This window comes from Theropithecus gelada, chromosome 11, assembly GCF_003255815.1.
Source record: "Theropithecus gelada isolate Dixy chromosome 11, Tgel_1.0, whole genome shotgun sequence".
NCBI lineage: Eukaryota > Metazoa > Chordata > Mammalia > Primates > Cercopithecidae > Theropithecus > Theropithecus gelada.
This window is the reverse complement of record NC_037679.1, coordinates 124,923,112-125,066,205: the sequence shown is the minus strand read 5'-3', so window position 1 is coordinate 125,066,205 and position 143,094 is coordinate 124,923,112. Positions and strand designations below refer to the sequence as shown.

Here is a 143,094-nt window from a genome sequence, read left to right as displayed (position 1 = left end):
AAAATTGAAAGGAAGGAGAAAGATCTCTAGGTAATAAAGAAATCAATTTAGAAAACATCATCAGGCAAATAGTACCTAAACTGCTCGACCACTTGCTGCTTGACTATTTCCTGAAGGTTCTTCTACTTCCCCTGGTGAAAGAGGTGCAAAGGGACAGCGTGTTGGTAATAAAATTGTTATGGCCACACCTGGGAATGCTACTGTAATTGGAGGTCTCTGAGCACTTTCCTACAATTCCAGTTCTCACATGTTTAAAACTATGTTGTAAACTCTGCATCAACATTGAAACTTAGCACCTTTGACTGCAGTCTAGAGATTAAACTGTTAAAAATAACACTTTTGATTAGAAGAGAAAAATAAGGCTAAACATTTCTGGAACTTGGGATATATTCTCCCATATCATTTTGCTTTTTAAAATGAGAAATTTTACATGATAAATTTTCTTTTTTTCATGGTATACTTAGCACACTTAAAAACAATGTAATACACTTAATATTTTTAAAAAGCATTTTTAAATGACGTATTGATGAAAGCTGAACTTTTTTTTTTTTTTGGATGGAGTCTCACTCTGTAGCCCAGGCTGGAGTGCAGTGGTGCAATCTCGGCTCACTGCACGCTCTGCCTCCCGAGTTCATGCCATTCTCCTGCCTCAGCCTCCCAAGTAGCTGGGACTACAGGCCACGCCCGACTAATTTTTTGTATTTTCAGTAGAGACGGGGTTTCACTGTGTTAGCCAGGATGGTCTGGATCTCCTGACCTCGTGATCTGCCCTCCTCGGCCTCCGAAAGTGCTGGAATTACAGGCGTGAGCCACCGCGCCTGGCCTGAAAGCTGAACATTTTTAAAAACTCCTAATCAATTAGAAAGTTACCTTTAGGGCTGGGGACGTTGGCTCACGCTTGTGATCTCAGCACTTTGGGAGGTCGAGGTGGGCGGATCACCTGAGGTCAGGAGTTTGAGACAAGCTTGGCCAACAGGGTGAAACCCCGTCTCTACTAAATATACAAAAATTAGCTTGGCGTGGTGGCCTGTAATCCCAGCTGCATGGGAGGTTGAGGCAGGAGAATCACTTGAACCCAGGAGGCGGAGGTTGCAGTGAGCCGAGATCGTGCCACTGCTCTCCAGCCTGGGAAACAAGAGTGAAACTTCATCTTAAAAAAAAAAAAAGAAAAAAAAAAGTGACTTTTACTATCAGCTGCAAGGCAAATAGGAGACATTTATCAGCTCTTTACTAGCTGTGTAACTTTGGGAAATTTACGTAACTTTTGTGCCTCTTTTGTTTTCTGAAAAATGGGAATCATAATAAAACCTCCCTTACTGAGGTAGCCATGGAGGAGCAGCACTCAGATTTCCCTTCAAGAAAGGGCTTGCTGTTCAGCTGCTGAGGAGTGCAGTGAGCAGATGCCTTCAGTCATTAGCACCTTTGAATCTTACTCACCTTTGGAGGTGAGACCTTGATCTCCTAAGGTAGCCCCCAGCTAGTGACTGAGCTCAGTGGCTTCCGGGCATGGGCACTGCAGCCTAAGAAGAGACTCCTCTCCTGGCCAGCTCTTGTCCAGAGTTGCTGATCACATTGGCCCAGGCTTTGTCAGGTCTGCAGTGCCGTCTGAGGCTCTCCCTGCCCAAACCCACTTCCCCTCCTTTCCTTTAACAGGTGTCAGATCTGCAGCAGGGTCTGAAGAATCTCCCTGCCTAGACTTGCTTTTTCCGACTTCTATGTTTCACCAGTGCTGTCCCACAGTTAACCTCTTGTACTCCTAGCTCCATCTGCTTTCAGAGGACCCAACTGACACACTCAGGTGTGTCATAAGCCACAAGTGTGACAGGACATGAAAATGCTGGATGGTGCCTGGCACACAGTCAGGCTTCAGTGACGACTATCACTGGCATTACATGACTGATTGGCTTTTTATTATAAAATGAGGTTTTGTTTTTGGTCACTGCTATTTTCTCACTTATTCCTGATTTGGTTTCCACTATCCTTTTCTACTGGCATATAAATGTAAGACTGTGTATATACTGATTACAAATTTTAAATAAAAGTTTTATTGTTGATGTATATCTGTGAAGGAAAAATTTAAACACATATTGGCTAGCATTTGGCAAAGAAGTTAGAGAAAAGAAAACGAAGAGAATAGAAAGTGTACCGTGAAGATAGTACATTCTGTGAGGACAATTTTATTTAGTATTTAAACAGTGTTATATGTCGTATCCTCTTAACCACTCATTCACACACACATCCCCCTCCATAAGAATTCTTCTTTGTCAGTATTTTTTTTTTTTTTTTTTTTTTGAGACAAGGTCTGGCTCCGTCACCCTGGCTGGAGTGCAGTGGCACAATCAGGGCTCACTGCAGCCTCGATCTCTCAGGCTCAAGCAATCCTCTCGCCTCAGCCCTCCAAGTAGCTGGGACTACAGGCACGCACCACCACGCCTGACTAATTTTTTTTTTTTTTTAATTTTACTAGAGATGAGGTCTTGCCATGTTGCCCAGGCTGGTCTCAAACTCCTGAGCTCAAGTGATCCTTCCACTTCGGCCTCCCAAAGTGCTAGGATTACAGGTGTGAGCCACCGCAGCCTGCCTTGTCGGTATCTAAAAGTTCCGTTTTTAAAATTCTTGGGTTGGTAGCTTAAATCCATCTCCTTCTGCTAGAGTAGGCATGCTTTTTATTCCTTAGAAGGTTTCAAACTTGGGCTTTCTCAGCCTGTTTACTTTTCTAAGATATTAAGTAGATTGACTAGATTTTTCTAAGTCATTGCCAAGTTTATTGACTAGTTATACAAGTCATTTAAAAAATACCTCCCGTGACATGATTCCCATCATTTTCCAAATTGGGAGCACCTAATGGATACTGATGGATGACGCCAGCCATCAGAGGCTTTAGAAATCTCTTGTGCTTTTTGGCAAATCTGACACAATATAAACAATGCAAACTGCTTGTTGGATATCAATGTATGCATTTGAATCTGTCTCTTTTTGATGGTGGAACACACTTTGTTTGCATAAGATCTACCAGAGAAGCTGGCCAGCAGGTTTTTACCCGAACATCCCTGGTAATGGTAACTAGTTGGAATTTAAGAAATTCAACTTTGTCAGAAATTATTCTTTTCAAAAATACGACCCTAGAGACCATCGGATAATATTTTGGCTTTTTGAGTCTTTGTGACCAATATTAAGCATGGCAGGCATTTTCACATCAGGTCAGTCTAAACAGAGGGTCAACCCTTTTATTCTTGCCTCTCATTTTTTTTTTTTTTTTTTCTTGTATCAGATTCTTGCTCTGTTGCCCAGGCTGGAGTGCACTGGGGTGATCCCGGCTCACTGCAAGCTCCACCTCCTGGGTTCAGGTGATTCTTCTGCCTCAGCCTCCTGAGTAGCTGGGAATACAGGTGCCCACCACTACGCCTAGATAATTTTTGTATTTTTAGTAGACATGGGGTCCGCTGCCTCGGCCTCCCAGAATGCTGGGATTACAGGAGTGAGCCACCGCTCGCGGCTCCTCTTTTTCTATAACATGCTGGTTCTTCCTTGCCACCAGGCATCCTGGCTAGAAAAGCAAAGAGGATGAGGCATATTCTTACTCAGTTTCCTTCTTAGTCACAGAGCAAAAGTTCCTTGTGTATGGGAAAGGCACAACACTATCTAAGTTTCTCAAGAGCAGTTGTTGTAAATCTAATTGCATTTTTCACCATTCTTAGCATTGGTGAGGTACACATTACACTTTCTGAAAAATTTAGGGAGTGTGTTAAAATTATATATATATGTATATGTATATGTGTATGTGTGTAAATTGTGGAGTGAGCTATAGTAGTTTATTAATTTTTGTGTGTTCATTGTGTGGTTAAATAAAATGTATACAACCATAAAATGTGGATTTGATTATCTTAAACATGGAGAGCTCCTGACTCTTTTTTTTTTGGAGATGGAGTTTTGCTCTTGTTGCCCAGGCTGGAGTGCAATGGTGTGATCTCGACTCACCACAACCTCCACCTCCCGGGTTCAAGCGATTCTCCTGCCTCAGCCTCCCAAGTAGCTGAGATTATAGGCATTCACTGCCATGCCCAGCTGATTTTGTATTTTTAGTAGAGACGGCGTTTCTCCATGTTGGTCAGGCTCATCTCCTGATCTCAGGTGATCTGCCTGCCTCGGCCTCCCAAAGTGCTGGGATTACAGGCCTGAGCAACCGCACCCGGCTAGAACTCCTGACTCTTTAGTACTATCTGATTTATAATTTTTATGAAATCTCCTGTTTTGTTAGCCAAATATTTTCTAAGATATTAGAATGTTGAAAAGTTGCCTTTAACAACTAGCATGTTCAAAGGTGACACCGTTTTCCTTGCAAGGAAGTAAGCATCTGTTCTCTGGGGGTACCGAGAGGCTGGTCAGGGTACGAAGAGGACAGTAGGGACAGGTGACCCCACGTTAAACTCTACTATAAAAATACCTTCCCTGTTCCTTGTACCGTTCAGGCTAAAATGAATTGACCATTTATTAGAATTCTGAAGAGGCAATTTGTGTATGAAGACAGGGCAGTAGGAGAAGACTGCTGAAATTCTTTATGCACTAAAAATAACTGTACTTGAGATTGATAAAATTAATGTTTAATGCTTCATCAAGGACTTTTTTTTTTTTTTTTTTTTTGAGACAGAGAGTCTTGCTCTGTCACCCAGGCTGGAATGCAGTGATTCTATCTCAGGTCACTGCAACCTCTGCCTCCCGGGTTCAAACAATTCTCCTGCCTCAGCCTCCCTAGTAGCTGGGATCACAGGCGTGCGCCATTACACCTGGCTAATTTTCGTATTTTTAGTAGAGATGGGGTTTCACCATGCTGGCTAGGCTGGTCTCGTACTCCTGGCCTCAAGTCATCTGTCCACTTCAGCCTCCTAAAGTGCTGAGATTACAGGCGTGAGGTACTGCGCCCAGCCCATCAAAGACCGTTTTAAGTGAAATTGACTTTTTTTGTGTGTATGAGTCTCTGGTGTTGACAAGTAAAATGGTTATTAATACGTTTGGTGCTACCGCCTTGACTTGGGCTAAGGTGCCAGCAGTTTATCCCACCATTACCTTCCCCCCCATCAGTGCACTTGTCAAAAGTGAAGAAGGCAAATAATGTCTTATTATCGGTATCAAAATAGAATCATTTAAAAATCCAGTCTAACAACTATTCTCATTTGATTAGTCTGTTTACATTTAGTGTAAACAGATATATTTGGATTTGTCTGCTATCTTACTATTTGTTTCTATTTTATCCCATCTGTTTTGTATGCTCACTTTTCCTCACTTTTCTTGCCTTTATTTGGAGTAGTTTTTAAAATTTTGCTTTCCCTCCACGTCCCTGCCAGTAGCTTGTTATTCATTGTTTTACTACTCTTTTAATGGTTACCCAAGAGATTATAATACAAATCCTTGCTTAAGTAAGATTGTAATGTAAGTATTTCACCAGTTTCTGGACAATGTGAGGGCTTTAAACACTTTCACTCCATTTACCCTCCTTCTTTTTAAAAACTTTTTTAGGGACAAGGTCTTGCTGTGTCACCCAGGCTGGTGTGCAATGGTGCGATTCTGGCTTGTTTCACCCTTAAACTCCAAGGCTCAAACGATCCTCCTGCTTCAGCCTCTCCAGTAGCTGGGACTACAGGCACATGCCACCACACCTGGCTGATATTTTAATTTTTTGTAGAGACAGGGTCTCATTATGTTGCCCAGGCTGGTCTTGAACACCAGGACACAAGCAAGTCTCCCGCCTTGGCCTCCCAAAGTGCTAGGATTACAGGTGTGAGCCACTGTGCCCAGCCATTTACCTTCCTTTAAAAATTTTTTTACTTTGAGAAAAAATTTAAACCTGGTTGCATGAAGCCCACCTAGGTTATAAAAGATTATCTCCTTTATTTAAAGTCAATTAAGTGTAGCTGTTAACCATATCTACAGAATACCTTCACCTAGATTTGTGTTTAATTGAATAAATTGGGTACTATGACTTCGCCAATCTGACATACAAAATTAACCATCACAAAGCATATTCAGTTTCTTCTCGTTGTCAAGGAACAACAGCGATTTGCACTTTCCATTTGTTCATTCATTTATTCAAGAACTATTTTTTGAATACCAGCTATGTGCCAGATACTGTGATAGATGTGTGGATACATGTTCTAAGATCCAGACAGCTGACTTATAGGTAACTGTTACAATAGAACCTATTTATAAGTTAGGACCCTATTATATATAAGGTTATACTTTCTTTTTGAGTTACTTTATTTTCCTGCAAGACATAGACAGAAATGTATTCATTTTCATGACTTTCATCAGTCTCCTTGCCTAGTTCTTTGTCAAGTACATATAAATATCTGCCAAATAGCTATCAAAAACATTTGGCCAGGTGCAGTGGCTCACACCTGTAATCCCAACATGGGATAGGTGGGGGCGGGAGGATTGCTTGAGACCAGGAGTTCTGGCTGCAGTGAGCCAGGATTGCACCACTGAACTGGGTGACAGAGCAAGACTCTGTTTCTTTAAAAAAAAAAAAGTGTAAATTAAACCAATAGTTTTACCAGGACGATTGAACTCAAGGGTAATTGAAGTGGAAGAAAAATCTCTGCCCCATGTGGCAGCTGATTTCCAAAAGGGGCAAGAAAGGACAAGCCCCATTGCATAAATGTTTTTCAGGCCTCTGCTTGCATCTCATTTGCTAATGTCCCATTGTCCAAAGCAAGTCACAAGGCCAGTCTAGGTTCAAGGGGTGGGGAAATAGAGTTCATATCCTCGTGGAAATTGCTACAAATAATTTGTGACCATTTATTCTTTGTCATCTACTGCAATGGTTTGAAAGAAATATGAAGCACATGACAGCAGGTTGGCAGATGGTCAGAGGGCCACATCAATGGAGCCCCGCCAGGCATATTCTGACATATATGGATGGTGCTTTCTAGGCCATACTGTGGTACCTGGCCACTTTTTAACATAAAGGGGGAAAGCTGCTGATTATATAATTAAATCAGACAAACCACATCATTTAAGCATTAAAAAATCTCCTTTGAAGCTTGAATTATTGGTTTTCCCATTGTATCAGCCAGATACCTTGCCAAACGGTGCCTTTTGTTTTATAGGCATTATATCTGCAATTTAGATTACTGCATTTTTCCTTTATTCCTGTGCTTATAAGCATACCCTGAATCCCTTAAAAAAAAAAAAAAACCTCGATTTTCTTCTTTTTCTTGATTATACACGTTCTAAAAGATTGCTTTGGGCTGGGCGCAGTGGCTCATGCCTGTAAACCCAGCACTTTGGGAGGCCGAGGTGGGCGGATCACCTGACATCAGGAGTTCAAGACCAGCCCGGCCAACATGGTGAAACCCCATGTCTACTAAAAATACAAAAATTAGCGGGGTGTAGTGGCGGGTGCCTGTAATCCCAGCTACCTGGGAGGCTGAGGCCGGTGAATCACTTGAATCCAGGAGGCTGAGGCTGCAGTGAGCCGAGATCGCGCCATTGCACTCCAGCCTGGGCAACAAGAATGAAACTCTAAATAAAAAAAAAAAAATTTAGATTCAGAACAATGCATTCTATTCTCCCAGTAATAGCTTTTTATGTTTTCTTAAATAAGTAAAGTGGAAGGTATGTAATAGCCACTACTGCTTCCTCCCCCTGGGAGAATTACTTAGTTTTAGTAACATAACATGTCATGCTTTAAAAATCTGGCAAGAAATGATGAAAATATACCCTTCAACAAAGTTCTGCTGACGTGAACTGAGTTGCTAAGATACTTAGCCAGGCAAATTCAATTATAAACTTAGTGACTCAGCTGCACACTGATTTTCAGGATCTTGCAATGTCACCCTACTGACCTGGAAGAATGAATGCACTTTTAACGAAGGGGGAGATTACTTGCTTCCCATTAGCAGGCTCAAGCTCAGTATTTTCATAGCATGTGTAATAAAGCTTTGGAAAGAACACAGTTAAAGTGATGACCATTAGCTGGAGTAGGAAAAGATTCAACTCAAACATATTTCAGTTATCTTAAACAAATTATTCCCTGAAGTGTACACACATGCAATTAGTTGCCTTTCCCAGTGAATGTTGTACAGCCATATGCCCCAGAAGAATTTGCCTCCATTCAGTTACAATTTACAAAAGGCATTTTTCAAACATCTCGAGCGATATACATAGCTGGGAAGAGTGTTAATTGCAGAAGTACTCTGATTTATCAAGCAAATAACTATGTGAATGTGCTTTGTAAACTACAAGATACTCTGAAAATATCTGTTGTCATTCTGTTTGGGTTTTTTTTTTTTTTTTTTTTTTTGAGACAGAGTCTTGTTCTGTCGCCTAGGCTGTAGTGCAGTGGGGAGATCTCGGCTCACTGCCGAGATCGAGGCTCTGCCTCTTGGGTTCAAGTGATTCTCACACTCGGCTTCCTGTGTAGCTGGGACCATAGGCATGTGCCAACATGCCTGCCTAATTTTTGTGGTTTTTGGTAGAAACGGAGTTTTGCCACGTTGCCCAGGTTGGTCTCGAACTCCTGACTTTGAGTGATCTGCCTGCCTTGGCCTCCCAAAGTGCTGGGATTACAGGCATGAGCCACTGTGCCCAGCTGTCATTCTGTTTTTTAACTCATGTACGTAATACATACAGATTAATATGTTATACCTTCTTCAAAATGACTTTGCAATTGGTTGGACTGAAAAATGAAATAATTTTGGTAACACTCTTCCAAGATCAGTGAGTTTTTCTGTTGTTTTCTTTCTTCTTACCGTTAGACTATAGGCACAATGTCTCAACCGTATTTACAATTCCTTGAAAGAATTATTTCTAATTATCTATGTAATATACACCTATTTTAGAAAAGTTTAAAAATGGAGAAAAGTATGAAAAGTAAAGTAAATAATAATGAATTATTCCATCACCCAGAGGTAGTAGTCATTAATATTTAGTCCATTTTCTTCTCATCCTTTTTCTGCACACATAAGTATATACGGAAATATGAAAATAACATGTATTTTTGATGTGATTGTATAAGAGGCAATATAGAATACAATTGAATATTGGAGAGATGTGCCATAATTTACTTAACCAGCTCCATTGCTGAGTATTGTTTACAAATTGTTACTATTACAAATATTATAATGAATATCTTAATGCATAAAGTTTTATCTGCATTTCAGATTATTTGGTTAAATTAGATTCCTACAAAGAGATTCTGTTAACCATTCTCCAACAGTATGGTCCCCTTTTCTGTTATTACTGCTGTTGTGTAAGTACCACCCCCTGAGCCCCCATTCCCACTTCCCACTGAACGGAACTTTTTTGTGTTACCTGTATGATATTGCAAAAATGATGAAGTGTGATTTCTGCGGCCGGCCATTGTGGCTTTCGCCTTGATCTCTCTGTGCTGGTTCCCTTGTTCTGGCAGAGGACTTCAGCTTTCCTTTGGAGAGGTCCATGTGGTAAGGACGTGAGGCATCCGCCAACTACTATGTGAAAGAGCTGCCTTGGGAGTAGATCTTCCAGCCCTGGCTAAGCCTTCAGACATCCGAAGCCTTGGCCACCAGCTGGAATGAAACCTCATGAAAAACCCTGAGCCAGAACCATCTAGGCCAATATGCTCCCAGATTCCTGTCTGGTAGAAACTATGTGAGATAATAAATGTTATGGACTTTTAACATATTTAAATTGCTAAATATTAGGGTTCTTTATTATGTAGCAATATATTAGTAATATGTAGATAAACTGGGTCAAAAGGTAGAGTATTTAAATATGCTTAATTGTGTTAAATGGCTTTCCAGAAATGTTATACTGATTAACTCTTAATAGAAGTATGTCTATTACAGTCATGCTTGTAATCCCAGCACTTTGGGAAGCCAAGGCAAGAGGATTGCTAGAGCCCAGGAGTTCAAGACCAGCCTGGGCAACATAGTGAGGCCACATCTATACAAAAAACAAAAAAATTAGCCAGGCGAGGTGGCACACACCTACAGTCCTAGCTACTTGAGAGGTTGAGGTGGGAGGATCACTTGTAACTGAAAGGTCAAGGCTGCAGTTAGCCATGATTGTGCCTGGGTGACAGAGCAAGACCCTGTCTCAAAGAAAGAAAGAAAGGAAGGGAGGAAGGGAGGAAGGAAGAGAAAGAGAAAGAGAGAGAGAGAGAAAGAAAGAAAGAAAGAAAGAAAGAAAGAAAGAAAGAAAGAAAGAAAGAAAGAAAGAAAGAAAGAAAGAAAGAGAGAGAGAGAAAGGAAAGTGGAATGTTTACAGTCAATGTTTATAGTTTTACACCTTCATTACCATTGAGTATTTATATTTGCAATCTTTATAATTTCATAGAAAAAGTAGGGCATTTTGCCATTTAAAAGTTTTGCTTGTATTTGTTTTGTAGTGAGGTTAATTTTTTTTCATGTTTCTTTTTATTTATATTTCCTCTTCTGGGAAACCTCTTTATATATAATTTGCTCAACTTTCTATTGGGGTCTTAGTGTTTTTCTTAGTGATTTGCGTAAGCTGTTTATATATAAAAGGCATTAATCATTTGTCATGTTTGTTATAAATATTGTTTTCCAATTGGTTATTGTTTTTTGGTGTCATGTTTATATACAGGTGTGTGTCGTGTTTACGTACAGGTGTTTTAAATTTTTATGCAGTTCAGTGGATTATGATATATATATATATTTTTTGAGACGGAGTCTGGCTCTGTCGCCCAGGGGAGTGCAGTGGGGCGATCTCGACTCACTGCAAGCTCCGTCCCCTGGGTTCACGCCATTCTCCTGCCTCAGTCTCCCGAGTAGCTCGGACTACAGGCGCCTGGCACCTCGCCCGGCTAATTTTTTGTGTTTTTAGTAGAGACGGGGTTTCACTGTGTTAGTCAGGACGGTCTCCATCTCCTGACCTTGTGATCCGCCCGCCTCGGCCTCCCGAAGTGCTGGGATTCCAGGCGTGAGCCACCGCGCCCGGCCGTATCTTCTTTTGTGTTTAAGCTTGAACGTGCTTTCTTTTGAAGAGAAGATCAATGCTCATAGTTTTTGGTTTTATTTTATATTCGGATCTTTAATTCATGTGGGATTTATTTATTTATCTTTAGAGACAGAGTCTTACTGTATTTTCTAGGCGGGAATGCAGCAACTATTCACAGGTGTGATCATGGCACACTACAGCCTTGAATTCCTGGGCTCAAGCGATCCTCCTGCCTCAGCTACCAAGTAGCTGGAACTACAAGCATGCACCACCGTACTCGACTTATTATTTATTTTATCACCAAATAGCAAGCCAATTTCTGCAATGCTATTTATGAAATAAATGGAATAATTTCCTTCTTTCCTGTTGATTGGTAATTATTATATATTAAGTTGTTTTAAAATCTTGTGACTTTCTGTGCTCTCTATTCTATTTCACTGAAAGCTATTCTTGTGTCAATATGACTCCATTTTAATTACTGCAGATTTATAATTTGTAATAACTGGAAGGACTAGTTAGTAGAATGACTTTAAGAAATATAATCTTTCAGCCTGGGCAACATTGCAAAACCCCGTCTCTACAAAAAATACCAAAAAATTAGCGGGGTGTGGTGCGTGCCTGTAGTCCCAGCTTCTCAGGAGGCTGAAGTGGGAGGATTGCTTCAGCCCAGGAGGTTGAGACTGCAGTGAGCTGTGATTGGGCCACTGCACTCCAGCCTGGGCAATAGGGTGAGACTCTGTCAAAAAAGAAAGAAAGAAAGAAGGAAGGAAGGAAGGAAAGAAGGAAGGAAGGAAGGAAAATAAATAAATAGAGAAAGAAAGAAAGAAGAGAAGGGAAGAGAAGAGAAAGAAAGGAGGGAGGGAGGGAAGAAGGACGGGAGGGAGGGAGGGAAGAAGGAAAAAGGGAGGAAGCAAGGAAAGAATGAAGGAAGGAAAGAAAGAAAGGGAGGGAAGAAAGAAGGAAGAGAGGGAGGGAGGGAGGAAGCAAGGAAAGAAGGAAGGAAGGAAGGAAGGAAGGAAAGAAAGGAAAGAAGGAAGGAAGGAAGAAAAGAAAGAAAGAAAGAAAGGAGGGAGGGAAGAAGGAAGGGGGGAGGGAAGAAGGAAGGGAGGGAGGGAGGGAGGAAGCAAGGAAGGAAGGAAAGAAGGAAGGAAGGAAGGAAGGAAGGAAGGAAGATCTCATGGTCTCTCAGAGCCACAGAGCTTTCCAGAATGCAATCAGATGTTTAAGAGTTGGGTGGCCCGTCACTAAAAAATATGAGAGAAGGCAAAATTTCATCAAAATCAGTTTTGTGGAGCCGGCCAGAGAAAAACATTTTAATATTCTAAGAGGCAAAGAAATGAAAAATCCAATCAAGTGTTCTATCAGAGGCAGGTTAGAGGCCGACTTCTAACAATAAATGGAAGAAAGAGGGAATTATATGATGTAAATGAGTTCTGCTGCATAAACAATGTTTGGTCCACAAATTAGTCTTCATATTTTTGTGTATTTTTGTCCAGATATGGAAAGTTTAAAATAACTGAACAGTAAAACTGTCTGAGCCTGGGAAATGTCTAATAAACATTTCTTTGATAACTTAAACATTTTTTTCTTTGGCCATAAGTTTTAGATTTTCCAGTTGTTGAGTCAATTTTGGCCATTATATCTTTCTGTTAATCATCTAGTTTACTGAGATTTCTGTTTTATCTGCATATATGAATAATTGTTATTTTATCATTAAAAATTTCCAGACTATTGCTGATTTCTTATTTTACCTATTTTTTTTCGTGTGTGTGTGTGTGTGAAAGTGTGACAGTGTAGAGTGAATTTGACAGAAAGATGCTTATTTCATTTGTATTTCCCCCCTCCCAAAACATCTGCTATTGGGTTTATCATTTTTACTGCTTTTATTTTCTTTAAATTTATTTTCATTTTCTCTCTTCTTAGATTTGTTTTAGCTATTCTAATTTTTTGAGTTGAAGAGTTAGATTTTTTTTTAAAGAAGAAAAACATTTAAGGTTATGAGTTACACTGTAGCTTGACTATAACCCCTAAGTTTTCTATGCATTGTTCTCATTTTCATTATTATTGTGATTTTCTTGAGACAGGGCTGGACTGCAGTGGCATGCTCATGGCTCACTGCAGCCTCAACTTCCCAGGCTCAAGAGATCTTTCCACCTCAGCCTCTTTACTAGCTGGGACTACAGGTGTGTACCACCATGTCCCACAAATTTTTTGTAGAGATGAGATCCCTCTATGTTGCCTAGGCCGGTCCTGAACTCTTGGGCTCAGGTGATTCACCTGCCACAGCCTCCCAAAGTGAGCCACTGTGCCCAACCAATTTTCATTATTTTGCAAATAGTTTGATGTTATATTTATTTTCCTCTTCGACTTAATATTATTTTATTTTTTAAAAAAGAAGCTCTGACCAAGCAAATGACTAGTCTCTCTCTTTATTTGTTTTAGTATAACTTTTTTTTGGTTCTTTTTTGTCCTAAAATAGTTTCTGAAAATTAGGCCATAGAATAATTTTAGGAAAAACAACAGAAGTCATTGCATTTGAATCATTTACTTCACTTATTTGATCCTAGTCTTATGTGTCCCGGATTAAATCAACCGGCTTTGAAAATCTGAGTTTTATGCCATTTAACTCTGAATGAAGAGTACAAAGTGAAAGACTTGGGAAAAGGGACGAACTTACCCCAAGAAGCCCGGGGCTCCTTGCCTGGCAGATGGCCAGAGAGAACCGCACCACCTTCCATTTCCAAGTCCCTAAAGGAGAGGCTCAGGGGCAGAATGAGAATTCTTCCATGAAGTTCAACCCAAGTGGAACAATTACATGTAGAAGAGAGCGAGCAAATAGAGAGCTTACTGAGTGAAAACTGATTCCGAATTCTACAAAAATGTAAGGTCTTCAATCTGGACCCTACTCTATGAATTGTGCTGGCTGCACTAAAACACTCTGATGATCTGATGTTTAGGAAGAAAATTAAAGAGTTGATCAGATGGATGGTTCATGGTGGGTGATTCCATTCCAAGAGCCCATTGACCAGCTTTGGTTTTGGTTGTATCATAATCTCCAATCATTAATCTTATTGACAGAGTGGAATATTTCAGTTAATAAGACAATATAATTAATAGAGCTATCATTGAGCCTCAAAATGGATTACCAATTTTAGCATAATTATTACAAAATATATGCTAACCCCCAAATAATACTATGCATGATGTGCCCTCTCTTTGATTTGGAAGAACCTGTAAAACCTCAGAAGGTGTCAAGACATCACTTAGAGTATCAGTCATGATTATTTGGAAGTATAGATGTATCAGATGATAGAAATGACAAGCAGTACTGCTCAGAAGAGAGTTCCCAAGAGGATGACCCCCAAACGGAGCCTCCTGCAGCTGCATTTAAAGAATTCTGTGTTCATGTGTGGTACATGCATTTTAAATTCCCAACATTATTGACATCTGGTCACCTTATCCTTGCATATTGTCTATTTTATTCCAAAAGCCCTTGGCATTTTATCTGGGATAGCATGGGTAAACTGAAACATTTGACCTCGACTTTCTCCTCTTGTCTTTCATCTGTTTCTGGTTCATTGACTGGGACTTGCACCTACGGGAGGATGTCATATGCAGACTTGCACATATGTGGGGAGTGTTGCATTGAAGGTCTTTGCTGGACCTTCTGTTCAGAAGGTGATTTTCAAAAGGGAGCAATGCTGCCAATACAGCTTGCTTCTCTTGACAGATTGAGAAGCCCAGATTCAAAAGTTATCTGTCATTTAAGCAAGGAGTTTGTCAAGCGATCATGGTTCATTTTATTGAAAAGACCTTAAGGAGCTGTAGGATTTATTCATAGATTGCTGAGAACAATGGCAATATTTTTATTTTTACAGATTTTGCACTTCTGATTTTAGGTTAAAGGCTAACTTGTTTTTAGTCTGCTTAGGGGATTGTGACTTGAAAATTTTTATATTCTAATGAGCTTTTTGGTAGCGTCCACAATGTTTAAAATATTTCCTAGATGAGATCCATGTTCTCCATTTATTGATGCATTGCAGACCAATTAGAGTGATGTGTTTAAGGAAAATTCTTCCTAGTTTAATAAGTAAGCTAAAAGCTTTATTTTATTTTATTTAAAATTAGTCTGCAGATACTTTCCCTCACTTCTGTAGGCTCTTGGAAGATAAACATTCAAGCAGCGAAACAAACAATAAATTAAATAAAAAATAAGCATGTTGTATTGTCTTAATTTCTGCCTCAGAATTTGTGTTTTGTCTTTCTGTCTTTTTTTTTTTGATGTCAAAATAGATGAGATCGTATACTCTATGGAGTATAAATTGTTACTGAAGTCTTTATTTTTGGTAATGAACGAGTAAGGATAAGAATATCTCTGTGATTATTAAAAAACATGGAATTATCCAGGAAATTTTCCTTACAAGGAATTAAAAGACTCCTGTATTTAAAAAAAGAAAAAAAGAAAAGAAAAAAGAAAAATATTTAAAAAATATTTATTTGTAACTAGCTCCATCTGGTGAGAATTGTTCAAAATTACATGATTCATTTATGAATCTCCTTTGAACTAGTAACATTTTTGTTGAGAGCAGTTTTCCATTTTAAAGAACTATAAATCCTGTAATTTTATGTTTTATAGAGTACCTGATTATAGACTAGAAGATTTCTAGTTATTACAGAGCCTGCTTTAGAAATTAATTTATGGTGAAAAACAACTCAAAGATATACCTCATGAATTAGTCACTTCTCAACAGCATCACTGCAACTTTTTGGAGACGCAGTAAAGTGGACAGTAAAGCTAAATCCTGGTAAAATACTGACTCTTCTTGAGACGAGAAGTGGGCGTGGGGCGTAATAGAAAGATGGTGATGAGATTGCTCCAGACTTTAGGATGAAAAGAATAACCTTGTTAACAGTTCACAAATTGCTTTCATTTGCTTTCTAATTTGCTTTTCTGGACATCTTTGAGGTAGCTATTTCAGTCGACTCTTGAACAACATGAGTTTGAACTGTGAGTCCACTTTTACAGGAATTTTTTTCTCTTTTTTTTTTTTTGAGACAGGATCTCCCTTTGTCCCCCGGGCTGGAGTGCAGTGGCGTAATCACGGTTTACTGCAGCCTTGACCTTCTGGGCTCAAGCGATCCTCCTGTCTCAACCTCTCCAGTAGCTGGGACTATAGGTGCACACCACCACACCCAGCTAATTTTTGTATCTTTTGTGGAGAGGTTTTGCATTGTTGCCTAGGCTGTGTGGATTTTTTTCAACAAATGTTACCCCAAGTGTGCCCACCTCTCCTGCCTCCCCTTCCACCTCCTCCACCTCTTCCACCTCTACCACCCCGAGACAGCAAGACTAACTCCTCCTCTTCCTCCTCTTCCACCTCTTCCACCCCTACCACCCCGAGACAGCAAGACCAACTCCTCCTCTTCCTCCTCCTCGGCCTACTCAGTGTGAAGATGATTACGATGAAGACTTTTTGATTATCTACTTCCACGTAATGAATAACAAATATATATTTTCTGTTTCTTTTCTTTTTTTTTTTTTTTTTAAACAGAGTCTCTGTTGCCCAGGCTGGAGTGCGGTGCCATGATCTGAACTCATTGCAATCTCTGCCTCCCGGGTTCAAGTGATTCTCCTGCCTCAGCCTCCCGAGTAGCTGGGATTACAGGGGCCCACCACCACACCTGGCTACTTTTTGCATGTTTAATAGAGATGGCGTGTCACCATGTTGGCCAGGCTGGTCTCAAACTCCAGACCTCAGGCGATCCACCCTCCTTGGCCTCCCAAAGTGCTGGGATTACAGACGTGAGCCACTGTGCCCAGTGTAAACATATATTTTCTTCCTTATAATTTCCTTTTCTCTAGCTTACTTTATTATAAGGATACAGGATACACATCACATACAAAATATGTGTTAATCAACTGTTTCTGTGGGAAGGCTTCTGGTCAACAATAGGTTCTTAGGTTTTTTGGGAGTGCCCTCTAGCCACCACACTGCTCAAGAACCAACTGTTTTCCCTTATTTTGCAGGTCAGGAAACAGTCTCAGAAAGGTGAGGGCTGCTCTCAGTGCTGCAGGACATTGTGGATGCTGTGGGTGCTGCCTGGATTCCCCTCCAGGACTGAGACACTGCTCATTCTCCAGCCGCTGGGGGAGCTGCTGCCTGGCACCTCTCACCTGTGCTATTTTCCCAGTGTTGCTTTTAGCCAAAGAAAGACACTGCCCAAGATTAAGCTCCCTCCCTAGGGACCTTGCACGTCCAATGACTGGCTCCTGTGAGGTACCAAGACTTGTCCACCACGCCTCAGTTTGCAATATCTCAGAAGGGCCATCCCAGATCCAGAGCTCCTCATGGACCTACTGAGGCTCAGCTCAACTTTTCTAACTGCCAAATTCTTTGTCTTTCACCGCTTACAGGTGCTATTTCTGTGTTACTCTCCAATAACTTCCGTATAGAAATCTCAGTGTCTCAGAGTGTGTTTCAGTGAACTCCACCTGTGACAGCTGGTACTGGATGTGGTCCTAGGAACCGACTGTAAAATAGGATGTTGTTGCTGCACCTGGCTGGTTGTAATAAGGACCCCATCACTGGTAGTAGGTGGAGCACTAGTTGCCCCAGCCATCCATGCTAGTGCCAGTGTTCACATGTTTACAGTTGGCAAACTGGGACGTGATACTGGTGGAAGGGGATACGCTGGCAAGTGTCACATCTAGGAGGTTGAGAGTTTCCGGGGAAATTAAGTAAATACAAGACTTTTGGAATTAGATGGCTGTTGTTGGAGGCTATCCATGCATTGGAGAAAGACAATGACTGCCTGGGTTGGTTATTTAATCATGTGAGGGGAAGTATGAAGCCAGAACTTGGCTGCATATAAATAGAATCTCATCTCCGGTAGCCTAGGGGCAGTAAAGCTAAGAAATTATATGAATAGCAAAGTTCCAGAAATTGTTGAATTCTTAATTCTCAACTCCAGCCAGTTCTGCTATATGGAGGTCAGGGTACTGATTTGGAAGCAGTAAGATTCTGAGACTTTGGATGGGGATACTTGGGTCCAAGCACTAAAAAATCTTGAATTATCAGGTCCCACTGGAACTGTGGGCCTGCAGAAGTGACCCACTCCTTTCTGTTAAGGGCTAGAGCCTCTGACTTATTTGAAGATCACATGGAGGATCCTATCTTGCAAGAAAATCCTAGTTTGTTTAGGATGGACTGTAGAATTGCGTAGGCGAGTAAAAAGTAGCACTCCGGTTTGATATGGGGCAGAGTGCTGAGGGGGTTTGCTGGGGGGTAGTTGTGTGGGTCTCCTAGGAGGTCAGCAGAATTGATAAGAGCAAGAGAAGTAGAATTAAGCCTAGAATCTCTTTAATTGTGTAATAAGGGTGAAAAGGGATTTTGTCAGAATCTGATGAAATTCCTGAGGGGTTAATAGACCCCGTTTCATGTAGGAATAAGAGGTGAATGGCTACTAGGGCTGTAATAATGAAAGGTAAGATGAAATGAAAAGTGAAGAATTATGTAAAAGTCGCTTTATCCAATGAGAATCCACCTCAGATTCACTGTACAAGGTCGGTTCCAATATATGGGATGGCCAATAGATTTGTAATTACCGTTGCACCTCAGAATGATGTTTGGCCTCATGAAAGTATGTAACCTATTAATGTTGTTGCTATAACTGCTAATAGAAGAATACTGGCAATATTCCAAGTTTCTAGGAAAGTAAGTGACCCCTAGTATAAGCCTCGACCTACATGTAAAATTAGGCAGATGAAGACTATCGAAGCCCCATTAGCATGTAGCATAATTATAATTCAGCAATAATTTACATCTCAGCAGAAGTGAGTGACCGAGAAGGCGGTTAGCGTATCTGACGTGTAGTGTATAGCTAAGAAAACCCTGTGACGATTTGAAGGGCCAGTCAAATACCTAGAAGCAAGCCGAGACTTTACCATGCTGAGATGTTTGATCGTGCAGGTGGCTCAATAACCGAGTGATTAATAATAGAGAATGTGTTTTTCAGATGTTAGTCATTAGAGTTCTTAGAGTTGAAGCACGACGAAGATTTCTGATGTCATTAGTTATGGTTATATCCCATGTAAGAATTATGACATACACTGTATTCTTATTAAGTATTATTCTTATTACAGGCTTTATGGGGTTTTCTTCAAAGCCTTCTCCTACATATGGAGGCTTGGGATTAATTATTAACAGAGGTGTGGGTTGCAGTACTGTGTTAAGTTTTGGTGGAACTTTTGTAGGTTTAATAGTTTTTTTGTTTTTGTTTTGTTTTTTTTTTTGAGACGTAGTCTCGCTCTGTTGCCCAGGCTGGAGTGCGGTGGCACGATCTCAGCTCACTGCAACCTCCGCCTTCCGGGTTCAAGCAATTCTCCTGCCTCAGCCTCCTGAGTAGCTGGGATTACAGGCATGCGCCATCATACCTGGCTAATTTTTGTATTTTTAGTAGAGATGGGGTTTCACCATGTTGGTCAGGCTAGTCTCAAACTCCTGACCTCATGATCCGCCCGTCTCGGCCTCCCAAAGTGCTGGGATTACAGGCGTGAGCCACCATGCCCAGCCTGGTTTAATAGTTTTAAATTTTTTTTTTAGGGGGAATAATGGTTGTTTTTGGTTATACAATAGCAATGGCTACTGAGGAGTATCCTGAGACCTGAAGGTCAAGTGTGGTTATTTGGGGTGCCTTATTATTATGGCTGCTGTAAGAGTTGGTGATAATTATGTGATTAATTGATTATGATGAGGTGGAAATTGTAACCGATTTTAAGAATATGGAAAACTGGGTAACTTTTGAGGTTGAGGAAATAGGATTACTTCGTGAGGTTTCTATGGATGTAGCTGCCTTGTGCAGTTATGGGTGTTGGTGGGTGGTGGTTGCTGGTTGATTTCTGTTAGTGTCTTTACTGCGATTGCGATTATGTGAGGGAATAGGGTTAAATAATTAAGAATAGAGTTAGAGATGGAATAAGGAAGGAGAAAAAGTAGAGCATAATTAGATCTTTCTGGGTAGATACAATGGTGGAGGCTATCATTTGAACCTGGGCAGTATTTTTTGGTATCGATTTTTCTAAACAAATCAGGTCTAGTAGAAGAGAGGTTAGGTTCTGACTTGCATGTAAATTTGAGTGTGGTGTTGTGCAGTGTATTGTGATTGGGTAAAATTCTACTATGTTGGAGAAATTAAACATTTGTGATGGGTGCTTGAGTTTGAGGTTGTTAGTTATAAGGTTAAGTTCTATTGCTAGTGAGAAGCCTAAAATAGTTACGCTGAGGGTTGTGAGTTTGAGGTGAAGGGTCATAGTCATTTGGGGAATTGATATTGGAATAATATTGTTGGAGATGGAAAAACCCGGCAAAAATAGTACCAATTGTTAGGCGTTTGATTGAATTGGTTAGGAGGGGGTTGTTTTTGTTGATGAAAATTACAGCCATGAAGTGAGGTTGTCCTAACAGTGCAAAGAAAATAATTTGGGTACTGTAGACAGCTGTTAGGGAGGCGGCAATGACGGTAATTAAAAGGGCTCAGACGTTGGTATACGACATATTTGCGGTTTCGATAATAAGATCTTTGGAGTGGAAGCCTGTTAAGAAAGGCATTCCTGTGAGTGCAAGGCTGCCAGTAACAAGTGAGGAAGAGGGCCTGCAGAAGTGACCCACTTCTCTCTGTTAAAGGCTAGAGCCTCCGGCTTAGTTGAAGATCATGTGGAGGATCCTGTCTTGCAAGAAAACCCGCGCTCTGCTCAGCATTCAGCTCTACCTCCCGCCTTGGCCATCAGACCCGAAACTAAGGTCAAGTTACAACATAACCCAGCCACAAAAGTGCTAGGCCTGCTAAGAAAAAAAGGAAACTTTGTCCTAAAGTAGTTGTAGGCCTGGTCAATGTGAACCATCAGGAACTGGGGGATTATGTACGGGACGGGATCCTGAGGGTGCTGAACCAAAGGAAACAAAATACTAATTGGAAAAGGGAGAACTTTCTTTTACGGTATGGAATTTACACCCTGACACGGACCCCGGGAGTGGGCGCCAATGCACTACTACGCTACAACCTCTAAGAGGTTGCCTCTGAGAGGCTTGAAAAAGTATTGACCCACGTTAAGTGAGGTAGAATTGGAAGAACTGCCACAGCAAATGGTGAAGGAAGGAATCAGAATGTCCAGAGCAGTGGGCATGCCAAACTGGTTAGATTATAGAGGCCAGAAAACCCACCCTCCACAGTGTTCCCTGGGAGGGCCCAGAGCATACTCCGTTTACCGGCGTGCTAAGGTGTGGCCTGGTGAGGAGGGCACCAGCATCACTGAGACGCCCTGGAGTTGCCGTCCAGCATTCCGAAGGGCAGGCTGATGGCAGGAGATGCTGTTACAGCACCGGGCTCGCTGCCAGCAATGGGAAGGATAGGGTCCCGAAATAACAGAGGCTGGGGGCAAAGCCCAATGCTGCAAGCCAGGTGGGTACAGCTGAGAGTGCATTGGCTGTGAACACTCATGACAGGATATCTGGATCAGGAAGGGCCTTCACCCCACCCCAGAATCACACCACATTGCCTCAGTGAAGCTTGAGAGTCCCTGGGTGAGATCTCTATTTTTCTTTTAAATTTTCGTTGTTGATTCTGGTTTTCTGGTATTATGATTTTTTATCAGACAGACGTCTTTACAGCAGGCCTTTTAACATCTGGATTCGAAGCCCCAGTGCCCTGTGTCATCTATTGCATAGAACGGATCAACTTCACGCTCCATGCATCTAGATCAATGCCATCCTTCTGGATTCTAGATTTGCCATTATTTTATTTATTTATTTATTTATTTATTTATTTATTTATTTTGAGACAGGTCTTGCTCTGTCACCCAGGCTGGAGTGCAATGGCAAGATCTCATCTCACTGCAGCCTCCGCCTCCTGGGTTCAAGGGATTCTTTTGCTTCAGCCTCCCGGGTAGCTGGAATTACAGGCACCCACCACCACACCTGGCTAATTTTTGTAGTTTTAGTAGAGACAGGGTTTTGCCATGTTGGCCAGGCTAGTCTTGAACTCCTGGCCTCTAGTGATCTGCCCACCTCAGCCTCCCAAAGTGCTGGGATTACAAGTGTGAGCCACTGCGCCCAGCCGATTTGCCATTCTTATGGGAATTAAGAAATAGTCACTCAAATTAAGTCGTGTGTTCTGGGTCAGATGAGGAATAAGGAACCCTGTTCAGATGAGGAAGCCCAGTTGAGAAGAGTTGCAAGCTACCTATATCCTTAACCTTTCAAACAACAATTACTTTGCCTTCTTTCCTCTGAAGACTCAGTTTCCCTTCAAATCTCAGGTTTAGTTTTTGTTGTTGTTGCCATTCTCATTTACCTTCAGTTTCTCAAGCTTTAAATTGCGCTGTTGTCCCTTCCATAGCTTTCATCTGTCTATTCTCTCAACCTTTGGCAAAAATCCTTCCTCCCTTTAGGATCACAAGAACTCTCTTGAACTCTCTTCTGTTTACGAAACCTTCTTTTTTATTTTTTTCAAGTCTCAGATATGTATTGATTAGTATAATCTCCAAAATAATACATCAAGATGATTTCATGTATTTAGAGGAGAAATGTTTCCTGGTTAAGTGGGAAATTGTGCGGATGGCTCCTGGAAGACCTTCATTCTAAGCAGCTTTAGAGTGAAACATCTCATTTAGAAATCTGGGCCTTCTTGCTTCAGTTTGCTGTAATCTACATTCACTGAGTTGAACTTGTGCTGATCATGGGCACCCAGTTTGTCTCAGGGTTTTGGGTTATTCTTTCTGCCCCTACTAACATGTGATTGAACAGTGCCAGATGCAAGACATACAGTGCTGCTCCAGGACCTCCAGCTCCAACAAATATTAAGAGGAGGATCACGCTTGGAAGCTTCTTGGCCTGGCCGAGGATCTGGTGGAGCATGTTTGCAGCAGGGGTCTGACTGGAAAGGAGAAATGCTATGAAGGCTTCTTAAGAGACACTTTCCTTGAAGGCTGTATCTCGACTGAGCCCCTTCCCATTCTCTTTCCTAGTTCTTTCTTTGCCTTCAGGGCACTGATTATTTTGTAACACTCATATAATGACATATACATAACCTGGTTAATTATGCATATATAAAATTTTATGTAATTATTTTTATGAGTAGTGGATATAAATCTCATTCCTCAGACTCAGGTAAGCAAGAAGTGCAACTTAAAGTTTTTTTTAAAGCCAGGCATGGTGGCTCACACCTGTAATCCCAGCACTTTGGGAGGCTGAGGCAGGTGGATCACCTGAGGTCAGGAGTTCGAGACCAGCCTGGCCAACATGGTGAAACCTCATCTCTACTAAAAATACAAAAATTAGCTGGGCATGGTGGCGGGCGCTTGTGGTCCCAGCTACTCGGGAGGCTGAGTCAGGAGAATGGCGTGAACCCGGGAGGTGGAGCTTGCAGTGAGCCGAGATCGCACCACTGCACTCCAGCCTGGGTGACAGAGTGAGACTCTGTCTCAAAACAAATATTTTTTTAAAAAATTTATTCTTTTTTCGAAACAGGGCCTTGATCTGTTGCCCAGGCTGGAGTGCAGTGGCATGATCACATCTTAATGAAGCCTTGACCTTCCAGGCACAAGCGATCCTCCGACCTCAGCCTCCTGAGCAGCTGGGACCACAGGTGTACACCACCACAGCCAGCTAATTTTTAAATTTTTTGTAGAGTCAGGGTCTCCCTATGTTGCCTAGGCTGTTCTTGAACTTCTGGGCTCAGGCATTTCTCCTACTTTGGCCTCTCAAAGTGTGGAATCCTAGGCCTGAGCCGCCACACCTAGCCAAGAAGTACAAATTTAACATTTTTCTGTAACAGGGAACATTTCTGACTCTAAGCCTTCATTCAGCCCAGGCATGAAGCTTAATCCCAGTCATATCTATGGTTCTCTACTGCTGCCTCTGGGGTTTCATCAAGTTAAGACAGTTCTGTAGAGCTGCCGCGGTGGCAACTGCTCCTCCGCTGGGCTCAGGCCTGGGTCCTCTTTCCCACCTGCACTCCCTCCCTGGCTAATCTTCTGCAATTCTTGGACGCTAAGTGTCATCTTTGCGTAGATTTGCCCCCAGCCTCTAGGGCAGACTTCTCCCCAGAACTCAGGATGGGTGTATCCATCTGCCCACTTGGCATTTCCACCTCAACATCTAATTTCTCTTTTCTTTTCTTTTCTTTCTTCTTTTCGGTGTGTTGTCCAGACATCTAATTTCATCTTGGATTTACCTGAACAAAAGAGAACTCTTGATTTCTACCCTTTGCCTTGCCCCTCTCCCATTTTCTTCCGTAGCTCCAGCTGGACACTCATGAGCTCTCCCTGGTGCCTGTTTTCCCCATCCAGGCATTCGGCAAATTCTTTTGGCCCTGCTCCCAAAATATATCCCCAGTCCATCCACTATTCTTTATTACCAGTGCTTTCAACCTAGTGTAGAGTATCACCCCTCACCTAGAATACAGGAGGATTTTCCTTGTCTTTTTAAAAAAAATTTTTTGAGACAAGGTTTTGCTCCGTGGCCCAGGCTGGAGTGCAGTAGCGTGAATATGGCTCAATGCAACTTCAACCTTCTGGGCTCAAGCAATTCTCCCACCTCAGCCTCCTGAGTACAGGCACGCACCACCACATGTAGCTAACTTTTAAGTTTTTTGTAGAGACGTGGTCCGCCATGTTGTCTAGGCTGGTCTTGAACTCCTGGGCTCAAGCAATCCTCCCACCATGGCTTCTCAAAGTGCTGGGATTATAGGCATGAACCACCGCGCCCAGCCCCTTACTTCTCTTTCAGCTTCATGCTTGTTTTCTTATAATCATTATTCCACACAGCAGCCAAAGGGTTTTGCTAGGACTAAGAGTGGGACTGAAATGGTGAGACTATGTCGTAACTCAGCTTAATAGCCTCTACTTCCCGCTAAATTCAGAATACAAACCTAAGCTCTTCCTCACGGCCTTCTGTTACAGTGAACTGGGGTCTGCTTGCCTGGTGCAGTAAAACCAGATATCTACACTGAGGTTTTGCAGCGACAGAAGAGTGTTCATTTGCAGGGCACCAAGCAAAGAGGACCAAGCAGTTAAATGCCCAAATCCTGACCTCCCTAGTGGCTTGCAGGCAAGGGTTTTTAAAGGCAGGAGTAAATTTCAGGAAAGCAGAAGCTACAGGCAAAATCATAAATCAATGCATGGAGATTACACATTGGCTTAGGCCTAAAAGGGTACGATATTTTGAGGGGGGCTTACAGGTCACAGGTAGATTTGAAGATTTTCTGATTTGCAACTGGTTAAAGAAGAGAAGCTTTGTTTAAAAATCTGGGGTCTGTAGAAAAATGTTAACTGGCTGAGATGGGGTGTGACTTTCTCTAAGCCCCATCAGGAAGAAGTTTAATGTTCAGTTTCCCTCTTATCTGAGGTCTAAATGCCGCTGGATCTGTTCAGTGTGGGTCCTCAGTGGGGGTTTCTGAAAGACAACTCAAGGACGTATGTTAAGATGTTGTCTTTAGTTCCTACAGGGAAAGCAAACATCTCTGAAACTCGAACGTCCTTGGCTCTTGTTTTAGGCTATGTTAGCTTCTTATTTACTTCTAGGGCTAGTGAGGTGCCTGGAATTTCTCTTGAAGGAACTCAGGGTTTTTCTTTATTTTCATGCTTGGGGTCGTCAGGCTTCTAAAAAAGGGGTCCCTGTTGCAGCTCAATTCTTTCCTTGTCACTCCACAATCCTGAAGGGTATAGGGGAACAGACCACTCTGGCTACTTCCTGCTGCATCAGAGCAAAGATTGGGGACTAGGATATGGAGAGAGAAAGTTTCTATAATAGCATGGAATTCAGAATATTCACGAGTCCCAGGCATGGCACCGTGGTGCTGAACTGTCATTGTATTAGTTGCTTTAGTCACTAATTAGTTGTCATAATGACTTCACTACAACATTTTAATTCACATTTGGTCATAATAGAAGGCATAAGCACAATTAACAAGACTGACATGCCTAATTTTAGCAACCCAGAAAACATAGACTGTTTTCCACGAGGAATCCAAGAAAACAAAAAAGAAAACCAGTCTTCAGAGACAGTCCGGGAGAGCTGTTGTACCCACGTGGCTTGCTCTCTAACTTTTTCTAGATGAGTTTCTACCTCCACAGATTCGTTTATGTAAATATAGCACGTGGTATTTGCAACCATACATACTCCTCCCTGCTCCGCTAAGATGTAATCTAGGGCTATCCTATTATCTAAGACAACCTGACCGAATACATTAATTCCTTTCTGCTGGGCTGTGATTGCAATTTCCTTGGCAAGAATTCATGAAGCAAGAGATTTTGAATTCTGTGCTCATAGGGCACCGTTCTCCGCCAAGGTAACAGTTTATCTGAAGAAATACCCAGCTCCGTCTTCTTGGTACTGGGCAAGTATGAATCTATGTATCTCCAAAGTGAGTTGTGGACCATGTAGTTTTACCAAGTAATTTTAGGGAGGTTTTCCAGTGCTTGGTTTCAGCAGTTTCGTTCGTAGAAAACTGGGATAAATGAGTATCCTTACAGGCGAGTTCCTCCTATATGCTAGCTGTCAAGACATTCATACGTCCAGAGGGTTTCTTGTTATCCCCTACAAACAGATAGATATTCTGAGGATGCACAGAGGGACCCAGAAAGATTGTATAGATCAAGTTTAGAATCTTGTAGCAGGGCTTTGTGGATTGGATTAAACCAAGGATCTGGTAGGTCTATTTCTGAGTGTTGCTTTGTAGTAAGGAGTTGCTGAATTTAACTCAATCCAAGATAAAGCTTGGAGGCATTCCCGAACAGGCTGTTAGGGAATGACAGGAATAAGAGTAAGGGCTTCTAGAATTCCCGTCAATCTGATAGTAAACTAAACAAAGGGGAGGCATATGATTCCTTCTTCAGCAAACTTGATCAAGGTAGCTCCTAGAAGCAAAGACATGTAATGGTATTTTTCTCTTATGCGGTATTTTGTAGTTGAGTCAGAAAATGAGAAATTAGACAGTGGGTTAATTATAGTGAAATCAACAGACTTGGGGTGGCTGAGGCTGGAGGATTGCTTGACCCCAGTAGTTTGAGACCAGCCTAGGCAGCATAGTGAGACCTCATTTCTATTTAAAAAAAAAAAAATTAGCCAGGCATGGTATGTGCCTATAGCCCCAGCTACTTGGGAGGTTGAGGTGGGTGGATCCCTTGAGCCCAGGAGGTCGAGGCTGCTGTGAGCTGTGATGGTACCACTGTACTCCAGCCTGGGTGACAGAGTGGGACACTGTCTCAAAAAAAGTGGCAATAAAGGCACTTTCGTTATCACTATGTGTGGGGAATGGAACCCCAAATCTGAGGACAATTTCTTTCAGTAAAGCTTTTATTTCTTTTGAAACCCTCTCAGTGTGGCAGGGAAAGGCTTGCACCTGTCCAATAAATGTGTCCACCATGACGAACAACCGAAATTTTCTTTAGCTCTTGGCTTTACATTTGCCTGTGTGGAAAGAGCAGGTGCCAATCTGATGAGCTCTGGGGTTGCGGGGGAGGGCGGGTTGGCCCAGCTGCCTGCAACAGCACTTAATTTGGGAGAGCCCAGCCGATCCTCTCAAATGGAGACTTGCTGAGGCCATGCCTCGTGTTTCTGGGGCAGCTGCTGAAGCTGAGGAGGGGTGGAGGTGCCTGACCCAAGCTCCCACAGCTACTCTGTCCCTGTGACTTGAGGCTGCAAACTTCCCCAGAGCTGAGGGCACGCTCTGCTGCTCTGTCTGAACCCCCAGCTCTGCCTCCCGCGCCGATACTGTGTGAATCTGAACCAGTTGCTGAATGTCTCTGAGCGTCACCCTCCTCATTGGTAGAGAGAAGACAATAACACCTACCTGGAGAGATTGGTATCATAATTTAATGTTAATTACCATTTATCGAGTACTTTCTAAGAGTGCCAAACACTTTATAAACACTCTACAAACATGATTTCAACAGTAAACCTGAGACAGGCGTATACATGCCATTTTACAGCTGAAGCAGCTGAAGCTCAGAGAGGTTAGGTAGCTTGCTCTAGGCCGCACAGCTGGTAGGCTGCAGAGCCCATTCAAACCAGCTGTCTTCCTCTTCGCTGCCCTCAGGTTGCTTCCTGCAGTAGATGAGACGAGGACGTGAAGAGCACTCGGCCTGCAGTTGACTGGATCTGAATCTGACAGATCCTGTGGAATTTGCTGAGAGATTGGTTGGGGCTTTCTGGGCACTAGAAAAAATGGGGATGGGGTAGAGAGGAGATTAGTAAGCCTGGAACTGTGCTCCTCAGCTTTTGTAGGGGAATCGTCCGAGAGTCCGGGCCATGGGGGATTTTTGGTAGCAGGCTGTTGACTCTTTTCCAGGTTCAGTCAGAGGGGGAGGGCAGGTAATGACGCCAAAGGACACAGCTTGTTCTGCAAGTTTGTGAAAAGCTCTGCAGGCTCAGATCCCGACGTCACTGGATGTGCTCTGGTTCCTTGTACTGTAGGGAACATTTGAGAAATGTCATACGGACGTGCTCCTACCATTAGGGAGTGCCCAGTTGTCAGACAGACATGGGCACACATGTGATTGGGAGCAGCAGCCAAGGCAGCGAGCAGTGCGGTGTGAGGATCTGCAGGACAGGCAGTTGCTGCAGGTGACTCATCAGGGAGGGCTTCCTGGAGTAGGTGGGGCTGCGGCTAAAGCATGGGTAGAAGTGACCAGGAGAGGGATGGCAGCTGAGGTAGTGAAATACATCGAAAGGGAGGGCCCTTCCCAAATTTGGGCCAAAGGCTCATTGTATTATCCTGATCAACGTCTCCTTCTTCCTTCTTCACATTTTTAAGTATCCTATGTTGGCTGCTCCGATAGGAAGCCACTGATACATAGTCCTGGGTCCTGCCTCCTGATGTCACCAGACAGACAGGCTGGTGACCACTTATGTGAAATGTCACCTGCAAAGCATTTTACGAAGTCATAAGCAGCAGAGAAGTTTCTGGTGCCTGTATTTTCCACCTTCTCCTTGTACCAGGGCTACCTGTTGGCCTCGGAACAGAGGGTCTCTCTGGCCGAGAGACCTCAGAAGTGGCTTTGCCAAATCCGTTCCTTCTTCCCTCAGCAAGGACACTTCCAGTGGACAGCCAGAGCCGCTGCAGCCTGTCCCACCTGAGGCAGGCTGCCGTAGAAGGGCTCGTACACTTAGCCCACTCTTGTTTCTCTGAGCTTGGCCCGCCCTCCTGGTTGGGCTGGAATTGAAAAACTGGCTTTTCTCTCTGGAACAAATGGCAGTTTTATGGTTTAGGGTTTCACGTCTCTGCAAATCTCCCCCATCCCCAGGCACAGAGAGGACAGAGTCAGCTTGCCCCCGCCTTCCAAAGCTGGGAGAGGGCATTAGCACAACTCCCTCCAGCTGTCCCTGAGTCCACACAGCCAGCTGCTGCCTGCTGCGAAAGGACATTGATGCCGCCGCCATCTGCAGCTCATTTCCCTGGAATCAACTTTGCAAACAACCTTTTTAATCACGTTTGTGACCTCAGCATACATTTACTGCAGGTTGAGTTTCCAGTGATGATGAAAAGCTTGGCTATAAAGCCAGCAGGCTGGGTTTCAAAATCTCAGCCTCATTGTGGATCCTTCTCTACCTTCTTCTCTTCCTTCCCTCCTCTTCCCTCCTCATCTCATCCTCAAGAGGACTAGGATATTCCCTCACTTTCCCATGCTGTTTATGGTTTACAAAGCACTTCTATCGTTCCTGTAGAGAAGATGCATATGTCCACTCTATAGGTAGAAAAACTGAGGGTCAGAGAGGCCAAGTGATCTGTCCAAGGCTCCTGGTTAGAAGCAGCTGAGCTGAGCCTGGAACCCTGGTCCTGGGTCTGCATCCTTTGCTGCCCTCGTTCTGTGGAGCAGGCTTGGTCTGGCTGGCATGCCAAACGTCCTTCCTGGGCATCTCAGAGTCCGCTCCTGCCCCACCCCTGGGGCATACTGGGCTGATCAGTCTGCAGCTGCCAGGAGCCAGCCTGCTTTGTGCTGAATTGTGGTTTGTGGCTTTCATTTGTTCCCACGATGCCCTTTGTGAATGTCATTGAGTTGTCAGGGCCGGCTCCTTCTCCTTGGCAAGCTAGGAAAACCGAACCCCAGATGGTGCTCTTCCCCGGAAAACTTGGCCAACTCTCCCCCGTCTCATGGGGAGAGCCCTGGCTGGGAGTCGGGACTCCTAGGTTTAGATTCCAAGGCCAACTAGTCTATATTCCCTGTTTTAGGGTAAAATCCCTTGCCTCATTTCCTCACTCAAGAATGGAGGTAAAGGTTACCTCTTCAAATCCCAGTCCCTAGTGGGGCAGCGTGAGGTCCACTGGGAGAGTTAGCAGGGGTCATCTGAGAGCAGCAGCGGATGCACTGTTTAGTGCTTAGCTGTTAGGGAGCAGGGGCCGCCGAAGGCCTTTCACCCACGGGCATGCTGGCTGTGCCTAGTAAACATGAGGGACTGGCGGGACTGGCCCGGTGTCTGTACAGCACCTTTATCCCCAAGCTGTTTCCTCACTTCAGGTTCTCTCTGGTTTCCCCCAAAACAGACTGCCCCAAAGGAATGACCTCCCAAAGGAGGTCGGGTGGCCGTCTTCTCAGCCTGGAGAGCGGTGGCGGATTCCGCAGGCACCCAGCCAGCAGGACATGGCTAGTATTAGACCGGAGGGCACATGGATTTGTCCCTTGATCCTGCCTTCTGTTTTCCAGGCCTGACTCCGTCATCCTGGGAGAGAAGAAGGCGAGCACACTCTCCTCCCTCATGAAAAAGAGGGAGAAAGGCAAGGCATGGAGGGGTGTGGGTGGAAAGAAACTGGCAGGGCTGTTTTCACATCCTTGCTGGGAACGTGGGGCAGGAGACTGTCTGGCTGGGACGTGGCCCCTGTCTGCGCCAGGCCTGCCTGTGCATGCTGCCTTCCTGACTTCAGCCTCTATTGTCTGTGAAAGGCACACACTTGTACACATGTGCAGAGGGGACATCCCCTATTGGCCTAATTTTTACCCTCATTAATATAATCATGATGGCATCTATATTCCCATTTCCCCAGCCCTCCATGGTGCCCTGCCAGGCCACCATGTCCCCACTCTGCTGCCTGAGGTGGATCCTAGCAAACAGGTTATGAGGGACGGGGGCTCTCCTTTTTTGCCTTGTAGAAGTAGTAGCAGCAGTGACTTCTGAACATCTCTTTCCTGGTTCTGCTGGGCTTTCATGTGATGTGTACTGGGCAGGGGTTAGTTACATAGGTGCAGACAGTGGCGTCGCTGGGGCTGAAACCCAGGAGTCCTGGTTCCCGGTCTGCTCTTCTGGACTTGGTCTTCTTGGAGGGTTATCAGAGCTTCTGACAGGGTTTTGACAGGGAGGGTGAGGAAGAAGGAGATAAGCAAGGAGCTGAGTGGGGGTGAGGAAAACAGCCAAGGGTGTGGAAATTTTGAAATGGAATAAAGGCAAAAGAACGCAGCTATAGGGCAGGAACAGGGAGGGCATCGCCAAGATGAGAGGTACAGAGAAGTTTGACAAAGAGGGACAGGCATCGTGATCTTATGTAGTCCCCCGGTTTCTATTACTCCCCTTTTTCCTCTTATCTTTTTTTTTTTGTGGGAATTTTTAAACATGCACAAAAATATGGTGAATAACGTAGTGAACCCTTTTGTCACCCTCACCTGGCTGCCACATTCTACTGTGACTTTATTCCATCTGCTCTCACTCCTTTTTTCCCTCCTGGGGCATTTTATTTATTTGAGCTGAGCTCATGGAGATGAGCTCATTCTGTTTCCCAGTTTGGAGTGCAGTAGTGCGATCTCAGCTCACTGCCACTTCCACCTCCTGGGTTCAAGTGATTCTTGTGTCTCAGTCTCCCAAGTAGCTCGGATTACGGGCACGACACCACACCTGGTATTAGCCAGCTCTCATTTTTGGAGGAATATACACTCCCCACTGCCAGCCCTCGGAGAAGGGAAGCAAGAAGGATCTAAGCCACGAAGCTGCTCTCTGTGTTTTGGGATTTCTCTGAATGACTTTCTTCTCTCAGTCCCGTAGCTGCAGCCAGAGCCAGCCACCACTGAGAGCACCAGCCTTTTCCCTGGTGGGGCATGCTAATCCCTCCCAGCATCTCTCCTTTCCCCAGCTCTGCATTAGGATGGAACCTCTTACAAAGCAGGAGGGGCATTAGACAGCCTTCGGCATATGGGGATGCTGAGCGTATCCCTGGTCTCCTGGGGAGGAAAAGCCAGGATCTTTGGGTCCAGTTCCCTGCCTTCCCACGGTCAGCCCTCAGAGGAGAGGCCCTCTGTAACGTATACTCAACGGCAGTCATAGTATGCTGTTTTTGCCTTTCTTTTTTCTTTATTATTATTATTTTTTATAGAGATAGGATCTCACCTTGTGTAGGGAAAAGAGAGATCAGACTGTTACTGTGTCTATGTGGAAAAGGAAGACATAAGAAACTCCATTTTGATCTGTACCCTGAACAAATGTTTTGCCTTGAGATGCTGTTAATCTGTAACTTTAGCCCCAACCTTGTGCTCACAGAAACATGAGTTGTATGGAATCAAGATTTAAGGGATCTAGGGCTGTGCAGGATGTGCCTTGTTAACAAAATGTTTACAGGCAGTATGCTTCGTAAAAGTCATTGCCATTCTCCGTTCTCCATTAACCAGGGGCACAATGCACTGTGGAAAGCTGCAGGGACCTCTGCCCTGGAAAGCCGAGTATTGTCCAAAGTTTCTCTCCACTGAGACAGCCTGAGATATGGCCTTGTGGGATGGGAAAGACCTGACTGTCCCCCAGCCTGACACCCATGAAGGGTCTGTGCTGCGGAGAATTAGTAAAAGAGGAAGGCCTCTGTCTCCTGCAAGCCCCTGGGAACGGAATGTCTCAGTATAAAACCCGATTGTACATTTGTTCTATTCAGAGGTAAGAGAAAACTGCCCTGTGGCCAGAGGCGAGACATGCTGGCAGCAATGCTGCTCTATTACTCTTTACTGCACTAAAATGTTTGGGTGGAGAGAAGCATAAATCTAGCCTACGTGCACATCCAGGCATAGTACCTTCCCTTGAACTTATTTGTGACACAGATTCCTTTGCTGACATGTTTTCTTGCTGACCTTCTCCCCACTATCACCCTGTTCTCCTGCCACATTCCCCTTGCTGAGATAGTGAAAATAAATGGTAATCAATAAATACTGAGGGAATTCAGAGACCGGTGCTGGTGTGGGTCCTCCATATGCTGAGCGCCAGTCCCCTGGGCCCTCTGTTCTTTTTCTATACTTTGTCTCTGTGTCTTATTTCTTTTCTCAGTCTCTCGTCCCACCTGACGAGAAATACCCACAGGTGTGGAGGGGCTGGCCCCCTTCAACCTTGTTGCTCAGGCTGGAGTGCAGTGGTGCAATCACAGCTACTGCAGGCTCAAATTCCTGGCCTCAAGTGATTCTTCTGCCTCAGCCTCCCTAGTAGCTGGGACTATAGCTGCACGCCATCTCGCCTTCCAAATGCGCACGGAGTTTTAAGCTGATAACTGCTCATATGATGCAGCCCTCTACTGCAGCACTGGTGGAGTATAGCTTGTCAAAAGCTTTCAGGAAAACCTCTTTGCAGAGGGTACTAAAAGCCTAAAGAACTAAGGCTAAGGGTACTAAAGGCCTATCCTCGGACCAGTAACTGCACTTCTAAAACTCCATATTAAGAAAATAATAAGAAAAGCTATCAAATATCTTATGTGTTAGAGTGCTCATTAAGGAGGAATGTATAATAAAGGAAAATTAAAAACAAATATCTTACATTAGGGGAACATTTTATTTATTCATTTACTTTTTATTTTTTGGGACAGAGTCTCACTATGTTGCCCAGGCTAAAGTGCAATGGTGTGATCTCAGCTCACTGCAACCTCTGCCTCCCAGGTTCAAGCAATTCTCCTGTCTCAGCCTCTTGAGTAGCTAGGATTACATGTTCATGAAAGCACACCCAGCTAATTTTTGTATTTTTAGTAGGGATGGGGTTTCACCATGTTGGCCAGGCTGGTCTTGAACTCCTGACCATGTGATCCATCCACCTTGGCCTCCCAAAGTGCTGGGATTACAGGCATGAGCCACCGCACCTGGCCCATTAGGGGAACATTTTAAATAAAGTATAGTATGTGCATGGATGAGTGGGTTTGGGAAACTATTCAATGATACAGGGAAAATGTTCTCAATGCACTGTGAAGTTTACATACTGTGTATATATATGTATAATTAGGTTATGTATTACCAACATATATGCCTTACAGTTTGCTCTTTTTATTGATTGATTGATTGATTGAGACAGGGTCTGGCTCTGTTGCCTGGGCTGTAGTGCAGTGGCTCCATCTCGGCTCACTGCAGCCTCAATCTCCTGGGCTCAAGCCTCAGCCTCCCCAGTAGCTGGGATTACAGGTGCGCACCACCACACCTAGCTAATTTTTGTGTTTTTTGTAGAGACAGGTTTCTTCATGTTGTCCAGGCTTGTCTCAGACTCCTGGGCTTAAGCGACTCACCCACCTCAGCCTCCCAAAGTGCTGGGATTATAGGCGTGAGCCACAACTCCCAGCTTTAAGTTTGCTCTTTTTGGTGTACAGTTCTTGGAGTTTTAAAAAATACATACAGTTGCAGGTGTGTCAATGTAATTTCAAGTGAGGAAAAATAGAATACAGTTATGTTCCTAAGTTTTGAAAACATACATGTTTTCTTCATATGGCTGGAAGGACAGCACTAAAAAGTGATCAAAGTAAGTGGGCCTGGCTTAGTGGCCCTGGAGAAATGGTGTGCAAATTTTTAAACAAACATTTTCCTTCTGGGCCTCAGTATTTTTCCCTGAGATACCACGAGTGCCCTCAGTCCTGCTGTAATCAGTGTGGTGGGTGTGGGCTCCAGGCCACGATAGGTCCTGACTATGGGCAGAGGCCCCGGACTTGCCAGTGTGCCCCGTGGGGCTGGAGAGGCGGTGGGGCATGGCCAGCCTGGGGCTCTGGTGTGTGTCCCTTGGCTCAGTATAGAACGAAAGACTGCCAGCCGGGGCTGTGTCCTGGCTGGAGAGCAGTGGAGGGCGAAGTCCTCTGCCTGCACCCTCCCCACCGTCTCTGCCAGGCAGCTGCTTCAGAGCTGGGGCTCCGGAAGGCAGGGGGCTCCTACAGAAGAAGTCTGCCCGTTCCCCTAAAGAACTAGAATCCTCCCTTTTCTTCTGGGTGGGGTCAGCTAATCAGGGGAGCGAACAGTCTGTTGCCCAGTCCTCTTGCTGCCCCCTGCCTCCTCTGGTTCCCAAGGCCAGCTTCATGGATCCCCTCTCAGAGCTTCGCTGGGCCCGTGAGGGTGGTGTTATTCTTACTTTGTTCCCAGCAGGGAGAAGCCTTCGTGTGTAGTTGGCTAAGCATCTAGAAGCTGCTCTTTCAAAGTCGCTACCTGGGGTGGGATAGGGATGGGCTGCTTTAGGGCGAGGATGCTCCTGCCAGCAGCCTGGGAAGGCTGCTTGCCCTGCTCTAGGTTGTTGTGGGCATGACCCAGGCCCTGGACATGCCTTCTGTCCAATGCCTGGAGCCCTGGGATGCCACCCAGCCTGCCCGCTGTCCCCTCCTCCATCCACCATTCTGGTGAGCATGGCTCCCATTCTGCAGATAAGGAGCCACAGCCTAGACATGCAACACAGCCTGCCCAAGCTCCCATGGCCAGTTCTGGAAAGAGCCCCGAGTAGAATCTGGGTGCCCTGATGGCCAGGAGTTTTCTTTCCCCTTTGCCTACCAGCAGAGGATGTAACAGACGAACAAGGAGCTCCAGCAGTCACTGGGCTTGACCCAGGCCCAGGGGCCTTCCCTCTATGGCGGCTACACCCTTACCTCACACACATTCCCAACTGCGCAGAAGTGAAGTGTGGGCCTGTCCTGGAGGGACCATGAGGCAGGGCATTCAGCCAGGAGTTCTGTGGGAGAACGGGGTCCCCAGAGGCCTCCTTGCATAGCCTCTGAATCAGCCTGAGAAAGCTGGGGTGTGGGTGGTATATTTGGGGGAATGAAGGAGGCTATCACTGATGAGCCTTAACCAAAGCAGAGGGCGGGCACGTTGGCTCACACCTGTAACCCTAGCATTCTGGGAGGCTGAGGCAGGCGGATCACCTGAGGTCAGGAGTTCGAGACCAGCCTGACCAACATGGGGAAACCGTATCTCTACTAAAAATACAAAATTAGTTGGGTGTGGTGGCATGTGCCTGTAACCCCAGCTACTCGGGAGGCTGAGGCAGCAGAATCGCTTGAACCTGGGAGGCGGAGGTTGTGGTGAGCTGAGATTGCGCCACTGCACTCCAGCCTGGGCAACAAGAGTGAAACTCCGTCTCAGAAAAGCAAACAAACAAACAAAAAACAAAGCAGAAAAAAATAACTGAATACAGAGGCATCCCTGCAAGCCTGTCATAAGGATGCTTGTTTCTCATGAGCTTTTCCACCTTCTTCCTTGTTGTGAGTGACTGCACAGGGGTTGATTTCCACGTCTTGTTGTCTGCTGGGCTCAGCCATCATGTGGTGATGACCCCACTGCCATGGCAGTTCCCGTTTGTGGAGCATCTCTCATAGGCCAGGCGTGGAGCGCGGTGCTTTACTACCTCACTGAATTTCCGGTAAAACCCCAGGAGGTGGGGGCTCCTGTTTGCTGTTCCTATTTTGCACATAAGGGGGCTCAGAGAAGTGGAGTAACTTACTTGGGTTTCACAGTAGTTTGCGGGGCACCAGCTCTGGCTGAGGCCCTCACTCTTCGCTCAGGGCTGCATTGATCCCTTCATCCTCACATGGCTGAGCCCTGAGCCCAGGAGGGAGAGCTGTTGGCTAAGCAGCTTAGTGTGCACCCAGATCACAGCAGAAGCAGCCAGGCCTCTGCCCCTCCATTGTCACCCTTCCTGGCTCCCTTTCCATGGGCTGGTCTTGCCCGGGTTTGGCTGAGGAGGGCAGTGAAGGCCCCATTGGTTTCCTGTTTCCTCTGAAACGAGGTGTGGGGCAGACGGAGAGCCTGAGCTGGGTGCCAGTGATGGGCGGCAGAGGGGCGAGAGGTGACTGAGCTCAAGCACACCGCCTTTGAGAAGCCAGCTCTAGTAGTGCTGTCCTGAGGCTCCACTGCACTCACAGGCCCTCTCACTCGGAACCAAGGGCTCACCAGTCAGCCTTGGCTGTCAGTCATAGCTCTCTGGTGCGGGCACCTGGGGTGAGGCTGTCCTTTCAGCTTGCCCATTGGGACAGCTGGGTGTAAGTGTTACAGGGCTTGTCTGGGGGCGCCTTGCCCCAAACAGTGCACTCCAAGGGGAGGGTGCTTACACGATGCTGTTTTTGACCCCAACGGTCTGTGCAGAGGCAGGGAGATGACTATGTCTGGGACTTAGCCTTCCTGACCCAGACTCCTGTCCCCTCCCCAGGAGACTATCAGCTACATGGACCCTGGTCCCTGTGGGTGAACAAGTCCAGGCTGGCCTTATCCTCTTCCTGGGCCTCCTTTTCTTTCCCTGAACTTCCAAAGCCCCTCAACCATTTCCTCAAAGCCTGTGGACATCTCGGGAGGTGAGGAAGGTAGAAGCCCCACCCACTACCTCTCTGTCCCAGTGGGCAGGAGGCCAGGTCCTTCTCTGCCAGCCACAGCCCTGGAGCTGGGTGCCAGTCCTCCCTCAATGGCCCACGAGGTGCACAGATGGGAGGAGGGGAGGCAGCTGGTGGTGTGGGCTGGGAACTCTGGGAAGTGGCCTGGCGAGCTCTGCTTTGGGAAAACATGCCCTCCAGTCACCTCCTGCCCACCAGACCTTGTGCTCACAGACAGCGAGCGCCAGTGGCAGCAGGTCCTTCCAGAGGGCGAGGCCCCAGCCGCCCCTGTAACCGGGACTGTGTGGTGGCTGGTCTCTTTAGTCACAGTGTGAGAGCCGAGTAATGCGGGCAGAGGGTTCACAGGGGCCAGTTCCTGCTGGAGTAGCAGAGAAAGGAGGGAGCGTGGTTCACTGGGCTCGCACCACCGCAGCCCGGAGTCAGGAGCCTCGGGGGCTTCCTTGCCAGGTCTCTCCCTCCCCTTCCCCTTCTAGGGCAGTTGACCTGGCCTCATCTCTCAGCATCCAGCAGTCTGCCGTGGGAGCTTAGGGGCGTCTTTTGCCGAGCAGCTCTCCCTCTCTGTGCCTTACTTCTTGTCCCTAAGAAGACGGGCGCTGGGTCTTTCCAAGGACTCTGGTAGCTCAGCTCACCTAGGTGCTCAGTGATCCTGAGAAGAACAGGAACCACCACCCGTGCCCCTGGCCCTGCTCCCCTCCAGCACCCGCGCCCCCGGCCCTGCTCCCCTCCAGCACCCGCGCCCCCGGCCCTGCTCCCCTCCGGCACCCGCGCCCCCGGCCCTGCTCCCCTCCAGCCTAGGCCGTTGCCTTTGCGGCTCGCTGGCAGCCCCTGGTTCTGGAACTCAGCACACACAAGGGCAGGGCTGGCTTAAAGGTTTTCATTTTAAGTCTCTTAAAATTAAAGCATTTTATTTTAAAGAAATTAAAATTTCTTTCATTTCTCTGAAGGAATGAGGCCTACCCACGCTAGGTAGGCAGCTCCATTGGGCCCTGGTGGTATGGGCCGTCTGTGGAGGTCAGGAGCGCCCCCGTGTGTCTGCTCCCCTCCACAGCACATTGTGGTTCTCCCCTGAGTTTATCCGAGCTCTCCTGGTCTCAGTCATGTTTTATCCTGTGTCACCTGCATGGTAAGGAGCTCCTTGCCTTTGCCCACTGTGTAAAGCTCAACTGCTCTTTATTTGTCCTCAGATCATTCTTTTGAGCTTCAAGGGATGCCTGGGGTCCTGTTTCAGGATCTTAGACAGGTCTGTGTCAGTTCTCTTTATTGTCCTCTGTGATTTTGCAGACTTGATTCAATGATATCAGTCCTGTTTGTCCAGAATGGAATTCCTGGCTTTTTAGTATTCACCTGTCATGTCTCACCATTTCATATGCCTCTTGGGTGTCTGGTGTGTTTCATGTGTCAGAGCGAGTCTCCCCAGTAGAGTTGGGGTGCCCTGAAGGCAGGGCCATTATCCCCCCTTTCTAGATCTGCCCATAGCCACACATACAGGAAGACCTTCCCAACCGCACAGATAGACTCGAGAAGCCCCGTCTCTGCTCCCATGCTAGTCCCAGCCGGACCATGCTGAGGTCAGCTTCTCAGTGGCCACAGACATTGCCCATCCCAGGTTGACTCAAGGCGCCACGTTGGTGACACCAGAACCCTTTCCCGCTGCTGTGGCAGGAGTGCTGGAGGTGTGCAGAGCTGGGCTCTTGGACTTCTGTGTGATGGTTGGCTGCCAGGCTCAGGGAGCAGCCAGATTAGTGGCCGTGATAGGCATAGCAGCCCTGAAGAAGGGCCTCGGATGCTGGGAGGGACTGAGGTGATAGGGTAGCCTATGGGGGTGGCACCGGGCTCTCTTCCATGTACCACCTCATCTCCTGTCTGCCTCCCTTCCCTTCTCAGCTCCCTTTCTTCCTCATCGTTCTCCTCTTCCTTTCCCGCTGTGCTTTGGGAGTTATCTCAGTGGCAGGCATGCCCTCCTGCCACACTATCTCCAGGGGAGAGCTCGGAAGAAATTCCTCATTGTTGGCTTCATACTACCACAGGTTACTTAGAGGCTGGGGCATTTTTGAGATCAAACGCTGTCTTTAGAGATGGTCAGAGAGCATTGGTGGCATGCAGAGCCACAGCAGAGACCACCTCCAGGACTAAGGAAGGGAGATGACAGTCAGTGTGCACCTGCTGTGTGACACATGCTGTCTACAGGGCCTGGAATCTGGCAGCACAGGGAGCTGGGTGCTGTGGCCTTCCCAGCAATGAGCTGCCCTGGAGATGAAACCCCTGCGCTGTGACACCCTCCCTGGTGTGACTGTACCACGGGGTCTGAAGGAGGAGGGGGCAAGGTCGAGGGCTCTGAGTGGCTGATCTTGACAGATGATGGATGTGTCTGAGAGGGGAGAAGGGAGTTAGTTTTTAAAAATAAAGTTTATTTGTACAGGGCATGGTGGCTCATGCCTATAACCCCAGCACTTTGGGAGGCCAAGGCATGTGGATCACTTGAGATCAGGAGTTCAAGACCAGCCTGGCCAACATGGTGAAACCCCATCTCTACTAAAAATACAAAAATTAGCCTGGCGTGGTGGCGAGCGCCTGTAATCCCAGCTACTTGGGAGGCTGAGGTAGGAGAATCACTTGAACCCAGGAGGTGGAGGTTGAGGTGAGCCGAGATCGTGCCATTGCACTCCAGCCTGGGCAACAACAGTGAGACTCCGTCTCAAAAAAAAAAGTTTATTTGATTATAAAACTAGCATATAGTCATCAGAGAGTACATGAAAGAACAGCGAGGCATGAAAATTACATGAATTAAAACCACTTACAACGCCGTCATCCGGGGTAACCAGTGTTTATGTTTTGTTGAGTTTCCTAGGCGTGTGGGGGAGGAAGTTCTTTCATTGCACCTTTAGCGTAAAGGACACCTTTACTTTACACAGAGAATGCTGGGTTCTTAGCCTTCCTCCCTCTGACAGTACCAGCTGTCCACCCCTGGAGACTAGGCAGCCCATCAGCGCCATGCTTGAACTCAGAGCTGGGAGGGGAGGCCAACCTGGAAAGGGGACCCTGCTCCCGGAAGCTCCTAGTGCAATGTGGGAGCAAGCAGTGCGGCAAGGCTGGGACCGAAGCTCACAGGATAGCCCTTCCCGGAGCAGAGGTCTGGCAGGGTGCCAGGCGGTTTCCGCCCAGACTTCTCATGGCGGGGACCTCACTGCTCAGCCGTCATGTTAGCCCGCTCTGAGTCCCTGGGTGAGTGAGCTTGAGGGATAGGTTTTTACCTTGTAGTTTCTAGCACTTGGTCCCTGTTCTGCCCCCCAGAGCCTCATGGAGTAAGCCCAGACACTGTAAACCTGGCCATCCTCTCACACTTAAAACTCTGCATTCTTCTGCGTTCCTTGCCAAATCCCTCTCAGGCCAGGCACCTCTAGTTCCCACCCAGTTCCTGTGGGGAATATGATTTCCACACGCCTGGATGCTGGTGCAGCCAGAGAGAGGTGAAGCCTGTAGCCAGGCTTTGTGGAGCAGGTGAGACTGGAATGGCGTTTGGAGGGCATGGTGAAGGCAGTGACATAGGGAAGCTCATTCCAGGCCAGAGAATGGTGCAGGAATGGCCGTTCATCTGTGGCAGGTGTAGGCACAGGCGTGTGTGAGCAGGGGCTTACCCTGGGGCCAGGGAGAAATCCCAGCCCCTGGGCTCCCCCAGCCCTATGCCCTTATGTAGCCATTCCTGCCCTCCCAGAGCTCTGGGGCTGGGGACAGAGCCCTCATGCTGTACACATGTGGAGAGCCTGCCACCAACTGGGTCCTGACCGACTCGTGCAGGATCTTCTTGTCACCATGGCCGGAGGCAGCTGCTGATTTGGGATGCATCCCTCGTCCAGCATCTCATGGTGTGCAACCAGAAACAGAACCCTCCTGTTTGGCAAGAGCATGAGTCTTGGACAGCAGCGACCACCTGTGTGAGCCACTGGCGTGAGGTTAAATGGAATAGAGCATTGGGAGCACCCAGCGCAGAGCCTAGAGCCCAGGCCTGGTTCTGGAAAGGGCATAGTGGGAGTCATGTCATTCCCTTTGAAGTGCAGGCTGGGCAGGGGCCTGCTTCTCTGCTAGGCCCAGCCTTGCATTCTTGGGAGCAGGTGCTGACTGCCTCCAGGGCTCCAGCCTCCTTTCCCAGCCCTTTCAATGCTCATAGGCTCTCTTCCTTACCCTCACCCCTGCTCTTCCCACATCCTCAAAGCTGAGGGAGTCTGCTTATTCTGGAGGTGAGGAGCAGTCAGGGAGAACTCCCTATACGTCAGCAGAGAACTGGACAAGAGTGCCTAGCCTTGCCCCTGGGTCAGGCCTGCTGGTGCCTTCTACACCAACCTTGTGCCTGAGTGCCAGGTTTCCAGCTAAATGCTCAACACATTTCTTCACCAAAAAGAGAGCTGAAATGAGTGACTGTGGGGTTCTGTCTTGTCCATTCTGATAATGATGACAATGATGACAACAGCATCCAACACCTGTAGAACGTTCACTGGCCACCAGGCACTGTTTCTTATGTTAACTTAATTTTTCTTTGCAATGATCTTGAAGGGATATATTTAACAATATAAGAAAAATGAGTTGCAGATGAACTTTGAGTCACCAAGGGCTCTGTTTACAAGCATGCCTCCCCACCATCCTGTCCTTAAAATAGTGATTCCAAGTCAGTTTTCATTAGTGATCCATGAGTGATGGCCAGCATGCAGCACATAGTTTCATGTGGACATTTCTCTCTCTGGTTTATGACCACTGCACGGGGTGGATGCATCATGCACCATGTGTGTTGACTGTTGAGTGAAATGTATTTGTTGCTTTCCAGGGGACAGAGGAGAGGCTGGAGGGAGGGCAGCAGCTGTCCTGCCACCAGGAGAGCTGTTCTGGCGCCAGCCTCCCCATCCTGGGGGTTCCCTGCTACAGTCTTCAGCTCCCCTTTGTCCCCCAGAGGCCAAAACAACGGTGCACAGTCAGGACAGGCAAGGCATGTGGCTGGGCTGGAGGGCTGATGGTGCAGGAACAGTCAGCCTTGGGCCCTCCAGCCTGGCTCTGTCTGTCCCGCCAGCTCCAGGCTTTTTATAAAGAGGCTGTGTTAGGTGAGCCTGGAGTGAGCTGTGCATGGACCTCATCTGACTGTGGCGTGCTGACCCTTTGCAGAGGTGGTCTAAGGAGACGGGGACCCTGGGCCGACCTGGGTTTGAATCTCCCCAGCAGCTGACTGGCCCTGCCCACGGCCCACATCAAGTAACAGGAGAAATTGATCAGGGTAACTGAAAAAGGAGCCCAACTCAGCTCTGTTAAACTTTTCTCTAGCGCTTTCTTCCCTCTCTAGCCTTTGCCACCACATACCTGAGATTGTCCCTGTACCACCCCGGAGGCATGTGGCCTTTGCAAGCTGGTAGAGGGAGTGCAGCACGGGGGCCTGTGTTAGTTTCATGGAATCACCAATGGGGTTTCCTTTTTTTTTTTTTTTGGTGGCACAGGGGTCCTGTGCAGGTGTGGGCAGCGTGACAGAGTCCCTGAGGCCAAGGCCATAGGCCTGGTGCCTGGCGTGCGCTGTGATGGGAGGTGTTGGGTTCCTGCGGGAGGCGAGTGGGTTGTAAGTAGTTAATGCTGGGCTGCAGTGAGAATCGCCTCCAGTGTAATTGCTGATTTTGGGAGTGCCTTGGCTAGGGCTGGGAGGGATGGAAGCGGTTAAATGTGGCCTCATTGGCTGATTGGCATTTCTTGAGTTGGATACTAATTCCTTCAGGAGGTCAGAGAAGCTCCCCAGCGGCACCCCTGATCTTGACTTTGGAGGCCAGGTTCAGTCTTTCAGAGGGACTACAGAAAAACCCCTAAGTTATGACTATTCTGCGTTGCTTAAAAGACAGCCCCCTGAGTGGCTGGGATGACAGGCATGCATCACCACGCCTGGCTAATTTTTGTATTTTCAGTAGAGACGGGGTTTCACCATATTGGCCAGGCTGGTCTCAAACTCCTGACCTCACGTGATCTGCCCTCCTCATCCTCCCAAAGTGCTGGCATTACAGGGGTGAGCCACACCACACCTGGCCTGGTTGTTTCTGTTGAATAAACAAGAGCAAGAACAAATTTATTGCTCAGATCTCATACGAAAATGCACAGTGTTTCTTTTTGCTATTCTCAATCTGTTTCTGTAGTGTTCATTGAACTTTGTTCTTAGCTCCTCTTGCCAGCTCACACCTTGACATAGGTGCCCTCCTGACCCCTCTGTTCATCTTTCTAACATGACCTTGTTTCCCGCCGCCAGGTCTTGGTAGTGGGAGTGCTTATCTTTATCGTGAAGAGTTGGAGGAGTGGAGGGAGGGCCTGTTGGGATCTACTTTGATTTTATTTATTTTTTTGAGACAGAGTCTCACTCTGCCACCCAGGCTGGAGTGCATTGGCACAATCATGGCTCATTGCAACCTCAACCTCCCAGGTTTAAGTGATCCTTCCACCTCAGCCTCTCATGTAGCTGAGACTACAGGCACGTATCACCACACCCAGTAAATTAAAAAAAAAATTTCTTTTTAGAGATGGGGTCTCACTATATTGCCCAGCCTGGTTTCAAATACCTGAACTCAAGTGATCCTCCTGCCTCAGCCTCCTAAAGTGCTGAGATTATAGGTGTGAGCCACCGTGCCCAGCCAGAGATCTGCTTTAAAGCTGCCCACCCTGAGCCTACCCTAGCCTACACTTGACCAAAGGCCTCACATGACTCTGTTCACTCTACATATGGGAAGTGCCTGAACTCAGAAGTAATTGATTCTGATTTATAGCCAGGTTGGGGTATAATTAGCAGTTGTGATTTAATGTCGTTGTGGCCTGAAACTTTGCCATCTTCTCTTGCTCTGTTTGTGTGTATTTAAAGCAAGACTGTTTACAAGCATGCCTCCTCGCCATCCTGTCCTTAAAATAGTGATTCCAAGTCGGTTTTCATTAGTGATCCATGAGTGATGGCCAGCATGCAGCACACAGTTTCATGTGGACATTTCTGTCTCTGGTTTATGACCACCAGCTCCCAAGGTAGGGTGGGGAATTGGCACCAGACCTTGACCCCGGGGTCCCTGAGCAAGTCACATCTCTGAGCCTTGGTTTCCTGCACCAGGGGATTTGGATCATGATGTCATCTCACAAGGGGATGAGGGGCAAGTAACAGCACTTCTCAGGCCCAGCTCACATAGCACTTGGTGGACATCATTTCTTTCCTGCGCTCTTCCCTGAGAGAAGTGGGGCCACTCTCACGGAGGCAGAGGTGCCTGGTTCCAGCTCCCAGCTCTGTGGGCAAGTCACTTAGAGAGGCCTCAGCCTGCTCATCTGTAAAATAAACTAATAGCAGTTGTCTTACGTATCTCATACAGCTAGAGGGAGGACTAAATAGAAGGGCAGTCATAGGCTCTTAGGGCTGGAAAGGGCTTTGGATATTATTAGTTTCAACTTTTTGTTTTATAGATGGAAAAACCGAGGCTGAAAGGAGTGAATGATGCCCAGGATGACGCGTCCTGTTAGCAGCATGTGGTCAGGGTGCTGTGCTGTTTGGCCTCATGACACTGCTTCATCTAAAGGCCTACTTGTCTGTGAACTCATAAGCATATGCAGAGAGGCTCACCTCTCTGTGTGTGGTGGTGGATGGACAGATGGCCCTTCTCCTGCCATCTGCTCTGGCCTGTACAAGCCGCGCTGAAGGAGGTCATGTATCATCGCACCAAGGTGGGGAGGCACTTCTGTTGCCGGGCTGAAAACATGTCTTGCTTGCTGCTTCCCTCCTGCGTGGCTCACACAGCCCATATCTGGCTGTTTATGAACGAGATTCCCTCTGTGCCCAGCATCGTGCTTGATGCTAGGACACTGCACAGAGAAGTCTGAACAGAGGCTCCTGTCCTCGTGCAGCCATTTGTAGCCCGAATAGGCGCCCAGCAAGAGGTCAGTGCTCACAGGGCGGGAGAAGGCTCTAAGGCTGATGAGGGTACAGCCACTGCGGAGCAATAGGGGGTGGGCAGGTCCAGAGGAGGAGGTGGAGCTTCAGCTGGCCTTGAAGGCCCCGGATTGGATTGAGAACAGGGCAGAGAAGACAAGGAAGGCTTTCTGGGTGAGAAGGCGTGCTGTGAGCAGGGTCTGGAGGCAGAGGTGTGGAAGGCGCATTTGCGAGAACCAGGGGTCATGCTGAAGAGCGAGGAGGCTCCGGGGGAAGAGCATTTTGATTTGCGGGGAGGTTTTAAAGTGTTAGTCATTGGGCAGGCAGTGTCTGAGTGACTTAGCTCGTCTAACACAGTGATTAGGGTCATTATTTTGGCTCAGAGCATTGCTGAAAGCCTGGCTTACCTGTCACTGTGACCCTTGGCTTACCCACCTCAAGGATGTAATGGGGCCAGAAGGAGGCAGGTGACCTTCCGAGTCTCTCCTTCTCTTAGAAGCCTGGGTCGAATGGCGCACAGGAAACTCAGGGAAGTGGGTGGGAACCCAGTCTTGCTTTTGATTCGCATTGGCCCCTTCTGTGTTGCAGAGTGACTTCCCATCTCAGTCACTACCTTAATTTATTGATGAAAACTTGTTTCACAGTCCAGAGCACAGATGGCAGCAGCTCCCTGCCAAAAGAAAACATGCTGCAAATTGGAAAAGCAGGCTGCCTCCCGGGAGGGTGGTGGAAGGAGGAGAGCCTGTCTAGCCAGACGCTGCTGCTGGTCCTGGGCGGATGGGGCTCCGGGAGGCCAGCAGAGTGGCCCCCTCGTGGGCGGGCTGGGGCCGGAGCAGCTGGGGCAGTGGCAGGACGTCCTCACCTCTCTCCACTACCAGCTCCTGACTCATGGCTGCCCTGCTTCAGCCTGGTCTCCTTAGCCTGGGGCATTTAGCCTGGGGCTGCAGGCACCATCCACAGCAGCACAGCACCAAGGAGAAAGGACAGGGAAGGGGCTCTGCGAGCTGGGAGCAGGCATGACTGTACTACGAGGAGCTCCGTGACCTTGGACATGTTTCTCTGGGGAAACTGGACAGGCAGCTTTCAGCAGAGGAACCTGAACTGTTCCATGCATAGCTTCAAATATTTAAAGGCCTGTTTTACTTGTTCTTGGTAGATTTCTTGAGCAAAACTAGGAGGATGTGTGTTAGCCACAGGGAAGTAGATTCTTGAGTTAATAAGAAAGAATTCTTGACTAAAGTTAAGCAAAAAAAAAAAAAAAAAAAAAAAGAAAAAAGAAACGGAATAAGTTGTTGGAGGGTGAACACTCAGATCCTGGGGGACTCTGTGTGGCCGCCTCCCCCTCTGTGGTTCTAGGGAGCTGTGGCCCTTCTGCCTACTGGGTAACTTTGACCAAGGTGTCTCTGCCCCTCCATGTCCCTCCATGCGGAAGTAGAAGCACCTTCCGGTTCTCGCTCCTCCCTGGCCCCTGCCTCTACGGCTGTGAGAATGACGGAGCTGCGGAGTCCCTGGAGGCAAGGGGTGCTGAAATACAAAGCAAGGGCACTCCTGAAACTGACATGTTGTCCCTGCTCCCTGAGACGAAGTTCTTGGCAGATTTTCTTCTCCCAGGGCCGGGCAGGTTCATTACTAGCAGGCATGTCAGGCTGTGAAATTAAAGCCTTAAAAAAAAAAGTCTTCCCATCCACTAATTTATTAAATATTATTAAATGTTGAGCCTGGCCCTAGCTCACAGAAAGCATCGGGGAGTGCTGAGCCCTAGCATTTGAAAATCTCCTGGAAGCAAAGAGGGGATGAGGGTGGCAGAGGGGCCGAGGGGTCGGGGTGGGGGCCACCAGAGATACCAGACTGGGTGTCTCTGCAGAGAGGCATGAGGCAGTGGGGATTAAAGTAGCCAGGGGATGTGATGGGCTATGATGGGGGCTGGGGCAAGTAGGGCAGGCGACCTACCCCAGGTCAGTGAGGAGCCAAGGGTGGCTGAAAGGGGAGTAATTTGGGGGCCCTGGGGTTTCTGGGAGTGGGGAAGGTAGGGTGCACAGAGGGCTTTCTCTGGGTTTGTGGGTCTGGGTGTGGCCCTGTTCCTGGGCTGTGGTCTGCTCAGGAACCCCCACCTGTCCCCATCATTCATTTATTCATTCCTCAAGCAAATATTTATCTGGTATTCCAGGCATGTTCTAGACCTTACAGTGGGGGGGAAAAAATGGGTAAGATATGAACCCAGGTCTTGGAAATGCTCTTGTTTTTAGAGAAGGTGGGCAGTGAGTCTACACAGAAGCCTAGGAGGGTTCCTAATGTGCTGCTCTGGGCCTAGCGCCAGCACAAGAGGTCACCCCTGGGGAGGGGCCACCCCTACACCAATGGGAGACTGGTGGCAGCTATGAACGGCTATGGGCAGTGGTTGTCCATGGGTCCTAAGCAGCGTGCAAGTGAGGGTAGAAGCTCAGGAGGGAGGGTAGCTTGAGGGGAAATTGTGGGCCCCACCCCCAGAGAGATGGGATGTCTGCATGACATATATATATGGCAGAAACATATATTAAAACTACAAGTCAATATGGTTCAAACAAAAGAAGAAAAAAATGCCATAGGGATATTGAGCTAATTAAAAGAATTAATAAATGAGGAGTCTGAAGCACAGGCTCACTATACAGTCATGGCCTGACTGGCCTCAGTTTACCTGCTGTGCATGTGTTGAATGGGCCTGTGGTGATGAGGGAGACCTGAGATGCCCGTTGGCTCAGGACTCCTCTCTACGCCAGGGGTCTGCACTTTCTCCCTCCTGCAGAGTCAGGGCAGGGTCCAGACAGGATCACCCTAGGATGAGGACCCAAAGGAATTGCCAAGGGTGAGGCCCCAGTCTGGGGATTTAACCACAAGCACAACAGACCCAAATCCTGGCCCTTGAGGAGGCCATTGGCAAATCTTCTCAATTTCATCTTCTCAAATTTCAACGTGGGTTTATTTGGAGCCCTGAATTAAAGTTAGTTTGAAATGCCCTCAGCTGGTGAAGGCGGCAGGGGAGGCTTGATACTCAGGCTGGCCCCTCGGCCTGCCCCCGCTTGTAGAAGGGCAATGATCAGGCCTGGACCACACTGGGATGGTTGGCGACTTCTGGCTGGTTGGTGCTGACATTGGCTGGGGTCTGATCCTCTGAGTCACCCTGCCTCGCCCTAGATTCTCCTGCTGTGGACTAGATGATAGCTTTGGCCCTGTCCACTGAGACAACTCTGTGGTTTTGAAAGGGAATTTTCCCGAATGCCACCAGCTAAGCTCTCTGGCTCTGAGCTTTGGCTGTGCTACCACAGGCCTTGCCTCCTTCCTGTACTGGGCGTCCTCCTGCCCTGTTCCTCCCTCTCCCTTCCTGCCACACCCAGGGTGACCTCTGCTCACCATCTTCTCCATTCTAGGGACGTTTTCCCACCACACCAGTGGCTATCCCCACACGCACTAGGAGCCCTGTGACACCCCGACTCGTGGGGCGGAGGTCAGACCCAGAGTGCTGAAGCTCCTGTCGAAGGCCCTTCCGTGTGTCTTTCAGATCCTGGGCATGGCCTTCTCCATAACCATTGCCCAGCACATCCACTGGACTGGTAAGAAGTAGGATGTGTGTGTGGGCTGGCTGGAGTGTCCCCACAAGCCACTCCCCACTCCCCACTCCTCTGCTGGATGCTCTGTGGAGGGAGAGGATTTGAGCTTTGTGTCGCTGGCCTACACTCTCCAGATATGACCCCTGCGCCCACCCACCCCTGCCTCAGCCTCAGCCTTCTCGGTGGTGGAGGGGCGGGGAGGCGGTGTCAGCACATGGAGACATGGGGCATGGGGCACCTGGATGCCTGCATCTGTGTCTGTGTATTTGCCAGAGATGATGAGGTGGGCAGGGGGTGTGCTCTGGAGGAACCACCCCCACTGATGGGTGTCTGTCCCCTGCCTTTCCTCACCCTGACACTTTGTCCCCCCCATGGGGCAGGGAGCACAGTGCTTCCACCTGCGGAGAGACTATCTCCATGGAGGCTGCTGCCATCCATGGCCGCCGTGGGGGAGCTGGCGGGGCGGCGTCTGCCTGCCACCGGGCAAGATCCAGGCACCTCACCAGGCTTTTTATACCTTACAGTGTAATTTGTTAACTTTAATGTGATTAATTGTTCAGGAATACTGCCTCTGAGGTAAGTTAAGGGTTAGCTTTCTGATTGATAACTTTTTACTGTGTTGATTTCTTTAATGGCTTAATTTCTTTTTTCCCTAAGTGTGGGGGATGGGTGGGAATACAGGACCTCGGTTCAGTCTCAGTCAGGCCGAATCACTGTGCAACCCCCACAAGGCTCTCTGATGAGACTCACCAGCCTTTGCTCAGAATGCATGAAGAGGACCCAGGGGTCCTGCCAGGCCTGGCATCTGCAGACAGGAGCCTGGGAGAGGCAGGTGGAGAGAGGAGTGGGAAGGAGGCTGGAGGCAACTAATCACAGGGTGTTTGCTAACACAGCTCAGATGCCACAGCAGTGGGGGTCCCCGGGGGCTGGTGAAGCACTTTGCCAGAAACGCAGCAGAGCTGGCAGGGTCCCTATGCTTTTCACTGAGGAGCAGTTGCTGGGTTTTTCCTTCTTCCTTCCTCCTGTCCTCCACTGGCATGGGAGGCTGCCCCTTCCACCACATGTGGGCTTTTTCGAGACAGGCTCTGCACACCTTTCAAATTTCTCTCTAGTGTGGATGCTACTCACTTTCTCCCCTTGCTTCTGGGTGGGGAAACTGTTCTTAAGTTTTACTACTTAGACAGCGACAGAGGACCCATCAGGAGGGCAAGTAGGAGTGGCGCCCCTGATTGTTCCTGCCAGCTTCACCCAGCCACAGGTTGCCTTGCTGGGAGGGAGGGAAAGATGTCCAGTTTGGTCCTAGGATCCCTATCTCCCTCCCAGGGCTCATTGACATCAGCAGTGGGTGGGTGACAATCACATCCTCTGTGATCTCAAAGAGAAGAAATACAGAAAGCCCAAGAGAGATCAGACTGGCCCTAGGCTACCATAGCCCCAGAAAGAAAGAGCTGGAGTCATGGCATGCACACACCTGGATGTGTGAGATGAACAGACAGGGTTGGGTATTCAATGGCAGGATGCACCCCTCAGAACTGAGGCTGGTCTAGTGTAATGTTTTGCAGTTAAGAAAAAGTCAAGAATCTATGGGACTCAGCGTGCAAAGGTTATCCACTAGCCAGGATCCAGTGCACATCACTGGGTGGGGCCTTGGTGGGTGGCTGCCCTGCTTCCTACAGTTTGGCTCCTTACCCTGGTTTCCCAGCCAGATGAGGTCTCTTCTCCATCCTCCACCTGCCCGTCTGCTCTCAGGGCTGAGTCATGGCCACCCAGCTTCTTGTCACTCCTCTGTTCATCTTTAAGTAATACATAAATTGGGACCAGGAGGATATAACTTTTGATGTGTTCAGGATTCATATTTTTGGCAGGTGGGAGTGGACAGTAGGCTGGTCTTAGGGTGCTGGATGGGGTAAAGACAGCGTCTCTGAAGCAGGAGCCATGGTGCTGATGCAATACGAGAGAGGCACACATTTGGGCAACACTAGCCTTCCCTAGTCCTCTGGCCGGTCTTCCTGGTCAGGAGTCCTCCCTGGGAGCCCCAAAGTGCAGATTCCAGAGCAAACACACTCTTGTAGACAGATACTCACCAAACAAGTGCTCAAGTCACCCAGTGGGACGTGGAGCATCATGTGTTTCTGATGTGGGTGTGGGGGAGGTAGGTTTGTTTATGCCATTTTTAGCTTTTGTTAATATCAACAGCAACAGTCCAGTGCATTGGGAGACATGTGTCCTCCCTGAAAATCTTGTCTCTGGAGTGCTTTAGGGGCATCCTCTGGCCCTGGAGCCTTTGCTGCAGTGTCTGCCCCCCCAGCCAACCCCCACCTCATCTGTCCATTTGCAGAGCCTCGTTCACAGGTCCTCAAACTGCCTTCTTGGCTCAGCCGGTGCTTGGCCGTTTCATCATTTGGCCGAGTCTACATTCGGTGGAAGCTTCCATGCATAGAGTAGATGTTCCTCCAAGCCCCTTGCCTGTCCTGCGGAGCGGTCCCCACACCTCCCAGAGGGCCACATCCTGTGAAGCCAGTGAAGGTGGCTCCGTGTCCCTCCTCAGTGTCTCCTGACTATGATCTCACTGGGGCAGAATTCCCCTGAGTGAATTCCCTCACTCTGCTTCCCTTGCCAACATCAGAGTTAGTTCAATCAGGTCTGATGCAACCAATTTACAGACTTGTCTCAGAAAGTCCCTGTGAGTTTGTCGATGATTACAGGGGGATGTCTGATGTGGACTCAGCCTTTCTTTGCAGTCATCTCACAGAGGGGGTGAGCAGGCAGGGGGTGAGAACTGTCTCCGGGCGGCTGGCAGTGGGCGTCAGGGTGTAAGTCTCTTCCCCGCAGCCCCCAGCTGGAGCGGTGTCACCCTCCCTCCTTCTAACATGGGCCTGCATCTTGGGCTCTCTGGAGAGGTTGCTGCCCTGCCCTAGAACCTCTTGTAGATGTTCTGGTTTGACTTGAAACTAGACAGCCATCCCTCCAGGTTTTGGTGGCCAAAGAGCAGTTCAGGTGGATGGAAGTGACTGTCCCTTCCTCTCCGGCCCCCATATAGGTGGAGATGCTAACTAGCAGGGACATGGCACAGGATGGGAGCTGGGTGCCAGTTGCGTGGGGTCCATTCTTTGTCTTGCAGACCCTCAGAGTCCGGTGTGCCCCTCTGCTGTAGTGAGGCAGTAGTCCAGGATGGGTTCCTGCTCCAAATGGGCACTCTGAAGAGGCGGGGCCTGAGGGGCATCCCACTGTCCTACTGCAGTAGAAGTCCCGCAGTGGCCTTGGTTGGGTCCTGGTGTATGGGGTTTCCTTGGCTGTCACAGTCACAGTGACACATGGTAGACGACAGCAGCTGAGAATTCCCCTTGCCCTGGGTCATTGCTGAACCACATGTCCCCAGAGAGGAGGCAGGCATAAAGAACGAGCGTGCACGTGGGTCTGACAACAGTTGGAGGTGGGCATCTTGAAACCCCTCTGCACATGGAGCTCTACCTCCTTCTCTCCTCAAGGGGGTGGCCAGGTCCACATGGAATTGTCCCAAGGCATCAGCCTCCAGGGCCCCATCCTGCAGCCGCCGTGTCCCAAAGCCCGCAGAGACCACTCTGTGTCTGAGGGGACCCTCTGACACAGGCCCAGCTGGAGCAGGGTCCCTGAGAGCCTCCCCAGGGGATTTGCTGAGAGAGACTTAGTGGCTGCAGGATGTGGACTGGTCATGGCAGAGGGGCAGGTGACCCCCATCATCTGTGGAGGACCAACCAAGTCATGGGAATTTTGGTGGAAGCCACCTCATCTCTGCTTGTTCTTGCTCTGGCTCCTGCCCCCAGGTCTGTGGACCCACTTGTGTGCTTGTGGCTCACAGGGCAGTGGAACGCACTGGCCTTTCTCTTAGCACTGGGCCCCCGTCACACAAGCAGAGCCGTGGAAGGCAGGCTGCCCTGGCTGTGTATGAGAGGGTCATCTTCCTTCCCTGGGGACGTCTGGTGACTGGGCTAGAGCCTTCTGGGATGCATCCATGGGAGTGGCTGGGATGACTCTGGGAGTCCTCTCACTGTTGTGCAATGTGGTGGGGGAACTGCCTCCCCATTGGTGCTCAGCAAAGCACAGTTGAGAAAGGGCGGCTTATGAGCTATAGCAGAACCCTGCCAGCCCTTCATGTGGCTAACACTGGTGCCTGCACACACAAATGTCTATTGGCTCAGACTTACTGAATACTCAAGTAACTCATGCCAAGCACCTAGAGAACAGTCAAGGAAGATGCAGACACAGTCCCTGTGCTTGCAGGGCCAACTGTCCAGTGGGGACCCCAGAAGAGTGAACGTGATTGCAGGTGAGTGCTGATGGTTATATTCACAGGCTACTGGCTGGCCATGTGGGAGAGGCCGTGACCCAACCTGAGGAGAAGGAGGCCCTCCAGAGGAGGTGATGTTGATGCTAAGAGCTGAAGACAGGATGTGTTAGTTAACCTGGCAAGGAGTGGAAGGAGATGTGTCCTGTGGATGGATGTGGTCCACAGAGTTGAAGCACAGAGGGTGAAGGTGGGCAGTCTGGAGACACTGCCAGATCACAACCTTGAAAACCTGGCCAAGGAGCTTGACATTTAGGCTGAGAGCAATGGGAGCCATGGAAAGGCTTTCAGCCCAAATGTGATGGGCTCAGATCTGGCCTTTAGAAAGTTGGCTGAAGCTACAGTGTGAAGAGTGGTCAGAGGGACAGAGGAGGCTGCAGAGAGATCAGGCACAGGCACTGCAGTGATTTAGGTGAGAGATGATAGAGCTGCAGGGAAGGGCAGTGGGGTGGAGACAAAGCCAGCAGATCTGAGAGATGCACAGCCTTTGTGGTTAACTAGATTTATTGGTGGGAGAGGGAGCATTTTTGCCATGCATCCAGCATAAATGGGAAGATGACTCATTGTTCATACAAATGGACGGATGAACGGATTTTCTGGGCTCGGTGCTCCTATGCAGGAGAGGGCAGAGACCAGCATGGTGTAATAAAACCTCTTCTTTTGTGTGTATTGAGCTTCATAGCCTGCAAAACATTATCGAGGTTCCTCCAGACCAAAACTATCTTATCAGCCATCACCACACTTGAACTTTCACCATTAGACATGTACTGTGGCGCGGATGGAAAGGGCACTGGTTTGGGAGTTGGAGACGCTGGGTTAAATTACCACTCTGCATTTGGTGTCCATGTGAACCTTGGGCAGTCATTGAACTTGTCTTGGTTTTGTCATCCGCAAAATGAGAATAATGCCTGTTTTACAGAGCTGCTGTGGGGATTAAATGAAAGCATGTGTCTAGAGGCATCCAGCTTGTTCCTAGACCAGGATAGGAACTTGGCAAGAAATTGGTTGGACATGAGTCCCTAAAAAATTAAAGTCAGGTCTTCAAGGAAGAGCATCCTCCAGGCTGAAAGCCGGGGATACAGGAGAGTGCTGTGGGATGGGGGTGGTTGGGGAAGGGGAGTTGGTGTATCGAGGTGGGTGAGCTGCTGCCTGCAGGAGCTCAGGGAACAAGCTTCCCCAGGCCTCAGTCTCCTCTGGGTTAGCTCAGCAGCAGCACTCACTATTCCACAGAAGCAAGAGGGAAGCCAGATTAAATAAATGTCATTTTGGACTCAAAGATATTGGCATTGGGACGGCCCCTTCTTAAAGCATTCATCAATTGGGAGGCTATTGATTTAGCCATCTTGCTTTTGCTGAGTTTAATGACAGCCATGAGACAGCCTAGTGTCTCCTCAAGCTAACAGAAAGAGTAACAACACTCCACAGGGCACACTTGAGCCAGGCTCTCCTGATTGATGCTGCTATTCGGGACTTCCCCTTTGTGGCCCCAGAGACCATCAGATAGCTGAGAACCAGCGGGGACAGACCTGGACACTAGTTTCCCTTGGCCCTGTGAGAGGAGAGAGGTGAACTGGTAGAGGAAGGCTGCACAGTGGCCTGCGGTTAGTACCTGTTGCCTAGAAATGTTTCTTCTGGTTACTGAATTCTGGAACTTACCCATGTCCAACATCCAGAGCAGGGCCAATCCACCAGTGGGCAAATTTCTGGAATCCCAAGACAGACAGTCCCCTATTAATGATGGTTCAAATTGTGATTTTTTTCGACTTCATGATGGTGTGAAAGCCACATACATTCAGTAGAAACCGTACTTTCAATACCCATACAAAAACCATTTCTGCTTTTCACTTTCAAACTAGTATTTAATAAATTACATGAGACATTCAACACTTTGTTATAAAACAGGCTTTGCGTTAGGTGACTTTGCTGAAACGTAGGCTAATTTAAGTGTTCTGAGCACATTTAAGGTAGGCCAGGCTAAGCTAAGATGTTTGGTAGGTTAGGTGTATTTAACATGCATTTTTGACTTTTTTTTTCTTGATATTTTCTTTTCTCCTTTCTTTCTTTTCTTTTCTGTCCTTTCTTTCCTCTTTTTCTTTCTTTTTCTTTTTCCTTTTTTTTGGTTGACAGGGTCTTGCTCTGTCATCCAGATGGAGTACAGTGGTGCAACCATGGCTCACTACAGTCTTGAACTCCTGGGCTCAAGCAATCCTCCTACCTCAGCCTCCATAGCAGCTGGGACCACAGGTGTGTGCCACCATGCCCAGCCAATTTTGTTTATTTTTTGCAGAGGCGGGGTCTCCGTATGTTGCCCAGGCTAGAACTCCTGGACTCAAGCAATCCTCCCACCTCAGCTTCCCAAAGTGTTGGGATTACAGATGTGAGCCACCACACCTAACTTAGTTACAATATTTTTAACTTACAATGTATTTATCAAGATGTAGCCCCATCATATGTTGAGGAGCATCTGTATATTCTCAATATATTTCTTTTCTTTGGTGAGAGACCCCAGTTCCTAAAATGACCCAACCTTCTTATTTACCAATAGGGAACTTGGGGAGAGGATGTTGAATTTGACCTCTGGCCCCTAACTCAGGGTTCTCTAAAGTAGAATTTGGGCTTCGTGAACTACGGTGTGTTTTAAAAGCCCAGTGGAAGTTGCTCCTTGTCCCCATCATGGGAACATTAATGTTCTTGCCTCTGGCTGGCTTTGTTATGCCCTTAGTGCGGTGACGTTGTTTGTACCTTGCTGATGGAAAGGGCTGGATTCCTGTTTCACTCTTTCCCTCTTGTCCTCTGGCCTGATGCAAAGGCTCCCACCAGGTTCCTGGAAGGATCCTCCTCTTTCTGCTCAAGTCACTGCCAGACAGGGTTTCAGCTAGAGACAGAAGCCAGAGGGTGGCAGGCCAGCCAGCAGCCACCAATGGCACCGCTTCAGCAATGGCATCATGCTGCCTGCCTGGCTGACATGGCTCTTGTTGGCTGTTGGGGCTGTGTAGGCAGCAGTTGTAAGCCAGTAACAGCGCTGCCTACTTGCAGCAGGAAAGAGCCTGGAGGGCACCTGTCCCTCCTTAGTACATTCGCGTTGGATGATTTGCACACACACATGCACACACTCATAGTGATGGTGGAGGGGAGCAGGCAACTCACTCCAGTGGGACAGATGACCGTGAGCTTGCCCTAGGCTGGCTCCATTCCCCTGCTCAACATCTAAAGAGTCAGGCGGCCACTGCTATGACCGTTCAGTGAACAACTGGACCTTGACCAAAGAGGCCCTGCAGACACAGGAGAGCGACTGGAGCTCCCCTGCAAAGTGGGTCCCTGCCTGGGGACCTCCCCGGGTGGATCAATGTGCTTACACCGCAAGGGCAGAGCCCTGTTGGGTTCTCAGCTGCCTCCCTGACCACCCCCATTCCTCTGTCTGGGGATGCCCCTGAGCCCAGACTACCTGGGTACTCTTCAGGTTCCTCACTGACTGATATGGTTTGGCTCTGTATCCCCCAAATCTCATGTCAAATTGTAATTCTCAATGTTGGGGGAGGGGCCTGGTGGGAGGTGATTGGATCATGGGGGCGGATTCCCCCTTGTTGTTCTCGTGATGGTGAGTTCTCATGAGATCTGGTTGTTTAAAAGTGTGGCACCTATCCCCTCACTCTCCCTCTTCTGCCACCATGTGAGGAAGGTGCCTGCTTCCCCTTCGTCTTTGCCTTCTGTCACGATTGTAAGTTTCCTGAGGCCTCCCAGCCATGCTTCCTGGCAAGCCTGTGAAACTGTGAGTCAATTTAACCTCTTCTCTTTATAAATTACCCACTCTCAGATAGTTCTTTTTAGCAGTGTGAATACAGATGAATACACCACCTCTCAAGCAAGTTTTCTAGACAGAATAGTGAATGAAATAATATGACCATTTTATGTCATAGAAGACAAAAACACGTACTTTCTTGTAGCTCTGGACTAGGCAACTATTAGTCCCCTCAGCAAAGATTCATCTTTCTGCATTTGCAATGAAAACGTGTCCAACTCCAGGTTTGGGGATGAGGACAAATCAGCTGGTCAATGGTGAAGAAACCCTGTCACAGTGGAGTGAGTTGGTCTGGGGGTGCGGCTTGCAGTAGGAGTGTGTGTCTCACCAGACCGAGCCCCCTTGCTCCTGACTTTTTGCCACACTCTGCATCTGCTGCAGCCAAGCAGAGCGTGCCGCCTGCAGTGGAAGGAGCTCACTGCAGGTTCATGAACAGATGCTGGTTGTGCGTCATGGTAAATGGTATGAAAACATGACTGACCGAAGGGAGGAAGCCTGAGGAGGAATACAATTTAAGTACATGTGTTTGAGCCTGGCTCTCTGTTGCAGCCAGGAGCTAATGACACTTGTGAGCAGGAGAAGTCAGTTCAAACACAACAGTGATGAGGGCTGACAAAAGAAGGGTAAGCAGGACCCTATCCAATGTGGCCAATGGTTTACTTATAGGGAAGCCGTGGCTAACATAGCAGCTTCACGATGTAGCAGTGGGTCACAGTACATTTGATGAACTCATGGCCTGGGGCTTCCTTGCAGAGGAGAAAAACAACCAACAGAAGGTAGTCCTAGATACAATTCCTTTATTATCATTATCATGCCCCGTAGCACACGAAGCTGGGCTTCCACCGAGTTCAGGTAAGAACAGGGGTATGTTTACAACGAGAACAATTTCTCTATACACACTAGGTTAAGACATCCGTTTCTAGAATACTGTGATGACCCACATCCATGGGCCAGCTGGTTCCAGGAGTCCATCCGGCCTCACCAACATTGGGCTGTCTGGAATAATGGCTGGCACTTGCACAGGGCAGGGCATGGGGAGCAAGCCTCAGGTTTATAAGCAGGGCTGGGCACTGCTGAAATAGGAGAAGGGAGCAGCCAGAATGTAGCAGGTTCTCCCAAGGCATGTAGAAGTTGGTGGGAAAATGGGGCTGGGGTGTGTAACTTGTCCCCTTCCAGGAAGGGACCCAGGCACCTGGTCTCCTGGCCAAGATTATAGGCCATCCAAGAGTCCTCCAGGGAAGAGCAAGCACTGCACAGACGCACAGCAGAGAGGCTTTCCTGGCTGGCCATGAGCTGACCATGGTGACATGCTTCACTCCCAGCCCCCAGTGGTGGAGCGAGTCGGGAATCTCGGCTGCTGCAGGTGGAGCTCAGCTGGACAGCCTGAGGTACTCGTGAACCCTGAGCGTTGTGACATATAAAGGAGGGTGGCTGCGTCTTCCTTTAGGGTTTGGTCTAAAGCAGTTGTTCTCAAAGTGTGGTTCCAGGGCCAGCAGCTGCAGCTCCTGGGAACTTGTCAGAAATGCAAAGGATTGCTCTTGCCCCCTCCTGATGAGAAATTCTGGGGGTGGGGCCAGCAATCTGTTTGGAAAAGCCCTTCCAGGTGATTCTGTTACTCACTGAAGTTTGAGAACGACTGGTTTAGACGCTTGGTCACCATACCCTCAGTGGATGTGAGCCTGGCCCAGCAGCCATGCAAAAGACTGGCATTCCTTCCTCAGCCCCAGAGTGGCCAGTACCTCAGAATGTTTTCCAGGTGGGTGACAGGGTGGGCGGTGATGACAGCGACTGTTCCAACTCACTTCTCCAGCCTCAAAACCCTGAAGAGGGCCCAAGTAGCCGATTCTGAAACCACAGCTGGCTCCAGGGCAGGAGGGCCCCGAGGCACATCACAGTGATCTGCCATGTTCCCCCCATACCCCACAGGGCCGTGCTGGGCCCTTCTGGATGTAAACACCTCTGGCCGTGCACAGCACAGGCTCGCCGAGAGAAATCACACAGGGTCCACCCCAGAGCCCCAGCAACAGCAGGTGCTCCACGCAGGGGGCTAGAAAGAAGGCAGAAAAGGGCCTCACCTGAAGGGGAGGTGGTCAACGCATCCCCAGAGTGCCCCTCCCTGCCTGCCCAGGGTGGCTCCGGAAGTGGGTGTGACCTGAGGGGTGACCTCCATGTGGACACGAGATTCCGCACTCTGCATGAAGGCCCTGAGGGCTGAGGGACAGTCCCTGCTATTGCTTTGGGGTTAGTGTTGCTACTTGGGGTGATGGGCTGGGTGGTCGTCATGAGCCTTGGCGCTTTGGGCTCCTGGCTGCTGCCTGAGCCCCTGTACCCGGAGGGCCCAGCTGTCAGCCTGAAATGAGCCAGGCTTCCGCATCTCCGGCACATGTGCCGCGGGTGCTGCTTTGTGACAGTGCCCCCCGAGTGACACTCTGTTCCTTACTGACAGCCTGATGGCTCATTATGGAGATGGAGAACTGGGGGACACTGAGGAGAGGGGTTCCCGGCCCAGCTTTCCTTCCTTTTCCCTGGCTGGGGGTGGCAAGACAACTGCCATGACCACTGACAGACAAGTCTTAACTTTGCCCAGCCTTAACTTCCTCATATATAAAATGGGGGAAGTAACGCCCTCTTACTGGGGTAACTGCAAGATAAGTATTTATGGTGACAGATTCTAAGTGCACGGCAGGACCTTGGTAAACACAAAAACATGCCTGGACACACTCCTCACTTACTCTGCCTGAGGGGCCCTGGACATGGGGCTAAGGTTAGGGAAGCAGGAGGGAGAAAGAGAAGAATGGGCACAAACATTCCACCCCCTCAGCCAAGGCCACGTTTCATTCTCACTGGCTGTCCTGACACAGGTCACCCGGGGGACTCGGGGACGCGCTCTTCTCCCTTGGTGTCTGCCCCTGCAAGCTTAGGGAAGGGCAGCATGGTGTGTGCAGGGCAAGGATGTGCCTGGGCCAGCTGGGTGGGATCCCAGCTCCTAATGCTGCTTTCCTGGGGCCCTGGCGTGCAGGGACCTTTTGCCCACACAGGACTGATGGTGACATTCCACAGGCATGTCCTCTCTCTCCAAGGAACTCAAGGCTGTACCAGCCTCCAAACAGGGGCCCGGGAGGAACTGAACTGGACATGGAGCTGTACCCTGGTCAGCAGGAAGGGCACACTCCACTGGGGACCACATGGTTGGCTCTGGACTCCAGCCACTGTACACTCCCAGGCAGAACCTGCCCTATCCTGGGCCTCCATTTCCTCTAACCCTGTCTGATCTCCCAGGCTGTTGGTATGGACAAGGAGGTCAGATTTCCAGGCCCTGGGTTGTTCTACCACTGTCTGCAGCTTGGACAAGCCATTCTCTAAGAGGCAGTCTGGCTGGACGACACACAGGGCAGGAATCACAGCTAATCCTGCCCCAGTAAGGCTGGACCAACTATCCCATGGGGCTGGGGCAGATGGGGCAGGCTCTCCTGGGCCTGCCTTCAGTGACAAGGCTGCGCACAGGGCACCTGCCTGCCACCTGTCTTTCATCCCCACTAGGGCAGACAGGTAAGGCCCCAGCACCCCATGCCCACTGCCGCCTCCCCTTGGCACCCCGGCAGGAAGAACATGGCTCTAGCCCAGTACCCCCTCTCTCTCTCCACTCTCCCTCTGTAGTAAGATTTGTCAGTTGTGATCTCATCCTTCAGGGAGCCTGGGAGTCACAGCCAGTTTTCGATTATCTGCACGAATTCCAGGAGGTTGGAGAGCAGCGCGAATCATGCACTACACCATTTCTCTCTGCCCTGTGCAGTCTGGGATATCTGGTCTTCCTTTTAATGAATTTGCATTGGTAACTCCAGGGCCTTTTAGGCAGGGGAGATAAACCAGCCTAGGCTCCAAGAAGCCACTGGACAACACCCAGAGAAGAGGAGGCAACCGGCCCCGAGGCTGGGTTTCCCTCTGTCCATGTGGGTACTTCCTGTGCTGAGGATGCAGCTTCTGGACAGTTCAGGGCTCTGTTGGGGTCAGCACTGCGTGGCCTTGAGGCCACTCCTATGTATGGGAGAGAGAGCACCCCTGCCCCGGGACTGGCCTAGGTCAGCAATGTGCTCACCATAGTGCAATTTGGATCAAGCAGGGAGGCGAGCTGGGACCTCTGTCTGTCTTGGCCTTAGCACAAGGTGCCCCCCTTCGTAGAGGGGAAGAGGGTCCCGCTCTGGGGAGAAGTGTAGGACCTAGGGAGGGTGGAAGCCAGGTATGGTGTTCTTGTGTAGTGAATGGGCTGCCCCCTTGTAATAGCCATTTGGGGGGTCCCTATGGGTGTTGTACAAAAAGCTGCCACCATGGATACTCTGTATTTTCTAGGATTTTCTTTCCGTTCTCCCTTATTACTGGGGAAAGTTCTTCCTGAAAATTCCCTGCTGAATTTAGTGATGCAAGAGAGAACCTGGGGGAAAAACTCTGTCCACTCTAGGATGGGTGGGAAGGGAAGCAGAGCGGGACCCCCTGGAAGCAGTGCGGTGGCCACGGGGTCAAGGAGAGGGCCCCAGGAAAAGTGAGGTGCAGGCAGATGCCCCTCTATTCAGAGCTGCTGCTTCTCAGCGGCTCCAACTTTGCAGGGCTGCGAGTTGGTCCACTCCAGATGTTTGACACCCACCAACATTAGGAACTGAAGATGGTCTGCAAACCTGGTGTTCCTGAGAATCAGGCCCCGGAACAGGAGATCCCTGGGGGGCATATCACTAGAGGCCAGGGCTTGGGGCCATGGTCTCCCAGGGGGTTTCTCCCGGGAAGGCTGCTAGGCAGGTGCAGGGCTCTGCTCCTAGTGCAGCATGTGCTGGTGTGGCCACCTTACCCCCTGCTTCCTGCCAGGGCGGCACTACCCAGCCTGTGGCTGCCCTACCCAGGCCTCCCCACTCCCAGGCCCTGCAGGAAGGAGTGAGGCCAGCAGGACATGGCTTTCCAGGTGAGGCAGTGTGGAGAGCGGGCAGGTCAAAGGGCAAGGTCTTCCGGCAGGAGGGGGCGGGGGGGGGGGGGAGTCAGCCCTCCCTGCCCCACCCATGCATTTTTCAGAAACAACAAGGTCAGGGCTTCTGAGCATGGGTGGGGGAAGCCCCTGCTGAATGCAGGAGTGCCGGGGTTCCTGGGTTTTCTGCCCATTGTTCCAGGTTCAGGGGTTGGGAGGGAGCAGAGAACTCAACTGCCACCATCCCGTAGTCCACGGGTGCCCCTGTGCCTGGTGAGGGGCTCTGGTTGTCTCCTGAAAGGATCATTTCCCTGCCCAGGATCTGGCTATGGGGGCTGAAAATGGAGGAGAGGGGGCCGAGGGTCCCTGCCTGGGTGGGCACAGTAGAAGCTATGGTCTCAGGCACTTGGTGGATTTGCAGGAGCTGGGCACAAAAGAGGGGGCATCTATGGCCCTAGTGGAGCTGGTGCTAACTCTGCAGGCCTTGCAGATGGCATGTGGCCACCTGTTGTCCTGAGGGGCAGTTGGAAGAGGAGGTGGTTGGCCATTAGTAAAAATGCCGCTGGAGCCTCCGGTGCAAGCAGCAGGTGAGAACCATCCCGCAGATCTGCCAGGTGGAGAGAGCAGAGGAGCAAAGAGAAATCAGAACTCATGGAAGCTGCTGACCCCCAGGGCCCTGGAGCAGTGCTGCTCACTTGAATCCCCTGGGGCCTGGACAAAGGGCAGATTCCTGCTCAAAAGGTCAGGGTGGGGCCTGAGATTCTGCATTTCTGACAAGCTCCCAGGTGATGGCGGTGTGCATGGGGGAACCACATTCTGCCATCTACTATCCAAGAGCAGGGCTTTGCACACTTTAATGGGCATGAATCATTTGGGGACCTCCTTATTACAATTCTGCAGGCCTGGTGGCAGCCTGAGGGTCTGCATTCCTAGCAAGCTCCCAGTTGATGCTGCTGGTCTGTGGTCCTAGAACTCCAGAGATGGCCTGATTTAATTAGGCCCTGAGAGTAACAGTTCCACTCCCTCACCAGAGCTGTCTGAAGTGGACTGTCTCTCTAGGAAAGAGTCTGCCTGCGTTTTGCTGTCCTTGGACTCTAGAGCAAAACTCAGGTCCATCTTCGATGCTCTGGCTGGTGTACAGGAACCATGGGGGAAACTGAGACTCTGCGAGGAGCCCGCTGAGCTGTCACCCTGTCAGTCAGCATAAAATGATAAGAGCTGGTGAGCTCACCCTGTCAATCAGTGTAGAATGCAGCACCAAGCCCAGGCCCCGGGAGTCCTGTCTGCCAGTCCTTCTGTCGGTATCCACAGGCTAAACAAGAAGGGGCTGGATCATCTGGTCCAAAGCAGACACAGGCCTGGGAGGATCACCCTGCACACCCCTTCTCACTTCTCCCACTTCCAGAATGCAGAGGAGCTTTATTCTCCCTCCTTGCTCTTCATGGCCCCCCTCTGCCTTCTTCCCCCTCTTCCTCTCCTCCCTCCCACCCAAGGACGCATTGAGGGTAATGTGATTATGATCCTGATAATGACGATGGCATGTTGTTGGATCTTGGCTGTCTGCACACAGGAGGGGGCACTGGACTACAGCAGCCCCATGACTGTCCCATGGTACCTGGGGTGAAGGTGGCTCCCCTAAGTATTGAAACAGTGTCCTGACTTTGCTAGCAGCTGCTGCTGCCCTGACCTTGCTGGTGCAAACCTGGACGCAGGTGGAGCTCTATCCAGCGGGAGGAGAGCAGGCTGGTGGAGATGTGTGTGTCCCGTACCCAGTCTCTGACAGGCTAGCTGGGGGAGGTAGTATGGAAGGGGTCCATCTCCTTCCTCTCCTTCCTCCTCTCCATCCCTCCCAACCTGGAGGACACTGTGGAGCCTGAACACTGCTTTCAGCCTGCAGACTTGGTGTTAATCCACCTGGGGCCTCAGGCTGAAAGGCGGCTTAGGAGGTTATCTCATCTCCCGCTAGCTTTACGCAGGCAGCTGTCATGCCGTTCCACCTGTGCAGGTGTCCCTACCTCATGGTTTGATGATTTTCCTGTGGGGTTTTCTGGATCTTTCTTATCTGTGCTAAGAGGGAGGCCAGAAGGGAGCTGTTTGGCTGGCACGGGTTTGTGCTGGAAACCATATCTGCATTGCCTGCGGTGTACGTCTCCTGCTGGGGGAGGGCTGGAGGGGCCGTGCTCCCGGGCAGACAGGGTCCTGCGTGAGCTGGGTGTTCCCAGGGAGCCTCCCAGGACAGGCACAGTAAGGGGCAGAGGTGTGTGGGCCAGATTCTCATCACTGCGTCCACATGCACACACACACATGTGCACACCATGCCGAAGCATGTGGAGGGGTACAGGATGCCACTCAGTCTGGTTCCTGAATAAGCATTGCCATCTCCCTCCTGACAGAGGACACTGAGACACCATCACGGATGGCTCCTGCAGCCAGCAGGGGGCACGCAGAGACAACATGAGGCCAGCTAACCGCAGGCACTGCAGGTGGCAGATGGGGTCGGGCTCAGCTTGGAGGCCCAGCCACACGGTGCCTGGTGCTGTCTTCCGGCAGCTGCCTGTGTGTGACACTTGGCCACACATGCGACATTTTTAACAGGGAGGCCGTCCTGCCTTCAGCTTCCTCTGAGGCTTCTGAGTCAGCACCTGGCTGTCAGCAGAGAGCATGAAGGAAGGGCCAGGGAGCGTCCAGGAAGTCATTCCAAAATGATCGTTCGGTTTCCCTTTTAATGACCTGCAGATCCCAGTCTTGACTGTCTTGTGAGTTTTCTATGCTCTGAGACACGTTTGCATTTGCAAGGTGAGCATGTTGGAGGTGGGCTAGGTTCTACTCGAGGCTACACCAGTGGCCTGTGTCATCTTGGGTACAGTTACCTCCCTCTCTGAGCCTCAAATCCCCCTCTGCCAATAGGAAAATATCCAGTCTGTACACTGGTTTAGGGTCTTCCTTGGTGAGATTCTTTAAAAACTAGAATAACAGAAACCAACAGCACAACACCCAGTCCTTCCAACACCCCAATCCTTTGAGAGGCCAGGCAGGGTAAAGACCCCCGCTCCCCACCTGCAAGCCAGGGCTTTGCACATGCCATTCCCTCACCCTGGCTCTTTCCCCTCTATCGGGCTTCTTCAGGACTTAATGAGATATCACTTCCTCCAGGAAGCCTTCCCTGACCTCCCGTGACTGGTTAGGGCCACTGATGTTTGCTTCCTAAACCCCAGGGCTCCTACTAACACAGCACTTAGCACTGCACTGTGACTGCCACACACTTATCTGTCCCCTTCCTTCAAGTAAAATCTCCCTGGAAGAAGGGACGGTACCCTGCCTGCAATGGGGCCCGGGCACTGGGCACAGCTCCTGGCACACAGAAGCTCTGTTCCAAAGTAAACACAGCCTCCTCTGCCGGCTGCCTGGGCGGAGGCTCCTAGGACGCTGATGGGAGGAGGGCTGCAGGAAAAGGCCTGGGCTACTCTGACATTTTCAGTGAAATGTTCCCCAGCCAGAATATTCTAGAAATTAGCTTCTAAAATTACCTCGAAGTGGAGTGCCTCCAGAGTCTACCCACAAGAGGGGAAGCTGGTGCAGAGGAAGCAGGCCTGTGAGCTGGAGACCTGGCCAGCTCTGCCACAGCGGCTGTCACCTTCAGCAGGTGACTTTCTGGTGAGGCTTCATGTCTTCACATGTGCATGAATGAGATGAGCCCAGGGACTCTGAACCCTAAATGCACGTTTGACCCAGCTGGGAGGCTTAAAAATACCTGTGCACAGACCCCAGCCCAGACAGTCCAAGCCAGTCTGTGGAGAGGGGGCCAGAGCAATGTGTTTTGTTTGTTTTGTTTTGTTTTAGACCGAGTTTTGCTCTGTCACCCAGGCTGGAGTGTAGTGGTACAATCTTGGCTCACTGCAACTTCCGTCTCCCTGGTTCAAGGGATTCTCCTGCCTCAGCCTCCCGAGTAGCTGCGATTACAGGTGCATACCACCATGCCCAGCTAATTTTTTGTATTTTTAGTAGAGACAGGGTTTCACCGTGTTAGCCAGGATGGTCTCGATCTCCTCACCTCGTGATCCGCCCGTCTCGGCCTCCCAAAGTGCTGGGATTACAGGCGTGAGCCACTGCGCCTGGCCGCAATGGTATTTAAAAACCCGATTCTAGCATGCAACCAGGACCGGTGGCACTGGTCCAGGGAGTCTGTAAGGCCTTTCCAGGCGGAGGAGTCTGATTAGGGAGTACCTCAGCGCTGTGATGATCCTGTCCAGGTCTGAAACTGCCTCTGGTGTGCCACTCCATGACTGACGTAGGTGAGAAGCCTGGGAGGTCTCTGCTAAGGGGATAAGTGCACTCCCAGAATGCAGAACCTCAGCGTGGAGGGGCCTCAGCCCCTCCTCTCTGCAGGGGATCCTCCCTTCAGCATCCCTGCCCCCAGCCTCTGCCCCAACCTGCAGCCACAGGGAGTTTAGTACTCTGCAAGGGCCACTGTTTAGCAATTCAAATTGTTAAAAAGTTCTTGAATGTGTCTCCTTGAAACTAATTCCACCTACTGTTCCCCTTCTGCCCTCTGGAACCTCCCAGGAACAGTCCCTCCATTCCCCACATGACTGCCTTGGGCATTTCAAGACCACGAGGGTGCTGCATCTGCTCCCCATCTCCTGACCTCTCACACACCTGACTTCTGGGCCCCACACACCCCTTGCCACTCCCTCTGCATCTGGCCACACAGTGGCATCACTAGAGAGCTTCACGAATACACTGATGCCCAGGTGCCAGCCCCAGACCATTTTGTTTCATTTTGCTGTGGGTAGCCCAGGCCTGGGGTAGCTTTGTTTTGTTTTTGTTTTGTTTTGTTTGAGATGGAGTCTGTCACCCTAGAGTGTAGTGGCGCGATCTCGGCTCACCGCAACCTCCGCCTCCTGGGTTCAAGCATTTCTCCTGCCTCAGTCTCCTGATTAGCTGGGATTACAGGTGCATGCCTCCACGCCCGGCTAATTTTTGCATTTTTACTAGAGATGGGGTTTCACCATGTTGGCCAGGATGGTCTTGATCTCTTGACTTTGTGATCCGCTCGCCTCAGCCTCCCAAAGTGCTGGGATGACAGGCCTGGGGTAGTTTTAAAGCTTGTCAGGTGATCCCAATGTGCAGCCGAGGTTGAGGTCCCTGCCGTGGGGGCTCTGTGGAGGTCTGCTCCTACCCGGAGGGTGGCCTGAGCTGGCACTGCCCACATCCTGGCTCTCTCCACGATTTCTACCAGTGCCGTTCCAGGCCACATCTTTGGGGGCAGCACCCTATCATGTAACTCAGGCAGATGCCCTCTCTCTGTTACAGGCTTAAATGCAAAACAAAACAAAGCTCAACTGCAAGGACTTTAACTCTGTGAAGTGTTTCAACCTTCATTTCAGCACATCTTCACATCCAACAAGCTCTTTTTTCAATACTAGCTTTATCATACAACAGACCAGAAACGCTAGGTAAATAGTTTAGCATGCTTCCTAGGTCTTTGTTGAGGTCACCAAGAAAAATGAAGAGACAGGTCTGAGGCTGAAGGGCCACAGCCCACTCCTGGAGACTTTTTGCCAAGCTGACATGAACTCGCTCATCTCCCTCTCACAGCGTGGTCAGTCAGCCTGCCCTGATTTCTCCTGAGCAGACAAGTGCCTGGTCCACATGTCCACAAGGCAACAAGTGATGCACTGCCAAATACCTCGCTGAAATCAAGGTGTGCTCCCTGCGTTAAATATTCTGTTTAGTTTTCAGTGTTCACAAACCATCTGCTTTAACACTCCAGGTATTGCAGGACATCAGTCTCAAGGTCACTGGTTCCTAAGATGAGAACTTCACTGAAAAATCATAGAACGCTAGATCCAGAACGTCCCACAAAATAGGCTAGACCCACAGCTTGCAAGCTGTATTGGAAACCCTTGCGTAGCTCAGGGCCACCAAGGGCTGTGAGGGGAGGTCATGATGCTAGGCTTGTGTCTGCCTGGAACAGCTCCACCTCCTGTGGTTTATGTACTGGGCTCCTACATAAGATTTCCATTGAAAAGAGGATGCTGCTGCTTTTAAAAGGCTCACAAATATCCAATCTGTCCATTTTACAGGTAAGGACACTAAGGGTTCAGAGAGGGAATGAGATTTCCCTGAGGTCACACAGCAAGAGGTGGGGCTATGTTTAGAAATAACTCCCAAGCAAGATTTCTTGCAGTAGCTGGGGGCTGGGGAACATTATGACACCATGTTGGGCTGATATTTCCCGAGCCTTGGGGGGTCTTGGAAGTGCCAGGCTGGGCATGTAGGGGAGATAAATGCCTGGTATCTGCTCACTGGGAGGGAAACTACGACCCTGGGGAAGAGACTGGTATGAGCCCTTTCTCAAGGCTTATGACCCACCTGGGACTTGAGCAGTGTAGTGCCCAGCGTCGGCTGGCAGAGGGAGCTCTAACCCGAGGCTTGGCTGCTGCAGGGCTGGCTCAGTGGGCCACAGCGGAGAAAACTGGGCAAGAGGTTGAGAGCCACCAAAAGCCATTCCACAGCAACGGCGAAGGAACACAGGCTGCGCAGTGGGGGTTGTGAGTGGGCAGGAGGCGTGGCAGGCCTGCAGGTCCACTGCTCAACAACCCGACCTTTTCAACATCAGACCTCCACCAGTATGGTCTACCTTGACGGCCGGCTCTGGGCATCCGCAGCCCCACTCCCTGCCCTCGGCCTCACTGACCTCGTCTGCAGCTTCTACAGGTTCTTGAGGCCAGAGAGGTGAGGAAGAAATAGACAGAGTGGCCCAGGCCTGGTCAGTGTCCATACAGAGCAGGACCCCTCAGCACCTGGAGTTCACAGGTTTCTGGAAAGTTCAGCTGCTCTGTGCTGCTGAGCATCCCTTCCCCTGTTCCCACTGACGACTTCCCTGGGGTTCAGCACAGGGGACAGGAGGCCTGCCCTGGGGAAGTGCAATAGAGGGGCAATGCTCACGCTACCTGGGCTCCCTGGCCCTGCAGCTGAGTGAGGATGACGAGGAGCAGGCTGGTCTGGTCAAGGAACAAGAGCTTTTTTTTGAGAGATGATGTGCTTATGCAGAAATCACAGAAATGATGGGTATCATTTATTGAACACCTGCTATCTGCTCAGCCATGAGCTGAGTGACTTACATGGATATCGCTAATTCCCACCACCAGGCAGCAGATAAGGTATAACTAGCCCCATTTTACAAATGAGTAACTGAGGCTCAGAGATGAAAGAACTGGCCCTAGGTCACACAGTTGTAGGTGGCAGAACCAAGATGGGTGTCCCTCCAGAGGCGATGGACCCTCCTCCCAGTGTGTTAGGCTGCAGCTAGGCCCTCCAGGCCCACAGATGATGTGGGTAGGTGGCACCATGGTCTCCAAGGACCCTGCACTGGAAGTCTCTCCAAGCCAGTCAAGGGCACTGTCCCCTGCTCTTTTCCACAGACCTCTGTGTCATGGTAGGGAGTTCGGGAAAGCAAAGAACCAAAGCCAGGAGACCTGGGTGCTGGTTCAGGGTGTGAGGCCCTGGGTAACTCACCTCTCTGGGTCTCAACTTTCTGATCTGTAAAATGTGGAGAGCAGCTGGGTGCCATGGCTCATGCCTGTAATCCCAGCACTTTGGGAGACCGAGGTGGGCAGATCACCTGAGGTCAAGAGTTGGAGACCAGCCTGGCCAACATGATGAAACCTCAGCCTCTGCTAAAAATACAAAACTAGCCGGCATGGTGGCGGGCGCCTGTAATCCCAGCTACTTGGGAGGCTGAGGCAGGAGAATCGCTTGAACCTGGGAGGTGGAGGTTGCAATGAGCTGAGATTGCACCACTGCACTCCAGCCTGGGTGACAGAGTCAGACTCTGTCGCAAAAAAAAAAAAAAAAAAAAAAGGCGAAGAACACTACTTCTTTTCTGGCCTGAGTCTCAGGCTGTTGTGTGGGCCCAATGAGAGGAAGTATCAGAAATCCTCTGAAGTCTACAGAAAACTGGAGAAAGACACTTTCCACTTCTGGAGGCCTTCCTATGTGCCAGGTACTTCGTAAGTGGGTCACAGGCATCGCCTCATTCAAGAGCTGGGGAAATGGTCCACATTTTGCAGATGAAGAAGTCAATGGACAGGGAAGTTAAATAGCTCAAGGTTATCTAGGAGCAAAGCCAGGACTGGACCCAGGCCTTCTGAGACCAAACCCTCTGCTCCTCCCCTTCTCTAGACGGTGCTTAACCCTGGAGTGGGAAGGGCTGCGCAGGACAGCAGGACTCCTAGAAGGACAGCCCACACTCAGCTCCTGCTGAGCTGAAGCAGCCATGTACATGAGGTGGGGACTGCAGGGGCGCTTGCTGCTGAGGAGGCCTTCCTGGCTCCCCCGCTTCGGACCTTTGACTAGAGCAACCTGAGAGAGTCACCCTGACTTCCTGGGTAGCAGCTAGGGGAGAGGGTACAGGGAGAAATGGGAGCCAAGGACATTGCTCATCCTAAGAGAGACAGCTGGATGAGGGCGCACACACACACACGGTCACCAACCTGGACACCAAAATCCATGGATGCTCAATTCCTGATATAAAATGGTGCAATATTTGCATATAACCTATGCACATTCTCCCCTATATAATACCTGAACCTCATCTCTAGACTACTTATACTACCTCATACAGTGTAAATGCTATGTAAATAGTCGGTACATTGCATTATTCAGGCAATGGTGCTAAGGTTTGTTCAGTACAGATGCAATCATCCATTTTTTGGAATATTTTTGATCTACAGTTGGTTGAATTCATGGATGCAGAACCCATGGACATGGAGGACTGACTATACACACACAAACACACATGCACACACAAAGGAATGAATGCAGATACATGCACACTCACACACACATGCACAAGCACCCCCAAACACATATACGTGCATACAACCCCGACCACATGGACCCAGAAGCATGCAGACACACGTACCACAGATGGCTTGCACACTCGCCCCTCCGTGCACACCCATGGGGTGCATGCACATACCTGAGCCCACACTCACACTCCTCCCAGGTCCCTGTTCCCGACAAGTTCATGTTGTCCCCCAGCTATTTTCCTTCATGTTCTCTGGGGGAGATACTGACCGTGGGATTCAGCCTTGGTTGCAGAGGGAGGGGGAGAGAAGAAGAGAGCAGGGTAGGGTACGGGTGTGCAAAGGGTCAGTTATTTCAGCCCAGGTGGTTACTGAAGACCTGTGTCAATGCGAGAGGGGTTCAGAGCCCTTCCACCCCCGCCCGTCCCTGCACTGCAACTCACCTGCAGGCAGGCCACCCCGATGCCCACAGCCCCCATGAGCAGCAGGTGGTCGGCCAGGAACTGCTCCAGCTTGGTGAGGCAGCCTCCCTGTAAGAGAAGGGCAGGTGACGCGGCCATGGCCCAGGAGCAGGCGCGGGTGGGGAGGGAGGGCGGGCTGTCACTGCCGCAGAGGCTGAGGACAAGCCAGAGGACTCACAGGCTGGACCTAGCCTTGAACTGCCCACAGGCTACTTGAGTGGACCCAGGGGCATGCCGTGGTGTCCTAGACTCTCCGGTATGAGCTGCTTGTCCCAGGGCTTTGTAGAGACTCTGGAAAGCCCCAGGCACTGTGGGCTCATGGCCAAGGAGCACATGTGTCCTGCTTTCCCACACCCACTTGCCTGATCCAGCCTTTCTGGGGCTCCTGAACGGCCAGGCCAGGGCCCTCTCCTCACCCCCAGCTTGAGCTTAGGTGCTCACCTCCACCTTATAGATGTTGGAGGGGTGGGCCCGCTGGCCGCAGCGCGTCACCACTGTCTTGCAGCAGCTGTCGGGCACCCGGCGGCCCTCGGCCTCCCGCGACAGGATGTACGTGCTGTGCTGCCAGTCGGCTGAGCTGTTGCTTCCACAGCACTTGAACTGGAGGCAGAGGCAGAGGCTGGAGGTGAGAGGCCTGCGTAGGGTTCCAGGCTGCAGGACACATTATTCAAATACTAACCCAACCCCTACTTGTCTATCTGAACCATGGTTAGTTAGTATGTGTATAATGTGTTTTCCCTTCCCATGCTTTGAGAAGAGAGTTGGTCACTCCAGGGCCCTTCTCAGACTCAGTGCTGAACTGCCTGCAGGACACCTGCTTCCCAGCTTTTTAGCCACCCAAGTCCTTCAAGGAGGCTATGCTAGGTGTCTTGGGGGCAGGCCGGGTCTGCGAGGTGGGTCCCCAGAGAGTGAGGCTGTGGACCACTACTAGGTGGCAGAGCCCAGGGTGGGGACAAAACCACAAGGCAGGGGAGTTTCCTGGTCACCCAGGGGTCAGGGTGTGGGGACAGGGATCTAGCCTGGCCAGAGGCTCCCAGGCCCCCATTCAGGCTTTGAAGTCTCAGAGCCCCAGATCTGCCCATGGCACTGGGAGACCAGTGTCAACCAGAGGGGCTGTCATGAGTGCTAAGACCTGGGGTCCTCTGCACCACCCCAGGGCAGGAAAGCGCCCACCCAGATATAAAATGATTCCAAGACAGCGGACATTGGTTGCTTCTCGCCTTTCCCAGTTACGGCACTGAGATTCAAAGTTCCCACACGGGACAGAGAGCAGGGCTGCTGTGAGGCTGCTGCTGGTGTGTGTCTGGAGATGGGGGGTGGAGGTATGTTTAGTCCAGCTACCAAGAGTTTGCTAGGCAGCTACTATGTGCCTGGAGTGAAGCAATCTGAGTAAGGCATGGGGCCTACCCTTGGGTAGCTTAGCATCCACTGTTGCATAGTAGGAGATGATAGAAGCTTGTGTGAGGCACAGAGGCTCTGTCCAGGGCCAGGAACAATCCACAGGGATGAACAGGGGCCCCAGGAGCTGAGGAGAGCATGACAGCACACAGACAGAGCAGGGACTGGCACAGCGTGCAGGAGTCACGTGGCAACTGCACATTCCGCGTGACTGCCTGTCTGTGCTGGTGCCGCCTGATGGCTGTCATTTGTAAAATGCGGACAACAAAAGTACCTCCATGCCATGCTGTTGTGAGGACTGACAGAGGTGATTCACATAAAGCACCTAGAAGAGAGCCCGGCGCTGAGTCAGTGGTGAAGGAGAGACACCTGCTTCCAGCATCACGCTTGTGTGAATACAGCTTCGTGTGTCTCTGTCATTTACATCCACGTGGTGGTGGATGCTGGCCTGGGTGCTGGCCCTGGCTCTGCAGCCACTGCTTTCTTGGGCTCAGTCTCCTGCCTGAGATGTGGTCTGGGGTTCTAAAGTGTTCCCGGCTTGTGTGAGGGCCATGTCCGCACGCATAGACACCCTGTAAGTCTTCGTCAGCGACACAGCCTTCGCTCTCAGCTGTGCCTTTCCTTATCTGCCCCTGGCCCTGACCTGCCGCTTCCACCCTCTTCACTTAAGCAAACCCTGCCTCTGCCCCATGAAGTCCTCCCTACCTTGGCTCCTGCCTCTTCTGAAGGTGGCCCAGCCTTGCACTGCTGTGTGTCCAGCTTCCCCGAGGGCAGGGATCCTGTCCTATTCCTCTTTGTCTAGCACAGTTCCTCACAGGTGAGGCCCAGTGAGTGGAGCGCACACTTAGTTTTGCACAGGGCTGGCCAGCAGTGTGTGCTGCCTCCTCCTGGTCCTGAGCTAAGCCCGTGGGGTGCGAGTGTGCCTGTGGGTGTGTACTTGTGTGTACATGCATGTCCCAGGCCACTACTTCAGAGAAGAGACTCCTCTCCGCAGCACCCAGTGGGAGCTGGTCCTGAGTCTTGGGGAGATGGGGAGGGGCCTTCCAGTTGATCCATGACGCTCCTGGGGCTCAGAGCTCCCCACATCTACTTCCTCTACTTGCCTGATGTTCCCTGGGGCCAAGAGCAAGGCCTGAGGTCCAGGGGGTGGGGGTGGGGAGTGGGGTGGCAGAGAGAAAGGGGACCAGAGTGGGCAGATGGGACTGCTTTGAATTTTCTGACACGGACACATTCGGATCCTAGAGCAGCGCTGTCCAGGAGAACTTTCTGAAATGAAGGCAGCGTCCTACATCTGTGCTGTCTGATCGGAGCTCACTAGACACATGGGCTAATGAGCACGAGAAATGCAGTTGGTGTGACTAAGGAATTGAATGTTGTATTTAATTGAGCTGGAAATAGCCACATGTGGGTGGTGGCTGCCATGTTGGACAGGACAGCTCTGAGGTCCATTTGCCCATCGTTTATGTCTGGTCAGGCCGGTGGGTGTCCCTGGAGGGATTTGCTGCGTCTCTTCCTGGAAAGGAGAAAACCTTTCTGTCCCCCAGCATTCTGTCTGATGGCTCACACTGGAGGGTTCCTGTGGCAGCTTAACTGAAATCTCTCTGCTGGTTACAGCTCAGTCTTACGGAGCCGCAGTAGCCAGCCCCCTGGGGAAGGAGGAAGGCAGCCCCATGGATAGAAGCAGCCTGGAGAGGAGCTTCCTGGGCTGGATCCTGGCAGGAGATGGAGTTCTCCTGGCACAGCCGGCTTCCTGGCCACAGAGGCCCCAGAACAGGAAGGCAGCAGGGGTGGGGCCTGGAGGAGGTGGTCGGAATAGGAGAGGAACCAGGCTTCAGCAGGTATTTTTCATGGCAGTGGGGACATCTACAGCTGTGACCATGTTTAATGCTCATATGCCCTAAAGAGGCTTCATTTTAAGGATGTGACATCTGAAGCTCAGAGAGGGTAAGTAACCTGCCTAGGGTCACCCAGACAGGGAAGAACAGTTAGGGTTTGAACGCATGTGGGCTTGGCCTTCAAGGCCATATGGGGCATGGCTTACATCCTGCTGGAGCCGGTCTACTGAGGCGGTGATCTGCGTGGCTCCAGGCTGCCCGTAGTTCTCAGCCAGAGTCTGGTTCAAGTGCTGCTTCAGTTCATCACTCAGCTGAGGAGGGTAAGAGGGAAGGTGCCATCAGCAGGACCAGCCCCATCCCCGCCCTGGCCCCAGGCCTACTCACAACCCCCCCACCCCCCAGCTAATTCTAGAACACTGTGGACTGTGGATGGTGTGATGCAGAGGTTTCTCAGCAGTGTAAGGGACCATCAGCCAGAGACAGTGCAGAAGACAGCTATGGAGAGGAAGATACCAAAACTGGGCCCCCACTTAGGGCAGAGGTGTGATGGGCAGAGCTGAGAGAGGCTGGGGAGACAGCTCAGGTAAAGGGTCACATCCAGAAGCTGGTGGGAGGCGGTGGTGAGGCCAGACACAGGGTGCTTTGAAATGTCTGTTGATCTTAACTGTGATCATGAGGTGATATTGAAAGTATTTATAATTGTTACCCTCTGGGCATCATATCAGCACTGGCTGGAAACAACCAGCAGAGTCGTACTGTCTCTACCAACCAAACATTACCCTGATCATGACCTCAAATTCCCGATTCAGCGGGCTCAAGGGTGGGAGTGGATAGGACTGACTCTGGGACTCACTCCATCCTTTTTCAATCCAGGCAGGCAAGGCCTGATCCTGTTTCAGGGTCTGGCATGTGACCCTGGCCCAGGCCTTTTTTCTTGGATGTCTCTGACAGATGGATTCATCCTCTAGACCATCCTTGGAAGGGGAGAGGGATGACCCAATGTCCCACGGGAAACCCCCGTCCCCAGCTCCCACATGGAAGACATCAGCATCCACATATGCAGGACAGAATTGCTGGAGCCGGGACCAGCAGCTGGGATGCAGATGTGTAGGAGGATTGCCAGGGCCTGGGAAACAGGACCACCCCTGCGCCCGCCTCAGCTTCCCTCATCACAATGCAAACCTCCCTACCCACATTGCTTCTTCAGGGGCACTGACAGAGGATGCAGGAGGAGGAAACGTCACTCACCCTCTGGTAATACACATGGGCCAGGACTCCCGCCACCAGCTCAACCAGGAAGATGACGAGCAACAGGCAGAAATACTAGGAGCAAGGAGAGAGGACAGTCACCACTGGGATCAGGATGCTGCTATGACAAATGTTTCCCCACAGTGGTGGGGGTGGTAGAGATACCTGCTGGGACCCCTATCATCCAGACCATCTTCCTCCTGGATGTACCAGTCTCACTGGCTGCCAGTACCAAGTTCCCCACTTACTCTTTCCCTCCTTGGTCTGCTGACAATTCAGTAATGCATCTACCCATCCAATATGTATTAAATACCTGCTATATGCCAGATGCCAGGTAGCGTAAGACAACTATTGCTCTCAAAGTTATTGATGGTGGGAAGACAGATGAGTGACTGCAATGCTGTGTTATAAATGTAAGTATGGGGTAAGCTCTAGAAATGGTGGGAGGCTCCTGGTAGGGTGGGCAGTCAGAGAAGGCTTCCTGGAGGTGGTGACACCTAAGTAACATCTTTAAGGACTGAATAGGCATTTGCTAAGTGAAGGAGGGAAGCACATTCCAGAAAGAGGGGAGAACAAGTGAGAAGCCATGGGGCATTTGTGTTCAGGGAGTGGACAGTACCCTTGTAGTTGCAGTGCAGGGACCAGGGTGGACTGCAACAACCAAGGCTCAGGAAAAACCAAATCAGATATCCAGGGGAAGGCGATTCTTGTGCTGTCTTTCAGCCCTGATGCCCATTTCCTGTTCTTCATGGCCCTGCAGGGTTCTCATTCCCCTAACCACTACTCTTCCCATCTCCCAGGCCTGCTGCTGCTGCTGGCTTCCCGGCCCTGCACTCAGTGTGACCTGTAGAAGGACATGGGTGCTGCTTCCTTCTCACTCCCACCTGGCTTGCACAGTCAGGGGGAGCTCCTGAGACCCTGCTCGACCAATTCTGCTTGCAGGAGCCAACAGGCCTAGAAGGCATGTTGGGCCTCCCTCTCTCCCCACCCTGGAGGAGCGGGGAGAGGAGGATGAAGCTGGCTACAGGCAGCCATGGAGCTCCCAGGCAGGGACAAGGGAAGAGAAGGGAGGAGAAGAGAGAGGGAGAGAGGGGGAGAGAGGGGGAGAGAGGGGGAGAGAGGGGGAGAGAGGGGGGGAGGGAGGGAGGGGGGGAGAGGGGGACAGAGGGGGAGAGAGGGGGAAAACTATTGATCAAAACCAGCCCACTGTGGGGAAGCTCAGCCTGACTCAAGAGCACCTCCCACCCGGTCTGCCCCCAGGCACTCCCCGCCCACCTGGCCACAGCAGGGCAGCTGCCCATGGTCACTGGGATGGCTGGATTCTAGGGAAGGCCCAGCCTGTGGGTGAGACTGAAACTCTAGGCTTCACCCAGCAGGGAAAGGAGTGTGAGCAGGAGGTATATGGTGGTGGGTGGTGGTGGGGGATGCCCAGGACAGACAGGGCATTTCAGAGGCAATGCTAATCCATGGGCCCATGGGACTCGCCCAACCATCTCCTGCACCGCTCAGCAGGGGTCCTGGCATGGGCAGGGATTAAGGAATGTAGGAGAGGGGCCATTTCTTTTCACAGGGAAAGAACTGTGGTCCAAGAGCAGGGCTTCCTTTCACATGAAGTGTGTTACCCACCTCCTCATTGCAATTTTACTGTGTCCTATAGTCTCCCAGTATCAGGGACACAGGGAGAGTTTCCAGTTTCAGAGTAACAGTGTCAGGCCTAGCCCCATCATTTGCGGGGCCTGAGGCCAAGAGCACAAATGCAAGGTCCCTGCCCCTTCCTTTCCTGCCCCAGGCTCTTCGCTGCACCAGGAACAACCTCCAGCTCTGCCTGCCCCTCCCCCAGGGTCAGATGCCCCTTGGCAGGGGGTGTGGAGAGGGCTGAGTGTGGTGCAGGCTAGAGGCACACATGCTAGTCAGCCTCAGGACATGCTTGCAGGTGCTGCGTGCAGGTTGTCTGGACAGAGGATTCACACTCCTGGGTCCCTAGGAGGAGGTCAGGAAGTGGTGGGAGGGAGTTGCAGATTCCACAAGGACACATTCCCTCCACCCTACGGACTTTCCACTCCCTGGGGAGGAGTGTGGATGAAGAGGGCCTCAGGCCCAAGCCTGGGTCTACATATACCAAGTGGGATGCAGGGTAAGCTGCGGCAGGAGGCTGAAGAGAGGGTCTGTGGATAGTCCTCCTGCTTGAGGAGCCTCTGAGAAGTAGGGCCCAAACACTGAGGGAGGCTGGGGGAAAGTCAGTGAACTTGGGTTGGGTTCAGGCTCCACCACATGCTGGCTCTAGCTGGATGGCTGCTAGTACTTTGGTGCAAATTAGAAAAACGCGGCTCAGGAAGAGTTGCATGGGCCGGATTTCAGCCTTCTTTGGTCCCCTCGTGTAGGACGCAAACTTTAGGGTCAACAAGGACCCAGTGAGAGGGGAAATGTACTTTCCAGTGATCTGACCTGCCTCCTGCCCTCCCAGAGCTCGAGGTCCCACAGCATGAGGGGTGCGGTCCTTGTCAGCCAGTGGGAGGTGCAGCCAGCCCATGCCAGAGTGTGGTCCCCCAGGGAGCCGCCCAGTCCATCAGACAGAGCATGGCTACACATTCACCCTCACCCTACCCAGGGTGAGGCATCCTTGTTTCTGAGCCTCCTCGACTCAGGGGCTCTCCCCTGCCATACGCTGCGGGGCCCTGCGGCTCCTCTCTGACATGCGTGCCCTTCCTGCCTGCTCCAAACTTCCCTCCACCATCCCCAGCTATGGTGCTGAGGCCGGCTCCCTTCCGCTGCACAGGACCTGAAGGCACTGATGCCAATCGCTCCCAGAGACCTCTGGGACATGGGAGGAAGAGGTGATGGAGTGTCCCTAACTGACAGGAGCACCCAGGCTGCTGGCAGCTAGGAGAGCCGCATGCAGGCATCTCTCCACCTTCCTTCTCCCCATCGCCCCTGTGGGCTGTAAGTCACGTCCACAGGATACTCCTGGATAGCTGGCAGTGTCACGCCGCTTCTCAGGAGAAGCCACTGCCCCAGTTCCTACTGAAGACAGGGTGGCGAACAGGGAGGATGGGGAGGTAGAGATACCGAACCTCACCCCTTGGTTTAGTGGCTGGCTAAATTAGTACATCCTACCCCTGCACAGGCTGGTTCAGAGGCATCACACAGGCTATCTGACCTGCTGGAGTGGCCTCCTCCAGGGGGAGGAAAGAGCGCTTGGCAGGGGCATTGGTGTGTGGGGATAGCCTTCTCAAGCTCCAGTGTGTAAAGATGCCTGGGAGGGGAGTGAAGGCCTGGCCTGGGGCTTCGAGGGGACTGAGGCCGGGTGCTGGTGGGCACAGGCACTGGCTCCAGGCAGCAGCTTCCACAGCAGGGAGGCTGCAGGTGTGACCCACCAGGTGTGTGGTCCACCAGGCCCAGGAGCAGGCACAGGGTCCCTCATCAGCCAGGGCTTCAGCCGGGTGAGGTCATGGGCTCTGACAGAGCCGTCACCTCTGCCCCTCCACCCTGCACCTTACCCAGCCTTTCCTAACTCCCTGGGTCCGGCGGGATCATCTCAGGGCCCCTGCGGCACACACTGGCTCTGTGTGCAAAGCTGAAAAGTGTTTCTGGTGTTGCTGCACACAGGCCAAGTGTCCAGCCTTCGGGCCTTTGCCCTGCCTGTCCCCCTGCCGAATGCTGGCGCCTACCTCTCCTTCCACACCTGGCTCGGCTCAGTCATGGCTCCACCAGGCCATCCCTGGGCGGGAGCAACTGCCACTCCCCGCCCTCTGAATGCCTGCAGCGCATCATCTGCTGTCTCCTGACACCTGCACTCTCTGCTTTGCCTGTCTTTCCTCTGCCGGACTGGGCTTCACCTCTGTGTCCCTCCCCTGCCTGCCATGTGGTTCCTCAGTGTAGGTCATCACTGGATGAGTGACACAGCTTTACCCATTGCTCTGTAGCACTGCTTTAGCTTCAGGTGTTACCACTCTGTCCCCTAGAATGACTGTGAGCTTCGGAGAAACAGGGACCACATCTGAAGTTGCTTCTGGCTCCTCCACAATGCCCGGTATGGTGCTGGGTCTAGACACACACTTAGCAGACATCCCCTGATTAAGATGCAGGAGTGCACTTTCAAATAAAGTACACCTCTGAGACAGCAGAAACTGGCTGGAGCATACCAGCCCCATGCTGGGGGCAGTAGCTTAATCTTTTTCTGATCTGAGAGTAGCATAGCAGTTACCTTAGTTAAATTTACACCAGTGGTTCTCAACCTGGCACAATTTTGCACCCAGTGGGTATTTGGCAAAAGGAGTATCTAGAGGATCGAGGCCCAGATGCCAAGCATCCCACTGGGTGCAGGGCAGTCTCCCGCAGTGAAAAATTATCTGGCCCAAAATGCCAGCAGTGCCGAGGTGGCAAAACCCTGGGTCACACGTTTACCTTCAGGTTCTCAGGCTGATGCTGGGACTTGATTCGCTTATGTGTCCCTATGCACTGTGGGAGCCACAAAAATAAGATCCAAGGAATGTTAGCTAGCTCCCAAGCAGCTGGAAACGGAACATGGACAGAAGCATGTGCAGCACTGTACCTGCCTGGGAGGGCGCCTCTGCGGTAGGAGGCTGCTCGCCTTGACAAAAGGATCAGGGAAGGTTATATTGCTTCAGCTCACATCCCCATGGGACCACGGGGGCTGGAATTCCACGAGGGAATTCCATGAGGCCAGGTACAACCCGAGAGCTCTCAATGTTTCCTTGGGGATCATCTGTTTTCTGAAGCAGCCATGGATTCCTCCATTTGCTTCAGTGAGCTGGGGAGGGGTATGACGCCATAAGGTTTGTGTTAGGGGTTGACTCTAGGAAGCATCAAGAAGGTTCTGGAAACACCTTTAGCCTTCTTTAAGTTGGGTTTGGTATTGCTTTTTGAATTATTATACAAAAGTCAGTAATAAGAAATTCTCAGCCCATATTTCCATGTAGTTAGAATTCACTGGACCTCATGGTGTCCTGCTTTTCCTAGCTCACTGTGCCAGGGAGGGCCCCCGCTCCACCAATAAAGCCCAGAATTCTCTGCAGAGAGCCCCCAGAAGCACTGGCCCATGGCTTAGGAGGCAACACCCCAACTCAGGGCGGGCTGGCCTTGCTTCTCAAAACTTAGTAGAGGAGCAGAGGGCAGGCAGGTTTTCTGTAGTGGGAGCAATAGACAGGCATCCCTTCTGGCAAAAGAAAAAAAATAACCCTTCCTTGGCAGAGGCAGTGCCTTACTCATCTGCACCGCCCTGAAGCACCAAGCCTAGCCTGGCACATGGTTCCCACATGTAACAGTAACAGCCCACATGTACAAGCTCTCCCAGGTGCCAGCCCCCTCCTTATAAGCACATTGCATGGTATCTCCTGTCCACCCTTGGAGATGAGTACTAAGCATTGCTCATCACATTGCCACGTGGGCACGAGCATCAGCCTTACTTTATAGGTGAGGACAGGAGCTTGGAGACGCTAAGTAGCTTGCTGGAGGTCACTTAGCAAGTACATGGTGAGTGAGGAACAGAACCCAGGAGTTCCAGCTGTAGAACCTGTGCTCTGACCTGCTGCATGGTACTGTCCCCACTAAATGGGGGAGAGATGGACGGATGAGCTCCCTGGGCTCACTCAGGGTGGATTCAGCATTTTAGGGCAGGTATGGTTCAGGTGAACACAGGGGTGTCAGTGCTCCACAAGGGACAGAGTGTCAGGAGAGGTGAGGAATGAGTAGGTGAAGATGGAGAGAATAGAGGGAAGCCCAGGGAAGCCCTCCCTGTACCAGTGGGGCAGGCAAGAGATAATCCAGGTCCCCCGCCCCGCCCCGGGCAGCTGGCCTTCCTTTTTGCCAAGAATGGCACAAGAGCAGCTTTCACCTGCTCCTCAACCCCTTGGCTCATCCTGGGTTCATGGCCATGGATTCTAATGCCTGTCTCTGCCCCCTCCACCCTTCACTTTATTCAACCCAGCCCGCTCTCACCTCAGAAGCTAGTCACTGTTGTACAAACCTGAGAAACACTCCTGTGCGTGCACACAGAGCTGTACACAGTGAAGCCTCCAGCCTCTGCGCCTTTTGCTCTCGCTGTTCCTCCTGCCCAGAATTCCCTGCCCCGACCCCATCTGTGTTCTATTTATTGGCTGCTCAGCCACCAACACTCTCAGCTCAGGCACAGCCTCCATGAAGCCCTCCCTGGGCCAGAAGTTTCTGAGCCATGGTCTCACTGTTAGCATCCTTGTTTCTGAGCCTCCCTGACTCTGGGGCCTCCCTGCTTGTCTCGCTCCCTGGGACTGTGTACGCGCTGATCCCTGCTTGCCCTCCTGGCTCTGATCTTTACCTGGTTCTGCCTTCGTGGTCCCTGTGCCCTTGGTATGACCTGAACCTACCCCACTGACCTCCAGCTCCACTCTGGTTTCTGTGACTGGTCTGCCCCTGCAGATCCAGGGCTGCCGGTCCTTCCAAAAGTGACCACCTATGGTCTAATGGAAACAGATAACGAGAATTCCAAAGAAAGCCCCTGTAGCATCTGCCCCAGAGCCCTCCATAAGAACGACCCCATTTCAAAATATGCCAAACGAGAGCAGTGTGTTAAGCATAGAATGGGATCCAAACATTCATCTTTCCCCATATAGCAAAGTGATTTTATTTCCAATTAATTCTTTTTTTTTTTTTTTTTTGAGACAGAGTCTGACTCTGTAGCCGAGGCTGGAGTGCAGTGGCCAGATCTCAGCTCACTGCAAGCTCCGCCTCCCGGGTTTACGCCATTCTCCTGCCTCAGCCTCCTGAGTAGTTGGGACTACAGGTGCATACCACTATGCCTGGCTAATTAAATTTATGTATTTATTTATTTGTAGAGATGGTGTCTCACCATATTTCCCAGGCTGGTCACAAACTCCTGGCCTCAAGCAATCCTCCCAGCTTGGCCTCCCAGAGTGCTGGGATTACAGGCATGAGCCACCATGCCCTGCCAGAAATTGAGGGCTGGACTTACATTGCCTGGGGCAAGCTGAGCCCCAGATAGAGATTTTGGGGCAGATTTGCTGGTGCATAAGAGACAGGGCAGCTCAGCATCAGCTGGTGCCATCTTTGAGGTAAGTTTGAAGAACGTTATGAAACTGGAATTTCGAAATTTCTCCATTGGATTGATTCTACCACAAAGAAGGGAGCTTCACTGAACCATTCCTCATCTGTGTCTCCAGCCATTCTGCGTAATTAGAGATAGTCAGGGTTTGTGAAGCTTCCTGCCACGCCACATCCAGTCAAGGCAGTCCAGGCAGGTTGGGATGAGAGGGAGGTACTAGCCTATTCTCAGAACAGTGCAGCAACAGCCAAAGAAAACCCAAGACCCTGCCAAGGTTAAGTTGCAGGGAGGAGAGCCCAGCCCGAGGCTCCCAGCTGGCTGTGTGTGTGAGAGGATTACAGAGGAAGCCGGAGGGAGGGTCAGGGAGGGAGGGTCACTCCCACCAAACAGGAAAAGTGAAGCCAGCTTTTTCAGTGGCAACGGCCTCAGGGTGTATTATTTTCTGGCAATTAACCATTAACTGCAGTCGGCTCAGAGGTGCAGCTGCCAGGCCCATTTGTGCAGAAAAGAGAGGATGTAGATTTGGGAGCCTTCAGCCATTCCTGTAACCAAGGGTCACTCTTAGAAAGATGGAGGTAACCTCTACCCCTCCTGGCCCCAGCCCAGGGCTCAACACCTGGGTCGTCCAGCTGCAACCACGCCAAAGGTTGGGATTCAGCCATTCCACCTGGAAGCGGCTCTACAGTGAGGGCTCAAGAATGTGCTCTGGCCAATGTGTGATACTGACATGTGGTTCTGGGAGCAGAAAAGGGGGCCAGAGCTAGGGTGCAGAAAACCGGTGGACAGAGTAAGGGCATGCTGGAAGAGGCAGGGAGGGACAAAACTGGGTCTCGGGGAGGCAGCAAGTCTTCCAGAGGCACATCAAGAAAATGTGGCTGAGGCCCTTCAATGTTCCAGCCCAAATGTTGGAGGTCTAAGGAGATCACACTGTGTGTGTTCCAGGAGGTGGTGAGGGTCATGGAAGGAGAACACAGTTTCAGAACTCCAGGCCAAAGACAGGCGTTTACTAGGATTCAAGCTGGGACGACTGAGAGCCCAGTCTGAACAGGCTGAGTGACAGTGGCCCCGCAGATTGGGCATTAGGCCCTGGTCAGCTGGCTGGGGTGATGAGGGCCAGTCCCCCTATAGGCAGACACGGCGCAGGGAACTCAGAGGATGCTGGTGTTCAGTGGATTCAGGCATGAGGAAAGTGACCAATTGCTACTCCCTCCCAGTGCCCTGGAAGGACCCAGACTTTCCCATTGGCTGTCTTCTTGCAGGCTGTGGGAGAGATAGTACAGCCTGAAGGCACCTGTGCAAGGAAGGAGCAAGGGTAGGACAAGGAGCAGTGGCAGGGACCCCAGGACAGGGCTGGTGATGGGTCCCGAGCAGTGGTAATTAATTCTAGGACAGGACTGGCTATGGGTGGAAAGGGAAGGCTCCCAAGAACGAGGAGACACCAGGCTCCATGGAACAGGACAGCCTGGAAGTTAAGGAAAACCCAGAGAGGTCAGAGCCTCTGACCAAATCCAACACAAATTTAAACTGCCTGCATGGTCCTTTGCCTTTTAATACAGGCGCCTCGTGCTCCTCACTAGACTCTAAGCCTAGAACTAAGTCAGGGTCCCTTTTTCCTTCCTCCCCTTCTCACCCTGCCTTGGGCCCAGCAGAGCAGGACTTGCCAGGAATGTGCTGGAAATGCTTGTTGCTATTGATGAATTAGGCAGTCCCATCCATGCAATATGGAGCATCCATTGCAGAAAACTGGAGGGAGGTGGTGGTGGAAGCTAATTGGCCGTAGAACCACCCCTTCGAGACAATGCTCCTGGACTGTGGTGATCAGATACACCTGCTGTACCCCGAAAAGGGTGGATGTCAACACAGATCCTATGGGTCTCTTCAGCGGCCAGCTCTTGGGGATGTTTGCATCCTGCTTCCCAAGGATCCTTCAGGGTTCTGAGGCCACCTGGTCCATTCCCCTGCCTGCATTGCAGAAGCCACGCTGGATGAGGAAAGGCTCATGCTGGAGAGCGGTCGGGGTTCCCCAAGCCCTGGCTATAGAATGCTCCCTTTGGAGCATGGTGGGGTCAGCGGACTCAAAGGTTAAAGAGCCACCAAACAGATGACGCAAGGCCCACCCTGGAGCTGGGTGGTTGGTGGAGCAACATAACAGCACATGTAGGTAAGAAACGAGCCAGGGAGGACACAGTCCAGTTCCCAGGCATGGGGACCCAGGCTCTCCTCACCCTGAACTTCCCATCAGCGCCAGCTACTTCAGAGGATGTGGCCCAGCTCAGGCTGCAGGGCCCTGGGAGCCATGGCCCTCAGAAATAACTCTTATTTATTTAGGTTCCTTCTTAAGGGAGCTTGGTCATGGTGATGGCAATAGTGATGCGGATGTTCATTAGAGCCACATTTTTACCGTCTTTTTATAATGTGGTGATTCACTTCCTAAGACCTGAAAATACTTCTTCATTAACCTCACACATCATCCTGTATAAAATGGCAACACAAGGAGGCAGGCAGAAGCTGAGTGACTTACCCGAGGTCCCAGAGCAAGCTGGGCAAGGTACACGGAAACCAGCTTTTGAACCCGAGCCCATATATTTTCACCTCTGATTGTGGACTGTAGTGCCCTGGTTGACCAAGTCTTGGCCTATTTGATGGAGGTGTGGCAATTCTGGATCCCCTTGTTTTCAGAAATTGGTTTTTAGAACTTCTTACTTTTTAATCCATCCCCCAAACAGAAAAGAACGCCCAATAAAGACCCAGTTTAGTTTGAATCATCCACCATGATCTTCATTTGGCTTAAAATATAGAAGTTTTCAGAGCCTCCATTCAAAACTCTAAAAATATCCCTCTCTTTTGATCTAGGTGGCCTCTGTCCTGGTCTTTGGCCCCAGGCTCAGACGGCCTGAATGATCTCTCTCATGCAGTCTTTGCTAAAAAAGATCTGGTGTGAATAATTTAAGCCCCACTCCTGTTCCTGCTCGGCAGATTTCCGGTGCCAAGCTGATCATCATTTCAGCACCGGCAGAGATGTGCTATTTCTGTCCCCCACAGCCACTTCCTTCTTGGGAAAGTGACCTTGAGGGGCTGCAGGTGAGCGAGGAGAAAGGGCTGTGCCAGGACGGACTTCGTGCCTGTGTGGAAGCTGGATGGTCTCCCTCTGGGTCATTCCTTGGGAACTTCTCCCACGCTCCTCCCGATCCAAGGTAGACGCATGTCATTCAGATGCCTGGGCTTTCATCTTTCCCTCTCCTCCTCAGGGACCACTTTGTCTAGTGATAGACTCGCTGCCCTTCTCCTTTGGAGCTTCCCTCACCTGTCAGCTGATTCAAGATTTCACATGGAAGTGAGACATGGAGGGGACAAAATGAAATGGAACCAGAAAGGAACTGCTGAGAGGCATGGAGCACTTTTACACTGCCTTAACCACACCACGTGACTCTAAACAGGAGCCTGGGTTTTAAAATTCCTACTTGTGTTAGCCCAAGAAAGGTTGTACAGCCACCTTCTTGGTTTAAACAATCAAGTGCTCGATGTTTCAGGGGCTGTTGGGCCAGGATGTGAATTACTCAGGATCCCCAGCTTTACCTCTCGCTCTATCCTTGGGCCAGTTCTGTCACTGGTTCTTTCAGAGGAGTAGACAAAGCAAAGAAAGCTTTCTAGGCCATGGAGTTTGCGGTTTGCTAGTGCCCTGGCAGAGATGCCTGTCTCCACAGTCCTGCGTTGGTGGCTGAGTGCATGTGTGTGTGTGTGTGCGCATGCACACTTTTTTCTGACCTCAGTTTCAAGCTGTTGCCTCCCTGATGTGTCTGTTTAGTGACTTGGACCAGAGAGATCGCCAGTACTGTGTGGGATGGGAGTGAACGCAGACAAGTCTCTACAGAAGAGGGTAAAGTGGAGCTGAGAAGAAGCAGGGAATCTTGCACCAGCCTGTCCAACAGCTGCTGTACCCCTCCCTGCCTCAAGCCCCAGAGGGATAAGGCTCACTTTGTTGATTCCCTGAAGTGCAGAAGGGTAGGGCAAGAGGTGCCCAGCAAGCCTTTAGGCAAACTCAAGGCCCTCACCTTTACTGACTCTCCACATCTCTCCTGCATGGCCCAGGCACAGGGCTTGGTTCCCTCTGGGCAGGCCGTCTAGACTAAGTGACAGCCAGGTTGAGATGCAGAGGCTGAAGACATTCATTCTTCATGGATCAGCCTGGATGTCTGGACAGATCTCATGAATGGATGGTGTGAGAGGAAGTGTGGAATGGGAGGCTGTGATCAGTGGCTTGGAGAGCACAGCGTGGTCAGGTGCTAAAGCTTAGGCTTCCCTTCTGGCCTTTGAGATGGCCAAGGAGAAGAGCTCCTATGATTACACTATTCTCCAAAAACTCCAATAATTCTGAGTGTCTCCCACTAATGCCTGGGTGACCCACACACTCACCCAGACACTGTCGTTCAGCCTGTAACCTTTGGATGGAGCACTGGACTCTGTGACCCTCAAGGTCCCTTCTAAACTGAATATGCTCTGACCCAGGTGTGCTGTTCTTTCCTTACTGTAATGGGAGCAAGGAGGCACTGAGATACCTGAGGCTTCTAGGGTCCCCCCACCATACCCCCATATCTTGCCCTAGGGTTCTGGGCTAGGTGCTGCAAGGAGCCCTCCCTCGTTACCAACCAGATCTCTGAAAGCCACTGTTCCATGAAGACCTCTCCAGAGATGGAGGGCAGGGTGTGCCCTGCACACATCCTCCCCCTTGGCCTCTGGTCCCTCTGCCTCCCATCAGGCTTGTCCTCCCCAGGGAAGCAGACTCTTAGAGGTGATTCCAACAGATTGTAATGCACAGTCCAGCTCCAGGCATTATTTGCTCTACATCTCAGCCCAGTTTCGTCATCTGGAAAATGGGAGTGAATATGACCTCTTTGGATGCAGAAGAGTGAGGTGGGTGACAGCGTGGGCTTGGAGGCAGACCACATGCCGCTCACCAGCAGTGTGTATCATGCATTTTAAAACTCTGCATTTCTTCTGCCTCCACATCCCTACATGCGGGCTGTGCGCACCTGCTGGGGTGAGCAGATACACCAGGGCTGGCCCTGCTACAGGTTCCCCTTGCTACCCTCCCCTGACTGTGATCTAATGATATTCAAATGCACCAATGGAATCCCCTCCTGCCTTTTCTGATGGTGCCATCCTGACCCCCAGTGAAAGGGTCTCACTCACTCTCTGTTGCCTGCCTGCTTGGGGAGCCCTAGTTCTCCACCCGTGTGACCCCCCACCCCACTCCTGGTGGAGTGTGCAGTGAATCTGTCTAGGACAGGGTGTCTGATCTTTTGGCTTCCCTGGTCCACACATAAAACACACTAATGATAGCTGATGAGCTAAGAAAAATAAAATCACAAAAAAGTCTCATGTTTTGAGAAAGTTTATGGGTTTGTATTGGGCCGCATTCAAAGCTGTCCTGGGCTGCAGGCGGCCCGTGGGCTACGGGTTGGACAGGCTCGTTCTAGGACCTATGAATCTGGTAAACTCTGTTGTTCTGTGCCTCTCCTGTGCCCCCTCTTGTGGCCACACCTGACTGACCATCACCTAAAAGAACACAACTGCCAGGTGACTCTGGCAAACCGCTTCACCTGCCTCTGCTGTTTCTTCCCCATCCATACACAGAGTAAGAGTTGCTGCTCTTCGGGGCAGGGCGAGGACTGAGTGAGTTGATGCGCACGAGTGTTGAGCACAGCACTTGCTTGGCACAGAGTTCAGATTACCGGGACTTTGCAGGTTGCTGTAGTGAGGATACAGGGAGGTGGCTCTAGTAAATAGCGGCCATTTGTGTTCCAATTGGGCTCAGGGAGGAATGCAGGGCCTGTTTCCCAGTGCTGCAGAGGAGCACTGGCCTTTAGTGGCTCTACAGAACCAGGACAGATGGCTCTGGGTCAGAAGGAAGGTGCTCGGTGGGGGCTTCTGCATTCCTTCTCGAGCTGTCCAGAGGTGAGTCCTGTCCTCTCTGAACTAGATGACCTAACGGAAGGAAGGAGGCAGGTGAGGGCACGCGGCTTAGCAGCCTGCTCATGGGCAGACCTCCAGGCCTGAGGTCCAGAGGCCCAGCCTGAAGCCTGAGGCCAGGCTGAAGGCCCTGCTTGCTAAAGGGTGCAGAGCCAGACAGGATACAAACAGGCTTGCTGACACTGCAGAGGAGAGGGGTTCTCTCTCTGGGCCCAACTGCACTGATCCCTGTAAACCTCATGGCTAGTCAGTGCCACCCACAGGGAATATCCCTAGACACCCTACATGCCTGGTTTTAGTCAGTCACGTCACGTGCCTTCATCCAGCTACGCTGGTCAGATCTGGGATGGGCTACGTGGCTCTCAAGGACCTCAGCTGACCGACCTGCATTGCCCTGCTGGAAATCCTCATGGTAGGCCCCATGTGGGGGTGGGTGGTGGCGTGGCTGGCTCTCAGCACACATGTCCCACCTGCTGGAAAATAGCTCAAAATCCAAACTCTGGGGGCCTTCACTTTAGGAGACTTAGGAGATAAGCAACCAGTTTTAACACATGAGCCTAATTTAGATTCTAACTCAAATGTAAACACAACAACAGCTTATGGTTCAATTGGGAAGATGTGAGGCTGCCTGGGTATTTCATGATATTAAGGAATGACTGTTAATTGTTTTAAAGTGTGATAATGGTAATGTTATCACGTTTTCTAGAAGAGGGTCCTGAAGTTTTAGAGGTACACACTGAAACACTAACAGATGACACGCTGTCTGGGACTGTTTCAGAACCACCCTGGGGTTAGGAAGTGGGCAGGATGCAGGTGAGAGAGTGGACGGAACCCAGATCGGCTATGAGATGGTAATTGTTGAACTTTGGGTGAAGGGAAGACAGAGCTTCATGAAAAACACTCGTTATTTCTGTATATCTTTGAAAACTGCCATAATAAAACCTAGAAGGAGGAAGGGGAAGAGGAGGAGGAAGAGGAGGAAGGAGGGAGAGGAAGGGGAGAAGGGCAAGTAGGAGGAGAAAGAGAATGAGAAGGAAAAGGGATAAGGATGAGGGGAAGGGTAGAGAGGAGGGGAAGAAGGAGAGGAGCAGGAAGAAGAGGAGAAGAAGAAATGGAGGAGGAGGAGGCAGAAGGGGAGTGGGAGAAGGAGACAGAGATGGAGATGTGGAGAAGGAGCTGCCACCGCAGCGACTGAGACGGCCCTGCTTGCTTGGGTCCTAAGAACCTGGAGACTGTGGCAAACACCAGACCCAGGAGCAGCCACCCCCTCTCTGGCTCTCCCACAGCCTCAGCCCCTCCCACTCCAGGGCTGGGGCCCCTCTCGCTTGCTGGAAACCTGACTGGGTGGTGCAGGGCTCCCCCTCCCTGCCAAGCACGGGGTGGGCACTGACCGTGGAGAGGCAGCCCTTCTGCTCCCGGAGGATGGCACCGAAGCCCAGGAAGCCGGTCACCATGACAAGTGCGCCCGCAAAGATGAGGATGTAGGCGGAGGCGGCAAAGGTGCTGGAGGCCAGGACGCTGAGGTAGCCACTCTTCTCCACCAGGGTCCAGATGCCCACAGCCAGGACGGCTGCTCCCCCGACCTGCAGGAGACCACTGGGTTAGAGCAGCGGGTGGTGGGGGCCTCAGCAGCTGCCATTTATTCAATGCCCACAGGACGCCAGGCACTTCTTTTGCACTGGCTCACTCATTCCTCCAAAGGAGGCAAGAATGGTATGGTTACTCAATTTTATAGATGAGGAAATCGAGGCTGAGAGAGGTTAGGAGACTTGTCCAAGGTAAGCAGCCTGTAGAGCCAGGTTTGGAATCCAGGTCTGACTGTGAATTCGGTGCTTTTTACTGTGGTGGCCTACTGCATATGAGGCCGGGGGAGAGGACTGCAGTTTCAGCGATGACCAACGTATCTGAGTCCCTCTGCCTCCCTGACTCTTCACCTCCCCAACTCCTGCCACCCTTCGTTCCTCTCCCCTCAAAGCGCTCCTTCCCTCTGTCCACACTTCCCCGGTGGGGCTTGTTCCAGCACCGCCCCTTGTTTAATCCTTATGTTTGCCCATTTGGGAAGCACAGCTGGGCTTTTTATCCCTACTATACATAGGAAGAAACTGAGACCCATGGAGGAAAGGTAAATTGCCCGAGGTCCTGCCTCTAGTTGGGGGCAGGGGTAGGGGCAGAGGCAGGACGAGAATTCAGAGCCCAGGGCCTGCCCACTCAGTCACACTGCCTCCATGATTGACGAGTCAGGGTGCTTGACAGGCTGGAGCCGCCTGGGACTGCAGGAGGAGAGACTTTTTTGCTAACTGTCTGATTCTCCTTTGGTCCGGAGAAGAAGGGAGGGATAGATAGGACCCTCCTGACTTGCAGATGGGGGGACGCCTCCTTAGAAACTGGAGTTGGGAAACAGGGCAGGGATGGCTCGGCTTGGCTGATTCTATTTGCAATGAAGCCAAGTTACGCTTTCTGTGACTGTTGGACCCAGCAGGGCATAATGTGTGTGTATGCACACATGCACAGCATCTTCAGCGTGCCAGGTGGGGAGTACGAGGGTGTTTGCCCAGGATTTGGGGACAGAACCCCTGGGACCTCTGACTGTCTCTGCCATCTGCTCCTGGGAAGGTGGACTTCTGCCGGCTAGTCTCCCTGCCCCCATTTAAGGATGGGTCTCTTTCCTCTAATGGGTGAGGAATGCTTCCTCAAGGGGTCCTGGGTGTGGTCAAAGCTAGAGAAGTGCCCTGGGCCCTGTCCATGCCCCCTGAGCCTTGTTGCCGAGAGGAGCTCCCCATCTGCCCCAGGAAGACTCCACACAACCTACCCTGTCATTTCCCAGTTCTCCTTCTGGGCACTCACAGACATCTGTGGATCTAACAAACACATATTTACCATTTTCTCTCTGAGCTTTGCAACAGTTCTGTGGGCATGCGGCAGGGTGGCAGGGCGCATATTCTGCATTGTGCAGATGAGGAAATTGAGGCTTGAAGAGAATAAGAATGTGCCCAAGACGACACCATTAGAGTTTCAGAACTGAGATTCAAACCCACGTCTCCTGAGAGAGCAAATCCACGACTCTACCCAGATCCCACAGACTGGGCTGGGCCCGCTCCTCTACTTCTCCGTTTGTAACAGATACTATTTCTTCAAAGTGCCATTTGATCTCCACTGGCACCTCCACCAGGTGAAAGAGCCAGGCGGAAGGACACCATCTGGGCTACAGCAAACAGAATGGGAGTGGCTATCACGCAGATTTCTTCAATTCCATGATGCACACATTTTTCTCTCACATTTTTTTTTTTTTTTTGAGACGGAGTCTCGCACTGTCGCCCAGGCTGGAGTGCAGTGGCCGGATCTCAGCTCACTGCAAGCTCCGCCTCTCAGGTTTACGCCATTCTCCTGCCTCAGCCTCCCTATAGCTGGGACTACAGGCGCCCGCCACCTCGCCCGGCTATTTTTTTTGTATTTTTTAGTAGAGATGGGGTTTCACTGTGTTAGCCAGGATGGTCTCGATCTCCTGACCTCGTGATCCGCCCGTCTCGGCCTCCCAAAGTGCTGGGATTACAGGCTTGAGCCACCGCGCCCGGCCTTTCTCTCACATTTTAACATCTCTAAAGTTGGGATGTATCTTATGACTGATGGTATTTTATAATTATACTTGGCAGTTTTTCTTAGTGGTACAAAAAAACAAATAGTGTATCTTACCACTGATGATACCTTAGCTTCAGTGAAATCCTAGAATAGGTTTTAAAATTCTCTGTGGGTATAGGTTATCTGTGGCTCACACAACCTCCATGACCAGTGAGGGATTTCCTGAATTTGGGTCAACAAAATTGTGTAAAGTGAGGTTTGCAGCCAAATATCCTGCATGGAATTCTTTTTGCCCCCTTCAGCATGCCTGGAAGGCTTGGGTGAGGGTCCCAACTTTGCATAACTAGCGGTGTGACCTCAACATAGTCCCTTAACCTCTCTGGACCTCAGCTTCTTCATCTCCTAAATAAGGGATGTATTAGACCAGTGGTTCCCAACCTATAACTACTAAGAACCCCTTTGATTACTTTTCCCCATGGATCCAATGTTTTGAGGGCCTCCACCCCTCTCCCAGGCTTATCTAGGTGGTTCCCAGCCTATAACTACTGGGAAGCCCTTTGATTGCTTTTCCCAGGATCTAATGTTTTGAGGGCCTCCACCCCCCCAGTCCTTAGGCTTAGCTGTAAGGAATGAGAAGGTTTCATTCCTTTGGAAGACCTGCTTGGGACATGGTCATCTCTTTAGAAAACAAGCTTTTCTCTGGACAGGAAAATGAACACTGCTCACTGTTGGATGGGTCACCAGAGGGGGTCACGGGAGGACAGAAGTCAGCAGCCTGGGTTCTAGTTCTGACTGTGCACCTGACTAACCACATGCAGCCCCTCTAAGCCTCAGTTTCTTCATCTGTAAACTGGGGGCACTGGATGGGAATATCTCTGAGGTCCCTTCCACAAGGTTAAACTGCCCCTCCTAGTACTGGAGGTCAAGCTTCTGCCAAAGAACCTCCAAAGATGGTTCTGAACCAGTGGCTCCTGGCTGTCACTCAAGCCACCTGGAAACTGCCTAAGCCAGCAGAGAGCAGCAGAAGAGGCAGGAAGAGGGACTGATGGGGTGGGGAAAGATCTGATACCACTGAACTATTCAACAACCATTGGCATACAGTTGATTCAACAGTATTTGGCTCTTTACAGAAACTGGTGTGGTATTCCGTGAGGGTAATAACTACATTTTCCTTTTCTTTTCTTTCTTTTTTTTTTTATTGCTCTGTCACCCAGCCTGGAGTGCAGTGGTGCGATCTCAGCTCACTGCAACCGCCACTTCCCAGGTTCAAGCAATTCTCCCACCTCAGCCTTCTGAGTAGCTGGGATTACAGGCATGCACCACCACACCTGGCTAATTTTTGTATTTTTAGTAGAAACAGGGTTTCACCAAGTCAGTCATGCTGGTCTCGAACTCCTGACCTCAGGTGATCCACCCGCCTCGGCCTCCCAAAGTGTTGGGATTACAGGCGTGAGCCACCAGGCCTAGGCAATAACTACATTTTTCAAAGCCATAGCCTGTGGCTGACTAGCCGGCAAGCCCTGTAGAGGGTGAAGCCAGGCAATGAGGATGCAAGCCGGCCAGGAGGGGCGGAGCAGGCCACCCCTGCTGTGTAATTTTAGGAACTTTCCATTCCTAGGAAAGAAACATGATGGGGTGAAGCATTAACCTGAGTGGCTGCACATGCCTAAGGGCTGAGAGAAATAAGGCAGCAGACCTGGAGGAAAGCAGGCAGAGGGTATAAAAGTAATTGTAGACGTTTTTCTTTGTGTCTTGCTACCACAGGGCTTCCACAATGAGGGAAGGAAAGGGATGGGGCAGGAGCCAGGACCACTTGAATCCCAATAAGGAAGGATCCTCTGGGCAGGGGAGTTCTCCACCCTCAGTGAGGAGGAGCCCATGGCTCAGGACGCGGGAAATGCACAGGGTGACGGGAAGTGCACAGGGTGATAGCAGACTTTGTGTTTACTGGCCACCTGCTACATGCCAAGCCCCACACGGGACTGAAAAGCCTTCGGGGTTGGACAGGAGCTCACCCATGGGAACCACACTCATCATCTGTGCTCCTCCTCCCTGCTCAGTCTCATCCGTGGTGCCATCACCTACCAACCCCAGACACCGCAGGGTCACTATAGGCTCCTCCTCCTCTCAACGACAACCATGTGCCAATTCCCCTCTGCCCTCAAACCTGTCTCCATTTCCCCGCCACACTGCCCAACTTGGTTCCCCACCACAGTCGGCTGCTGGCTCCTGACTCCTGCTCCACCCACAGGCTGATCCCCCAAGGCACCCCCGGCTGAGAAGTCCCCACCAGCTCCCACACCCAGGGCACCAAGCCCAAAAACTCTTTCACATGGCCTCGGGGCTCTTACTGTCTGGCCTTAACCTGACTTTTTGGCATCATCTTCTGGTATTTTCTTTCCCCCACACCGGGTTTTTTTTTTTTTTTTTTTGAGGCGAAGTCTTCCTCGGTCACCCAGGCTGGAGTGCAATGGCGCGATTTCGGCTCACTGCAACTTCTGCCTCCCAGGTTCAAGCGATTCTCCTGCCTCAGCCTCCTGAGTAGCTAGGATTACAGGGGCGTGCCACCACGCCTGGCTAATTTTTGTATTTTTTTTTTCCTGGGTTTTCATCACTTTGAACTAAGTAGTTGCTTTTTCCTGAAAACAGTGTGGTTACCTAATAACTCAGGCACTATTAGCAGAGTGGTAAACAGGGTGAACTCTGGGACGTGGCACGGTGTCTGAGTCCAAGCCCCTCTGTTTACTGGCTGTGTGGATTTGGATAAGCAAGGCAGCCTCTGTGGGCCTCAGGGAGGCTCTTATTCCTGCCCACCTCACACATTGTTCTCTCTGCCCTTCCTCTTCCATTGAACTCCTACACACCCTCTAAGGCCCATTTTGAGATTTTGAGTGTGGCACCTGCTCTGACTGTCCTGGGCAGGTGAGTTCATCCCTCTCCTGCAAGCCTGCGGTGCTGCTCACTTCACAGCAGCCCTCGGCACTTGGGGCAGGGGGCCCCTCACTCCCCTCAGAACACAGCCCAGCACACGGCCTGGCACCCAGGAGCCGCCCCAGTGAGTGTGGGACTCAGTGGATGGGGCTCTGCAGAGGGCTGTGGAAATGGCACCTGCTCCCCTACCTGCCTCTGTCTGCTGAGCTCCTAGGGCAACAGCTAGTGTTTCTCTTTCCTGCTTTATGGCTGTTTTGATTTTCAAAGGGGCAGTCTACAAAGTCCCAGCAGTCCCAGTGAGGAATGGGTTTTTCTCTGGGTCATTAAGAAGAGGCTCCTGGAAAGGCTGGGCTTGCGCCCTAGGTATCTTAAGGTCAGACTGATGCTTGGTTACTCTCATTCCTTCTTTCAACCAATACCCTCTGTGCACCTGCTATGATGATGCCAGGCTCTTGGGCCATCATGGGGCCCATGCCTGACACTGCCACTGCCCCTGCCCCAGGATCACTTGTAGGACACTGGGTTGAAAGACCTGACTTAGTAATCACCAGGGTGCTATGAAGGAGAAGTGAATGGGTCTAATATGGGGAGCAAACACAGCGTGGGGGCTCAGGGAGAGGACTGGGAGACCAGGTCTGAACAAGACTCAACTTCTTTTAAAGAATGGTTTCCCATTCCCACATCAGAAGAGTCAGCTGAACCCTGGGCTGCAGTCCTGATACAGCACGGCTGAGCCCTATGCCCACACGCAGGCAGGCACCCCAGTCCCATGCCCGAGCTGCCGAGCTCTCCAGGAGGGCACACAAAAGCATGCATCAGGTGCTGCTGCTTACCCTCCTCATGAACGACCTTCTCTGAGCGCCAGGCATGCATTTCTCTCTGGCTCTGCCCATGATCTTGCTGCCTTGGTTTATGGAATCTTCAAGGATAGGCTTGTCATGCTAAGGGCTATTTTCCACTTTGAGGCATCCTTGTTTTTGGCTCTCTGCCTTTAACCTCAGAACACTACCTCCTCTGCTGTCTTCCCCACTCCCATCTACCCCTATAACAAGAGCAAAATCTCATGAGTCTTACTGAAGGGTGGAGCTGGGAGGGAACATGTGATCATCTGTTCATCTTCCAAACCCAGCTCAGAGCCCAGAGGAAACCTTCCTTGGAGCTGTCCCTGCCCCATCTCCCAGCAAATCATTCTGTCCTCTGTACCAACTCCATGTCTTGCACATGTTTCTATAATTACACTCATAGTCTATTTATTTTATTGGATACCTTGTGTGTCTCCTCTTTTAGCCTCTTGATTAAATCTCATTCATCTTAATATCCCTAGCAGAGGGCTACACATGGATGGAAGGAAGGAAGGAAAGAAGGAAGGGAGGGAGGGAGGGAGGAAGGGAGGACAGGAGGACAGAAGGAAGCAGGGGAGGAAGGGAGGGAGGGAGGAAGGGACTGATTGATTTCAACCCCTTTTATATTTTGGATGGAGAAACCAAGGCCTGGAGAGAAGTGACTTTTCCACAGTCCCACAGGAAGGCCAAAGGAAGTGTGGAGAGCAGAAATTAAGAATCCTAATGCTCAGTTTAGTGCCCATTTAACCAACTGGGCTGCTGACCCACAACGAAGCTGCTTGGCCTGGGAAGCAAGTCACTGGTGTCTGGGCTACAGCAGGCCTAGAGTCCTGAGCTACAGCAGAGCAGCTAGAAGGGGTTACTGTAGGCTTCGTCCTGACTTGTCTCATCTGCTATGGCGCTGTGCAGACCAAGTGCACATCCCCCTCAACTGTGACTCTGTCTCCCAGCAGATCCTGACAGCACAGTGGGGCAGAAGACCATGGCGGGGGCGGGGGGTGGGCAGTAGTCCCAGGCCATTCAGCATCTCAAGAAGGGGTGTAGCAGAAAAGCCATCACCTGTTCTTTATTAGATGGCAAGCCTGGAAAGTGGGCAGTGGCCACATTCGGTGGGATGTCGATGTACCAAGAGAAGGGCTTTGAGCCTCGGCAGAAGGTGCTTCCCTCCCACGGCCTCCCTGACTCCCGAAGTGATGCTCTCAAGTCATCTCACTCCCCTGCTGGGGCTCGAGTCCTCCGTCTTCTCTGCTACCTGTCTTAGCCCCATGTATCCCTGGTCCCTGAGGAAATACCAAGGCCTCAGCTAATGCTCAAGGGCGGGACACAGCTTGTGGAGCAGAGGCAGCCTCTCCAGGCAAGGGAGCAGCTGCTTCCTCAGTGCTCCCCATAGCCTGGCAGAGCGCCTGAGAGGCTAGAAAAGTTTTGATTATTAACACAGCCAAGCAGCTGAATAAAATAATAAGTTAGAGAACACCATTGCATGGGCGATGGGAGCCGTAGGGAGCCATGGAAGAAAAGGGAGGGGAAAGAAACACATCTCCTGGGTGGCCACAGAGGAAACCCTGGACCACATTTTCTTTTACGGTTGCAAAGGAGGCAAGAAAGTGTCAGCATTTTTGGTTCCTTCCCTGCTCTGTAGGATCATCCAATCAACACCAGCTTAACTGAAATTCTAGGTGGTGGAGGCCGGGGCGGGAGGCGGGAGTGAGGGACAGGGTGGTTGGGAAGGATTGCCACCTGAAGTCTGACCTCGTTCAGGTGGAGGTTAAGATGACTCTGAATTTTTCAAACTTTGGAATGTGACCCATTAGGGTTGTGATTAAGTTTAGTGGGTTGTAAGCTGCACTAAAAACAAAAAGAAGGAAATAATCAAAATAGAAAAAACATCTGAGCGCATCACGCAACATAAGGGTAAACTTACTTTGGTGAACAATGTTTCACATAACTATTTCTTATGCTTCCACGTATATCTTACATGGGACATGATCTCAAAAGTCTTAAAGCCAGTGCTATTGGAGACTGAGGTTGAACCTTGGTCTCCTGTTTACAATGAAGAGCTCTACCATCCACCATCCACACGTCCCAGATGCCTTTTTAGGTTAAGGACTCAATCTTGACAATTTCACCTTTTAAATCCCTTCACTCTCTGCAAATACTTAGATCCCTATTGACACTCCCACAGTGCAAGTCACCACCATCTCCTGCCCTGATCAAAGCAAAGTCTAGAGGGAATGTCAACAGTGGCTGTTCCTGGGGTGGCCAGTGGTTTGGGTTGGACTGGGTCCCCCAAAAGATATGTTGAAATCCTTACCCTTGGTACCTGAGTATGAGGCCTTATTTGGAAATATGATATTCACAGATGTAATCAAGTTAAGATGAGGTCATTAGGGTGGGTCCTAATCCAACATGACTGGTGTCCTTGTAAGAAGAAAATGTCATGTGAAGACAGAGACACACAGGGACAACAGTGTGTGATGACAGAGGCTTTGGAGACTGTAGCGATGCAGCCACAAGCCAAGGAGTGCCAAGAATCGCCACCCACAACCAGAAGCTGGGATGAGGCAAGGAAAGATTCTACCCAAGTCTCATAGGGAGCTTGGCCCTGTGACACCTCGATTTCTGACTTTTAGCCTCCGGAACTGTGAGGGAATAAATTTTTGTTGTTTAAAGCCATCCAGTTTATGGCACTTTGAAATGAACATAGTGAGATAAAAACAATTTTCATTTTATGATACTTTTTAATATTTTAGAGATTATCTGTAGTGGATACATAAGACTTTTATAATCAGGAAATAAAGTTATTCTTAAAAAGAAATGCTTACTTAGCAAGAATCTTTATCGCCCTGTTGGATTTGTCCCTCAGAATGGAAACCATCTCTACGACACAGTTTCCTATCCATATCAACACAGCTTTATTACTGCACCATCTTCATCGTCACGACTTCAGTATTGCAGGAAACTCTCGTCCAGGAAGGTAAAAGTGACAAATTATTTTATTATTCCTTTCAGGAACTTGCAAACATTTAAACAAATAGCAGACTGCACAACTTTTTAATAGATAGCATCTAATGACTGGTCTATTCTCCAAGACTCTTCAGAACTCTTGCCTTGCCATGTCTACCCACCCTAAACTCTCACGTCATGGTCTTTTCCAATCTTAAGCAAGCCCCTGTAGGAAAGACCCAGAAAACTGAGACATGTCCCCCACCTTTGCATTTGCCTTTCTGAGATGCTTCTAAGACTCTGTCAAGTGTCTTCTCCCTTACCGTGGTAGCAGGAAGCCCAGCTATGCCTTATCATGGGTTGATTGGCTGGTATTTTTAGGCATTTGACATCTAATATATTCAAAATACTACATTCATTGAAGGCAACCCCAACAGGCTAGAATTTATCATTGAATTGTAGCTGGGGAAACAGATTCCTGGAAGTTAAGTAGCCTGCCCAAGGCTCCACCATTAGTAGTCAGCAGAGCATGGGTCCAGCTGCCTGCAAAGCCTGCACTCTTGTCACCCTTCTACCTTCTCAAATTTAGTGAGACTGTCGTAACAAATATATACATTCCAGTGTCTATTTTTGGGAACTGATGGTATTCTGCTCCCAATTACCCAGATGATTGCTTCAAGTGGACAGACTACACCCCTCTGGAAGACCTCACCCAGACAGGCTCCTGAGGGGAGTCGCCATAGAGATCATTTTCATCACAGGCAGCAGTAGTCGGAGCCTCCAGGACTTCTGTTTCTCTGCCCTGGGCCTGGAGAATGTTAACCATGAAAGGCGAATGGACTTCAGTGGAAAACAAGTTATTATTTCAGGCAGTCACATTTTCCAAAAGGCACTGGTGCAACAAGTTAGTGGGGAAGAAAGAACTGGACCCTTCGTACAGTAGGCCTGGAACACAAAGCTTATTGTTATGTTTGTGCCTCTATTCAGATACCAGGTGGTACGAACTCCATGCCAACCTGCAGACTCAATTCTTCTCTTCCTTCTCAGTAGCAAATGTACATATTCGCTTTAAAGTGGGAAGAGTTCATCCATGGTTGATCGTTGATCTTTGATTTGAAAGATATCAACCTCAAAGTGGTGACACAAAAAAAAGGTGGCTTGACTCATTCAGTGTTCTGGGAAGAGGATGTGTGTGCAAAATTCACTCACCCAGAAGAAGAAGTTGAAGACAAAGAGTAAGTACTTCAAGTAGACGATCAGCCAGTCGTCCTGCTCAGTCTTATAGTGGGCCATGGCTGCTGGGCCTGCAGAGAAGACACATATGCTGGGCCAGGGAATCACCAAGAACCACCTTGTCCTTCCCAGAGCCAGAGCATCTTGGCAAGGTTCCCTTCGAAGGGCTCATTAACCTATCTGCCGGGGGACTTTGAGGCTATGCATGGGTAGCATGGAGCAAAGATCTGGGAATTGCTAAGGACATCAAATAGAGGTGAAGTGGGGCAGAATCTTCCAGAACTTTAGATGTCAGTTTTGTCCTCTTGACAAAGGTCTAACCTACAATTCTCCCACAGACTTTGCGCTGGTCTTACTGTATTCTTAATCTCTTGTCCTGTCTCATCAGGGTTGCAGGACACAAGTTTACCTGTCTTACACACACACACACATACACACATATTCAGCATCACTACTTTGCATAGGAAACTTGCACTCTGCATCATTTGAAAAGGACTCTGAATCCACAGGTGCGGCATGAACCCCAGAGCAGAGCACCTGTGCTGGAAAGGGCCCCAGTGATCACCCAGTCCACCCGACCTGGCTGCTGCAGCTTGACTTTCCAGATGAGGAAGCAGGCCCAGACAGGCCTGGTGGTTTGGCAGGAAGAAGTACAAGAGGCCCTGGAGTCTGACTCCCTGGGTTCACACCCTGATCTGTCACAAGATGTGTGATACTTTGGGCAAGTTATGTGACCTCCCATCCCTCAGCATTCTCATCTGTAAGTGGGGATAATGACACATATATCATAGGGTTGTTTTGAGGATTAAATGAAATAATCTGTGTGAAGTGTTTAACATAGTCCTTGGCATGTAGTAAGTGTTCAATCAATGTTACCCATTATTACATGTCATAGAACTGGGGTGATGGCCTAAGACTCCAGTCCTAAAACTCCCGTCTTTACCCCAGCACCATGCTATCTCTTGTCCTGACACCCACTGATGGACTCTCTGGGAAGTATGACATCAACGGTGGTGATAAAGGCAGAGAGGGCCTACTGTGCCTGGTAATCTTGTTTGCTTCTCTGTCTGAACCTCAGAAAGTCTGAAGCCTTTGTAGTTTCCCCTTCTTGAGCTAAATTTGCCCCGGGAACGTGCACACCCACACTCACAGAGTAGTTGGTCTTTAAGAAATTACCCCCATTTTGGGAACCTCTTTTATTTCAGAACCATAAGCAATGAGGCACGGCTTATGCTTATTCAGGCAGATGATCAGCCAGTCATCCTGTTCAGTCTTATAATGGACGATGGCTGCTGGGCCTGCAGAGAAGACACATGGGCTGGGCCAGGGGGATTTAGCATTTCCATCTCTTCCTCCATTATTTCCAACCCCCAATTGGGCCCTCCTTTCATCCTGTTCTTGCCTCCTGGGCTGGTGCTTGGCCGCGCGCCAGTTATTTCCTCTGAGCCACTGTTCTGCCTCTTATTTCAAGCTCATGGGCTCACTGAGACAGGAAGAGAGGAAGAGGGAAAAGACAATGTGGCTGACTTATTTGTGATTTCTATTTGCAGACTTTGAAGAAGGCAATTTAAGACTGCTAGTCTTCTCGTTAAAAAAAGACAAAACTCATTTTTCTCCAATTTAGTTTTCGAGGTAGGGTGGTAGAATAAATACAGAAGGAGGAAAAAAGAAAGCCTGTAAGATATGGCCGTGGATGGTGTCGGCCAGGGGATCTAATGGGAGCGATTTCACGGTCATGCAGTCAGTCCTGACAAGAGAGCAGGTGCAGCGTCTCCTGGGCCATCGCAGGCCCTTAGCAAGTGGCATAGTTTGTGGGGCCTGGCCACTCTCTCTGCAGTCTCTCTCCCTGTGCACACCCCTCCCCTCCCAGGCAGGGCCACTGGACTTCTGCCCCAGAACCTTCTCTCTACTTCTCTCTACTTGCGGCAAAGGGGCCTGATTCACTTACTCAAACCACAGAGTCAGGACCCTGCCCTCTAAAGGAAAATTGTATCTTTTAAAAAGAACTTCAGGCAGAAGACAAGGCTTAAGGAAAAGAAACCATTCTAATGGTAAAATTTCGGTCATTCGTGGTAGGGAAGATAGAACCACGAAATGTCAGGGTCAGGGGAAACCTTTGGGCTCACTTAATTCAATCTTCTGCAGAAAGAATGAGGAATTTTACATATTTAAGATGCATATTTAAAAATGACTTTTTTAAGGTCACATGGCTAATCTGTAGTTGAGTTTCCTATTCTCCACCATTCAGTGCTCCTTTCCCCAACACCACGTGTGGGGCCCTGTGCTGGGGGTGGCAGAGGCCCCAAAGAAGTGTCAATACCAGCGTGAAGCCAGATGACTGGATCTGAAAGCTAGCTTTGTCATTTTACTGGCTGTGTGACCTTGGGCAAGTTATTTAACCTCTCTATGTAGCTAATATTTATGGAACACTTACTATGTGCCAGGCACAGAACTAAGTGCTTTACACTCATGATTTCAGTCCGTCTTCCCAATACCCCTATGAAATAGGGTTATTCCCATTTCATAATACAATCAGGTTTAGACAGGTTAAATAATTCAACTAAAGTCACATAACAAGTAAATGACAAAGTCAGAGCTGAATAAAGAATCTCTGCTTCTGGGCTCAAGCTTTACCCACTGTGCAGTACTCACAGGACGAGATCTACCAGGGCAAAGGAGGAAGGGGAGGGACCAGAGACTGCTGGTCCCCCTAGTATTTGTTAGAATAGAACCTCTCAATTTTAGTTAGATACTTAGTCACCTGGAACAGACAACATTTCCCAGACTCCCGTCCTGCTAGAAGGAGGATTCACTGCTGGCCGGTAAATGGTATATAAGAAGTGGTATAGGCAACTTCTTACAAGGATCATTTTTTGATATATGTTTCACAGGCATTTGAAAAGAATGAGAATCCTGTCATTATAGGGTACAAATTCTGTATGTGTCAGTTAGATCAAATTTGCTAATTGTACTTTTCACATCTTCTATATCCTTACTGATACGTTCTATTGGCTATTGAAAAAGGTATATTCCAGACTCCCACTATGATTGTGAATTTATCTATCCCTTGCTTAATACTGTTAATTTTTGCTTCATATATTTTGTAGATATTTTATAGAGTGCAAAGAAATTTGGAGTTGTGATATCCTTATGGTGGATCAAACTCTTCATCATTAATAGATGTCATTCTTTATCTCTAATAATCAGAGGTATCCTTAATGTGTGTGTGCGGGGGCATGTCTCTCTTCACCCTTTCTTTCTGTTGGTTGGAATGCTAATGTTATGGCTGGAGCTCAAGCAGCCATCCTGGGCCATGAGCTGGAAACCATGGGTTCAAGGAGTCTGGGTCTCAGATGAGTTTAGAGCTGCCATACCATCCCTGAGCTGCTTACCTCCAGACTGAGTTTACATGAGAGAAAGACAAACTTGTAGCTTCTTTCGGCTACATGTTTGAATATGCTATTGCTCACAGCTAATATCACCCTGACACAGCAGAGGAAGCAGTGGGTACTAAGGTATGTAGGAGCATCCCATGCTGGGGCATGGCAGGTCTTACACAGCAAGACCAGAGATAATGCCATGCAGTGGTTGCCAAGCAATTCTGACTGTACAACTGCCTCCACTAATTTATTGATAAATATTATTCATGTACTATTATCAATCTATATGCAGATATTCAAAGTTTAATTCTGCACTGTTTAAAGGTAAAAATAATTAGGGATACAGATTCCACTAAGTCCTCCCTGCACCCCAGTGTACTGTCTGTCTCCACTTTGGAGGCCACTGGTACAGAGTATGAGTGGAGGGAGTGAGAGCTGAAGGATATGTAGGGGGTCAAGAGTGACCTTACGTGCCAAGCTCTGAGACTTGGATTTCCATCCTGAAGATAAGGCTGACCCCAGGATGGTGGCCCTTAAGTCCAAGAAAGAGAAGGGGGTGGCGGATGGAGAGCAGGGCACAGACTCCTCAAGAGCATAGAGAGGAGGTTCCATCAGGCAGGCAGTGTGTGTCAGAGGCAGGGCAGGAAAGATTCTGAGGAGGAGCCTTGCTGTCTAAAAAGAGAGCCAGCGGAGGAAGAAGAAACCAGGCAGCAAAATGGTATGCGAGGGAGAGGGTAGAAGGAGAACCAGGGGAGTGCAGGGTCCTGGAAGCCAGGGAAGACAGGGTGGTCCACAGTGCCACATGCTGCCAAGAGGTCTCCGTCAAATGAGGACTAGCAAGGGCTCACTTTCATCCATGGAGGACAGGTGGGGGGTTAAGGCTGCACCATGAGGTGGGAGGAAATGAGACCGGGAGGTGGATATTTTCAAATGACAAGGTCAGGAGGGAAGCAGCTAGGCAGCCTGGGAAAGGAAGCTGATATGGTTTGGCTATGTCCCCACCCCAATCTCAACTTGCATTGTATCTCCTAGAATTCCCATGTGTTGTGGGAGGGACCCAGGGGGAAGTAATTGAATCATGGAGGCCAGTCTTTCGCGTACTATTCTCACGATAGTAAATCAGTCTCACAAGATCTGATGGGTTTATCAGGAGTTTCCACTGTTGCATCTTTCTCGTTTTCTTTTGCTGCCACCATGTAAGAAGTGCTTTTTGCCTCCCACCATGATTCTGAGGCCTCCCCAGTCATGTGGATCTGTAAGTCCAATTAAATCTCTTTTTCCTCCCAGTCTTGGATACATCTTTATCAGCAGTGTGAAAATGGACTAATATTAGTAAATTGGTACCAGTGAGTGGGCTATTGCTGAAAAGATACCAGAAAATGTGAAAGCAACTTTGGAACTGGGTAACAGGCAGAGGTTTGAAAGGCTCAGAAGACAGGAAAATGTGAGAAAGTTTGGAACTTCCTAGAGACTTGTTGAATGGCTTTGACAAAAATGCTGATGGTGATATGAACAATAAGGTCCAGGCTGAGGTGGTCTCAGATGGAGATAAGGAACTTGTTGGGAACTGCAGCAAAGGTGACTCTTGTTATGTTTTACCAAAGAGACTGCCGGCATTTTGTTCTTGCCCTAGAGATCTGTGAAACTTTGAACTTGAGGGTATCTGGCGGAAGAAAGTTCTAAGCAGCAAAGCATTCAAGAGGTGACTTGGGTGCTATTAAAGGCATTCAGTTTTATAAGGGAGGAAGAGCATAAGAGTTTGGAAAATTTGTAGCCTGACAATGCAGTAGAAAATTTCATTTTCTGAGGAGAAATCCAAGCCAGCTGCAGAAATTTGTATAAGTAATGAGGAGCCAAATGTTAATCCCCAAGACAATGGGGAAAATATCTCCAGGGCATGTCAGAGGTCTTCATGGCAGCCCCTCCCATCACAGGCCCAGAGGTCTAGAAGGAAAACAGTGGTTTTGTGGGACGGGTCCAGGGTCCCTCTGCTATGTGCAGCCTAGGGACTTGGTGTCCTATATTCCAGCTGCTCCAGCTGTAACTGAAAGGGGCCAACGTAAAGCTCAGGCTGTGGCTTCAGAGGGTGGAAGCCCCAAGCCTTGGCAGCTTCCACATGGTGATGAGCCTGTGGGTGCACAGAAGTCAAGAATTGAGGTTTGGGAACCTCTGCCTAGATTTCACAGGATATATGGAAACACCTGGATGTCCAGGCAAAAGTTTGCTGCAGGGGCAGGGCCCTCATGGAGAACCTCTGCTAGGGCAGTGTGGAAGGGAAATGTGGGGTTAGAGCCCCCACATAGAGTGCCTACTGGGGAGCTGCCTAGTGGAGCTGTAAGAAGAGGGCCACTGTCCTCCAGACCCCAGAATGGTAGATCCACCGACAGCTTGTGCCTGGACCATGTGCCTGGAAAAGCTGCAGACACTCAATGCCAGACTGTGAAAGCAGCTGCACCCTGCAAAGCCACAGGACTGGTCCTGCCCAAGACCATGGGAACCACCTCTTACATCACCGTGACCTGGATGTGAGACCTGGAGTCAAAGGGGATGATTTTGGAGCTTTAAAATTTGACTGCCCTGCTGGATTTTGAACTTGCATGGGCCCTGTAACCCCTTTGTTTTGGCCAATTTCTCCCATTTGGAATTTACCCAATACCTGTACCACCATTGTACCTAGGAAGTAACTAGCTCACTTTTGATTTTATAGGCTCATAGGTGAAAGGGACTTGCCTTGTCTCAGATGAGACTCTGGACTGTGGACCTTTGGGTTAATGCTGAAATAAGACTTTGAGGGACTGTTGGGATGGCATGATTGGTTTTGAAATGTGAGGACATGAGATGTGGAGGGGCTGGGGCAGAACAATAAGGTTTGGCTGTGTCCCTATCCAAATCTCAACTTGAATGTATCTCCCAGAATCCCATGTGTTGTGGGAAAGACCCCGGGGGGTGGGGGGTAACTGAATCATGGGGACCAGCCTTTCGTGTACCATTCTTGTGATAGGGAGTAAGTCTCAAGAGATCTGATGGGCTTATCAGGGATTTCTGCTTTTGCTTCTCTCTCATTTTCTCTTGCCACCACCATGTAGGAAGTGCCTTTTGCCTCCTGCCATGATTCTGAGGCCTCCCTAGTCATGTAGAACTATAAGTCCAATTAAATCTCTTTTTCTTCCCAATCTCAGGTAAGTCTTTATCAGCAGTGTGAAAACGGACTAATACAGAAGCGCTTTTGTGTTGTAAGGGAGGGAGGCTGGAGCATGCCTAGAGCACTGGGAAAGGCTCCAAAGCCCACTTAGCTCTGCTGCCTCTAGGGAAAGGGGACGGGGCTGAAGGAGGGAGAGAGGAGGAGCTACTATTGCTAGCAATCACTTCCAGCCCTCCTCCTGGCTACCCAATGAACTCCCCTGTCTAGGACCTTGTTGTACCCCACAATTTTTCTTTGCCTAGAGAGTGATACACAAGGTGGGCATGGTAATGGCTGCAGTAGCCCCTGGAGAGAAGCAAACATATGCCACTTGAGGTGGGTTCATCTGCCCCCGCCAATGAACGGAGGGACCTGGACTTTGGATAATCCCCTGAAATTGTTTTCGCTGAGCTTTGAGGAGTGTCTTCTGATTTCTGGGAAGCAGACTGGCCTCCCTAAGTGGGTTATTTCTGTTCACAGGAATTGGGCTTCTTGAACCAATGGGAGGAGGTGTCCCTAAGGGGCAAGAGCCAGAGAGTGGGGGGCAGGCAAGGCAGAGACTCCCACCCAGGGGTGGTAATCAACACTGGACACAGAATCACAGACAGGCCCAGGAGGACAAAGGAGAGGGACCATACCCCCAGCAGACCCCCACCTCTGTGAAGCTGGTCTTTTCTTTGGCCTCTGAAAGGCCCTGCTGCATCCCTGCTCCAGGTCATTCACGCTGTGATCTGAATCAGAAACACCTGCTCCTCTCTGCCTGTCCAAATGCTCAGGGCTCAGAGGGATCCCATCCTCTCTGAAGGTGGCTGTCCCCACCTTCCCAGATCCCCAGAGTGGGACCCAGTGCCCGTGGACCACAGCAAGTGATTTGGGTCCTTTTCAGTACCATATTTACTTAGCAGGCTGATGGAGTTTGTGGGGTAACTCTCTGAGCCTGTTGGCTTGAGCTGGGGCAGCTGAACCTCACAGTGCAGTCAGGACCCTTTCTCTGTGTCTGCCCTTCTTTGCTGCCTGTGCTTCGTGAGGTATGTTACTGTCTTCTCGGGGTGTTTGTTTTCCCAGTTATCAGCAGAGTGGTTCTCCTGAGCAAGTCTCAGAATTATCTGGAGGGCTTGTTAGAACACAAATTGCTGGGTCCACCCACAAAGTTTCTGATTCATTAGGTTTAGGGTGAGACCCTGGAGAATTTGCTCTCAGAAGGGCGACTAATGATCCCCATTTGCCCAGGACAGAGGGATTTCTTGGAATATGGTAATGCTGTTCAGTGTTAAACCTGGGTAATACCGGAAAACCAGGATGGCTGGCCACTGCTCCCAGATGCTGCTGGTCTCGGGACCACACTTTGATTCAATGTTCTTCACGGCCCTTTCCAGTTCTGAAAGTTCACGACCTTGCAGTGTAAGTATCCTTCACATCTGAAACTAACTGAGTGGGGCGGAGCACAAGGGTGGCCGTGTTCTCTCATGCTAACTCACATTTAGGACACAGTTCCTGTTGAAATGTCAAGGATTTCCCAGATGTCCTGGTAACGGGCCTCAGTGGGCCTTCTTCCAGGCTGAGGTTCTGACTGCAGAACAAAGCTGGGATTCAGGGGGAGCCAGCAGGCCCTGGGGGCCGTTAATGTCATAGGCAGGACCCAGGCCATAGGACATCTCAGAAAAGCAACCGCAGATGCCTTGATGGTGAGGTGATGGATTTTGGCGACTTTCTTCAGGGCCGGATGTGTAATGTCATGGGCTGTGAGACTTGGGGATCATTGTGTCTCCGGCTGGATCCCCCCTTCCCTAAGTGAATGAGGGTCAAAGCACAGAGAAGACAAGCGACATGTAGAAAGGGCCCAGCTGGCTGGCCAGATGTGCTGGGAGTCCCAGTGAACAGGGCAAGGCTCTGGCCAGGGCCAGCGACCAGAAGCAGAGGGACCACAACTACTGGCTGAGCGGGAGAGCTGAGTCCTTTAATGGTGATGGGTGGCAGGGAGTTGAGGAGTGCTTGGGAGCTGATTTTTATAAATCAGACATAAATACAAGGCATTTTCAGGCCCTGGGCCAGCTACATCCTTTACACACTCAAAGATGTGTGGAGTCACCAGCAGGTGCCAGGCCTGGTACTTAGAACCACTGGACTTAACTCCTTCAGGAGCTGACAGAGCCATGCAGGGTGGGCCACAGGCATATAAACAACTTCCAGACACGGGAGCACTTTTGAGATGCTGGCCTGTGTTGATAATGGGAACACAGAGGGAGGGGTGTTCACTCTGCTAGACAGGGATGGTGGGGGCAAGGGGATGGCAAAAGGAAGGGGCATTTCATCTGGTCCTTGAGGACAGGCAGGGTTTCTGAGGGCAGAAAAGGAGCAGGGGCTGCCCAGGCGGAGGGGACAGTGTGAGCAAAGGCCTCGGGGAACGGCTGGGCAGCATGGGCCAGTGCAACAGGAAGCACTGGGAAGTCGGGTTCGGGTTAGGGCCTGGAACAGTCTGGCTGGCCTCACTTAGTTGTGACTTGCCTCCCTTTCTCCACATCCTCTACTCCTGGGATCTCATCAGCTTTTTAGCAAAAGCTCCCATTAGCAAAAGCTCAGGTTGGGGGACTCTGACTCTCTATTCCCTAAGCGGGGAGCATCCCATACCCAGGGGAGGGCTTCTGGGGAACTTGGTGCTTCTAAAATAAAAACAAAGCTGGCATATTTCACTTTAAATAAAGTCTTCCAGGTTCAACCATATTGTCACAAGCAACAGGATTTTCTTCTTTTAAAAGACCAAACAGTCTTCCATTGTGTATATACACACATTCCGTTCATCCATTCATCTGTTGATGGACACTTAGGTCGATTCCATATCTTGGCTATTGTGAACAGTGCTGACGTGGACATGGGAGTGCAGATATCTCTTTCACATACTGACTTCACTTCCTTTGGATATAGACACAGAAGTGGCTTATGTTAAGCGAAATAAGCCAGGCACAGAAAGACAAACAACATATGATCTTACATGTGAAATCTAAAATCATTGATCCCATAGAAACAGAATGGTTGTTTCCAGGGGCTGGGGTGGTTGTGAGGGGGATTAGGGAGATGATGGTCAAAGGGTACAGAATTTTTAGACAAGCGGAGTAAGTTCAAGAGATCCATTGTACAAGATTATTATAGTGAATAATATATTGTATTCCTGAAAAACACTAAGAGAGTGAATGTTACATGCTCTCACCACAAAACGGTAATTCTATGAAGTACCACCTATGTTAATTAGACTTAGTCATTCCACAATGTATATATGCTTCAAAAATCCTGTTGTACATGGTAAATACATACAGCTTTATCTGTCATTAAAAAAAAAAAAAAAAAGGAAAACTCCCCACAAAACTAGTGTGTTTGCCATAGATAAGCTAGACCCTACTCTGCATCCCTTCAGTTAAATAAGTGCCAGTTTCTACCTCTGAGTTCTTGGCCAACAAAAGGTCATGCCTGCTTGATGGCCAAAGACAGCTGGAAAGGAAAAAACAGTCTAAATAATTTAATTTATAACTTAATTTAGGCCTCAGATGAAACTTGGTTACAGTCCCTGCATGTGGATTTCCATACCCCATGCCAACAGCCTTGTCCTTCTGTACCCGTTTCCCTCTTATTTAATTTTCACTTTCCTGCTCCATTCCTGATGAGTGGACACTGTGACTGTCCATATTCCTGAAGCTGTCATAGAAGTGAGACTTCTTCAGACTCTTGGAATGGGGTAGCTGGAAGAAGCCAAAAGGATCCTGAGATCAGCTCCTTTGTGTGAGAATCAAGGAAGCTGAGCCTGTTTGGTGGAGCTTGGGGTCGGGGAACAGGAGGTCACACTGTGGCCAAAGTCACACTGCAGATTAGTGGCAGGGCAGGATCTGGTTTCCTGTCTCCCAGGCCAGTGTTCTTTCCACAGCTACCAACAACATTTTCATTGGCAGACACACTAATTATAAACATAAACATTTACTAAATGCTAACCACATGCTAGGCATGCCGCAAACCAAGTGATATATGTGCATTAATTAATTTAATCCTTAAAATAATCCCATGATGGAATTATCATCCCTTCTTATAGAGGAGAAAACTGAGGCACAGAACAGTAAGTGGAGACCCAGACACATGAGAGCAGATGTTTGAGACCCAGCAAGTGAGACCCGGACACCCAGAGCAGATGTTTGACTTTTCCTTGCGCAGATCTAGTTTGGGTTTCTTGTAGTTTCTTTTAGCTTGGTGGTCTCTGGTGGAAGCTAAGAATGAGGGGATCTGCCCTGGGCAGAGACCCCAGTCGGGGCTGTGGGAGGCAGCAGGGACAGTGTTCTCTGACCCTTAAGGGAACCTGAGTCAGCAGGGCCATGATGGCTGTCACTGCAAAGAAACCAACTGCTTGGAGAACCCTCTGGAGGGAATCACAACTTCTCCCTGGTCCTCTGTCTCCTTGACTTAGGCCAAGAGATCCAGTGGCTGCCAGTGCCACAGTGAGGCACAGGCTGGGCGGGGGTCTCTGAGCAACCGCTGGCCTTTTCTATCACCATGTTCATTGTGTGCAGGTAAATGAATTCAGGCAACTCTTTTGGACTAAACCTGGGGTCAGATTGCTAAGTACAGAGTCACGTGGATGGTGCTGTAAGCAGAACTTGAATTAAAACCCTAGCACTAAGAATTCTTTGTCTCTATGCCCTGAGAGACATGTTTTCCTAAGTACATGACTATTTTTTTTTTTACTTCATTTGCAAGTAACAAATTGCATTCCATGTCTTAGTCAGGACTCTGCTCCTATCATTAGGCAAGTGGTTTGACTTGTCCTTGTTCTCTAGATGCAGACATACAGACAGAGTCCCTGGATGGTTTGCTATGTGTGTTTCTCTTTCTTTTTTGGTAAATATTCCAATGCCACACACATGCCATGCTTTTCCTAGATCCTTTTTTCTTTTTTAAAAAAGCTGCAGTCTGAAATCAGAACTTCTTCAGTGCTTGTGACAAAAATCAGTGACGAAGCAAACAGAAAATAGCCACTAGTTGGCAAGTTTGAAGATCTGGGTGTCAGTACCAGCTGCCACCTACAGCAGTGTGAACCCCGGAAAAATCCCATGACCTCCAGAGCTTCCCTTCCTCCTCTGTAAGATGGAGACGATGCTTTGTCTCGCTTGCATGGTGACTGTGAGGACCAACTGGGATGGAGAATTTGTGAGAACAGTGTGTACTTAAATTTTATGGCACCAGTGCCAGACAAGGGTAAAGGAATGATTAGACCCAAGTTTCTAAGAGCTTTCCGATGAAAGACAATGGGAAAAGGTTGGGTAACCCTAAAAATACATCATTCAGAGCCTGAATCTGATGGCTGGGATGCAGTCTCAGCACCTCTGCCCCTCAGCCCACCGGCCTGCTAGTGCACTCTATTCAGATGGTTGTGAGGGGAGACCCTGTCCCCAGGTGGCCATGAAAAATCTACTTGGAGAAAACCAAGACCTGAGTTTAACAAAGCAAATTGCTTCCGACAGGAAAGTCATTTAAAAGAAGTAGGAAGAAGGCAACAGCTACAGTGATAAGCGCTGTAGAATGAGAGAAGTCCCTCATCTCTGTTTTCAACATAGCAGCAAGGCACAGCAAAAGGAGTACCCTTGGTGGGGTTGGAAGAGGTGCCCCCAGACGGGGCTGCAGCTGGGGTGCTCTGTGGGTGGGGTTCCAGGAGGCAGCACCGGCAGGGCCTCTGCCATCCCAGCAGGGCCAGTGAGGTCATCAAGTCCAGAAGGTGACAGCTGTCTTGGTGCTTGGGTCACCTCTACACATTCCTTCCCTTCTCAATAGGCCCCCAAACACTACTGCAACTTAAGAGGGGCTAGGCCTACACCCAGGCACCTGGGTTCTAGTCCAAGTTCTATTTCTAACTTGCTCCTTGCCTTTGGGCCTCAGTTCTTCTCACCTATAATACTGGAGTGACCACCTTCCTTACTGGGTTGGGTAAAAATGAGGCCTGATTCCAAGACTTACTGCTGGCACAGTAGTTTCGGACCATTTCTGCATCACCCAATGCTCTGTGCATTTTGTGTGCCTAGGAATAACCGTGGCTAGTGTTTATCATGTACCATGCATCAGGCACGGTACTAAGAGCAGTTGTCCCGCAGTATACGCAGGGGATTGGTTCCAAGATCCCCAAGTATAGCAAAATCCACGCATATTCAAGGTTGTCAGTTGGTCTCACAGAACCCTTGCATGTGAAAAGTCAGCTCTCTGTATATATGGGTATTGCATCCTGCAAGTACTGTATTTTTTATCTGTTTTGGTTGAAAAATATGCAGGTGACCTGCACAGTTTAAACATATGCCATTCAAGGATCAACTGTACCTTGTAACAGCGGTCCCCAACCTTTTTGGCACCAGGGACTGGTTTTGTGGAAGACAATTTTTCCACGGATGGTGGAGGTAGGGGGAGGAAGGTTTTGGGATGAAACTGTTTCAACTCTGATCATCAGGCATTAGATTCTCATAAGGAGTGTGCAACTGAGATCTCTCACATGTGAATTCATAATAGGGTTCGTGCTCCTATGAGAATCTAATGCCGCTGTTTATCTGACCGGAGGTGGAGCTCAGGCGGTAATGCTCGTTCACCCGCCACTCACCTCTTGCTTTGAGGCTGGCTCCTACTGGGGCATGGTCTGGGGGTCAGGGACTCCTGCCTTGTAAGCATTATTTCTTTTAATCCTCGCCACCCCATGAGGTAGGCACGCACATCATCCGCATGTTACAGAAGAGGAAAGGGAGACAGGTTAACTCTGGTTTACACCTGTTGTGGGCATAATTATGAGCAGTGCTTCTATTCACTTAAAAAACATCCCAGGTTGGCTCTTGACCACCATGTTATGCTGCTTGTCAACAATATTCAATACTCAAGCTTCCAAACCTGTCAGATTCCCTCCACACTCTATGTCTTTCTCCAAGCCACTTCTTGCTCTTACATCCCAGGGTCAACAATCCCCACTAATGAAGCCTGAGGCATGCCCCTTAGCTATATTATCTGATAAAATCTGAGTTGAGTTCTGGGCCCTGAACACCCAACAGAGTACCTGATATATGAGTGTCGGATGCTGAATGAAGGAAGGAAGGAATGCACTAAGGAGCCATGTGAATGCTCATGAACTCTTTGAGAATCACATAAGTATTTCTTATCCCACTCAGGCTCTCACCTGGTTCCCCAGGAACCTAAGTCAAAGGTATTTGAAAAGAGAGAATCGAAACTCAGGCCATCGCTTCTACGGCGTGCGCCTGTGGGAACGTGCAGGATGCATTTCTGTGTAGATGGCTTTAGTGCAGGCACCAGCCAGTTCTCCCAACAGGGCCCTTTGGGGGTCTCACAAACCAGTCCAGGGATTGCCCCTGTCTTTTTCTCCCTAAGCTTTCTGTGCACTCTCCACAGTGTCTTCTCTTTTCCCTCGTTTTCCAATTTCAGCCTCAGATGAGAGACACAGACCTATGTCCATTGTATATCAAAGTAAAAAATCCTTTTGAAAATAATCCAAACAAGGCACCAACGTGAACAGGACAGTTCCACTGATGGGAAACACCTGAGGGCATAATCAGGCCCTTTAGAGGAGTGAGACCTCAGAAGAAACCCACAGGAGGGGGCAGCTCTGACAGGGATTGAAAATGAATACGCAGTCTCCTCACTTCTCCTAACCCTTTGCCCACTCTTTTTTTTTTTTTTTTTTTTTTTTTGAGACGGAGTCTTGCTCTGTCACCCAGGCTGGAGTGCAGTGGCTCGATCTCAGCTCACTGTAAGCTCCGCCTCCCGGCTTTACGCCATTCTCCTGCCTCAGCCTCCCAAGTAGCTGGGACTACAGGCGCCCGCCACCTCGCCTGGCTAATTTTTTTGTATTTTTTAGTAGAGACGGGGTTTCACCGTGTTAGCCAGGATGGTCTCAATCTTCTGACCTCGTGATCCGCCCGTCTCGGCCTCCCAAAGTGCTGGGATTACAGGCTTGAGCCACCGCGCCCGGCCCACTTTTTCTTGCCTTTGCTCCAGCCCTTAAAAATGGACCCACAGCAGAGGCCGGGAAAGCCCAGAGCCCCTAAGGCCCACCACAAGTGTGACCTCAGTGTCGACAAACACAAGTGGCTCCCTTCTCCTGCTGTAGACCTCAGCGTCACAAGCGGCAGAGCTGTTAGAGATGGAGCGCGTGCATGTGGCTGAATTTGAAGGTAGATCATTACATAAACGAATGCCAGATCTAAGGAAGGTGCATCATCCTGCCTCTGTTTCAGAAATTATGATTTCCTAGTTATGAAGACAGGTGTTTCATGGCCTTGAGAAACCATCTCTCCCAGACTCTGGCCAGTAGTCGAAAACCCAGCCCCCTGCAGCTTCAGCATAGTGGTCGGGCCCTCATCTGGTCCAAGTTTCTTACTTGTCTCAATAACTCAGTGAGGCAGGTGCCATTCCTTCGGGATTTACTTTTTATTTTTTTTTGATGGAGTCTCGCTCTGTTGCCCAGGCTGAAGTGCAGTGAAGCAATCTTGGCTCAATAGAACCTTCGCCTCCCAGGTTCAAGCAGTTCTGCCTCAGCCTCCCGAGTAGCTGGGACTACAGGCATGCACCACCATGCTCGCTACACCCGGCTAATTTTTGTATTTTTAGTAGAGACAGGATTCACCATGTTGGCCAGGCTGGTCTCAAACTCCTGGTGTCAAGTGATCCACCCACCTCAGTCTCCTGAAGTGCTGGGATTACAGGTGTGAGCCACTGTACCCGGCCCACTTCTGTTTTATAAACAAGGAGACTGAGGCTCCTTTGGCAGACCTGGGAATCAAGCCCAGGTGTTGCTGATGCCAAAGTCAGGGTCTCTCAGGTTTGGGCTTTTAGTAGGCTTTGAGGAGGGAAGATAAGCTGGCCCCATCCAGAACTGATTTCTCTGTCCAGGCTTGGTCCTTGGAGCACTGAGATGCTTCCTGAGAAGCTGCTCAGAGCAAGGATGGAAGCTTCAGTGGTGACCCATTCAGGGTGAGCTCAGGATCTGTAAGGCAAAGAGCAGTAGCAGCAGAAGGCCCAACACCCCAGGGTGCTGGGGTTCCCCTGAGGGTGGGACATGATTGAGACACATGAGAATGGCTGCCCCTGGAATTGTGCAAGGCACAGTCTGTGCAGGTGTGCACAGCTGCCCTGCAAGTGCCCAGCTGCTCAATGGACAAGCTGCTCATCTTTCTAGCTCTGATTTTTAATAAACCAGCACCCCTTCTAACTACGCATCCTTCCCTGCCCAGCCTGGGTGCCTTCCTTTTGATGGGGTCAGCTGGGGAAATCCTGATGTTTATTGGAAGTTACCAACCAGGGACTGGGCAGCACAGTATATAGTGGGTGAGCAGTGGAGGCAGGTGTCTAAGGGCTGGGTTGCTCATGTCCAGTGAGGGCGGACAGACATTTGGGGGGTGGTACACCCAATAAAAGACCCCCATGGATCTCTTTAAACAGATAAGCTGTAGTGATCTATAGGTAGATATTTTCTTTTCCTTCTAGAGGATGGGATGTGGCATTAAACTTCCTTAAGTTTGATTCATAAGGGAGCCAAGACTACTAATGGTCTCCCGGAAGATTTTTCTCCCCTTCTTCCATTAAAATGGAGTCGTAGCTGGGTATGTGGCCACCTAACAAGTGACTGCATTCCCCAACCCGTCTAGCAGCTAGCTCTGGCCATACAGTATTCTTGACAATGGATGAGTGGAAGTAGTACTCCACCCCTGGACCTTAAAATACTGCCCATGCACATTGCCACAATCTTTCCCCTTCCAGTCTTTCCCTTGCCACAGATGTGTCTGAAATCAGCTTCAACCATGCAGACAAGGACAGCACCTCAGAGTGGTGGTTCTCAAAAATCAAGGGTACATTAGAATCACCTGGAGGGCTTTCAAAACTACAGTGCTCCCCTACTAGAGATTCTGAGTAAGTCTGGGGTGATGCCTGAGACTCTGCATTTCTAACAAGTTTCCAGGTGAGGCTGATGCTGCTGGTCTAGGTACCACACTTTGAGACCACGGACTACCCTTAGGGATGGCAGAGAAACAAGGGCAGGAACCTGGCTCCCTGTGTGACTGTGTGGAGCAGAACAGCTTGCCTAGCCTGAACTGTTATATGAGAGAAAAAGAAGCTTCTTTGTTCTTTAAGCCACAGTCCTGTTGGGTTTCTGACATGCAGCTCAGCCTTTGTTTTAATTGACTCTTATAGCTGGGGGTCAGAGTCTTCGTACAAATGTCCCTGCTCCACTACCCCCGTCCCCTCAAAAAAATACTGCTCTAGCTCCACTTCTAGAAGCAACAAATTAGTCCTGAATAAGACTAGTATAGTGAGCCAGGACACAATCTCAGCTGTTAAGATGCAACAGTTCAACCTAATGACCATGCATACTTTGACCAGACTTTCTCAAGTCACATTTCCCTAGATCCTGTTTCCCTCTTAAGTTATTGCCACATCTTTCTTCCTCTGAAGCCTCACTTCTTCATCCATTCATCCTGCACCCCACCACTGTCTGACCTCCTCCACTACCCACTCATCCCAAAGTCACTTCTAATTGCCAGAGCCAAAGGTGGCTTTTCCTATCTCCTCCTACTTCATCTCTGCTGAATTTGAAAAGTTGGTCACACCTTCTTTTGAAGCCTTCTTCCCCCACTGCTGGTTTCATGTTACCATTCTCATTGTATTCTTCTCCAAGTTTCCAATTTGCCTTGATCTGAACATCATAACCAAGTCTCCGAAACTGTCCTCTCTTCCTTGGCCTCATCGACTGGTCCTCTTCCTGGTTTACAGCTTTAAGGCTGGCATTCCCTCCAGGGTGAGATGGGAACATTTTGTGCTTTGCCTCTTGTCTCCTCTTTGCTACCCCCATTCATGCCAAACTCCACCCATCTCCAACAAGCTGATGACTCTCAAAGCCTGCTGGGCTCCAGGCTCATGCCCATGACCACAGGCCCCCTAACATCCAGCATGCCCAGAACTAAGTCAGTATCTTCCCACTGCAACCCATCCATCTTGTATTCCTAATCTGTGACACTCCATCCACCTATGCAGTGCTCACTCCTTTTTCTCAGTGTTACCACTTCCCACCCCAACACTAAGCCATTCCTTTCTGCAGCTCTTCTCAATGAACATCTTGCGAACCCACCACTCCACTCTTCTCCCTGATGCTGCCCTGCCTGAGGCTGCCCTCCTCATTTATCATTGTAGGGGTGTGCTTGGTGGTTCAGGTATCTGTTTTCTCCCTTGAAATTAACCAGTTAATTATTAATTCATTGAACATCTGAGGCCTCATATGTGGCACACAATATGCCAGGTGCTGGAGATTCCCAAAGACAAAGAATGAAGAAAAGAGAATGAAGCTGTCCCTGACCTCAAAGAGCTCACAGCTGGGGAAATGGACACATCAACATCACTGTAGCACAATGTATGCAGTTCAGGGAGAAAAATGTGTGCAGGAGTGCTGAGGAGGGAGCTGTGAGCAAGGGTTTTGAAGGAAGAGCAGGAATTAAGCAAAGAAGGTAACAGAGAAGGTATGTGCCAGGCTCAAGATTTCAGGATTTTATTTTGTAAGCAATAGGGCACCACTGGGCTTTCTGATCCAGGGAATGAGACTTAAGAGTCACCCACCACTTAGGAGGTTAAATTAAAGAAACCTAAATGGTTCAGCAGGTTATAAACCAGAGCTGGCGTTAGGGAATAAGCATCCATTTAGATGAGTTCTAAAACGACTTCTCTGTGGGGATAATTGGGCATGTGTTAATTGATTTCCCGTGATTCTGCAAGACCATGGCAGAGACTATGTCACCTAGGACAGTCAAGGGCTGTCCAGCCTGGCCTATGGTCAGTCCATGGCAGCTGACCCAGGCTGCCTAACTGCACCAATGGACCCAGCTAGGGGAGTGGAGGAGGCTGCTGGTGACCCTAAGCCCATGCAGGAAAATCACTGCCTCTTGGCACTAAGAGCACAGGGTTTTAACTTTCACACAATGGGTTGCAAAAATACTTTCCCAAAAGAACAATGCAGTCAGGTGTGGTGGCTCATGCCTATAATCCCAGCACTTTGGAAGGCCAAGGTGGGCAGATCACCTGAGGTCAGGAGTTCAAGACCAGCCTGGCCAACATGTGAAACCCTGTCTCTACTAAAAATACAAAAATTAGCCAGGCATGTTGGCAGGTGCCTGTAATCCCAGCTACTTGGGAGGCTGAGGCAGGAGAATCGCTTGAACCCAGTAGGTGGAGGTTGCAGTGAGCTAAGATCACACCATTGCACTCCAGCCTGGGAGACAAGAGTGAAACTCCACCTCCCAAACAAAAAAAAAAAAAAAAAAAAAAGAGAGGGAGAGAGAGAGAACAATGCATTGGCTAATATACTTACTGCTCCCTTGAAGCTGAGCTTAATTATAGTGAAGGATACAGTCTATACTTTTTCCCACACTCAGAGAATGATCTCTGTGATAATTTCCCCAGTCTTCTTGACTGAATGGATGTATGACTTCTGTGGAGAAGAGCTGCTCTTTTCTTCACCCCATGGAGACATGTTGTATGAGGCCCTGTCTGGGTGGGAGCTGCTTGCTCACCTCCCTGCAGGGAAGACCGGTGCTTGGCACAAGGGGAATTTGGCTGGGGAGAGTGTGTGCTCTCGGATCACAGGAGAGTGGCAGGGGCTGAGGGAGTCCTTGCTTCCCATGATGACCAAAGAAAGGGGAGTTGCCAAAGTGATGCGAGGGACATCTGTTGACAGCTGTGTTGTGTTTATAAAGGCAATGGCACACAGATGGGGGTGGGGACAGGCAGAGGCCTAGGTTTCAGAGGCAGAGGTCTTAGATTTAGGAGGTCCCTCTCTACTTGCCAGCACCTCAGGCAAGTCACTGACCCTCTCTGTGACTGAGTTTCTTTACTTGTATTCTGAGAAAGTTATGGTAGTAGTAGATTCTTTCAAATAAATTTTTATGTAGAGCAGGGGTATCCAATGCTTTGGCTTCCCTGGGCCACATTGGAAGAAGAATAATTGTCTTGGGCCATGCATAAAATACCCTAACACTAATGATAGCTAACGAGCTAAAAGAAAAAAATTGCAAAAAAACCTCTCATAATATTTTAAGTTTCCTAATTTGTGTTGGGCTGCATTCAAAGCTGTCCTGGGCCACGTGCAGGCCGTAGGTTTGACAAGCTTCATGTAGAACCTCAGTATATAAGGCAGATAAAGCAGGATCTCTTTTGTTGAAGGGGTGTGTTAAGCCTCCCCAGCCATATGGAACTATAAGTCCAATTAAACCTCTTTTCCTTCTCAATCTCAGGTATGTCTTTATCAGCAGTGTGAAAATGGACTAAGATGCCAGAGAAGCTGAGCCTGGATGGATTCTCTGGAGCCTGTACCCAGGCCTTGGGATCTGAGTCCATGTGACCACAACGAGGCACACATGGCTGCCAATTCCAGCAGGTGCAGAGCAGGAGTCCTCTGTGGTTGGCTCTGCTCTGCCCCTCAGGCATGAAGCCAAGACAGAAACATCTGAAGTGCATCTTCCCAGTCACCCCCGTCCACCTGGGCCTGGCCCACCCAACAGCTGGGGGCTAGTGCCTTGCAGAAATTTGAGGCGGCCAGGGAGCTGGGTAATCATGACTCTGAGAGCCCGCATCCACCGTCCCCCAGAGAGCCGGGCCAAAGTGGATGACACCTCCAGGTTCTGGGGACTCCCAGGTTTGGATTTAGGACTGAGATTGGAGCTAAAGGTCCATAGGCATCTCTATTCATGGGGGCCCTGGTGTGTGTTCACTGCTGTGTGTAGGTGTGAAGGGAAGGGGTATAGGACATGGCCCCTCATGGCTGTCTAGAGGACATGGGAGGCATTCCAGGCGCCAAATCCACAATGATCTCAACTCAATCTGAATCAAGAGCTCACCATCAGGCTTGACACAGGGGACCCAGAGTCTAAGACACAGTGGCCTCAACAACACTGCTGTGTCTTCCACTGGAGAAGGTCCCCAGAACAGCCTGTCCCAGGTCCACAGCTGCAGCCACTACAGCTGCAGCCACTGTTTGCTTGACCTGACAATTTCTGAGAACTGGATGGGCAATGACTGGTTGGATGCTGCAGAGGACACCCATGAGCTTCAGGGAAAGGTCAGTGCAGAGGCTCCTGCACCATCCCAGACAGAGGTAGCGGGCAGCTTTCCTCCCTTCTCCCATCTCCAGTGCTGAGAGGAGGGAGCTGGAAAGGGGAACATAAACATGAGCCTGGTTCTCGATGTTTGGTTTACGGGTTGGGCTGTCACATACATGGAGAGAAGATGAATGTCTTACTGGCTACAGGACCTTGGGCTAGTCACCTAACCTACCTGAGCCAGTGTCCTCCTGATTTGGGGGTTGGGCTGTCACATACATGGAGGGAAGATTAATGTCACTCTTACTGGCTGGGGGACCCTGGGCAGGTCACCTAACCTATCTGAGCCAGTGTCCTCCTCTGCCCGGTGAAATTAGAGGGCAAGGATCACCCAGAGAGTGACCGTGATGCCCCAGCCTGTGCCTGAATTCAGTCAGTGTTGGTTGGATGTGCAGCTGCCTCTCCCAACTAGAGCAGCAGCTGCAGCCCAGCAAGAGGATGGTGGCAGTTTGTCATCCTGCGGCTCTGGCTGGGGTCAGCCAGGCCGGAGGAGAGTCCAGCCTGTGGGGTGGAAAGAGAGGCTCTCTCACAAAAGCCTTCATCGTGGACCACGTCATTTCATGCTTAAGGACATTTACAACCTGTCCACTGGGAATCAGAAAGGCAGCGTCATTCTCTTCTAGGCATCAGGAATTGAATTTCAAAAGCCAAATGACTTAAAATCTCATCTCCTTTCCCAGATAGAAGGATTTGAACAATTTCTCATTTGCTTTCAAAATAGTCCCTATCTTGTCTCTGGAACAGGATACCGTGGCGTAGCAGTAAGCCTAAAAGACAATTCCTTCCATGGAGTTATAACTTGGGGGCTCCTGAAATTGTATAAAACATTTTTACCATCTATGTGCTGCGGTTCCATAGGTTTTAGTAGATCTCCAAAGGAGTCTGTGACACCCTCACACAAAGAGGGTATGAACCACTGATGTCCAACCCTTCCTCCTTTTTTGGGTAGGCACAGACAAGGCCTGAATTATCAACTCTCAAGAGAAGGACCATATGCCCAGCACAGTCGCAGAGACCTAGTGAGCCCCAGGGATGCTGCTAGAGGAATAAAAACAGTTGAGTTAGCGATGCTGAGTGCATTGATGAGTAGTTGAGAGCAGCAATGCCACTGCTCCGGTAAGAACAAAATGCATGTGCATGTATGAGCTATGAAATCAGAATTGTGTAGTTTGATGATTCTACACACGTTAAATGCTCAGTCTTTTAAACTGGCATTGCACAATATTAAGGATGAACAGGAAAATTCATGCTAATAATTTAAAAATTTAATTTTTCTTTACTTAAAATATCATTAAATAGTAAATAAAAATACCACATGACAAGTTGAGAGAAAGACCACGGAAAAAAGGAAAAGGCTTATATTTATAAAGGTATAAATATACCTTTAATGGTATCTTTTCCTGCATTTGAGCTAGGGTTCCATGTTTTCATTTGGCACTGGGTCCCACAAATTACCTATCTGGCTCTGGTTGAGGAACGTCTCCCTGAGGCACAGTCTCGGTGATGACTGATAAGCACCTTCCTAAAATATCCATTCAATGAACATTTATTGAATTCTTACTGTTTGCCAAGCTTTGCACTAGTTGCTAGGGATAAAGAGTTAATAAACATAATTTTATTCTCAAGTAGGATAGGATGAGGACTCTAATTTATTTATTTATTTATTTATTTATTTTTATTTTTTTTTTTAGAAAGAGTCTCACTCTGTCACCTAGGCTGGAGTGCAGTGGCGTGATCTCGGCTCACTGCAACCTCCATCTCCCAGGTTCAAACGATTTTCCTTCCTCAGCTTCCCGAGTACCTGGGATTACAGGCACCTACCACTACACACAGCTAATTTTTGTATTTTTAATAGAGATGGGGTTTCACCATGTTGGCCAGGCTGGTCTTGAACTCCTGACCTCAGGTGATCTGACCACCTTGACCTCCCAAAGCACTGGGATTACAGGCATGAGCTTGGACTCCAATTCTAAAAGCACAGCATAGGACCGTGGTTTCCAACTATCAAAACCCTAGTGCTTATCTACAAAAGGCAGCACTGGGAGAGAAATCTCTTTACTGCATTTCAAGAACGCTCATAGAAACTTGAATTTCTACTTGACAAAAAGGCTTCAGTCAAGCTACCACACCAGCTATGTGATTAAATGTTTGCTAACTGTGCCAGACCTCAGACAAACCAGACAACACCAGTCTGCTTCTGTCCTTTGTCCTTTTTTCTTCTGGGCTTTTTAAACACACTAGAATCTGCTAGCACATGACCTAAACTGATATATATCAAGCAGAAAGGAATCAAACTATCAGTTATACGGTCTTTGATTATTAATCTTTTTAAGATAGAGAAATACATTCTCATTTATATTGAAGTTTGGCTGACAAACCCTTTCAAAACACGAAGTACATATTTAAAAAAAAAAAAAATGAATGCCTAAGCCAGGACAGGGCTGAGAACCGCTGGGGGATTTATCCCATACCACCATCAAGGAGGGTCCCCTACTCCCTTTCAAAACAGACCAGGGAACCATCAGAGCAATTCTCATTTCCTGAACCTCTGTAACATCCTCAATTCTTGATATTTTACACCAAAAATCCTTAAGCCTCTAAGCAGGGCCATGTGCTTGTACGAGTGCTTGTACATTGTGCAGGGCAGTGAGAGAGGGACACAGCTACTTCCCTCTCCATAGTTGTGAGTGGAAGTTGCATGGCCAGTTGGAAAAGCATTCCAGGGAGAAAAGGAGTGCTTGACTGGCCTGGGGCCTACTGAGCACGACGCCACGGACCCCCTGACTACTACAGGGGAGACCAGCATTAGACAAGGTCCCACAGTCGTCGCCACCCTTCAACGCCCCTCCTCGCCATGAGCCCTTTTTCAAACTCCTTCATTGTGGTCATCAGACACCTGGGTGCTCTGTACCTCTCTTCTGAGCTCAGCTTAGGCAGGCATCCATGCACCCTGCTAGGAGTTGAGGTCATTTCCTCGATTTACAGATGAGGAAATTGAAGCTTAACGTAACACACAGAAGTTCACACGGAGAGGAAGGGGCAGAGCCAGGATCTGCGCCTGAACCATCTGGCCCTAGAGCTGGGCTCCCCTGCCACCCTTGCTGCGGGCTGCCTCTGCCTGCCCTCTCTGCACACCTTTCCTTCTTGGAGCTCCAGCTGGGGCTTGGGTGAGTGCCACTTAGTCTGCACTCAGCTGTTTTCTCATCCCTTCCTGGGAATGAGTTTAATGTCCTCAACAACGAGTGCTCAGAGGTCAGGGGCTAGGTCCTTAATGCATGTCTCAGGGCCTGGAAGTTCAAAGCTCACAGCAGGCACTTGGAAAACATACACGTATAGCGTATATCTGCTGCCCCCTCCCCAATTTCCTCTACCCTGTGAAGTGCCATCTTGCGAGTATAAACCTTTGAACCCAGAAACCCACCAGAGTCAGCCAGAGCAGGGCATCATCAAAAGGGAAGCAAAGACAGCATCAAAAGGAATGAACAGAGGGTCTAGTTCTCTACTCCCGACCCTTCTCTCCACTTCTCTCCACAGTCTCCCTCCTCAACAACCCACCTAAACCAACCAAACTGAACACCACCACCTCCTCTATCACGGGCACGGTCATTAATGCTCCTCCTATGGGGCTTAGAAAAGGGTGGTAAATCTAGATTCTGTGCCCCGAACCCAGGCACGGTGTTGGACACAGCAGCTGTGCTGCCACTTCCAAGTGTATTTCTAGGAAAAGGCAACACAAGAGACTGTCTTACATGGAGGAGAGCTTGGAAAGCCCAGGAAGCATGGCTGCTGTAAATACAGGTCAGGGTCATCACGTGTAAATATAGCCAGGTTTCGTCACGTGGCTGTCCTCTACGCTCGGTAATCACTCAGAGACCAGAGTTCCTCAGCACTGGCAACTACTCAAGAAAAACAAGGCTGAGTGGGCATCTACTGGGGGTGAGGCACGTCTGGGCAAGTATGCCTGGGAATACCCCCGATAGAGGATGATGACAGACAGAGTCACCCTAGATAGGTAGCTCTCAAATATCTGTGCACAGCTTGTCCACCTTGCAGATGTTTGGTGTCCTCCGTCTAGTGCCTGTCTCAGATATAGATGGGTTAGAGTTCTCACATAGCCCTTGCTGCTGTGTTGTAAGCAAAATCATTTCCATATTAACTCTGACCAAAATTCAGGAAATTAAACCAGTAGTATAAAAATAGCCATAGGATGAATTCCATGGCTAAGCAGAAATGGTTTGTGGAACAACCACTTTGTACGTCTGAATCCTGCCTATAATCCTCGTTGAGGGTCAAGTGCAGATTTCTTCCAGTTGCGGTACTATTATTTCTACTTGGAGTTGAAAAGACTCCTCTAAGTCTTCTGGTGCAACAGTTTTTTAGTTTTATTTTAGCGAGAGAGCCTTTACTTCAAAGGAGATCCTATCTGGAAGGTGACATGTAACTTAGATGGACCCCAAGCTGCTGGTGTGAGGGAACTGGGGCCCTGCCAATGGAGCCTGCTCTTCCCTTCCAAAGCTCCCAGGAGTACAAGTTGAAAAACACACATGCACAGCCCCTTCCTAATTGATTCACTCACTCGTTCACAAACAATAATATCTCTTGAGCACCTACTGTGTTCCAGGTGGAGCCAGCAGGTAACAGCACAAAGGCAGCCCCGCTTTTGGTGAGCTCACATTGTAGTAGGATGTGGCAAAGCTAAGTTCAGACAGGTCGCAAGTGCTAGGAAGGAACAACGATGTGATCATGGCTGGGAGGTGGCTGCTTTGGATGGGGGATCAGAAAGGTCTCTCTGAGGAAGCAAAACACAGTTGAAATCAGAATGATAATCTGGAAAGTTGCCCTGATTTGGACCAAAGAGGAAGCAGAACTAGAGAGGTGATGTGACCTTCCCCAGGCAGGGAGCTGAGCCAGGACCTGACCTGGGTTGCCGGCATCTCCCACCAAGGATCTTTCCTTTTACAAACACTACTAAACAGCAACCACATGCAAAAAAGTCTCAGTGACAGGTGACATCCGAGGCTGGACAAACCACCCAACTACATCCTGGAATTCGGTGCCGTCTGTGCATGAGTTTTGATGCCTCCCTCCTTCTTCAGCCCAGTCCAGGGTTGGCCTTGGGTCTGAAGGCGCTGTAACCCAAGAGACAGAACTCGGTGGTGGACACTCCAGACCTATGACCTTAGCTGGGAAAGCTTCTTCATCTCCTATCTCCCTGGCTGCAAACTGTGAAGGGTGCTCCTTACCGCTTCATTTGGTGGCATAAAGAGAAAAGCAAGTTGGTGGTTATAAACGTCCCGGGCTCATCTGAAAGAGGGCTCTCTGGAAAGTCAAGGTGCTCTAGGGAGACCTAAAGACATCAAAGCCAGTTTGCCTCTTGTTCTGCAGCAGGCACTCACACAAGAACTACGGGGAATCACACAGGCCTGTACATATTTTACACACGAGTCCAAACGTGGGTGTAAAATTCCTATTATGCTGAATATCGTGGGAAGGAGCACACAAATGCCTCCCTCTGGTACCCACAAACCAAACGGCTCTGGACCACCTAAGCACTTGCCAGACCACCAACTTGGCCCCTGTGGGCCAGTAATGCCCCCTCACCCTAGGAGTCTTAAAGCATTTCCAGGCATTAATTGGAGCCTCCAGTCCCTTGGGAGACAGGTGGGGACAGCGGTTATTAGTCCCATTTTGCGCACAAAGCAACTGAGCCCCAGATGACCTATCTGTCCAGGGAACAATGCTACTGACACAGTGACAACCATTAAGTTCTGATTCAAACCTGTCTCCAGCCTCTAACTGCTGCTTTCCACTACAATCCAGCTGCCCACAAATCGAACACAGATCATCCACTTTTGCCTAACACCACCCTCATTCTCTTCTTCACGCTCTCCTGCACTCACCCTATGCTCCACAGTGCACTTAGGAGTTTTTCCATAAGCTGCCTCTTCTCTTCACCCCCCACCCCCACCCTCACCTCACAATACTTGCTAGGAACTGGAAACCTCTGGAACACTTATTCCTCCTGCACACACAGCAGCTTAGACTCAAGTTAAGATGCTGTCCCACCAACCCCAACTGAGCTGCCTCCCTTTCATACTTTCCAGCCCGTTCACACATGTGCACACTGCACATAACGCTGGTGAAAAGGATACACCCCAGAACCTTCCATGCCTTCTTTCCACATGGAGTCGCCCAACTGCACGTGCAAGGACGGGCACGAAAACACAAGTGACAGGGCCTACACAGCCATGTTGTCACAAATACACAGACGGGCCCAGAACACGGGGACATCCCTGCACAGGCCCTCTGAAAGCAATGTGTACCAGATACAGCAGCTGCCAGCACTTAGCAACCCCTGCGTTGCATGGGGTATGCTGCCAAGGCCTGTCTGCATCTTGCTAAGGCGACTCTGGGTCTGTCATCTTGGTGTACGCACAAGAGGCAGCTACTCGAACTCAGGGTGGACAAAGAATGACATTTTCAAGAGGAACAGACATGCCCCGGGCACGCTGGACGGCACGAGGCCCTCAGAGGCCCAGAGTTCTCTCCCGCAGACTCAGACGCGTAGTTACGGACGCCGTGCTGCGTGTTCCGTGCAGACACCAATACCTGCTCACATGCCCCGCAAGTGTCCCAGGCATTCCTGCCTCCTCCACTCCTCATCGCCAGCCGGCTTCCCTCTGCCCGCCCGGGGGAAGCTTGGAACAGTCTAGCTCGGGACTGCGGGCGGGGCTGGCAGCGGAGGTGGAGGCGCCTCTCCCAGACCCCCAGCCTCTCCCTTGGCGCCCCCACTTCCCAGGCGCGCTTCTACACTTACCCGGTCAGGGGCTCCGGACGCGGCGACGGGAGCTTTGCCTAGAGAGGCGGAGAGCGGCGGCTCCCAGGGCAGCCCAGCCGCCCACCACCCGCAGCCAACGCTCTTCCCTCCCAGCCCGGGAAGGTCAGCTTGCGGGCAGCACGGTCCGCGCCCCCGCGCCCACGGAGGCTTCCTGCAGGCTTTAGCGTCTCCCTCTCGCCGCCCCGCCCCGCGCTCCGCCGCGACGCCCCGGCGCCGGCTCTCCCAGCCCAGCCGGCAGGACGCGCCCAGGAGCCCCGCACGCTAGCTGCCGGCTCTTTGTTTGGGAGTTTGCCTCTCTGCGATTCAGAGCACGCGGAGGGAATTAAGTCAGAGTCCGAGGCAGCTGTGCGGTTGCCGGGGGGATCCCTGCGGGGGGCGGGGCAAAAGAATCGACTAGGGGGCGGTGGAGCGACTTTCAAACTCCCGCCCTCCGCAGCTCCCCGCTTATGTCCCCCTGCCCTCTACGTTTGTCGGCCCCTGGGAGAGGTTGGCCTTTGGGGGTTTCCAGGGACTCTAGGGACAAGCTTGTCTGATAAGAGAGAGCCTATCCATCCCCCTTCCTCACCACCCCCATCACTGCCCTGTCCCTGTCAGAGTCCTGTGGAGCATCAGCTTTACATTTCCTGGGCCCCAGGGAGAATCAAGGTCTCTCTAATCAGAAGCAAAAAGGAAGAGCAGGGAGTAGAGTCCATCTGCTCCTGCTGAGCCCTTGTGAAGATGCACAGCTGGCCCTAACGGGACCGGCCCTAACAGTGGGGCATGGATTATGTATTTCCCAAAGTAACCAGGGCCTTGTGCTTATCCAACCGTGTTCTTTTGAAACTTAGCTGCAGTGAGGAAGATTACCCATTTACCAGGTTGCTAGACCAGGGAAGCCACTGGAGGCAGGGAACGCTGACAAAGCCACTGCACCGGGAGCACCAGCGTTCTAAATACCCCAGCTGACTGCTGAGAAGGGCTTCGCAGAGGGGCCACCCGGGAAGGAGATGATTCCAACAGTCCAGTGAGATGAAGACTTTAACTGGGGGATGAATGCGGAAGCTGCAGCAAAGGAGAGTCTACAGAGTGTGTGGTGCAGGAGGCGCACGCTGGGGCTGTAACATTGTGGAAGTCTGGAGGAGCACCTGGAGTGATGTGACTGGGTTTAGTGTGGGGCAAGTTCTATTGGAGAAGCAGGCCAGCTTCTTCCAGGGGCAGATATCCAGCAAATGCAATTGGAAAGGTGATTCTGGAGTTCACAGGAGAGGCTGTGAATTTTGGAATCATCTGGAAAGAAGTTGGAGGTGGAGGGAGAGGGTAGAAAAGGTAGAGAGAACAGGGCTGAAGACAGAACCTAGGTCTACCTAGAAGGAGCCCATGAGAGGAACGGAAACCATCAGGAGAAACCATGAGGGAGAGTCAGGACTGTGCAGGGTGACAGGACTCAGGAGAAGAGGGACGTTCAGTGGGGGCCCGGGCTGCAGGGACACCAAGGAGGAGGGCGCCCAAAAAAACTGGTTTAGATTTAGAAATTAGGAGATCTGTGGGTTAGTTCAAGATAACTATTTGAGTGGTGGGTTTTATAAACCAGGTTGCCACTCCTTGGGGGTGCATCTGTATCTCGGATCCAATTGGTTGATGGGGAGATACAAAGGTTCACTTCTTTGCTTCCATTATGGAGGGCCCTGAAGGGCCACCCCAGCTCCATAACTTCCCAAAGGATCCGCCGATGCCTCTGTGGAAAGCAGCACAGTTCAAGTTCATTCTCTGCCAAATCCTGTTTCCCTCACTCTCTCAAGGTGTTGTCCCCAAGAGTACCTCCCAGGAGACCTCCCACATACCACCTCCATCTCTGTGCAGAGTCTGTTTCCTAGAAATCCATTCGGAGGTACAGGGACACTGAGAAAGGGCGCGGGAAACAAAGAAAAGGTGGGACTGAGGTAAAATCCACCCCGCAAGAGCCTGAGGGAGTGGAGGTCAAGCAGCGACAGTGGGAGGGAGGCCTGAATGAGCACAGGCCCCGAAGCCTCTCCCCTTGGCCTCCAAGGGAGCCGTTTAAACAGACAGGGATGGTCAGAAAAACTCAGAGAAGGTGGTGTGAAGGAAAGAGCCTGGGGAATGGGGAGTGAAGAGGAAGCTTATTCGTAGTAGAAGATGGATTTTCAAAAGCCAGAAGAAAGAAAGAAGAGTGGAGTAGGCCCAAGGAGGGGAGGAATGCTGGAAGAGGGTAAGGGTGAGGGGAAGTCAGTATTCACCAAAGTTAATAACATTGAAACAGCAATGAGGAAAGAGAGGGTTGGAAAACGCCTAGAGTGACTTTTTTAGCAGTAGGAGAGGGTGAGTGATGAATGAAGCTCTGGGCTAGGGTATTCCCTCTCTAGTAGTATCCCCAGTAACATTAAACGTCTACAGTGGAGAACCGATGGAAATATAATATGTTGTTAAAAATTTTCCGTGAGCCACATTTAAAATGAATATAAAGAAACAGGTGGAAGTAATTGTAATGATATATTTTATTTAACACAGTATATCTAAAATATCATTTCAACGTGTGTCAATATGAAAAATCAACGATAAGATATTTTACATTTTTTCCTACTAAGTCTTCCAACTCTGGTTATATTTTATGTGTATTGCGCATCTACATTCAGACACTACATTTTCATTGGAAATATTCAATGTGTATTTATATTTCATAACATTTATGGTTGAGGAAATAGATTTATAAGCCTACGTTGCCACATACATAATTTTGCTTTCCAACAATAGAATCAAATGATCGATTTTTAAATTTATGTTAATTAAAATTAAATGAAATAAAGAATCCAGCCCTTCAGTTGCATGTGGCACATCTCAAGTGCTCAGTAACCACACGGGGCTAGTGGCTACCATATCAGAACACACAGGCCTGGAATTCTAATTCCTAGACTTTTGACTTTGGCTTTCTTTTGTCCTCACCTTTTATGAAGGAATGGACCTCTTCTCCTACCAGCATTGCACCACTAACAAGATCCTAACCTATTCCATCTTATTTCACAAAACATACTTGAAGAAGGCGAGGGGGAAGATTGAGAATCTACCATCTAGGAAAACAGAGATGGGAATTCAACTTGGACTGGAAAAGGTATGAGGAAGATGAGATAGGAGTTGGAAATATTCCATTTTGATTCTTACTCTGTGGTTGTATGAGGAGGGAGGATTTTCTACCAGGTTGGGTACTCCAGAGATAGAATGGATGGTGCTGTGAGAATGAACAGGACAACTCCTGTTTGTACAGGCTCCCATTTTAGCAGCTTCCCATGAGCATGGAGCATTGGTTGAGTCACAAACACTAGGATGTGGCTAAGTCTGGGTCCTGTATTTCCTGCATTAGCAAAATGGGGAGGGTAATCCCTTATTTGGAAAAAAAAAAAAAAATGGAAGGGGCTAAGTGAAATCCCCCAAAGGAGAGTTTGGATCCCAGATCTGGAGACCTATGCCTCCACTATAGTTTGGATATGGTTTGTTTGTCCCCTCCAAGTCTCATGTTGAAATTTACTCCCCAGTGTTGGAGGTGGGGCCTGGTAGGAGGTGTTCGAGTCATGGGGGTGGATCCCTCATGAATGGCTTGGTGCCATTCTTGCAAGAGTGAGTTATTGCTGTTAGTTCCTGTGATAACTGGTTGTTGAAAAGAGCCTGGCACCTCCTCCACACTCTCTGCCACCTCTCCCAACTTATGATCTGCATATGCGGCTCCCCTTCACCAACCCCCATGAGTGGAAGCTTCCTGAGGCCCTTGTCAGAAGCAGATGTTATCACCATGCTTCCTGTACAGCCTGTAGAACCATGAGCCAAATAAAGTCCTTTTCTTTATAAACTACCCAGCCTCAGATATTCCTTTATAGCAACACAAATTGACTAAGACGGCCCCATATTCAGGCCTGTAGCTTATCTTCTGTCCCCAGCGGGGTGCTGGCAGCTTCTACTTTTAGGCCATGCTCTGGCACCATTTCCCTGCCTTTGTATCTGATAGGGAGATCTGTCAATGGATGCAGTAGTAATGGAGTTTGTAGATACTCCTTTAGAAATTTAGAAAAAAAAAACCCAGAAAAACCAACTTAGACTTCCTTGTTTGTGATCTGAAATGACCTACATCTGTTGTAACTGGGTGATATAGTGTAGATCTTGTGAGACCCTGCTCCATGCCAGCACAGGGCCTGATAGCCTCTCTACCCAACAACAGTATCTATATCCATTCCTAGAAATGGAGTCATAGAAAATACCATCTTTTGTTTTGTGGGTGGCTACACATACACGCACACACACACACACACACACACACACACGACAGTGAGGAGAATGTTCTGTTATTGTTGGCATCCCTAGAATATATGGCACGTTAACCTGGCATTCAGGTTGTACAGTAAACCCTCATAGGTCAGGAACTGTAAAACTTGCTTTTCTCCGTCCTCTGAGCATACGCTTGTCTTTCAAAAGAAGTTCTAGTCACTACCTAGGAGGGTTGCAAGGAAATGAAGCTACTTCTGCCTCCCTGACATCCATGCTTGGTTAAGCTGCTGTCCTGATATGGCCCTAATGTGTACTCTTTGTATAAACTCCTGACTGGGCCATTCTGAGGAAGATCAGCTAGGTTCTTGGAGATATTAATAGAAAACATTCCCTTCAGGATACACATCAGATACAGCTGGTCTGACTCAGCCTGCTTCTCTATCTTTAAAATGGGGAGAAACTCCTCCTAAGATTCTTTCTACTCTCTTAGAAAGTGAAAACTCGCCTTGGTTTTTTAATCCATGTGAAAAATAGAGCTAAAAAGCCTTTTGTTAGCATCTGTCTTTCTTCTAGAAGGACTGAGGAATGACCAGATGTTAAATATTGATCAGTTAGGCTTAGCTTTAATTCCGCCTGCATTTGGCTGTGAACTTGATGACTGACCCTGACGATTTTCGCAATAATATCTGGTGCTTAATAGGTAAAGAAATGACTGCGGAATTGAACCTCACAGCCTCAGGTATAATTAATTCCCATGAGAAAGATGTTACAAGTAGGAATTTTTTAACTGTTTTCAGGCATACTTCCAATCACACCAAGAACATTAGTTGCACTAATTAGTGCTTGAAATATTGATCTTCATTAGCAGTGTCAAAAGCATTGTTCAAATATCCGTGCTCTCTTGGCATTCTGCATGAAGGAGCTTGGTTCTTTCCCGGGAGAACATTAGTGAGGGCAAAACAGAAAAACATATGTAGTATACAGGAAACATAAGTAGAGACAGCCGAGCAAATATAGAAATAACATACAAAATGACAATTACTTACAGCTGGATTTTTTTTTTTCTACATGTAGCACACTGCTAATCCTCTCTCATCTTCTCCAGGAAGCTTTCTAAAGCCTGCTTCTGTAAGGACACAGGTTCTCTGGACCCAAAGTCACATATTGGGAAGGAAGAGAAGCCTTTGGGTAAACATCATGAATTTCCCTGGAGCAACTATTCTATTTAAGATTTTATCTAAGATTTTTTGGAAAGAAGGGAATAGGTTTAAAAAAGAATTTCAAAAGTGTAACATCTATCTATGCTCATTTTAGACAATTTGATCAGTATAAAATATTAAATAAGAAAGTAAAAACCACTTGGACTCTTACCTATCAGAAATAACCACTATATTACTGGATTTTGGTGACTATCTTTTAATTGTGTGTGTTTGTGAGTATGTGTTTGTAATCCAATTTTTTTAAAATTTGAGACTATATTCTAGTCAGCTTTTTATGTCAATGGATTTAAGACTATGTTACATCATTTTAAATGTAATGTATGGATATACCACACTTTATTAACCAATTAATAGGTATTAACCAATACCCTACTAATGAATATTTAGTATGTTTTCTTTTCTTTCCTTTTTTTTTTTTTTTTTGAGACGGAGTCTCGCTGTGTCACCCAGGCTGGAGTGCAGTGGCCGGATCTCAGCTCACTGCAAGCTCCGCCTCCCGGGTTTAGGCCATTCTCCTGCCTCAGCCTCCCGAGTAGCTGGGACTACAGGCGCCCGCCACCTCGCCCGGCTAGTTTTTTGTATTTTTTAGTAGAGACGGGGTTTCACCGTGTTAGCCAGGATGGTCTCGATCTTCTGACCTCGTGATCCGCCCGTCTCGGCCTCCCAAAGTGCTAGGATTACAGGCTTGAGCCACCGCGCCCGGCCTTCTTTCCTTTTTTTTTTGAGACGAAGTCTCACTCTGTTGCCCAGGCTGGAGTACAGTGGCTTGATCTCGGCTCACTGCAACATCCACCTCCCGAGTTCACGTTGATTCTCCTGCTCAGCCTCCCGAGTAGCTGGGACTACAGACACGCACCACCACGCCCAGCTAATTTTTGTATTTTTAGTAGAGACGGGGTTTCACCATGTTGGCCAGGCTGGGCTTGAACTCGTGACCTCAGGTAGTGCACCCACCTCGGCCTCCCAAAGTGCTGGGATTACAGGCATGAGCCACACTCCTGGCCAGGATGTTTTCAATTAAAAAAATTTTTTTGATGATGTTGTTGTGAAACATTCTTTCGTATATGTACTTGCCTACTTATTCAATTATTCTTTATGGCAAATTCTTAAAAAATGTATCACAGAAAGTATTTCTTTTGGTAGCTGAACACACACACACTCGTATAGATATATTCACACATACACTTACACATGTATACATACATATGTGTGTGTATATATAGGCATATTCACACATACACACATGTATACATACATGTGTATGTATGTATATATACACACATAAAAAGTCAAAAATGTTTTAAACTTAAATATAGTTGTTACTTCTTGAGAAGAGACTGGGATTGGGGATGCAGTCAGAGGAATTTGACCAAACCTATAATGTCTTAGTTTTTTCACAGGGAGAAAATATATGTATAACTTAAAATTAGTTAAAATTAAGGGTAACGATAACCAAAAATGGATAAGATAAAGTAGTCATCAAGTGGCAATCACACATCATTGCAAATAAAACAATCTGCTTCCTTCTGCTGAAAAAACTTAACGGTAACTACTGGAAGAATAGAAATAGGATGTGTAAATGTTAAACTGCCAACGTAAAAAAAAAAGGAACCAGGACACCTAAAACCTTGATTAATCCAACAAAAGTAAGAAATGAAAAAATTAAAAGAAACAACAAGAAAGCACAGTAACTAAAAAGTACAAGCATATGGACAAATACGTCCAAATATGCCACTATTTAGAATTAATATGATTAGGTTAATGTGTCTATTAAAAGATGGCAACTCTCTGGATAACAAAACCAAATGCAGTTATATGTTGCTTAAAAGGGACCCATAAAAAAACGACACAGAAAGTTTCAAAATAAAGGAGTGGAAAAGATATATTAACTAAGGAAATGATGGCACCAAGAAGTAGATGTGCCAATATTAATGTAAGATAAAATGAATCCAAAGCCCAAATAATGAATGGTCAAAGAAGACTATTTATTTTTTTGTTTATTTATTTGTTTATTTAGAGATGGAGTCTTGCTCTGTCACCCAGGCTGGAGTACAGTGGCATGATCTTGGCTCACTGCAACCTCCATCTCCCAGGTTCAAGCAATTCTCCTGCCTCAGCCTCCCGAGTAGCTGGGATTATAGGTGCCTGCCACCATGCCTGGCTAATTTTTTTTTTTTTTTTTTGAGATGGAGTCTTGCTCTGTTGCCCAGGCTGGAATGTAGTGGCGTGATCTCGGTTCACTACAAGCCTTACCTCCCGGGTTCATGTCATTCTCTTGCCTCAGCCTCCCGAGTAGCTGGGACTATAGGTGCATGCCACCACGCCTGGCTAATTTTTTGTATTTTTAGTAGAGATGGAGTTTCACCATGTTAGCCAGGCTGGCCTCGAACTCCTGACCTCAAGTGATCTGCTCACCTTGGCCTCCCAAATGCTGGGACTACAGGCCTGAGCCACCATGCCTGGCCAAAAAAGACTTTTTTGATTTTGTTCAAGTCCACCAATGAACCTTTGTGCATAGCTCCAAAATGTATAAAGCAAAAATGATAGGACAAGTAAACAAAAAATAACCAAGGATTGAGAGGTGCATTTTCCAATATAGTAGCCACTAGCCACACAGTATAGTCAATCATCACTAGGTTATTTAATACTTCAAATATGGCTAATCCACGTTGAAATGTGCTATAAAATATAAAACGTATATTGGATTTCAAAGACTTGGTATGAAAAAATAAAGTAAAATAGCTCTAATATTTTAAATATTATATTTTGAAAAGATCATACTTTAGATATGAGTTAAATAAAACCTATTAACATTGTGAGAACTTATGAACACAAAGAAGGAAACAACAGACACTGGGGTCTTCTTGAGGGTGGAGATTGGGAGGAGGGAGAAGAGCAGAAAAGATGAATATTGGCTACTGATCTTAATTCCTGGATGATGAAATGATCTGTACAACAAACCTCTGTGACATGAGTTTACATATGTAACACACCTTCACATGTACCCTCAAACCTACAATAAAAGTTAAAAAAGATTGCAACCTAAAATAAATGGATAAATAAAATCTATCAAAATTAATCTCATCAGTTTATTTTTGCTTATTTTAAAGTGGTGACTAGAAAATTTAAAATAGCATATGTGTTTCTCATTGTATTTTTATTGAACAGCAGTGAAGAGGATTTAAATGAACACAAATAACAAATACGGTATAATAATTATAGAAAAGAAACATTTTGACATCACATTTTATGTTCTTTTCAGTCATGCAATATTTGTAAATTGATCAATCACCTGACCATAGGAAGATCTCAAAAATATGTGAAAACTAGCTACGGGCAGAGGCTGTGATATCCAAAGGCAATGCTTTTCCCAACTCAAATGGAAATCACTATTGCCTATACCAATTTCTGTTGCCTTTCCCAGCGATTATGGGGAGGTGTCTATGCAGGTGGGGTCTGCAGATAGCATGAACCACATGGCAGGGATTCTCTATCTCTCTCAGGAGTCCATGGCACCAGAGGTCCTACTCTGCCTGTTGGCCCCAGCTCACAAGATTTATTGAGTCAGAACTCCCCTTTTGGAGCACAGTGACAACATCTTGAGCCTAGGAGGAAACACCCTGTTTACAAATTGCTCCATGTTAATGGAGGCCTGGAAGGGGACAGGCCTGACTGGCTCAGCTGTTCTGAAGTATTCAGCTGATGTTACTGAGATCCCAGGCTCTCTTCCCTACGTGGATCTCATCGCTCTTAACTTGGGGTGCTCTGGAACTATTCTTGCCTTGTGTAATTCCTCCTACTCGTTTTGGCTTGGTGTGTGTGTGTTTTTTTTCCCTTTCTCTCTCTCTCTCTCTCTTTTTTTTAAAAATCAATTCAGTCCTATCTTTATAAAAAATCATACTTCAGGCCGGGCGCGGTGGCTCAAGCCTGTAATCCCAGCACTTTGGGAGGCCGAGGCGGGTGGATCACGAGGTCAGGAGATCGAGACTATCCTGGCTAACATGGTGAAACCCCGTCTCTACTAAAAATACAAAAAACTAGCCGGGCGTGGTGGCGGGCGCCTGTAGTCTCAGCTACTTGGGAGGCTGAGGCAGGAGAATGGCGTGAACCCGGGAGGCGGAGCTTGCAGTGAGCCGAGATCAGGCCACTGCACTCCAGCCTGGGAGCACAGCGAGACTCCGTCTCAAAAAAAAAAATCATACTTCAGTATTTCTAGTCTACAGGTAGCATCCTTCCTTTTTCCAGCCACATTATAAATCTATTTTTTTCAAAATATAATTTCTGTTATTTCATAGTACTTTGTGTAGGTGAAGATGTAGAAGCGGGTATGCACTCTGACCTCCTGATCCATTATGAGATACAAGTTTTTGTATATTTATCTCATAACCAGTCACCTTACTAAAAACACTTTTCATATTAAAATAAACACTATGTATCATTATAAAGAATTCATGCAAAATATTTTTCAGTGACATAACTCAAATAAATTATGTGGTTGTGGAGGGTTGCTATACTGCACGGTCCTTCTTGTTACTAGGGATACTTTGAGGACAAAATTTGGAAGCTCAATTAAAATAAAGGATTTTGACTGCCTTTAATTAGCATCTCAATCTCTCTTTCTCTTTCTCTCTCCCTCTTCCTCTCTTTCTCTCTATCTCCCCACCACCTAACCCTTTCTTTCTTCCTTGTTCCTGGTTGCCCTCAACTACAGACAAAAACTACTTTATGGGCATGCAATCTGTGCAGTTACACAAGGCCCCACACTTAGATGGGCCTAGCACTTCATTAAATGCTCTGCTGTTGCTGTCTTGAAATTCTTAATAATTTTTGAAAAAGAGGCTCCACATTTTCATTTTGTACTAGTCTTTGGTATTTCTACGAAACACCTATCTAGTGTTATATATTTTCTACCCAAGTTAAAAGATTAAAGCTTGTGGCATTTTGCTGAGCCCAAAGCAAAAATACATCATGTGTATCTTGGGAAAATTCTTACCTTTACTTCAGGATTGGTGGCGGTGGTGGGAGGTTTGAATTTGGGGGAAGGATTAGGACCACAGCCACATCCGTTAGGACTCTTTTGTGAGCTGACTTCACCTTCACCTCTTGATGCTCTTTTTCATGCTTTCCTCTCCAGTCCATATCACAGCTTGCAGTTCAGTACACACAGTTTGTCTTTCTTTCACACATTTGCCCAAGTGGTTTCTATTGCTTCCAGTGCCCTTTCCCCTCATCTGCTTGCTGAATTCCTATTTAATCTTCAAATTTTGCTTAGTTATCACCTCCTTTAGGAAGTCTTCCCTGGCCTCTCTAGGTAGAATTCAGTGACTTGTTTTTATCTCCAATATCTAAGAAGAACTTAATCAACGAATAGAATTTTTTTATATACTTCTTTTCCACTAGAACCACTACAGTGATGGTTCCCAACTTTTGTTGTGTGTGTGTGTGCACACATCACAGCATTAAAATACTAAAACACACTAAACAAGTCAGGAATAATTACAATACAATTACTACTGCAGTATAAATGATTTTCAAAGCAACTATAAAAGCATCCAACTATTATCACACTATCATTTGGTCTCCCTTTAATGCTGGTTTTCTGTTCTGTTACAGTTTTTTATGTTCCAGTAAACACCAAGTTGGCCAGATTTTACATTTCTCACCTCACATCACAGCCAGCTTACCCCACGCTCCACTGTGATATGACTTGTTTGGGTCTGTGCTCCATTTGACAGGCATTGCTAACATGTATATTCCATTAGGATGAAAATATACGTCAGATGTTAGTTGAAATTTGGCAGCCCACCATGACCGCCCCAGGATCAGTTGCACAGATTGTTGACTGCACCAGGGTGCTCAGTTGAGGGGAAAAATGGGGACCAATGGTCAGTTTAATGTGCTCACCTGGCTGTGTGCACCCTGGACTGCACCCGTCCCAAAGGCAGGCCTTTTACAAATTTACGCAAAAGGTATCATTTGGACTAATGGTGTGGGCTCTGGCTTGGACAATCTTCGGTACCACAGCAGGTTCTTTGGGAACTGCTAGAGAGCAAGGGTTGGATTCTATTCATCTTTACTTCCCTAGCACTTAGTATAATGCTGGACAGTAACAGAACTGAATACATGTAGAATAAATTATAAAACCATCAAGACACTCTGCTAATGGTATGCAACATGATTTGGGCCTAGTTCTATAGCCTTGTTAACATAAATTTTCCAATCTGGTCTGCTGGTGCAGATTTAAGTGGCTCTTAAATGTGGTGTCCAATACACTAGTGTGACATGGTGAAAATTATAGCTGTCACCCCAATCCCTAATCCCCAGCCTCCAAGAATCATGCATAGCCCTGGATCCTTTGCATCTGTGCTGAAGTCCACAAAAATCCCTGGAAGTGTGTTAAACTCTCAATTAGCCTTCATCAAGTGTGCTGTCGTGGAAAGAAAGGCCGGAGTCTGCTGACCAATGCACTTCCTTCTTATCAGACAGGAATTCCTGCGATCTCCCTCCCTGCCCTATTTCCTACATAGCACATATGTGATGAGCGCGGTTTTAGAAATTAGCACTTAATGAGAACTTGAACATTCTAGCACTGGGCGATGGCTTAGAGGTCACCTAGTCTGATCTCACAATCAGGATGATCCCTAGAGAGGGAGATGATGTCACATGGTCAGGTGTTGGCAGAATAGCCTCTGGAGCCTCCGCCTCCCTCCTGTGGTCATGTGTGTGCCTTACTCCTTCCTTTCATTCAGGTCTGCAGCAGATCTCTTCCCATCTACCCCGAGCTGCCCTCTGGCCATTCCCTAGTCCTACTCTAAGGGGTGGCAGAGCCGAACCCAGGAGGGTGGGGAGAGGAAATGGCAGCAAGGTCTATCTGCTCCCCAGTCGGCAGTGCTGAGGGCCAGCTTGGCCTCTGTCTGGAGATACCACATTGGCACTGCTGGATTTGTGCTAATGAAGAGTCAGAAAATCAGCCAGACTCTCATGGGATACAGGCTGAGAGTGGAGGCCAGCAGCTGAGGCAGTGGGAGACCCACTCACATCGGGCTGATTGTTGAGTACGGTGCCCACAAGTCAAACCCACACACTCTCTTCAATCACAGAGTTCCCATCACGTTCCTCATTTTGTCTCAAGCACCTGTTTCTGAAGCCTTGGGGGAGGGGCCAGCACACAGGCTTTGCAAATGTGTCTTCTTGGAAGCCTATGTGTGGGGTCTGGCCCAACCCCAGGCTCAGGACTTGCAGTGGCTCTGGAGAGTTAGGGACTTGGCTACCCCAAAGACTCCCACCCTCTGACCTCAGAGACCTCCCAATTCAATTGCCTCACAAGTCGGATGAGGAAATGGAAGTCCTGAGACAGAGAGAGCGAGAGTAAGAGTGAGAGCAAGAGTGAGCGAGAGAGACAGAGAGAGAGAGAGAGAGAGAGAGAGAGGCTAATGGCTGCAACAAGAAAAGGCAGTAGACTCAGGCCTCTTGACTTCTTGACTCTTTCCAGGGCAACAGGCTCCTGTTGGTTCTCGAGTTCTCAGATGGACTCCCCTAGTTGGTCAGCAAGCCAGGCTGGGGAGCCACCACCACCAAGTCTCCTTGTGGATTTTCATTCCTCCATTTAATAAATGTTTCAAGGGCACTTACTATGGGCCTGGCACTGTTGTCAGCACTGGAAGTGCAGCAAAGAACAACGTAGATAGTGCCACAGCTCTCACTGAGCTTGAAGTCTAGTGGAGCACACAGATAATGAGTGACTAAACACAGAGAAACAAGGACATATCAGATAGTGATGAGTTCTATGGAGAGAAGAGACACAGAGATGTCATGGAGGGTGACTGAGGAGTGCAGGTCAGAATCAGAGTCAGGGAAGAGCTCTCCTGGGGATGAGATCTGAGTGATGAGAAGCAAATAGCCAGTTGATATGGTTTGACTTTGTGTCCTCACCCAAATCTCATCTTGAATCGTAATCCTCACGTGTAAAGGGAGGGACCCGGTGGGAAGTGATTAGGTCATGGGGGCAGTTTCCCCCATGATGTTCTTGTTATAGTGAGTTCTCATGAGATCAGATGGTTTAAGTGTGTGATGGTTCACCCCCATCTCACTCTTTATCTTCTGCTACCATGTAAGATGTGCCTTGCTTCTTCTTTGCCTTCTATCATGACTGTAAGTTTCCTGAGGCCTCCCCAGGCATGCGGAAGTCTGAGTCAATTAAACCTTTTTTCTTGATAAATTACCCAGTCTCAGGTAGTTCTTTTATAGCAGTGTGAAAGCAGACTAATACACCAATGAAGATTGGTCAAAGGTAGGAAGCCAGGTAGGAGAGCAAGTTCAGGAAGAAGGCACACAGGTGCAAGCCCCTGAATCAGGTATGAACTTGGCTAACCGAGAACCTGAGTTCAGCGAGCAAAGGCGAAAGGGGAGGTAAGCAACAGGCAGGAGATACAGGTGAAGGGCAGATACTATGTGACCCGAGGGCCAGGGAGAGGGGTTTTGTTTTTGTTTTCAATACAATGAGAGGTCACTGGAGGATTTCAAGGAGACAAATCCCATGCTCTCACTTAAATTTTGAAAAGATCATTCTGGATGTCATGGGAAGAACAGAAAGGGGCAAGAGTAAAAACAGGGAGATGAGCTGTCATGCCTGGATTTTCACAAGGCTGCTCCTACAAGGCTGTGCAGGCTGCACCCTGCCCAACTCCAGGGTGCCTTTCACCTGAACAGCAGTAGGAACGGTACCCCCTGAGGCTGTGTGTAGTGAGCCGGGGGATTTTTGGTCCCTTACGAGGCTCAAAGATACCTTCTACCCTATGTTCTCATGTCAAAGGAGCAAAATAAAAATCCCTTTAATATCGTTTTCTACACAAAAGAAAGACAGACTACAATCATTATGTGCCAGACTTGATCATTACACCGTGAAGTAAATATGTGAAATAATAAGATCAGAAATAATCTTTTAATTAGCTCATGTCTATTGGAAAATATATTAATCTTAATTTTTTTTTGTAGAAACAAGGTCTTGCCATGTTGCCCAGGCTGGTCTCAAACTCCTGAGCTCAAGTGATCCTCCTGCCTTAGGCTCCTGAAGTGCTGAGATTGCAGGCATGAGCCACAATACCCAGCCTGATCTTTTATTATCTGCCTCAGCACTAAAAAAAGTCACACATGATCAAAAAAGTATTTTTATAATAAATTACTTTTGTTTTAAACTTGTACCTAATGGTGATTACTCACAGACACAAGTTGCAGCTATTCAATGGTCATGTATTTTGGTTCATATCAATGTCCAAGCTGAATCAGGAATGTTTAAAAAAAAACAAAACAAAAAACCATTTTCTCATTATGTATTTGTTGAGCATTTACTATATGCCAGGCACTGCTGGGTACTGGGCAAATGGACAGCCAATGTCTTTCCTGCCTTTATGGACTCTAGAGCCTAGTGGCCTGGACAGACATGAAAAAGAAAAGACACACAAAGAAATAGGCAGTCAAAAATGGTAATGAGTGCTATAATGGAAAAGAACAGAGGAAATAATGAAGTAGAGGGCTCATTTAGATCATGAGGGTCAGGGTAGGCCTCCCTGATGAAGTCTCAAAAATGGCCAAGGACCATGGCTATTTGCACACTTCCACCGCTTCCCCACTTCACTCCCTTCTCCTGTTGCTCTTTAAACAAATACTTGCCCAGGGACTCACCGTCTTACCT

General features: G+C 49.0%; 1 protein-coding gene across 3 annotated transcripts; it reads right to left on the bottom strand.

The window, feature by feature from the left end:
* Positions 1 to 57,899: 57,899 nt before the first annotated feature.
* Positions 57,900 to 128,230, bottom strand: TSPAN11 (tetraspanin 11). Of its 3 annotated transcripts, none has more exons than XM_025403487.1 (8): positions 127,915 to 128,230; positions 100,354 to 100,448; positions 90,244 to 90,435; positions 75,826 to 75,900; positions 74,784 to 74,888; positions 71,786 to 71,944; positions 71,327 to 71,413; positions 57,900 to 62,677 (listed from the first exon to the last, which is right to left on the bottom strand). In XM_025403487.1, the coding sequence occupies exons 2-8, from the start codon at positions 100,435 to 100,437 to the stop codon at positions 62,618 to 62,620; spliced, it is 762 nt and encodes a 253-aa protein (XP_025259272.1). In that variant the 5' UTR covers positions 100,438 to 100,448; positions 127,915 to 128,230; the 3' UTR covers positions 57,900 to 62,617. The 3 variants fall into 3 exon arrangements, with proteins under 3 accessions (XP_025259272.1, XP_025259273.1, XP_025259274.1); XM_025403488.1 differs by lacking the exon at positions 127,915 to 128,230 and adding an exon at positions 127,707 to 127,808; XM_025403489.1 differs by lacking the exons at positions 100,354 to 100,448; positions 127,915 to 128,230 and adding an exon at positions 127,707 to 127,802.
* Positions 128,231 to 143,094: the final 14,864 nt, after the last annotated feature.

Coding starts and splice junctions, on each gene's coding strand:
- TSPAN11 (XM_025403487.1), bottom strand. CDS start 100,437: ATGGCCCACTATAAGACTGAGCAGGACGACTGGCTGATCGTCTACTTG. Junction 71,414..71,785: donor CCAACATCTATAAGGTGGAG/GTGAGCACCTAA, acceptor CTTCTCTTACAG/GGAGGCTGCCTCACCAAGCT. Junction 62,678..71,326: donor TCGGGGTGGCCTGCCTGCAG/GTGAGTTGCAGT, acceptor TCCACCTGGCAG/ATCTGCGGGATGGTTCTCAC.